At 31.0% G+C, this 144,179-nt stretch overlaps 5 protein-coding genes across 9 annotated transcripts in view; 2 read left to right on the top strand and 3 right to left on the bottom strand.

Annotated features, from left to right (window-relative positions):
* SrpRalpha (signal recognition particle receptor alpha) overlaps positions 1 to 2,218 on the bottom strand; it is a 2,492-nt gene extending 274 nt beyond the window's left edge. The window contains exons 1-3 of the mRNA XM_065508428.1: positions 1,852 to 2,218; positions 1,048 to 1,698; positions 1 to 982 (exon numbers count right to left, since the gene is read on the bottom strand). The exon at positions 1 to 982 is cut by the window's left edge and continues 274 nt beyond it. Of these exons, the coding sequence (XP_065364500.1) occupies positions 1 to 982; positions 1,048 to 1,698; positions 1,852 to 1,968 (1,750 nt within the window). The 5' untranslated portion in view covers positions 1,969 to 2,218. The remainder of the gene's footprint in view (positions 983 to 1,047; positions 1,699 to 1,851) is intronic.
* Positions 2,219 to 9,459: 7,241 nt separating this feature from the next.
* Positions 9,460 to 10,021, bottom strand: LOC135956742 (protein transport protein Sec61 subunit beta-like). Its single transcript, XM_065507308.1, has one exon. The coding sequence runs from the start codon at positions 9,950 to 9,952 to the stop codon at positions 9,653 to 9,655; it is 300 nt and encodes a 99-aa protein (XP_065363380.1). The 5' UTR covers positions 9,953 to 10,021; the 3' UTR covers positions 9,460 to 9,652.
* A 19,926-nt stretch (positions 10,022 to 29,947) lies between these two features.
* Positions 29,948 to 53,265, bottom strand: beta-Spec (spectrin beta chain). Of its 2 annotated transcripts, XM_065506699.1 has the most exons (9): positions 53,106 to 53,265; positions 40,292 to 40,772; positions 34,603 to 40,189; positions 34,338 to 34,534; positions 34,104 to 34,272; positions 33,531 to 33,581; positions 30,850 to 30,953; positions 30,617 to 30,783; positions 29,948 to 30,536 (listed from the first exon to the last, which is right to left on the bottom strand). In XM_065506699.1, the coding sequence occupies exons 2-9, from the start codon at positions 40,751 to 40,753 to the stop codon at positions 30,350 to 30,352; spliced, it is 6,924 nt and encodes a 2,307-aa protein (XP_065362771.1). In that variant the 5' UTR covers positions 40,754 to 40,772; positions 53,106 to 53,265; the 3' UTR covers positions 29,948 to 30,349. The 2 variants fall into 2 exon arrangements, with proteins under 2 accessions (XP_065362771.1, XP_065362772.1); XM_065506700.1 differs by lacking the exon at positions 33,531 to 33,581 and having other exon boundaries at positions 53,106 to 53,263.
* Positions 53,266 to 61,138: 7,873 nt separating this feature from the next.
* On the top strand, positions 61,139 to 70,219 carry IntS2 (integrator complex subunit 2). Its single transcript, XM_065506962.1, has 3 exons — positions 61,139 to 61,998; positions 67,541 to 67,788; positions 67,856 to 70,219. Exons 1-3 carry the CDS (start codon positions 61,195 to 61,197, stop codon positions 70,185 to 70,187), a joined length of 3,384 nt encoding a protein of 1,127 aa, XP_065363034.1. The 5' UTR covers positions 61,139 to 61,194; the 3' UTR covers positions 70,188 to 70,219.
* Positions 70,220 to 84,423: 14,204 nt separating this feature from the next.
* On the top strand, positions 84,424 to 136,903 carry RhoGAPp190 (Rho GTPase-activating protein 190). 4 transcript variants are annotated; one of them, XM_065510282.1, is made up of 19 exons: positions 84,424 to 85,065; positions 104,943 to 105,098; positions 105,188 to 106,320; positions 106,390 to 106,683; positions 106,756 to 107,177; positions 107,252 to 107,834; positions 107,905 to 108,083; positions 108,155 to 108,397; positions 108,462 to 108,530; positions 118,149 to 118,274; positions 118,386 to 118,430; positions 123,375 to 123,532; positions 123,615 to 123,816; positions 123,873 to 124,094; positions 124,184 to 124,242; positions 124,313 to 124,694; positions 124,760 to 124,891; positions 133,111 to 133,252; positions 133,320 to 136,903. In XM_065510282.1, exons 1-19 carry the CDS (start codon positions 85,054 to 85,056, stop codon positions 133,516 to 133,518), a joined length of 4,758 nt encoding a protein of 1,585 aa, XP_065366354.1. In that variant the 5' UTR covers positions 84,424 to 85,053; the 3' UTR covers positions 133,519 to 136,903. The 4 variants fall into 4 exon arrangements, with proteins under 4 accessions (XP_065366354.1, XP_065366356.1, XP_065366355.1 ...); XM_065510284.1 differs by lacking the exons at positions 118,149 to 118,274; positions 118,386 to 118,430 and having other exon boundaries at positions 108,465 to 108,530; XM_065510283.1 differs by lacking the exons at positions 118,149 to 118,274; positions 118,386 to 118,430.
* Positions 136,904 to 144,179: the final 7,276 nt, after the last annotated feature.

Raw genomic sequence — 144,179 nt, 5'->3', positions numbered from 1 at the left:
TATAGGTCATTGATATGGCAGCGCCAACTTTATCGTCTATCGTATCAAATTTCGTTAGAACAATGCCATCGATAATGTGGGGATTTTCGTCGGAGGAATAATCGGCCAAAGATTGATTGAACTTCACCAACTGATCAACGGCTTCATTGCCGACTAAAGCTTCGCCAACAAAGAGCACCAAATCGGGATCATTAACTTTAATAAGTTTTGATAGAGAGCGCATTAACGGTTCGTTGTCTTGCATACGACCAGCAGTGTCCACTAATACAATATCGATGCGAGTGTCGTTAGCAAACTTAATGGCCTCCATAGCAATACCGGCGGCATCTTTGCCGTAACCTTTCTCATAAAGCTGAACCATAGTGCGACCTCCATGTTTCTCTGGTGGATGGAGGGCATTCAGATGGCGTGTGTGCGTACGCAATTGTTCCACAGCTCCGGCACGGAAAGTATCGCAAGCAGCTATTAGAACATTGAAGTCATTCTCTATTAACCAAAAACATATTTTGGCTAAATTTGTAGACTTTCCCACACCATTAACACCACAGAAAATTGTTGTGTATGGTCTGTTGTTACGTTTGGCTTCCAGAGCGTCACGTATTATATCAACACGTCGTTTGGGTGATAAAATACGCACTAGAGACATAGTTAAAGCGTCTTTGACCATAGCAGCTACCGAGTCAAATGTGCCAATAGATTTTCCTTCCAGACTTGTGGCGACGGAGTCGCAAAGTTTGTATGCAATGTCCGAGGCAACATTTTTTGAAATTAGATGATCGCGCATTTTATCTAAAGCAGTCTGTAAATCTGCGCGTGTCAACGTTTTCCCTCCTACAAATCCTTTGAAGTACGATAAAATGCCTGACTTTTTCTTACTATCTGATACAATTTGCATTGTAGGTTCGTCGTTTTCAGAATCAACTTCATCATCGTCACTGTCTACTTCCAAGTCTCGTATGCTTCCCTGCATTGTTCCTACAATCTGTAAAAAGCATCAACAAAAAAAATTAATCAATTATATTATAATCACTTTCAAATAATGCTTACATCATTTTGAATATTTTTATATTGAACATCGTCAGCATTATCTTTGGAACGATCCAATACTACAGCATCCTTAGAGCTTCCGCCCAAATCCCAAACCCTTGGCTTTTTGCCAGCCTTTTCCCTTTCAGCTTTAATTTTACCCTCTGGCTGTGGACTTTTTTTACCAGATAACTTTTCTCTTAATTTCTTGCGGTTTTCCATTATAATATCTTCATTTGAAACGGATTTCTCTGAAGATGTAACTTTTGGACTCTCTACTATATTCACTTTCTTCGTATTATCGCTCTTTTTGTTATCATTTGGAGTTTCAATCATTGAAGCCACCGTTTTTTTCGATTTAAGAGACTCATTAAAGGACCTCATTGCTTTCGGAGCTTTGCTATTTTGCTTAGCCGAGCTTTCCGCTACAGCCAATGTGGCTCTAAACTCGCTGTCAAAATCATAGTCCACACCGTAACGCTGTGATGACATCAATATATCGCTAAACTTATCCTTAAAGGCATTTTGCATATCGCTTAGAAAACTGTCGACGTAGGGCAATTTGATAACCTTCTGGTATACCACGGCATAAACCAATTCAAGTTCATTATCCAATTTGAACTGTATAGCCAAGTTATCCTCTTCAAAAGATTTCGATTCTGTACTGCGGTCCTGCAATAATAAACGGCATTTTTAATTTATTTGAAATCAGTGAAAGTTGTATTTATATGTATACAACTCAAATTCCATCCACGAACATTAATGCAAACATTATATGTAAGTATGTACATATGTATTTACAAATAATTCAAGAATAAAATTTACCTCTAGTATAACACTGCGTATCAAACTATTTATGCTTGGTGTGACATTTTGACCCGTAGAATTACATTTCCATAAAACTACACCTCCTTTAGTAAAGACTACCACATAGTCCAACATTTTGACCAGAAATTTTGAGCAACAAAAATAAAATCTGTACACGTCACAATCCCAATTGAACACGTCACAATGTTCACTTTACTCTTGGTCACTCTTATTAAATCAAAATGCACATTAATATTTTTCAAGGAAAAATACAAAAATATTTAAGAATTTGTTTAAACTCGAATAAGAACGTTTACAAGTTCTTTTAATATTTTCTCAACTTTTACAAACGAAGAGGTAATTGCTGGTAAATTGCTTGACAAAATGCAAAAGAAGATATTGTTTATTTTGACAGTTGCCTTAACTTTTATTGTGTTGTTTTTTTATTTTTTTGACACTTGCATTAAATATCATTTCTTCATGTAACACATTCTGTCAGTACACTGAAAAAAATTAGAGTAACAAATTAGAATTGAATAATCGATTTTAATGTTAACTAAAAAACATTGATATATCATACTTTACACTGTGTCTACAACTGACACGAAATGCTTAACATTAAAACTAACATGATGTAAGTGTTAGGTATAGACAAATCATGTTAGCGTTTTTCCTATATTTTAACAAGGTTGTAAAACCATGTGTTTTAACAACTCTTTTATAACATGATAACACGTTTAAGCTTGATAGCAGTAATTTTGTTGTTTTTTTTCATTGTTTCTTAAATTCGACAAATAACTAAAGACAAAGGGACTTTCGATCACTGTAGATGAGTGTTCCGATAGCTCCTTCTATAAATATATGTATAAATATTACTGCAAGTAGTTACAATTCTAAAAAAAAAATCTTTAACTTAGGACTTGAACCAATAAAAATAAAAGGTACGGAATAAAATATTTGTTTTTTAGCTGGCGAAATATTAGAAGAATCGCAATTAATAATCAATATATTAACTTAGATTAAAGTGGAGTTGAATATGATGGAGAATGTGATTTTGAAACGGTCGTCGAAAATGATATTGAGGATGAGTTTTATAATGATTACATTGAAATAGATGAAGGCCATGATCTTAAAATATATGTATATAAGTGATGTTATTAACCGCGTACGTAAGTGTTGCAAAATATTTAATAAATCGAATGATAAACACAAATATTGCAAACTAACGTTTTGTTGCAAGAAAAGCATGGAGTTCGACTTATACATGATTTTGTACACCGTTGAACAGCTTTCTCTAACATGGCAATAAACTTTTTGCGTATTTGTAAATGCATCAATCATGCACTGATTGACTTCAAATTAGCCACGTTCACTGACAATTATATCAAACTTTAGACAGATTCCCTTTATTGTGTAATTCCCCAAGACCACTTTATTAATTATTAAGCAAAGATTCGGCAACGTTGATAGAGCTTGATGTATAATACAATTTGTTATAAATAATTTAGATATAGTGAAATAGGGTGTGTTCGTAAATTCAGTATGATTGCATCACTGCAGCAAATTAAAAGTTTAGCGTTCGAATTATTGCTTTACGTCAAACGTTTTTTAATGCAAATTGTTGGCAGTGATGCCGCAAATTTGTGCAACCAATGCATCATTAAGTTATATGTTGCAAAAGTTTGCAGGTCGTGGCATCAGTAATGGACAAATTTACTGCATTTACGAACACACCCTTATTAATTTACTAAAGAATTGGTTACTCAATTTAGCTCAAATTTTTTAAAGCATAACTCTAAAACCGAAACTAAAGGGTTTGCTAGTCAATTGTTTTGTAGATTGTTCGGGAGTTAATCTGAATATTTCTGTTGAAAATTTAATGATGGACTTTGTTTTCGAATGTTTTTTAACATTATCAATACTTGAATTGTTAACTTTAACGTTATTTTTTGTTTTTCTTTAACAATAAAATATTTAAAAACCGACCGAATGAAGTTTTGATTCATTCTTTACTTTTAAAAAAAAAAAATTTAATTATTCGCATAATTCGATTAATTGTAAATGTGTGATCGAATTATTCGAACAAGTTAAATTCTCTTATTCGAATTATTCGTTTTATTCGAACAAGAGAAAAAGCGAATAATTCGAATACCCTAATGCTTATATACATACTATTGTTTTAATGAGGGGACGATATCTGGTGGATAAATACTTTCGTTGTCAGGATCACAGGTTTTTGAAAAAGTCTGTCATTAGAGTTGCGTGTTTTCACGCACTCTAATAATGTTTTCAGAGTTAAACTTTTACAATATTTTTCAGACCCTTTGTGATCTCTTTAATTGATGTTGTTCTTGTTTTCGTTATCCCTAACTGGACAGTATTTCATTTGTCTCTTTCTTATTAAATCTTGACATACTTATCTTTACTTTTTTCTTATCACGGCTGGGGAGCCCATTTGATAGTATTGTAACATGAAATTTATTGAATATTTAAACCTGTATTTATACTTAGGTTTATTGTATTACTATGTAATATAATTTTGGCCAAATTGGCTTTTTATTACTGAATAAATAAATACTATAAAGGGATACTTGAGGTCAATGTGCCTTAGAACAAAACATTGGTCTTCTCGAGACAAAATCATTAATATATCATAATTTAAGGACCGACTGTAAATGCCAAATATATAACGAAAAATGTAAAAAGCGACCCCTACATTCCACTATAGGTTAAATGACTACTTTTTCTGTGCAAAATTAATAACGACTACAAAATCATGGTATTCAAACCAAAACCTTAAATAATTTCATAAGTAAGAATAATTCTATTAAAAAAATGGAATTTAACCCACTAACGACCAAAAATGAACCCTTTTGCAATCACTAATGCAAATTTAATACATTAATTTATTTTAATTATACTAAAACTTTTAGTAATTGCTTAAATCTAATTCATTTTGTAAATTTAAATCAAATAGGTCCTCTTCACTTTCATTAATTTCATCGTCTTGGTGGCTAAATTGAAATTCTTCCATGGGTTCACTGCAACATAATAGTCGAATTACTTCAGGTGGAAGTGTGGAACGTTTCCGCTTTTGTAAGCGCCTATATAAAAATGATGTGGAAATTAATGGATCTGAGGTACAGCTTAATATTAATTCGAAGCTTAAAAAATCTGTTTTCTCCGCTTCCATTACAGCGTCTTTTTGCATCTCAAAATTTTTTTCACCAATATGCTGTAAAATAGATTGCAAACTTTGGCAATTCTCATTTGCTTTAATAATTTTTCTTTAAAATTTCAATAATTTATATTCGTGAGTGATTTTCGGAAGTGGGTTATATGGGAGCTATGTCCAATTATGGGCCGATCATCATGAAATAAGGTCGTGTGATTAATTTCTTTATGAGAGTTGAATTTTATGTGTATACCAACATTTTTAAAATATTTAAGCACGTTAAAGTGATTTTCGGAAGCGGGAGCAATGACTAATTAAGGACCGATCATCATAAAATTATGTGACATGAATTCTGTATATATAAAACTTATTTGGAACAAAATTTGTGTAGATACCTATATAAATTAAACATTTATGACCGATAAAGTCCAAATACGGGAAGACATTTGTATGGGGCTAGGTGGTATAATGGACTGATTTCAACCAATTTAAATAGGCTTCGTCATTGGGCCGAAAAAATGATATGTACCATATTAAGAAACGCATTATACCCTTCCCACTATTGGTGTAGGGTGTAAAAAATGTATTGTTTGCGTTGTATGCTTCTCCACTTCATCTGAAAATATGTTATCTTCAATTTTGTCAACTACATGTTTGAAAATGACATCAAATTTTTCTTTTTTTGAATTTTCGTTAAGCCAAATTTAAAACAATAACCTAATAAATATAGTATTATTCGAAAACGGCTAAAAATGGCTATTGAATGTAAATGAAAATTGGTTTATAACATTTCAATATATTCATTTCTACCGAACTTTGCCGAAATTTTTAAAGCTTCCACGAAGTTACATTTTGAAAACAATCGCAGCACTTTTAAGGTTATGTTAAAAAAGTGGCTTTATTACAAACAAGTTAAACAATTTTATCACATTTTTAACAAAAAACCTTACCTATTTACTTAATTTATTGTTCTCCATTTTCACTTTCTTCTTTGTAACTCACGAAATTATTTAAACATGCAATTGAAACTTTGAAAGCAATACAGGCTTTTCAACAAAATTTATTAAGTGATTACAATGCAATGTGTTTGACTGCGCGTTGTCAAACGGAACTTAATATTTACCAAAAACAAAAAGCTGGCTTAGATAATTTGGCACAGTTTTGGTAGTCGTTTAACCTATAGTGCGTTCGGCAAAAAAAAAAAATTGTTTTCGTAACTGCCTTGCAGAAATGCTATCAGCCCAATTATGAATAAAAATTCCGCGGGAGTTTTTTCCCTTTTCTCATTTTTCCTATTCAATTTCAATGAGAAAAAACTCCCGGGGAACAAACTCCCGCGGAATTTTTTATTCATAATTGGGCTGGTTCTTATTGTTTTTATTCTGCGGTGTTTGACTGAATTATTTCTCTGGGAATGTATTTGTAGATAGTAATCAAATCGAATAGGTGACAACTGCTTTTGGAAACAAATTTGGCAGTGTTTTTAATAATGATCAAGGCGTATTAATCAGGTGAGAGCGTCTCGGCAACAAACACAACAAAGACAATATTTTTTATTTGTCAAGAGATTGTGAATGTCATAACAGAAAAATTAAAATAAATAAATAAATTACTGGTAATTTTTTTTATAAATGCGTCGAACGTGAATAAAAAGCTTAGTGATTACAATATAACTTTTAAACTATCCATTTAACAGTGTCCATCTGTTTGTGTAAAACTGTAGCAAGTCCAAAATACACAAACTAATTCTTGTAAGGAGTTTGTAATGAAAATCAGCATTTAGCTTTGTCTGTCTGTTTAAAATACTCACAAGTCCAAAATACACAACCTAATTCGCGAATGGAGTTCTAAGCATTAAGCTGTATATGTAAAATACTCGCAAATCCAAAATACACAACTTATTTAATTGATTTTCATAAATTTATTTGAATAATTTTTCGTTTTTTATTTTTTCAATTTAAATATTATAAATATCAACCACAAAGAGTAAACAACTATTTGACACATTCAAACTCAATATAAATAAACAAACAATAATCAGATGTGCTAGTAACTTCACCTTATTGAATACACCTTGATAATGATGAAAACAAAAAAAATGTGATTTAAGGCCCATTTCACGATGTCGAAAGAAAAATGAGTCGAACAAATTTATATGAAAACTATTCGAAAGAAATTTAAAAACAGTGATTTTCATACAAATTTGTTCGACTAATTTTTTTTTCGACATCGTGAAACAGGCCTTTAATAAAACACAAATTACTTAAAAACCACTTTTAAAAGTTTTTCAAAATACAGTAATTTTGACTTACCTGCACAACCAACTCTGAACGATATTTTGTGCAGGTAAGTTAAAAGTGCAGTTAACATCAGTTAACTTACCTGCTCATTGATGCTGGTAAGTGCATTTAAGTTTACTGCCCAAAAAAGCAGCTAACGGCAAATAATTTACATGAAATTTTGTGATGTTTCCCTTTAAAAATAACGACAAATTTGGTATTTTAGCTACTTTTAAAATTATTAAGAAATTTACAACACAATTTTTTATTCAAAATCGTATTTTTCTCATTTTGTTTTGATTTAATTTTATATTAAGCAGCTAAAAGCAATTTTTTTCATGAAAATCAGTTATAGCTTCCAAAAGTATTTTGCACTTATCTTAAATGTGCAGGTATGAACAATGCACTTAAATTAACGAATTTGTATGGAGTTTGATAAATAAATATACAAAACACAAGTTTTGTGCACTTATATGCAAAATTCTCTTAAGTGAAAGGCAGGTAAGTCAAAACTACTGTACAAGTTTCAAACATCTATAGCAGAGATCGAAAATAACTCGTCCATATACCAAAAACCCAAATTGTGATTTATATTTTTGTGATAAAAATAAATCACTGAAAATAACAGTTATAAAATGATTTTTATTTAAATGGTTTGGTATGACCTTTATTCGTTTTTGTAATGGTTTGGTGTGAGATAAACAATTCATTTGTTCTTGTTCTTAATAACTGTTACTTTCTCTTTTATTTACATACAATAACATATTGTTAGTAATTTTTAACAAATTATGGATATAATATGATAAGTATAAAGTAATGAAGTCTGAGTAACAGAAATGAGATTTTTTTTTAAAATTGTTATTAATCTTTTGATACATTTTATATCATTGGTAGGCAAAAAGAGACATTTAATTTGTGTGCTCTTTTGGGTAAAAAATAAAATATCCACATCAACATCAAGAAACTGAATGAATTGTGTGTATTTTTACGATCTCTTGTTCACATTCGGGTTGTTTGACGAAAATCATCGTAACCTGAACAATATGAACGCCTACCATGGCGTTCATAGCGTTGATTTCCATCAAATGCATTTTTGCGATTTATTTTTTATGTTCGCAAATAAGTCACAAGCTGACCTTTACGAAAAAAAATAAATTATAAATCACTCATCCAGATTATTTGTGTTTGTTTCTTTTCTGTTTCTCTCAACCCCAAACCTAAAATTTTCTTGAATAACCTAGCGTTTACACATGCAAGTAACAGTTCGAAAAACACAATACATACATACTTTTGCACTAACACAATCACACATGCAGCCACTTGCAGCTCACTGCCTACTGAATTTAGGTGGACAGTGATTTTCGACACTTTCATACAAGTGATGACAAATAGAGTTGCCAATAAAAAGCTTTTAAAAAATTTATCAGAAGGTGGTAAAATAATAATTATGTTTTTAACTTATTTTATGTATTTTTGTAAAAGAAAATAGTACAAATGACCACTAATGCTTATCGTTTTCGTAAAAATAGCAATTTCATTAGTTTTAATAAATAAAATTGTTACTAATATCTATAAAAATTGTTAACCTAACATTTTCCCCAGAAATTTTTATATTTGAATATCATGGTAACACTTTATTGTTATGAATAAAAATAATAAAATTTGGTTTCAAGCCGCAAATGGACTTAAAAATAACAAATGCTGATATATAAAAGGTTTATTTATCGAATTAGCTGTAATATTCTTATATTTGTGGCATTTTGAAGACATCATTCTCCTTCGCTAACATTTACAAAATGAACTTTTACTTGCATGTGTAAACGCTCAAGCAACTTGTAGACATTTCGATGTATTTTCGACATTTTCGATAATAATACGTATTATCAACTTTCATCAATCTACTTGCATGTGTAAACGCAGCGTAAATCACACTCTCAGTGATATATCACAAAAAATTATTTTTAAATGGCTGCGAATGAGAATTTACCATTGATCTGATCTATAGTAATGGCAAACGAACAAGAAGACTGAACAACTTCACATGACTGAATTTGTTCGTTCATGAACAACCCAACTCTATAAAATATGAGTGATCACAGATTGAACTTAATTTCCTTAAAATCACAGTACATATTTACAGTTATTAACGATTAAAAATATTTGCAAAAGATATTACAGAATTAAATAAATCGCCATTTTCATTTATTGAATTTTGACATTAATAGAAATTAATAAATATTTCCAGTCTTTAAGGCTACAAAAATATTAACTTAAATCTAAACACAAAAGATTACACTGATAAGTTTGTATTATTTGGATGCCAACTGGATTTTGATGACGTTGGCGTGTATGGAATTGTTTCCATTTATGAACGATTGTATTTACCCCAAATATGCAACATGAAAACGGATGCTATGAACAATAATGACATAACTAGTACAGGAACTGGGCCAACTTTAATGCCAGGAGAATCATCAGTATAAAAGCGCCACATACCGCCTGTTCCTGCACCACCAGCAGCACGGCTTCTGGGGGCTGTACCTGTGCTACTTGTTGTTTTACGCTGCTTCAAATTACTACCAGTTCCCGACGCACGAGGTGCTGATAATTTACTAGGCGATCGGGAACCACTTCCCACAGATGTAGAACTTGCTGGAGCCGGCATTATTAAATTTGACCGATTTTTCTTAATAATTCCAACGAAATGCTACGTACATATATAAACGCAAGTTTAATTGAAAACCAAGTCAAATTTACATAAGGTGTTGTCGATAGCATAGCTGATAATTGTTGTTTTTACTTGTTTGGAGGCTTGATTTGTCAAATTCACTAGTGTATGTTACGAATGATACTACAAAAACAAAAGCATCTAAAACAACAGGAACACATTGACAGCACAAGCAACATAAACAAAAAGAATTTCCCTGTTGTTTCTGTAGATGTTGTATTCTTTGTAGAACTGAATTCACCTTATTAAAATTCACACGACTGCAGAGTTGCCAATATGCATACTTTTAAGGCCCTTTTTTATTTATGAAAAGTCGACTATTCGACTTTTTTTCGACCAACAAGTCGACTTCAACCATTTTAGCAAATAGTCCATTGTTCGAACCATAAACGTATAGAACCCTAATTATGACTACAATTGGAATCGCTTTCGACAAACAAAAGGGTGAGTAACACATGCAGCCCAATTATGAATAAAAAAAACCCCGGGAGTTTTTTCCCATTGAATTTTAATAGGAACAAGTAAGAGTGCTATATTCGGCTGTGCCGAATCTTATATACCCTTCACCAAATTATACTTCAAAATTTTAAATATTTTTAGGTAAACAAAATTTAATTTTTTTTCCAGTTGTTTTTTGAATTTTTTGAAAAAAAAAATTTTTCGATTGTTATTTTAAATTTAATTATTTTTTTTTTTAAATTTAAATTTTTTTTTTTAAATTTTAAAAATTTTTTTTTTTAAATTTTAAAAATTTTTTTTTTTTAAATTTAAAAATTTTTTTTTTTTAAATTTTAAAAATTTTTTTTTTGTTTTTTCAATTTTTTTTTTTTTTAAAAAAAATTCGGGTTCAAAATTTTTTTTCCCGATTTTGACCCATTGTAGGTCCAACTTACTATGGTCTTATATACGTCGTTGCAAATGTCTTTGAAATATCTATCATTAGATATCCATATTGTCTATATTAATGTCTTAGTAATCCAGATATAGGTAAAAAATAGGTCAAAAATAGAGGTTGTCTTGGTTTTTTCCTCATATCTCAGCCATTTGTGGACCGATTTTGCTGATTTTAAATAGCAAAATTCTCGAAAGCATGTCTGACCGAATTATTGAAGATTTGGATCCCGAAGATATCTGGGGTCTTCAGAAAACTGATTTCAACAGACAGACAGACGGACAGACAGACAGACAGACAGACAGACAGACAGACAGACAGACAGACGGACATGGCTTAATCGACTCCGCTATCTATAAGGATCCAGAATATATATACTTTATAGGGTCGGAAATGAAAAATGTAGAAATTACAAACGGAATGACAAACTTATATATACCCTTCTCACGAAGCTGAAGGGTATAAAAATGAGAAAAGGGAAAAAACTCCGGGAAGTTTTTATTCATAATTGGGCTGACTACAGCAGCCTACACAGCAGATTCGTCAAAACTAACGTTTACAAAATGGGTGTATCATATTTAGTTACGAACAATCGACTTATAGAACCCTAATTCTTATCGCATTTACCTTTCGCATCGAACTTGCTTTCGCATCGCAATACAGAGTAACCCACCTGTTTGTTTCTCTCGACACGTTTACCATTTCAGCTCTGAGGTGTCAACTCAAACAATAAAAGCTATATTCGGCTATGCCGAATCTTATATACCCTTCACCTTTGTTGTGGATGCATTATTATTTTTACTAGCTGACCCGGTGCGCTTGGCCACCCCAATTAGAAGAGTGCAATAGTACTATTAAGTCTCCCTTTGTGAATCTGATTGTAAATTTCTAATTTCATATTTCTGGGCCCATTATAGAAAATGCAAAGGTGACTTTAGTGAAAACAAATGGTAACTTTCCACTAAAGTCACCTTGTAGCATAAACCATATGTCAACTATACCGACAGAATATTGAAATGCAAAAGAATTAATATCATATTACAGAAACGACAAAACAGTAAACACTTTGTGTGTTGTACTAATCGTTACTAAATTTTTATGTGATTCTTGCGTTCAATGTTCTGTCCAACTGCTGCAATGTAAGCATTAATTTAGTATATAATCAATAAAATTTTAATAAATGGACACACTTTGCATTACCAACTCTGAGCTGTAATTTAGCTCGAGCAAAGTGGTATAAAAATAAAATAACTTTTGATTTTTCTTCCCCTATATGGCGATCCTGCCTGTCTTTTGGAGTGCTAGAAAATAAAAAAGCACCCAAAAGCATATTGGCATATTTGTGATCCTGCCTGTCCTTCGGAGTGCTTAATTTTAGAGCACCCAATGAAAAATATTGTTTACAAATTGTAATTGTAACAAAAAAAAAAGAGCACCCAAAAGTAATCTTGTGGTTCCTGGCGGACAGCCAAGTCTCCGCCAGAGGTTCTGTACGGCCAAAGTACAGAATGAGATCGCCTGGCCCAAAGGCGATCACTATAGAAGAAGACAGAAGAAGTCCTAAACCAAAGGAAGATCCTGCCATGTGGTTAAAAATCGACCGGATCGATATCCTTCTAAAAGCCTCATCAAAATAAAATGTATATAAAAAGAAATATAGAAAAAAAAATATGTATATAATAAATTTAAAAAAAAAACTACTGTGCATCCATTTGCACGTATAGGGTCAGTAGGCGTTAACCGCCATTTGACAAAAATTTAACCATTAAAATATAGAAAAAAATAAAATGTAAACTATAATATATACTAAATAATTTTTAAGAAATAGATATTTATTACATAGTTCTAATTAAGTCTAATTAAGTAAAAAAAAATTTAAGGTCCTTTGAAAAAGATTAGAAAGGATAAAAAAATGCATATTTGCACAGAAATAGTAAATCTTACAAGATCATTAGAAAATGCATACATATCTGACGGTTTGTCATGTGAATTGGCAAGTAAATATTCTACACAGGTTGCAGTAAAGGCACTTGCTAAAAACTGCACCATTGATAAAGTTAAACTTATCATGGAAGTAGGACAGTTTAACAGCATGAATGAAGCTGTCAGTAAGTTTGTAAACAGCTGTACCGAGGCAACAGGTCAGCAGAATGCCATACTATACTTTGGCCAAAGACAGAATAATTATGATAGGAGAAGAGACTATAACAGAAATAACAATAACTTTTATGCCAACAATGACTTTAAAAATCCGAATAGAAACGGAAATAATACTAATAACAGCAACAGAAATAGATGGCGACGTGGTAACAACCGCGGAAGTTATGTAAGAGCAGCCAATCTATCTGATAGCGATTCGGAAAACCCGAACGCTCAATAGGATCAGAACAGTGTACAATCTTAACCTCAACTTTAGCATTTTCATAAGACTACAGATTAATCAAACTAAAGAATTATTAACATTGCTATTGCAGACATATCCTTTCTAAAACACCAATATGACTTTAAAAATACTAAATATATAACAAAATTAAGTGGAATAGGTGAAGGCAAAATTATATCTCTTGGTACGTTTTTTTTTTATCTAAGATACAAGTAGTTTTTAATATCTCATAACTTTCACGTTGTGACAGATGAATTCCCCATACCATGCGACGATATTATAGAAATGGATTTCGTTAAAAAATATAACTGCGTTCTTGAATTCAGCCAAGACCAGGATTGTTTTATTTTAAGACCTGAAAATTTTCCACAGCAGATAGAAGTACCAATTATAAGTGCTTACAGCGATATTACGTTGCCTGCCAGAGCAAAGGTGATTCGTCAAGTAAGATTCACTCAAGCTGAACAAGAAATAAATTGTTCCAAATCAGGAGCCTCAAGAACGTGTATTTAAAGCTAACACGTTGGTTAAATCTGACAAAACCTTTATTAGGATTTTAAATACCAATGAAAAGATAATTATGTTGCTGATGCATTATCACGTATATCCATAAATGACTTGAAAAAAAATAAACAATGAAAATAACAATATATACAAAATAAACACACGATCAATGGCAAAAGAGTCACTTAAAAAGTCTCCAGTTACAATAAACAAACGGCATTTAGAAAATGAAAATGAGAAGCCCAATATATTTGTACCAATTATGAATTCTGACGTCAGAAAATTTTGTAAGCTAAAGATTACCCCACAAAAGTTTTATATTAAACGTGGCAAATCTACATTAGCATGTATACAAATGAATGAATTGTTTATTAATGGGAAATTTGACTTTGGACAATTTTTCCCAAGGCTCGAAGAAGTGGCCGGTAAACTAAACATTAATAAATTACAAGTGGCACCTAGTGAGAAAATTTTCGAATTTATCTCTATAAATGAATTTAAAGAAATGGGCAATAAATTATTAAAATTATTAAAAGTAGCGCTACTTAATGAGGTGATCCACGTAACAAATGCCAAATTAATAACAGAGATAATGAAACGATACTACGATGATCCAGCAGAAGGAGGACATTCTGGTGTTTCAAGAACTCTTAATAAAATAAAAAGATATTATTTCTGGAAGAATATGACTCGTGATATTACGAAATATGTTAAAATGTGTCAAAAATGCCAGTCGGTTAAAATTACAAAACACACAAAAATGCCATTGACTTTGACAAACACACCGACTAAACCATTTGATACGGTAATAGTGGATACTATAGGTCCACTACCAAAATCTTATAACGGAAATTCTTATGCTGTCACAATAATATGTGAAATGACAAAATATCTTGTAACGGTACCCATACAAGATAAAAGCGCAAAATCAGTTGCGAAAGCTATATTTGAACATTTTATTCTTACTTATGGTCCGATGAAGACGTTCATTACGGACATGGGTACAGAGTACAAAAACTCAGTACTTAATGAATTGTGTAACCTTTTAAAAATAGAGAATATTACATCGACTGCTTATCATCATCAGACACTAGGAACTGTGGAAAGAAGTCATAGAACCTTCAACGAATATGTAAGATCATACATATCCGTTGACAAAAGCGATTGGGATGAATGGCTCAAGTATTTCACTTATTGTTTTAATACTACGCCATCTACGGTACATGACTACTGTCCTTATGAGTTAGTTTTTGGTAAGCTTCCTAATGGGTTTCAACAATTTAATGAGGTTCAATCAATAGCTCCTGTATATAATGTAGAAGATTATGCTAAGGAAGTTAGATATAGATTAGAAGTGGCACATAAGAGGGCCCGAGAACTAATTGATAGGTATAAGTTAAAACAGAAATTAAATTATGATAAGACATTGTTAGATTATACATTTAAAATAGGAGATTTAGTTTTAGTTAAAAATGAAGCAGGTCATAAATTAGATCCACAATATAAAGGACCTTTTGAAATTAAAAATATAGATTTAAGAAATAATGTAACAATAATAGATAAGAAAAATAACAAAGAGCAAATAGTTCATAAGAATAGACTTAAGATTTTTAACAATGAATAGAATTAAAATTTTCCATTATAAAGTCTACGTAGACATATTTTAAATTACTTATAAGATATATATTTTGTAATAAAATTTAATATTAAGGTTATTGTAATCATTTGTTAAAGAATGTCCATACACTTAAAAACTGTATGAACATTCTTCCGTAAAAGGGAGGTGTAGCATAAACCATATGTCAACTATACCGACAGAATATTGAAATGCAAAAGAATTAATATCATATTACAGAAACGACAAAACAGTAAACACTTTGTGTGTTGTACTAATCGTTACTAAATTTGTATGTGATTCTTGCGTTCAATGTTCTGTCCAACTGCTACATTCTCCACTTTAGGTTAAAATGCAATGTAAGCATTAATTTAGTATATAATCAATAAAATTTTAATAAATGGACACACTTTGCATTACCAACTCTGAGCTGTAATTTAGCTCGAGCAAAGTGGTATAAAAATAAAATAACTTTTGATTTTTCTTCCCCTATAACCTTTTGTGAATTCAAATTCATTCAGAATCATGTGTGCCTAATTTAAAATTTTTAGGTTTATTATTATAAAATATTCAAAAAGTACCATTGTAATAAACAAATAGTACCATTGATTATCACTTTTGAATTCGCACTCACTAAACCATAACCCGTCAAGTTTGAATTTTAAATTTGTATAGCCTTTACTATATTATCAACTAATTTTGTTTCTATAACAATTAATATTTAAAAATTATCACAAAACCGAAAAAAACGAAACCGCGGTTTTGAAATTCTTCGGTTTTTTGGAAACTCTAGGTCCGTTATTATAGTAAATTCAAAAAAGTACCTATGAGAACAAAGAAAAAGTACCAAGAAGTATGGCCTTGAATTTACACTCACTTGGCCTAGACGCCTAATTTCATATTTCTATGTCCATTATTGCAGAAAATTCAAAAAGTACCATTAGAATATATAAAAAGTACCAAAAAGCCCCCACTTGTGGTTTCCCACTCACTCCCATATAAGCTTAATTTCATGGTTTTAGGTTAATTGGTGAAGAAATTACAAAAAGTCGAATAAAGAAAAAGTACCAAAAAGTCTATCTCTAGAATTCTCACTCCCTTAGGACCATATATGCTAAATATCATGTTTCTAAGTTCATTGTTATAGAAAATTCAAAAAAGTACCATTAGAATAAAGAAAAAGTACAAAAAAGTCTCCCCCTAGAATTCTCACTCACTTTAGAACATATACAATTAATTTCATATTTTTATGTCCATTATTACAGAAAATTCAAAAAAGTACCACTACAATATAAAAAATCAGGCACTTGTGGATTCCCACTCACTCCGGTCCATATAAGCTTTATTTCATGTTTCATTGGTGAAGAAATTACAAAAAGTACCATTCGAATAAAGAAAAAGTACCAAAAAGTCTCCCCTACAATTCTCACTGACTTAGGACCGAGTATGCTTAAATTCATGTTTCTAAGTCCATTGTTATACAAAATTAAAAAAAGTACCATTATAATAAAGAAAAAGTACCATGAAGTATCCACTTGAATTTTTACTCACATAGGACCATATACGCTTAATTACATATTTCTAGGTCCATTATTATAGAAAATTCAAAAAGTAACATTACAATATAGAAAAAGTACCAAAAAGCAGACACTTGTGGATTCCCACCCACTCTGGCCCATGTAAGCTTTATTTCATGTTTCTAGGTTCATTGGTGAAGAAATTACAAAAAGTACCATTCGATTAAAGAAAAAGTACCAAGAAGTCTACCCCTAAAATTCACACTCACTTAGGACCATATATGCTTAATTTCATGTTTCTAAGTACATTGTCATATAAAATTCAAAAAGTACCATTAGATGAATAAAAAAGTATCTATAGTTCAGTTCTCACATTTTGGTACCTAAATAAAACACAAACTTCACTCAGATACATATCAGCTAACTTTAATGTCGATAAGTGATATAATTTTAAATATTAAAAAAAAGTACCATTAGGAGAAAAGTACCAATTTCCCTTTTCTTTCTTGAAACAATCAAGTTCGAACTTTAAAAATATTCTATTTTGCCAAAATCGTTTATGCTATATGTCTCAAAATATTAAAATCAGTGTTAATGTGCCCAAGAAAAAATATGTTTTAAAAAAAGTACCAAACTTTTTACCCGGATTTGGCCCAATATACACCTTGGCACTCGAGTTCCAAATAACACCCTGCTAGTTAATTTTTGTACGAATCCAGGAACCAACGTTAAAAAATTATCAAAATTGGCGTAATAATTTCAATAAAATGTATTTTCCAGATTTTATCCCCTTTTTGGTACCTTTTATATCCCCATTGCTTTGCCATAATAAAATATTCGTATGTCTATGTCAAATTATAGAAAAACATATTTTATGAAAAAGTACCAAAAATAAACACAATTTTTATTCCTTAAGGGTTCGAATTTCCAAAAAGTACCAAACTTATATTTTTTATTTTTTGTTAGTTAAAGAATACGATTTAAAATTTGTTTCTATGTTTATTGGTTTAAAAGATACATAGGGTGCAAAAAAAGTACCAAAATACAGTTTTTACCCGTTTTCACCCCTAAAAGTTTCGAATTTCCAAAAAGCACGAAACACCTGTCAGCTTATTTCCTAAATGGAGTAACATGCTATTTTAAGTTTTTTTGTATCTTTATTAGTTTTGAAGATATAAGGTTACCGAATTTACCCGTTTTTACCCTTTTTAACCCCTAAACGTTCGAATTTCTAAAAATCCCTTCTTATCGGATCGTTTTGGGAAGGAAGGAACCCACAGTTAAAATTTCGTGATTCTAGCTTCAGCCGTTTGGGCTGTGCGATGATGAATCAGTCAGTCATTCAGTCAGTAACGTTACTCTTTTATATATATAGATAATTAGTATATATGTATGTACATTGCCCACTTTCAGCGTACAGCATCCTAAATTTATCAAGAACACAAAAAACAACAACAACGCCAAACGAAACAAAACACCAAAAGAAAAAACAAAAACAAAATACGCAAGGCAATGAAACCAACACACATCCAAACATACGTTTAATTGTATAAAAAACAACAACAACACCAAAAGAAACAAAACACAAAAAAAACAAAATACGCAAAGCATGCACATCCAAACATACGTTTTTTTTCGTTTTTTTGTCAAAAAACCAACACACAACAAACAAACGTTTAGTTGTATAAAAAACAATAACAACGTCAAAAGAAACAAAACACAAAAAAAACAAAATACGCAAAGCATGCACATCCAAAAAAACGTTTTGTTGCTTTTTTGTCAAAGCATGCAATACATTGCGTTTTTTGATGAAATTTTCAGAGGTTGTCTCGGATTTTTGCTCATATTTCCGTTATTTATGGACGGATTTTGCTGATTTTAAATAGCAAAATTCTCGAAAGTATGTCTGACAGAATTGTTGAAGATTTGGATCACGGAGATATGTATCTGGGGCCTTCAGAAAATTGATTTCAACAGACAGACAGACGGACATGGCTTAATCGACTCCGCTATCTATAAGGATCCAGAATATATATACTTTATAGGGTCGGAAATGAAAAATGTAGAAATTACAAACGGAATGACAAACTTATATAAACTTCTCACGAAGGTGAAGGGTATAAAAAAAAATTTCAAAAACGAAACGTATAAACCAAAAACCATAGGGTACAACCAAGGTCTATTAATAAGGTCTGTGCAACTAAACAGCTGATAATTTTTTGTCCCTTTGTGTTTACATACTGTGTTTGTCAAAATTTGTTTACAATTTTAGAGCGCCATTGTATTTTTTCAAATTTGTTTACTTTTCTAACGTTTCGTGACAAAATTGAAAACTGAAAAAATAAATTAAAAACATAAACAAATAATAAAATGTGTCGTGAACAAATTGAAAACGGAAAAAATAAATTAAAATCATAAAAAAATTAATAAAAAATGCGTTACTTCTCTTCAATAGTTCTTGAATTTTATATATGTATCTAAAAAAAATAAATGTAATATACATACATTTATTTTTTTTGTTGAAAATAAAATTATATTATGTATGTTTGTTTTGGTAATGTTTTTGACAAGTTCAGTATAGTTTTACACAAACAAAATGCCTGTTTTTCTTTTTGTTTTTGAATTGTTGTAGAGTTGCACAGACCTTATTAATAGACCTTGATTATAAATAATATTTGAAATTTGTTTTATGGTACGAAATTTAAAATAATAGTCAACTTTATAGACTTAAATTCAACTTTAAGGCTTTTGTAGTTAGGCTGTAAATTTTTAACGCTTCAGAAAAATGTGTACATAATAAAGCCCCACATTTCCAAACGTAATAAAGAGCGACGTCGATAATTCGCAAGCAAGTATAAAAACCAAGAAAAATCGTTTTGGAATAATGAGCTGTTTACGGACAAGTGGCAAGTTAGAGATTTTTGGAAGTAAAACAAGAAATAAAATTTGGAGAAGCAAAAATCAAGAGTTCGTCCAAAATATGTACCGTTAAGCATGGTGGGGGTTCAGTGATGGTGTTGAAAAACTCATATTTATTGATATTTTGATGGACAAAACAGACACCTAAACATTCTAAAATAAATTTATTTGCGCAAGTCTCTTGCCCAACAACAAAACAGCATGTTCGTCCTGAAGATCTTTGGATATACCCAGTCGAAGTGGCTTTGATATCAAAATGCGGAATCCTAACCGAAATTATGATTGTGTATCGTCACCTAAAATGCAAAACAACGTATCATCAAAAAATTCGAAATTGATTTTATTATTGATTACGATTCACTACATCATATTACATCATCTGGCATCTCTGCCCCAAAATAAAAACATCGTGTTAATTTCTTGCTAGAAAGAATTTTCTATATTTTTAAAATAAAAAGTTTAAATCAACTTGATTTAGTTTAAATTTCTTGAGGAAGGCTATGGCTACTCCAAAAAGAAGAAAACATTGGGGGAATAACCCTAAATTCAAGGTGCCAAAAACCTCTGACGGACCCAGCTCTAGTTCAAATAGATTTCAACTACTATCAGATGAGGAAGAAGAAGCAGTTGTTTTTAAAGAAAAAATACCGCCTATAATTGTAGATCAAGTACACAGTTTTTCGACTGTTATTGGTTTAATTGGTGAGAAATATACTTATAAACGTATGACTATTGGAACGAAGATTTTAACGAACTCTATACCGCTCTACATTGATGCTCTAACTGTTCTTAAGGACAGAAAATTTCAGTTTTATACACATGAGTTAAAGGACGCTAAACATTTTAAATTAGTTTTATTTGGCCTACCTAAACTGGATCCAAAGATAATCATCGAGGAATTTCTAATCTCGCATAATATTAAACCTGTGAGCGTAAAGGAATTGGAAACAAAGCGTACCAGTGTAGATGACGCACTTTACATAATCGAGTTTGATCGTCAGCATGTATCAAAGAGGGAGATTATGAAAATAAGATATTTTTGTAATATAGCTGTTTATTGGAGAAAACCCCTCAGGGGCAACAAAGGACCTACTCAATGCTCCAAATGTGCCATGTATGGACATGGTGCTAAAAATTGTAATCGCATAGTAGTGTGTTCAGCCTGTGCTGGCAACCATGAATATGCATCCTGCCCGCTTAACAAAGGTATCCATGATGGCAGTATTATTTTTAAGTGTTACAACTGCATAAAAAAAAACTTAAGAAATGTTAATCACAGAGCCGATGGCCCAAAGTGTCCCAGCCGACAAGAATATTTAGAAATACGGCAAAGAGTAACTTCTAATTCAAGGGCTATAAACAAAAGAAGTAATGTTTCGTTTTTTAATGAAGATGACAATGATTTTCCTCATTTGCCAAGGCAAGATCACCAAAGTAACTCGCGTAACCCTCGCGCTTATGGCAATTTGTATTCTGAGGTAGCTAAGAACAAAAGCTACAACAAAAATAATAGCGATGACATCTCCAACGAACGTCTCATGGAAATATTTTTTGATGCTGTCGATGCTTTGCAAAGATGTCAAAATAAATATGACAAGCTAAGAGTTTTAGGTATGATGCTTCAACATGCCATATAATTATCTTTGTTTGCAAAATGTTCATGTTATGCATTGGAATGCCCAAGGTATAACAACTGAGTCAGCAGCTGCCCAGCTGGAATATGTTTTACATAAAAGCAAAATTGATATTCTGCTTTTAAATGAGACCTTTTTAAAACCGCACCACAAATTTAAACTTGGTGGATATAAAATTTATAGAGAAGATCGTCCTTCGCATGGTGGAGGAGTTTTAATCGCTATTAAATGTAATATAAAACATACCTTGTTACCAAAAATCAAAACAAGCACTGCAGAGAACATATCAATTCAAATTAATATTAATAGGCGCCCAGTTACTATCACTTCTGTTTACAACCCAACTCACTCAGCTAATTTTAAGAATGACCTGGACAAGCTGACGTCCTTCTCCAACGAATTCTTTTTATTTGGAGATCTAAATGCCCTACATACACTTTGGAATTGTACATCAAGTAATCCTGCTGGAAGAGAGCTCTACACCCACTGTCTCCAATCCGGTTATTACATTTATTACCCAAACGAGTATACACGCTTTGGTCAAAACAACATCCCAACCCAGCCATCCACGGTGGATATTCTTTTATCAAACTCTTGTTTGAACTTTACAAATCTGGAGACACATAACAATGTTTTGCAGTCGGACCATGTACCAATATCATGCGTTATTACTGGTAATGTTCTAAATATGACGTATTCAGTTCCCCTGTATCACCATGCAGACTGGACAGCAATCGGTAACTGGGTGGAAAATGAAATTAGGCATCAGAATATTGATCAAATGATTTCTAATTCAGGTAATTTAGATTTATGTTTCGATAAATTAATTTGTATAGTCAAAGAAGCTTTTATGAAAATACCAGTTGGTCAAAAACATCCATGGCAAAGGGAAATCTCCGATTTAACTAAAATGTTAATTGGTCAGAGAAACAAATATAAACGGAAATATCAAAGATGTGTGGATGTTAATATTAAAATACAATTGAAAAGTATTATCAATCAGTTAAATAAACTAATTGATTTCCACCTCAATAAGGACAGAAATGAATCATGGTCAAAATTTATTTCAAAATTACCCACAGGTTCCAAAAAATTTTGGAAATTAACAAAAGCTTTTAAGAATAACAAAACGGCATTTACTGACCTTCATGTAAATGGGGATGTCATAAAATCTGGCGACGAAAAAGCTAATATAATAGCAGACGTATTTGGTATTTCTCATTCCATCACTATAAATAATTCTTCCCCCATGGATTCAGCTGTCTCAAGTTTCATTCATGATCTCAACCATAAAATTCCTGAACAATCTGATATTGAATTTTCCACTTCGGATGAAGTTAAATCGTATATTTTATTATTGAAAAATAATAAATCACCAGGGCTAGATGGTATTAATAGTATTATACTTAAAAATATGCCAGATTTCTTTTTTGAAATCTTAAGTAAACTCTTCAATGCCTGTTTAATAGAAGGATACTTTCCTACGATTTTTAAGAAAGCTAAGATAATTCCTATTCATAAACCGGGAAAAGATCCCAAATTACCATCCAGTTATAGACCAATCAGCATTCTGAGCCTATTGGATAAAGTATTTGAAAAAGTAATACATAGGAGAATTTTGGATTTTGCTGATCAGAATAATATTATTAACTTCCGTCAGTTTGGATTTCGCAAGGAGCACTCTACTGTACATCAGCTCAAAAGAGTTGTTAATTTTATTGAAAACAACAAAGCAGATCGGAAGAGTACTGGTGTTATATTTCTTGACATCGAAAAGGCCTTCGACTCGATTTGGCATGATGGCCTTGTTTTTAAACTTAACAGTTTTGATTATCCCCTGTACTTACAGAATATTATAAAAAGCTTTTTGGAACATCGATCATTTGTGGTATCTATCGACAACTCATTCTCTAGTGACAGACAAATACAAGCTGGTCTGCCGCAAGGCTCAGTATTATCACCCACCCTTTACTCAATATATATTTCTGATATCACTATTCGTAGAAATCATGAAGTAGCTTTTTACGCAGATGATAGCGCTTTTATCTGCTGTGGTAAAGTGTCTAACGCGATAATTAGGAAAATGGAAGATGGTCTGAAATTTACTCACAAATATTTTGATAAATGGAAATGATGGCAAAACCCAGGCAATTATATTTCCATATAATAAATCGAAAAAACGTATTCCTACTAGAAATCTATATTGTAATGGTGTCTGTATCCCCCTGTTGGATAAGATCAAATATTTAGGAATTATATTAGACAAGAAGTTGTCATTTAAAGATCATGTAAATTATACTTGTGAAAAAGCTATTAAGTGCGGTAGAGCCCTCAATAGAAGATCTAAACTTAATTTAATGAATAAAATTCTTATTTTCAAAATGTGCATTAGGCCAATTATGTCATACGGTTGCCAAGTCTGGTATCATAAAGCTGCTAAAACTTATACGAAAAAATTACAGATTATTCAAAACAAAAACCTGAAAATAATTCATAGCTTACACCCCCGATACTCCACTGAGTTATTGCATGGTAATTTAAACATACAATGTTTAATTCATTTGTAAGGGATCTGACTCTGTCATTTAGGGAAAAATGCAGAACGTCTTCTTTTGAAATAATAAGAAATTTGATAAATAATTACTAAGACTCTTTTGCATCAAAAGAGTTGTAATTAGTAATTATTTTTAAAGATTTCTTATAACGTTCAAAGATTGTTAAAGGTTTTTTATAATACTTTTCCTTAATTACTGTGATATTAGTAGTTTCTTTAATTGATTATTTAGTTGTTAATTGTTGTAATACTTTTAAGTAAATCCTCAAATCATTGTAAATACTTATTTTTATAAAGGATTCAATAAAGATATAAAAAAAAAAAAAAAACATCATATTACATATGTGTACAAAATTTTAAACTTTACGTTGCCATTGCCAGATCATTGTAAGATCATTGTCAGAAACTTTTTATTGTCATATGTGCGAAGTTTATGCATCTGACAATGGCATCATTGTCAGTGCAAAAAACACACGATCATGACCCTATACTCAGTTTGTCCATTTTGGTGACCAATTTTTGTTTTTATGGGCCAAAGATTTTGAAAATCAGTGGGCTCTCAAAAAATGGTGTCATTAATTTTTGGCCAAAAGCTAATTCAGACTTGGTAATACCGCTTAACTTTATATGGCAATAATATAGCTAAGAGTCCGCCAAACAAATTTTGTTAACATTTTTTTTCCAAAAAATAGATTTTTCGTGCACTTTTTTTGAAAAAAATATAGGAAGAACAATTTTTTTTTTACTTTTTTTAGAATAACTTCCAGGGACTCCTAATTTGTCACTAACAATATTGAGTAATGTTGTAGCTAATGTTGTGAACATATCGATGCATTATGAACGTGTCTAGTCCCTCTAAATAGCACATTCGTTTTTACTATTTTTTTACTCTAAAACAAAGATTGTTTGTTGAAATAGTATGATCAAGTCCACACTTCAGTCGTAATTCAGCTCTGGGTGGAGAAAGAGCTCGCGCGTCATTGTCATTATCGCTTAAGGGCAATCAGGCCGTCCCTTTTTCGCTGCCTTCGAGAGTTTTGCGGCTCACTCTCGCATTGGATAATGTTTGGCGTCGTCTAACTGTACCGCGTTACAGTTTCTCGAAGTTTACATTGTCCACATGCAATCGTTTTTGGTTTTCATAACCTAACTTTTTAATAAATGATTTAAAGTTCCAGCTTCCTATATGAAGATATAGGTCGACTGGGAACTACAAATCAACGTGGGATAACCTGGCAATTTGAGAGTTTTTCAACTCCGCCAACCAAATTTAAATTCTAAAAAAAAAAAAAAAAGTCCACACTTCTATGTTGTGCTGTATTATTTAGTCGGCACACATTTAAAAAAAAATCGCCAAAATTGATCAAATTGTTCGGAGACCATTCGCAATAAATTATGATACAACTCCGGCTCGTCAGTTCGTAAGTGGATGAGCAATGTAGCGTAAAATCCTTCCTACTGATGGCGAAGTACCCAATCCTTTACCCAAACTTTGCGACGATTTTTTGCTATTTTGCCTTCATCCGTCATGCAATGGCCTTTTTCTGTTCCATAATAATACTTTAAATTTCCAACTTTTTAATAAATACACACAGATGACAATTAAAATTGTTTGTAAAAAGATTTGAATTTTCTTCTGACAATGTCTAACAAGAGATCTGGTTACCTTTGCCATACAACAATCTGACAACCGTGTGAACTGACAATTTTTGTTGGCATATACATTTATTGTTTGACAATTGTCTGACAATGAAATTGTAAGGTTTTCTTACAATCGTCTAAACTGACAATTTACCTTTTGGTAATAATATTTCATTGTCAGTACATTGCGAGCACATTGCCAGATCTGACAACATTGTAAAATCTGACAACCGTGTGTACGTAGCTTTTGATTTTCTTGAACAAAATAACGTATACGCTTGGAGTAATTAATTAATCGTTTTTACCTTATTTTACTTGGGGGTTACACGATCAAGTTTTGCCTTTCAAGTTTTAATACACTCACACTTTTTTACTAATACACTCACACTTTTAAGAATTGAAACGAACTTGCATTCAATTTCACATTCAAGTTGGTATTCAATTTTTCATTCAAGAAAACAGCTGATTACATTTTTATGTCCAATTTGAACTAAAATTGTTTTCAAGTTGCGTGCTGCCTACGTCACCGCTTTCAATTTTTATAAATTTTGACAAACAGTATATGTAAAAGACTATCAAGAAAAACTTGATCGTGTGGCTGCAGTGTTAGGTAGTATCCTAAAATTTTTTTAGTAAATTGGTTGCAATTGAATATTTTTTGCAGTCTTAATGAAAATTTAATGAAGAACCTTTTTTAGTTTAAAAAAGTAGTAATTAAAATAAAAAAACATAATTGCCCAATTCACAATTGATGTCGTAGTGTTGTAGCGTTGTATGTCATAAATATTTTTCAAACAAATTTTTCGAAACAACAAAACCTTAATAATAAAAATTACGACATACAACGATACAACGCTACGACACCAATTGTGAATTGGGCAAATAAAATTAAAAATGTATATATACAGGTATGTTCTGTAATCCACGTGATTTCAAATCACATACCGTTTTAAAATCACACATGTGATTTGTGCCTGTTCTGTAAATCACACTGTTATTATATTTTTCGGTGTGATTTTAAATTTTCGAAAGCACAAGAAAACAGCTGATTCGTTTATTTTAAATGTTTTGTTTTGCTAATAATTTTGTAGAAATATTAAAGTGAAAATAAAAAAATGCCTGGAGCTTCTGTTATATCTTTAATGGAATTAAAAAGAATGGAACTACATTTTATAAAAATTTTGCAAAAACTATGGCGCAAGCACAAAGTATACAGAGGCGACACGGCAAAAAAAATATATTTGTCTCTTTCGTTCGAAACAATTTCAACTGGTTTGGTTTTGTGCTTATTTATATAGATGTTTGTTTTAACGCACTGTCTGTATTAAACCGCAAATTTGTTTTCTCTTTCTATCGAAACAATTTCAAAAAAAGCTGATTTTAGTGTTTTTGAACTGTCAAATTTGACGCCTCTGTATACTTTGTGGCGCAAGCTCAACCACTATGTCAAAAAGAAAACAAAACAGTAAAGCTGCCACAGTACACAATTGCTTTTGGTTACCACTTGCTTCAACTTTGTTGCATTTTTTTTTCCAATTTGCGCAAAAAACTTAACGCATATTGATAACTTATAATATAATCTAACAAATATTATAAATTTTATGACGAATTCTATAATTAATTTAAAGATATTGAACATATTTTAGACAAACATTAAAAAATTTTAGTCCGGCAAGCTTCCATGTATTTTCGAAAATCATAAACAGCTGACAACTGAAAACAAACCTGAAACCACAAAAGAAATCACAAAAGCAAATAAACTTATTACAGCAGAAAAGGTGTCTCTAGATTTTTATTAAATTGTAGGTGTTTTTTTAATAAAACAAGTAATTCTATAAGAAAATTAATAAAGGACATATTGTTTAATTTATTTAAATAATTTATTTTAATATTTTCCATTCAATAGCCGCAGAAATAACCAAGTGATTTGAAAACATTAGTGACTTTGTTGAACGTTTTAAAATCACAAAATTATGTGCTCAGAACACCATTTATGTGATTTCAAACCACTTTTATAAAATGTGATTTGCAGAACATACCTGATAAACTGCTTTTATTTAAAATAAAAAAATGTTTTTATTTTTTTCATAAAAATTTATATGGATGATACGTTTTTTTGTTTCAGAAAATAACAATTCAAAAAAACGTAAGCCACATATCTTAAAGTGTGCTTTGAAAAAATAAGTTTTTTTTCATAAAATATATTTTGTTTCAATATCTCAAGTAGTTTTCATTTTATATAATTTTTTGCTTCTCCTATAAACTTATGAAAAGTGATGTTACGTTATTTTGCATTTTAGGTGACGATATGCTGTTACAATAACAACATATGTATGTAGTAGAGATGAGCGATACCGTGATTTTTGAAGAACGTCGTTCTCAGTGAACGTGATTTATAAATCACTGTTCTTTTAAACAGTGACCGTGATCACGTTTTGTCTATTTTAAACAAAATAACAATTATGTTAAGAAGAATATATTATGTATTATTTGCATTCTTAAATCTGCTCGTATGTTAACCTAAAACTAATATTTACTGATTTAAAAACGTTTTTTTTTTAAATAGGAAAATAACAAAATTAAGCAAATGTAACAAAATTTTAAGAGAATTAACTGATATGGTACTTAACATTTTATTTTATACACTGTGTTGGAAATAATGCGCCTAAAAATAGGCTGTTGTTACCAGTGAATGTTGAAAAATATTAAATGTCGTTAACATTTTGTTGAAATACTTAAAAGAACGACATTAAAAGTACCTGTTACTTTCTTGTTTTGTTACCAGTGATTTTTTAAAAACGTTACTAATGAACAGGGAAACCAAAATATGCAAATGCATGTTTTTTCTGGTGAGTCTAATGGGCACATTGATAAGATATTTACACGTTTCAGAACTATTTAAGAATTTTGGCATTGGTTTGTTAGTGCATATTTTTGCATATTTTACCCTTAAATGCATATTTTTACATATATTTGTTTTAGGAGCATATTTATGTCATATTTTTGCGTTTTAGAGCATATTTTACTGTTTAATAGCATATTTTGATTTTATCAAAAACATATTTTGTCTTACTTATTTTTCGCTGCTGTGTTACAAGTTTTTACTTCCTTTGTTTAAAATTCAAAATTGAAAAATATATGTTTTTTTTTAATATAAAATAAGCACTATTTTAATAATAGCGCCATTTAAATATCAAATTTTAGTTATAATTCAAACTTAACCGTTTTAATTGTTAAAGAAATATTATCTTTTAAATTTGCTCCTATAACATCAATTGATGTCGAAAGAACATTTTCTATGTATAAAAATGTTTTCAGATCCAAAATTTAAGTCAACATTTTGTAATTTATTGCAATAATAACCCTAATTGAAGAAGTGACTTTATATTTATATAAAATGTCATCAAAAAATGACATTTAGTTCTTGTTATTTTTGTTTATTTTATGTTACTTTACCTTTTTAGAAATAAATTGTATTGATTTTTTAAATTAAAGTATATTTTTTGGTTATAAATTATGTAAAAGTTTGTTTTTTTAAGAGCATATTTTTAAATTTTAAGAGCATATTTTAAAGTTTTTACTGCATATTTAAAGCGCTTAAAACGCTTTTTTTAGAGCATATTTTCGGTTTCCCTGCTAATGAATGTTGAAAGATACAAAAGAACGACATTTAACAGTATGTTGAAAAATGTGAAAGAACGATATTAAAAGTACCTGTTACTACAGTTGTTCCAGTGATTTTTCTAAAACGTTGCCTGCGAATGTTGAAGAAAATAAAAGAACAACATTTAACAGTATGTTGAAAAATATAAAAGAACGACTTAATTGTACCTGTTACTTGCAATATTCAGTAACTATTGTTACCAGTGATTTTTCAATCACAGTGATTAAATCACAGGTATGGAAATATCGCTCATCTCTAGTATGTAGCTCTTGTTTAATTATCAATGTGAAAAATTGTCGAACTTATCAGTTGGAATAGGTCTTGGAACCGAAAATGTTTTCTTTTCTTTGCAAACAGTTTATATTCGGTTATTTGTTACTTTTTACGATTTTATTTTTGGTACTAAAAAAAAATGTAAAAAGTATAACAAGCCAAACCAAAAAGTATATTTTTTTTAACAAAAATTCAAAAAAAGTTCTTAATTAAACAAACAGAAAAAATCGTTTAACTGGTTTCCGGTATCGGTTTTTGAATACTCTAGAATTATGAATGAAAAGTAAATTAAATATGTACATACATATGTATATGTATGTAAATAAAACCATAATATTTAGAGGGAATAAATTTATAATTTTATTGAATACATTGAAATGCATACATGAGTTTTTAAATTTTTGATTGGTTTCCTTTTCTTATATTTTTTTATTTTTGTGTTTCGATTTTTTTTTTATTTATTTGTTTGTTAAATAATAAATAAGATACAATATACGTAAGATTAAATTTAATAGCAGCATTTTTGTTTTCATCGTGCACTTGATTTTGTTTTATATATATATTATATGTATGTATATATAAGCAATATAAATAACTATAATAATATTTGTATATATTATTTCCATTTAATGATTAAATCTTATAATTTTACTTCTTTATTTAAGCATTAAATAAATGTTGCAGTGTATGTGTGTGTGTTGTGTGTTTTTATGGTAATATTGTTGTTGTTATGATGTCTTACTTCTTCTTTAAAGTAAAGAATGATCTACGCTTTGGTTCGTCCTTTTGCGATGTGGCTGGTAAAGTCTGGGATCTACTTTCTGCAACAGCTGCCGAGTCGCATTGGGCCTTGAGAGCCGCGACCCATTGCGACATTTCATTATCATCATGGGCTTGCAATAAGAATTCGCCACCATTTGAAAGTCTACAATAGTTGAATAGTTAAAAAATAATATTTTTAGATGAGCAAACAATTAAATAAAATGATTCAATTCTGTAATTTACTTTATTCTCAAAACATGCTTCTTCTTAGTGTAATCGCTGGCAACATCAACTGCAGCCTTTTGTAAGTCATACACTGGTTCTCCGCGGAAAGTCAATTCAGGATTACTCTTATAACCCTTTTGTTCTTTGAAGAAAGATAAATGTCCACTTCGGGCAACTGTATACACCTATTTGTACACAGAAAACATAAACTATATAACAATTGTCAGTTTAAAACGAAATATGTAATGTACCTTATCCCATGATCTGTTAGATGCCTTCTTTGTTGTGGACTCCCATTCATGTTTTCTCGTCAAATAGCCTTCATGACCTTCGCCTCCAGTAGCACCAGCACGTTCTACAAAAATATGTAACGGATTAATACCATGTATGAATATGCTCATGCATAATTATAGACGTATACGCTCTATATAAATATTAAATTTACATATAATTTCATACCCCATTTCTAACTAAATATGACAATTCATGGATTCTCTTTTTCTATAAATTACATACATATGTATGTTCATACATACATATGTATATGCAATTGAAGGGGAATATAAAATATCGTCCCGATTTTTCCAATCTGCTTTTGCAAGATGAAGAACAAATCAATATTTCCTTGAAGATAGACAATAATTCTGAACGGCATTGTAGTGTTTTAATGTGTTATTGTTTAATATACATATGTGAAATTTCAAAATATAACTAAAAAAGTATAAAAATATATTTAAAAAAGTTTTTCCTATTAACAATAACAATAGTTTTTGAAAAATAAATCTTTTTAAAATACTTTCATATATGTACATTAGACATGCCCTTAAAAAATAGATTTGCTTTGGATGGGTCTTATTTTGTTCGTTAGTAGCTAAAACTAACTACTGCAAAATATAAGTGAAAACGGATAACTAGAACACGTGCCGGAAATCGATTGAAAATTGTAAAATTGGGTAAATATGGTACTTTTTCCGATATCTTAAAAAATTTCCCTATTTAAATACTGTACTAAATAATGGTACTTTTTCCGATATCTTAAAAAATTTCCCTATTTAAATACTGTACTAAATAATGGTACTTTTTCCGATATCTTAAAAAATTTCCCTATTTAAATACTGTTTTTTTAAACATTTTCAATAAACCTAAGCTTCTAGAGAAAATTATCTTTCTAACAAGGTATAAAGCATGAAGATCGAGTTAAAAATAACCAAGTTATTAGCATTTCCCTACGTCATATATTCAAGAAAAACGAAAATTTTGTATTATTTGCTCAATGTTGCATGCAAAAGTTATGTAAACAACTAGTCAACAATAAAAATGCGAGTAAAATATGAGTAAACTAGCACTTTTTGCTCAATATTTGGTCAGATAACACTAGTATAACTTTGTTATTTTTCATTCGAAATTATTGTTTTATACCTCGTTAGAAAGATAATTTTCTCTAGAAGCTTAGGTTTATTGCAAATGTTTAAAAAACAGTATTCAAATAAGGGATTTTTTTAAGATATCGGAAAAAGTACCATTATTTACCCAATTTTACAACTTTCAATTGATTTCCGGCACGTGTTCTAGTTATCCGATTGCACTTAAATTTTGCAGCAGTTAGTTTTAGCTGCTAATGAACAAAATAAGACCCATCCAAAGCAAATCTATTTTTTAAGGGCATGTATAATGTACATATTTTTCGTTTATAATTCATATTATAATTATTTTTAAAATAAAATTGTTTTTAAAATGTATTATTACAAACACTGGCGCTCATTTGAATAGGTTCACAATTTTCGTTACATTTTTCATATTTTTATTCCCTATTATATTCTCAATAAATCCCAATGCAATCCCAAAATATTTAAAAAGTTGAAAATGGAGCTTTGAAACTTCCGTTAAAAAATTAAATTTTGTTGGTCATGCTTGCAAATAGGTTAACGGTATCCAACGAAGACAAAAATTCATACACAAGTAAATACGGATATATTTTAAGTAAAAATTACCTTTTATTTTAGTATTTCTCAAAATATGTTAATTTTTTTTCCTAAATTTCTTGTTCAAGTGGTCTGAGACATGTTAATGGTCTGGCGAATTCCTAATAACTTTAACTTTTTTTAAACAATTTTTGTCATTTATATCTCATTAGAACTATAGTTAGTTATGTACAGATATCGATTCTTTTGCATTCAATTACAAAAGTTATTGTTTAGTAGCAAAATTTTTACAAAAACTGAAAAATTAGCATTTTTCCGAATTTTAGCGATAATACAGTTTGTGGGTCATTTTGACCCAAAAGAAATATGGAGTTAATTGCCAAAACATTTTTTTATTGTTTCACAAATTTATTTCATATAAACACACTGAAATCTAAAAAAAAAAAAAAAATGGGCTGTCACCCTAATGTATACATTGCATACATTCACAAACACTAAAATTATGTCAACGGTAAACTGATGTTATTCTTAATAACCTAATCAAGTGAGCTAAAATTTAATAAAAGCAAAAAAAAAAAAATAACAAAAACTATTTATTGTACCGTACAGTTTTTGTTCTCTAAATTAATATCTGAAAAATATCTCAATTTTAGTATAAATAAATTCGTCTCTTAAATTATATATTAAGAGGAATTAAAATAAAAATGCAAAAAATTATTAATCTAATCAAGTGAGCGGCAGTGTAATTAAAGAAAAATCTATGAATATTATACACAGTTAAAGTGGTGGCACGGTGTAATATTCCTCACACCTTTTGTCAATGTTTAGTTTAGCACATTATCGATTGTCATAAAGTTGAGATTAAAGGGGGTTTGCTAAGAGTATGTATATTTGGAATACAATATGTTAAATCTTAAAAAAGTATTGTTAACAAAACATGTTCAATATTTAAATAATAAAATTTATGTATGTAATATTGTAAATACAGTTTTTTACTGTTTATTTAATACCTGTCTGAGTTTCTGCGGTACGTTCGACTTCAGCTGCGATATCGACGACAGCTTATCCGCGAAGCATTAAAGATATTGTTTACACGTTTAGAAATTATAACAAATAATTGTTTTATGTATGTACGGAGAAGATATTTCACAAATAAACACAAAATAAAATTTAACAATCAAAAATAAAAATATTATAGAATATTGATACTAATCATATATCACCCATTAGTTACCAAATACTCTTTGCGATAGATTTAAAATAAACAAACTATAAACCAAAGAAAAAGGAATGTATATGAAGCAAATCTTACTTAAGCTCAAAAAGCTTGAATACTGCAGTGAATACTTAATGCATAGATATTATAATAACTAAAGCAACTAACTTGGTTTAACTGAAGAGAGGAAAGGTTTTTTTAAGTATATTCAGTGCTTATGTAATCCCACTTGGTCTAAACTTTACTACACTTAGTCCAGTGGGCACAAATCAAAATAAAAAATTAATATAGACACCCATGTTTGGAGGATAATAACTTAAATTAAAATAAAATTTATAAAGATTATTTTAGTAATTGTTTAACTTACCAGCTGCTTCTTCAGATGCTGCAATATCAACGACATCGCGTTTTTCGGCTTCGCGCTTGGCTTGCTCTGCTGCCTCGGCAGCAGCCTTAGCTTCCATTTCTTCCTTGATGCGTTGTCTTTCCGCTTCTTCTGCTAACTCTTGGCGTCTCTTCATTTCTTTAAGCTCAAACTGAAAAGGGATAAGGAGGAATATCATAGAATATGGAAAACTAGACAACAGTTTTTTAGGCCTACTGTTGTTAAACGCTCAAGTGCACTGAAACGCTCTTCTTGGGCGGCAGCAGATTTCTCGAATGCTTCGTGTTTCTTTATAAGATTTTCGACTTCATCGATGGTATGGCCCAGTTCTGATGACAATAGATAAGGTTCTTGGGCAATCAACCAAGCTTCAGCGACGGCAGCATCTCTAGCAAATTGATACACTTCCAAAACTAGGGTAAGAACAAATAATTTATGAATACACATATGGCAACACAAATACAAAACGAGTGCAACTTACTTAATTGCAAATTCTCCCAACGTTCTTCCCATCTTCTTAACAAAGCGTTACGACTGTTATTCAATTGTAGTAATCTGTCCTTAATATCTCCGGAGGCATAGTGACTTCGCGTCAGCAATTCCTTGCCCAATGATATACAAGCAGAGAAATTATCTTCGCGTGTGTCGATTTCAGCTTTTAGGCTTTGGTGGTTGTTCATTAGGAGTTCAACACCCGACACGTCACGTGGCTTTTCTGATGTGTTCATTTGACGGACGAGATCTTCCATCCAGATCATCAGTATACGTACCATGTTGAAGAATCTGAACAAATCACCGGTGTCGGCTAGCTTCTGTTTGCGGGCATCACACATAGCCTGTAAGTTCGCCCAAGCATGTAGAACTTCCTGTTCACGGTTTGTTATTTCCTTTGCTTTGTCTCCGGCGTAGGAGTCTTGTAACTTCGCGGATTCTTCTTGTATTTGTTGTACTTGGGCGTATAATGTAGTTAGATCTTGCATAAAGTTGTAATGTTTGCGCTGTAAAGTTGATACTGATCCAGCATCTCTTCCCAGTTCGTCGGACACTCCGTGTTGCTTTTCGATAATGCGACTGAGAACATCTTTGCAATCGTGGAAGAATTTGTGCAATTCGCGGGAAGCTGCAAGCATCTGTGTCCGGGTTTCGATTAATTCTAAAAGATCTTGCCAGGATTCGTTCAAATTGTCTTTCCATTCTGCAATGGTGGCGGAATCCGAATGACCGGCTTGAATAAGATTATCGGCAATACTATTAACCTTAGCTACACGTTCACCGCCGACGGCTTCTGTATCACGAGCAAATTCACTGAAACGTTCGGAAAGTAATGTCACATGGTCGAAGTCTTGACCCAACTCCTGTGAACCTGCAACGACTTCTCTGTCGGCAATCCATTGTTCCAAATCATCGACTTCGCGACTTAACATGAACAGTTGTAGAGCTTCGTTAAGACGAGCACGACGTTCACCGGCCAAATCTTTAAGGCCTGCATACAATTTGTCCAACTGGGATTGTTTGACAGCCACAGCATCGCCGCTCGACACATCATCAATGTTGAATTGACGTGCAACTTCACCCAACTGGCGAATAGTGTTGGCATAGTCTTCAATGGATTGCTCAAGGTTTTCGTGTTTCTTCATAAGGTTTTGGGCACTGACTTCGTCCTTGCCGCGATCTTCAACCATCATGTAAAGTTCTTGCTCGCTCATCCATGATTCGGCCTCTTGAGCATCGAAGAAGTACTGTTGAACCTTTTCAGACTCCAACAAATGTTTCTTACGGTTCTCGACAGCATCTTTAAGTTCTTGCCATTTCTGTGTCAAGTCACTAATAAGGGCTTCGAACTTCTTGGCATCTTCGTGTCCTTCATCGATAAGTTTGCGGCCGTTATTGCAAATTGCATTAATGCGGGGTTCATGATTATCAATCTCAGTAGCCAATGATTGGTTTTTCTTCTTCAAAACGTGGACATTGAATAAGGAGTTGCCATAATCGTTTGAATTGGCAACTGGCAGTTTTTCATTGATCCAGAGCTTTTCATCCTCGACATCGCGGCAAAATTGGAATGCTTCTTTCTTCTTTTCCAATTGTTTTTGGCGCTCGAGCAAAGGGGCTTTGATTTTCTCGAATCGATCAAGAACGGCAGTCTTCTTAGTGACAATCGGTTCTATCTTCTCTTCAGGAACAGTCTTCTTCAAATATTCAGTTTGTTTGTCAATTTCTTCTACTTGACGTTCCTTTACAGCCATTTGCGTTTGAATGACTTGTTGTTTTTGCATAAGAATGTTGACTGATGTTAAATCATTGCCAGTGTCGGCACTAACAATTTGTTTCTCCAAATCTGTAATGTATGAGTCAATATCGTCACATGTCTGTTGAACGAGAACTTCGCGATTGGCGTCAAACAACATTGCACCCTTTTCTTTGGTATGAGTCTCCAAGTCCTCGAACTGCTTGCCAAGCTCCTTCAATTTAGGTTCAATCACGTCCTTAAACTCAGGTTTTTCTTTCGACAATTCTTCGGCGGCCTTTTCAGCTTCATACAGACGTTCTTTGTTTGCACCAATTTCGGCTTCGAATGCCTGGTGTCTAGTCCATTTAGAGTGAATGGTCTTAGCACTTCTGTAAGATTCATCTTGTGATGTCACATATTTCTCTTGAACCCACTCAGACAATTCGTCCAAATCTTGAAGGAACTCATGCAGCTTAACTTGGTTCTTCAACTTTTCGTGTTGATCAAGTGCTCTCATGCGGTTGTCATCGCGACGACTGGCAATGTTTTCGGCACGTTTACCGATCTTTTCAGAGTCAAAGTGCTCTTTCTCAACTAATGTATCTGCTACTTGTAATAAACTGTTAATCTTATCGTCATTAGCTTCCATAGTTGTAAGGAAGGCTTCGTGGCGTTTGAGTTGGTTTTCAGCCTGTTCCAAGTTAACTGGGGTATCATCTTTGCTAAGGAAGTGTTCCTGTTGGCTGAGGAGAACTTCGGTTTGACGTGCGTCACGGTTAAACAGCTGCTGGTCAAGGCTTTGAGACAATAATACTTGACGATTCTCCCACATTTGGTGCAATTCCTCCCATCCGTCTTTAAGAGCATTCAAACGCTCGCGCAAGAACATGTATTGTGGATCGTCGGAAGTGTTAGATTCTGAGGTTAAACGTTCACCATATTCCATCATGTTCTTATAATCTTCAGTGTAATTGTCAATTTCCTCACGGATAGATTGATGCTGGTTAAGTAGCTGTTCGGCTTCGGGCAATGATGTTGGAGTATCTTCAGAGGCAACATCAGTCTGAGTTTTTGTGAGCCATGTTTGGAAATGATCCAAGTCACGCAAGAATCTATGCAAATCTCCGGCTTCTTCCAATTTCGAATCACGTTCCTTAAGCATCTGTGTTAACTGTTCCCAAATAAGTTCAATTTGTGCAATGCGGTCGCGAATGATTTGGGCTTCTTCAGGATGTTCAGATTCAATACTGTCAGCTTCCTTTCCTAAGCTTGAGAGTTTTGCTTGGATTGCAGCTAAATCGCGTTCCATGCCACTTAAACGTCTCTGCAATGTCATGACACCAGTCAGATCCATTTCCAAACTGTCGGTTTCAGTAAGAATTCGTTTTTTATCCTCAATCCATGAAATGGTTTCGCGGCATTCAATATAGAATGTTTGAACACCATGAGCGGATTTAAGTTCATCCATCTTAGATTCGGCCTTCTCACGAAGTGCCGACCACTCCTCGTTGAGGTGATTTTGACGCTCGAGAATTTCATCAGAGTTGGGATGCTCAACGTGCAATAACTGTCTTGCCAATTGATTCACAACTGCTACGCGGGAGGCGTTAGCATTCATTTCCTTGTCAAAACCTTCGAAACGATGTTTCATGATTTCAACATCCTCGATGTCTTTTCCAGGTGTCATCGTATCAAGCATCTTAGTTTTCTCCTTGATCCATTGTTCGACACCATCGGCTTCAGACATAAGTTTGTACAAACTGAGGGCGTCCAGCAAGCGTTGCTTGCGCAATTTCGCCAACTCGTTAAGTTCTTTGTAACGAGTATCAATAGCCTCTAAACGTTTGTCCACGTTGGCCTTTTCTGTGTCGTTCAGTTTTAATGTCTCAGCCTGTTTGTGCAGAGCATCAATAACTTCAGCGTAGTTCTTAAGTTCATCGGCAACATCTTTGTGTTTTTTAAGAAGCGATTGAACATTGGCTTCGTCACGTCCAACATCTTCGCTGGATACAATACGTAATGTATCTAACATCCAATTATCGACATCATCAGCATCGGCAAATAACTGGAAGTATTCCACGGCATTTTCAAGGCGTTGACGTCTATACTTGGTTAAATCTAGAAGATGGTCCCATTTAGAAAGAATTTCCTTAAGGCGATCCTTAATTCTATCGGCTCCAAAATGGCCTTCTGTGATGAGTTCAGCACCAACTTTAGCCACATTTTGCAATTGAGGATCGTGGGAAGTGATTTCAGACTCGAGGGCCTTATGTTTGCTAAGCAATAAATTGACTGTGGTTAAGTCATGGCCAATATCGTCAGTGGATACAATCTGTTCCTTTTCTTTGATCCAGTTCTCTTCATCAGCAGTATCCCAGTAGAATTGCCACAATTTGCGGCTTTCTTCTAACCGGCTACGACGTTCTACTGCCAAACGTACTAACTCAGCATAAGCATCTTCCAATTGTTGTACACGGCTTACAATTATCTCTGGGTCGCATGGTTTGTATGATTCTGGGTCATCGCTAAGGAATTTCTGTGAATTTTGTACGACGACTTTAACACGTTCACCCAAAATATTTATATCGGCTTCAACTAAAGAGTGCTTCTGCAATAAGTCTTCTACTCCCATCAAATGCTTACCGTAGTCATCTGTCAACAACAACTGTTTGATTTCCTCCATATTATCAAGGATGTATAACATCTCCTGGAAGTTCTGTTGCAATTGAAGAGAAATTTCTAGACGCATACGACGAGCACGTAACAGCTCCAACAGATAGTTCCACAAACGCATAACATTTTCCTTGCGAAGTAAGATGCGTTTTACATCGTGATAACGTTCAGACTCGAGCTCGTCACAAACTGCCACTACCGCTTGTACACGTTCTTCGTAAGCAAATATGTCAGTTTCGATTGCTTCATGTTTCTTAGCAGCTGCTTCGACTGCAGCCAAATCAAAACCGAAATTGTCCTGACTCACAAGACGTTGATTTTCCGAAAGCCAGGTTTCACGCATAGATGCTTTACGGTCAAAACGAGCTGCCAGTTGTTCAAGTTTTTCTTGACGAATTAGTTCTTCACGCAAAGCCAACTCACGTTCGTGTTCAGCTTTTTCGAGTCTTTCCCAAGCCTTGTTGATATCGGAAATCATTTTGCCCTCTTTGGGAGTATAAGGCTTTTGGTTATTCGCTCTCATCTTTGATTGAAGAGTGAACAGTAAAACTTCCAAATTTCCTTTCTCAACAAATTTTGGTGGTTTCTCTATGGTGCGATAGTTAGAGAATTGTGCTAACTGACCTTGAACACCAACCAAAGAGTTCTCGAAAACTCGTTCACCCAAAGCCTGAATCGTTGTTTCTATCCATTTCAATAAATCACTTGTGAAGTGTTCATAGTCATGAATCATCTTATCGTTTTCCATAGCAATACCCACAACTTTGCCTATACGTTTGCCCTGCACTGTCTCCTGCTTAAGTTTACTGAAGTAGTGGTAGTAGGTTACCACATAAGTAATGATTGATTTTTCGTCGGGATGCTCAACAAACACATCCTCAGCATCCAATAGTTTGGCCAAACCAAGTTTGTCTTCAGCCACATCAAAGGCATTGTTCAAATTGTGCATGGGATTTGCCTTTGACAATTTTTCGAATTGCACTAAATCAGGTCGATGCTTGTGTATAATGGCATTAAATGCCAGACCATCACGCCACGAAGTGGTAAAGTTACGAACATTGACATTGTGATAGCCAGCTGTTTTCATTTGACACCACAGCAATAAAGCGTCCTTGGCAGACTTGGTTTCCTTATTGTCCACTTCTTCAATAGTGATATCTTGAATCTAAATGCAAATAAAATTACAAAATTCAACAATTTACATGAGTGAAATGAAAGTGCACAATAACAATTGAAACTAAAAAGACTTGCTTCAGTAACTACTTACTTGGAAACGCAAAATAATAGTCCAAATCAAACCCAAATTTAACGATGCATTACCATCGACAATATCATGTGAACCAATGTTTTCCAAATGTACTCTCTGTTCGCGCAAAAACTGTAGAGCTTTATCAACGTTCTCCAAGCAATGGATTCTCATTTTTCCCTTTGTGGGTTTCGGTAGTCTTTCGCCAGACAATACTTCCAACAATTTTATTAAATGCTTACCATCGCGCATATCTACATACAAATCGGCTATTCTGCAGTTGACACGACACAAATGCGAATTTACCCATTTAGTAAATGTTTTCTTTTGTACACTTTCACGTTCCTCAGCTAGGGCCTTGATTCGTGAACGTTCGAAAAGACGTGAACTCGAATTTCCTCCATCATATTCATACTCATCGATGTATTCGTTGCCTGGACCCTGACTAGGGTCCCATCGAACAATTGAAATGTCCGTCGTCATCGCTTTCGATAATTAATTTCTAAAAAATAAACAATTACAAAAATAAAATACTTATTAATACACTCTAATACGGCTGTAAATTCTAAAGGATTTTCGGTCCAAAATTAATAAATAAATTAAATTAGTAACAAATTTTCTAAATATTAATAAACGTTTTCGTAAAAATAATAATTCTCAACTTAACATACATACACTTCGTATGTTAATGATTTTTATTTATCGTACATTGTATCACGTCATTTCATACTACTGTCAAGAAGAATAATTCTAAAAAAATATCTATAATTGTTGACGTCATAGTTCTATACTTCGCTAGATACAACAACAAAAAATACAAAATTTACGTGTGTCAAAAAAAATAGACAACATGTAAATGCGTTAATTAATACATTTTTAAATTATAGATTCAAACCTAATTGCATAATTGGACAAACATTCATTTTAATCTACATACATATGCACATACAGTGGCGTACAAATATTGTATTTAAAATTCGATTAAACGGATTAATATTATATGCTTCATCCGACATTAAAACCAGTGGACGTAGCAAGATGAAATATGACTCTTAATGACTTTAATAAACATTATTATACCTTTCACCATTAGTGGTAAGGGTATATACATATAAGTTTGTAATTTCTACATTTTTCATCAAAGTTGAAATCAACTTTCCGATGCTATCAAATGAATGACATACATTCATGATTGAGACATCAATATATCCGCTATAGTCCTGTTTCTATTACTATTTAAATTCATCGATTTTTGACATATTTTTTTTATCTATATCTGTATCTGGATTACTAAGCCATTAACATAGACAATTCAAAGACCTTTACAACGACGTTGAAAGGATCTTTTGTTCACCAAAATTTTTTTTAAAATTGTTATCTAAAACTATACATTGGTGTATAAGTTTCGCCATAGCCAAATATAGCTCCCTTATTTTTTTTTATTCAAATATTTGAAAATCATATCTTAATATCTGACCACCACTGTATCAAGCTAAAATAATAAATACTAAATTTTTCTTGTACGTGAATTTCTATATCACAATAACTGACATAATTTAATTAGACTTGTGAAGCAAATGAAGTAATTTGCCCTGAAAGTTATAATTAAATAAGAAAATATTTAACTGGTATTATTGCATTGTTCGTTTACTTGCTAGTTTTTACTATTTTTAAGTAAACAAAACTGTAAAACGGACAGATTCTATGTTTATTAAGGTAGGGTCACACATGACAAATATTTGACGAAAAAGACGTAACCACTAAATAAAATACATTTGAAATTCTTTTGTTTATTTCAAAAACTTATTTTACTTAGGATGATTAAAAACCAAAAAATTTAGGTATATTTTATTTGATGCTGTTTGATCTTACAAAACACTTGTAAGAGTAAACACGTCAAACAAATTTGTGCTAAATGTGCAAATATTTGCCATGTGTGACCCTACCTTTAGAGTATCCATTTTTTTGTGTTGTGTGTGTTGTTGACTAGACAGTTCCTTTTGGCATGCCATCTGCCGAGTCACCCCAACCATCAGGACGCTTTCGCAGCGACATCCAAGACGTCATACCATCGTACATCGACCGATTGTCAATTGCAAGTGCTCGGAAAACGTTGCATCAAACGGCGGTTTCTGAAGCACAATTAAGAGCCGGTTGGAGCAGTTTCCTCAACTGATATTCGGTCAAAAAATCATTATTCGGACTGATCCGAAACTTTTCAAATGCACTTTTAATTTAAATTTGTTTCTTCCAAATTTGTATCGAATACTGAATACTGACTGGTATTAGGCCGAATTTGATTATACAATTTAAATGACAGAATTAAATAATAAACACAATAAATATAATAGGGGAATATGTACGTATATAAAAATTGGTATATGCATCCTTGTATTCGTACTTAATACTGAGCTCCGCTATGGAAATTCTTTGCACTAACTTTTGAACTATGCATTATGACCTAGTTCGTAACTACACACAGATTTGTGGGATTTCATAATTGTTTATCCAGAGTTTTGCAAAAGAGCCACATTTCCTTTTGACTTAATTTTAGCGATGTATTTTGTGGGTTATATTTTTGATACCAAAACTGTTAAATAAATGAAATAACACATACATGGTCATCGCTTGGTCCTGTGCGTATAGCCAAAATGTATATACATATGTATGTTTGTATATTCATTCACACATACAATAACGAATACCGAATGTCCTAATTTAGCTATTGAAAGGAGACATCGATTTTCTCACCATATACTACATACTTACAACTGTATTTTAAACATTTGCAACTGCAAACATATTTCACAACTTGCGATTTGTTAGAACTTTTTGAGATGTAAATTGAATAATCTGAAATACGATGGGAATTGGTGTAATCAATATTTCCTTTACTGTATGTTCAAATAAATTTTAAAGTACTTTTTGTTATCTTAAAAACGTTTGTCAGCCTTTTCAATATTATCACAAAAGTTGAAAAAGCAGTTAAGGCCGATAGATAAAATACAGCGATTAAATAAATAGAAAATGTTACAAACATTAGGTGTTGGTGACTCGAGCTAAATATTGTGTAAAAATAAATTAATGATTTCAATTGTTTCCATTGTACTGTACGTTGTAATTTGCACAAGTAGAAAATATGCTAAACTTTTTGCTTCAAAGTTGACATTTTCGATAATATTGCAAATGTTTGATTTGTTTAACATTAAGAAAATTTGTTTGTGAGAATGTTAAAAAGAGAGACAAGAAAAACAAAGTTTTGTTCTCAACATTTTACTTCTTTCATATTATACCTATTAGTTGAAAATTGCTGATATTTAATAGGCAATTGCTTAATAATTTTCATAAATTAATATCAATTGTATAAAGCGTTCAACAAAAAAAATATGTTCTCATATGTTTAGTATTCTGTTGATTAATATATTGTTGCGAATGCCATTTTCCCCATATACATATATATGTATTGTTTTACTTTTTCCGCAGTGATAGTACATATGTATATCCGTTTATATATATGTTGTACGTATAAAATGACATAATTTTAGAAGTTACCATAGGGTATAAAACTAGTGGCACTCTCCCAGCTTTTAATGCTGGCACAATAACAAAAAACTTAGGTTTTTGACAAAAGACTTACGTTTTTTCCTCAGTAACGCTTCTATGTATGTATATTTTATTCTATGGTTAAAACTATTTTTTTTCGGACAGTTCATCAGCCGATCTCTTTGTGAAAATATGTATTAGTTTCTCGACAGTAATGTTACTTTTAAATAAATTAAAGAAGAAAATAAATTAATAATAAATTATATAAAAAAACATTTTTAAAACAAGCTTTTATTTAATTGCTGTAAACAAATAAACTTTATTTTTATTTTATATAAAAGCTTGTGATATTTCTCTGATACTGGACTTGGCAGGGCAAGCATTTATATCATATAAATTGTACAATGTATTAAATAGTTTGATTTAATTAAAAAAAAACTGGTTTTAAAAATGTTTTTATAATTATTAATTTATTTTCTTCTTTTTTTATAGCACAGATTTCCAATTTAAATTCTAATTTTGTAACGTATCTTAAAAACCTTATACATATTCTCAAACCATAGAAAAAATATACATAGAGCGGAAACTCTCCTATCAAACCTAACTTAGTTATCAAAAACCTAAGTGGGAGAATGTATTAGTAAAAAAACTATGTGAAAACAAAAACACTTGTATGTGCAACTTTTTTGTTTCTATTTTCTGCCATAGAGCGGAAACTCTCCTGTCAAAGACCTAACTCAATTGTCAGAAACCTAAGTGGTGAGAATGTATTAGTAGAAAAAACTATGTGAAAACATAAACAAAACTGGTATGTGTGATTATATTGAGTAATTTTTTGTTTGAGTTTTTTTCTAGTTTCCTCTCAATGTTTCTCTATGGTTTTTGCTCTATGTCTGACACTACATTGAAAATTTGTTATTTTTTTCAAAATGTTTAAGTTCTTTATTTTTATTTCTAAAATAAAATTACAGTTAACTTTTGCAATATTGTTCATATTTGCGTATGGCATCTTATTTCCATCTACAATATAAGTTTCTTGTGTTAAAAATGGAAAATTACACTCTGATATGTTTACACTTTTACACAACAAACACAAAAAACTAAATTCAACAAAAAAATAAAATTATTTGTTGAATTTTTTTCTTGTGTTTGTTGTGTAAAAAAATCAGAGTGTAATTTTCCATTTTTTTGAAATGAATACCCTTATTGTTTATTGGATTTAAAAAAACAAAAATATATTTTGAAAAAAAGGAAAAAAACTCGAAGTTATTATGCAAAAAAATAAGTATGTAATTGAATTAGAATTTAGCCACTACCCTGTTGATTTAGATTTTAAAGCTTTTGTTGCACTTGATCATATTTTAGAGTAGCCAATGGTAATAAAAGTCTTAAGTGTACACCCCAAAATGGTGTTCATATTATCGCGGGTGCACTGAATTTTTTTTTTAGAATCCTCAAGATTTAAAGAATGTTTTAAGAGCTTTCAAACATATGCAGGATCTATAGATTATTTTAATAGTTTTAAAACATTTTCGATTTATGTACATTAGGGTGGGTCGATTGGCATGGATTTTGCCCTAGGAATCATAGGTCTTAAAATATATTTCGACCTTGCGGAAATATGAGTTTGAATAATTTTTATTTTCAATTAAAAAATATGTATATTTTAAATTACCAATTATTATATATTGAATAGGTATAACATATGAGGGGCTAAAGCACAAGGGGTTCAAGTGACTTACTATGTTTAATAATGAGAAAAATGAGGTTAAAGTTAATTTACAATAAAAAAATGTTAGATTATATCTGGAATATTACTTTCTAATTAATAGAGATCCTGAGATATATATTAATCGAACACGATAAAAAAACCATCTTTTACATATACAAATAACCAAAAATTACCTTTGATGTAAGGAAAGTCGTACTTATACCCCTTGTGCTTTAATTTTTTTTAAATTTCTAAATAGATGAAAAGAATGGCGCATATTCATAAACGTTCACCAAGTGTTGACTTTTTTAAGTACCTATTTAAGTTATTCACAATTGGTTACTTTCAGCACAATTAGTTAGCACTTAATCATGGGTAAAGTTGTAACTAAATGTCAACTACTAATACATTCAAAAAAAACAGCTGATCGATTTCATTTTAATACTTGTATACAAAAAGAAAATAATCTAGAGATGTGTTTTTTTTTGTCAACAACATTCTATTGAAAAATTTCATTCTACATACCCTTATTTTAATTGATTTACATACAAACTATAACTATAAATTTTTTATGTACTTTTAGAGAATAAAAATAGTCTCTTAATAGCTTTATAAGCCTTTTAATTAATTACAGTATATATCGATCAAAATATTATCGATATTTATGAATTGTGAATAAGATCTACAACTATCTATGAACTATTTTTTAGTTTCTGTTTTACTAGTTCCGACTTTAGTTATGATTTCTGAATATGCGCCAATGTTATTAATACCTAATAAGATAACCACAAAGACTACATTTTTCTAAATAACAATTTATTACGAATAGCTTCCATGACATCTCGCGGTCATCTTCATCCTCACTTGTCTTTCGATTCGGAATTTCTTCCATTCTATCGTGAGGAAGTGCTTTAAACCATTCATGGTAAATTGGTGGTACATATGCATATAGCAAAGAAGATCCTGTAGGTTCCCAAATGTTGGTTCGGTCAACATTTCGAGCTTTCATGTTTATTTTGGTGAAGTTTTCATGGGCATTCATAAGATCATCTTTGTATGAGATGATCAGATTCAGAGAATTCGTCAATATTATTTTCAGATTCGTGCATTGTTAATGATTTTACCTACCAACAATAATAGACAATTAATATATGTACTCGATTACTTTTTGATTTTTGGCAAATAATTCACAAAGTGCAATTACGTATTTTGAAACAGATGTTTAGAAAAAAGTGATGGAATTAGTCGCTAGATTTTAGCTCATCACTCAATCAGTCCATGTGTAAAATGAGATTTAATATTTACTTAGAGCACAAGGGGATTATGTGCTCATGTACCCTTTGTGCTCCAAGCGAAACAGGTATTTTAATGACAAGTGCTAGAATTGGTCACCATATCTGGCTAACCAATGAGAATCCCACATTCACTCTTGTCCCATGAACTTCTCGGAACTTCACCTACTAATTCCATATGTTAACTCAATTTTAGAAAAAATGCACTCACAAGGATAGATATTGAAATATTTAAATAAAATTAAAAATATGATTAAATTAAATGTATTCCTATAAAAGCACTTCTTCTGACGTGTTCATGCAATTAATAGAAATTTGGAGCCATCAAGACAAATTTTCACTATTTTCTTTTTGTAAACCGAGTAATATAAAAAAAACAAGCGATATTTTAAAACGAATAATTGACAAATTGTATATAATATATAGTTATTCTATAAACCAGTTTGTGCATTGTACAGGTTTGCTTAATCGAAAGTAAAACAAGTAAGAGATTTACAGAATATCAAAATAAGTGAATTCGTTTTGAAAAAGAAAACGTTACTTGAATTGTGTTTACAAAATAGGGGTATTATTGCAAAATAACTACGAACAAATTATAACAAAAAAAAAGTAAATCAGAATGTATTTGCATTTTAGGACTTGACAAAAGTGGAAGGAAAGAAGATTTGCTAACCACTGATCTACTACCTAGTTAATCGATGCTATTATTTATTATGTTATGGATCGTTTTTATTTTGACAATGATGATTTATAGAAATGCTAGTTGCAATTTTTTATTTCTGTGTAAAATGTACTACATATGTACATACATATTTCTATTTAGAAAATGTATCACACATATTTTATTTTTATTTAGATGAATCAACATACATAGTACATATGTATGTACATGCAACATTAGTTTTTATTTAAGTATGTATGTATGTCGTATTATAATGATTCTATATAAATTAAGTGGAATGAATATGTCACTATGTATGACATTTGACTTTGCCCCACACTACAAACATATCTGATGGAGATCAAATTGACAAGTAAAAAATTATTTTCACATACATATGTACATTAATAATATGTAAGTATGTACATATATACATACATACTATTTTTGATGTACTACTTATTATCAGTAACTATAACTATGTAAGTATGTTTGCCTGGATGGATGTTTATGCATGTCAATTCAATTTAAAATATACATATAATATAACTACACATTTTATATACACTTTAGAAATCATTGTGAAAATTCAATCCGTCTGGGTGGAGAGGGTAAAATGAAAATGAGCTCATTCATACTCTATAACAGGCAGTACAACTTTATGTTTGTGGTTGTTGTTTATAGGTTATAGTGGTCGTAGAAGTGTTGGTGTGTTATTGCTAAAGTAGAAACGAATCGAATTGAAAGAGAAACACACAAAAATACAAAAGTATAGAAGAAAACAAAATTAAAAAAAAAAAAATAAAAAAGTTTAACATTGTATTAGTAGCTCTTATCTATTACGTAATATTTTCTCATTTATTTGTTTCATTCAAAACACAGCTTTAACATACAATACTACTACCGCATGAATGTTATTATTTTTAATTCCTTTTGTAATTTCGTTGTCTGTCTGACGGTGTTGACTCAATTTTAAGAATTTCTAATATGAATCAAAGAATTCAAACAAAATTGCGTGCATGAATACAGAGAATAAAAACAGAAACAGAAAACAAACAAAAAACACAAATACAATTTTAAATAAAAACAAAATTACGTATTCCTGTCACCGCCTATTTTTAGAGACCACAAAAAAATCACAAATTATATTAAGAGCAAAAGAATGTTGAAAGAATATTTATACCAATTTATCTTTTGCTATATTTTTCGTAACAAACATCTTCTGTTCATTTATAATACATACGTTAGCTTATAAATGTTTTAGCACACCGACCATTTAAAAAAATACATAGTTTGTAGAGGATTATATATATTTTAACTGTCTTCTTTCTGATTCCGAAACACGTTTCTCGATATCAAGCATACAACAACATATAAAGATATATTTGATCCTTTTCTAAACAGAAAGTAGATATTGTTGTCGAAAATTCATTGCGGTGGAAAAATATTTAAAAATATTGACTATCTTTGGCAGCGTGGGCTTCTGGTCTTTCCGGAAACCCACGACATATAGTTGTAGACTTGCAACTACAACTAATAATGTTTATCAATTCCTAAGTAAAAACAATATAATCTTACATGTACTTTTTTGAGTACATATTTTTTATTACAGCGTGTTTCTGAGTTTCTTCTATTTGATTCAATCTAGGGTTTGGGGTAGGTTATGTACTGTATAAATTTAATAAAAAACAATATTTCCTTGAACATTTTGAAAAGAAAGCTTTTAATTGTGACTATAAATAATATTAAGTTCAATCTAACATTTTTACCGCTATTAATAACCTCATAATTTGCTTTTTTAAAAGTTAATTTTGAGTTATCATGTCGTTGCACCAAATGAGCGATATAAAAAAATCAATTAATTGTTTAAGACCGGGTAACTTATCAATATGTTAAACGTTATTAAGGCTTAATCAAATATAATCAAAATTCAACATAAATAACTTTCATATAGACATAATTCAAACGACCTAATTTCATGGTGATCGGTCCATAATTGGTCATAGCTCCCATATAAGGCTCACTTCCGAAAATCACTCTCGAATATAAATTATTGAAAAACAAAAATCTTTTTGCGCATTTACTTTGTGTAGGGTATTTGTTTTTATATATGAATTAGATTCTAGACATCCGTCTTATGCATTTAATGGTCAACAATTGTAAATTTCGTGCAATTCCTTTTTTATCGGTTCCTCAATCGTTACCTTAATATAGAAAGGCCGCAACTCGTGTTTTTTTTTTTGTAAGCCCAGATTTTTGTTTATTTCGATAAATGGTCCCCTCATATATCATATTTAGCAACAAAATCTCTACTTAAAAAAACACGATTTAGGCGCTTTCTATATTAAGGTAATGATATGTAAATATCTTTTTAGACCTCCGAATAGTAGTAATGGTAGTTTTTGCAATAACACTTAAAATTTGTCGAGGAAATTTCGAACCCTAGATCATAAGAACATTGCAACAAATTACAAAGAAAACAGCGAAAATCTATATAAAGATAATTCCTTATCTATCCAATGTACATATTAAAATTAAAACATTTTGCTTATTTATTTCAAATAGTCATTGAATGTCACGTTATAAATCATTAATTGAATTATTCAGTTCAACAAAACAGACACATTATTTCACAAGCAATTTTTTATAAAATTTAAACAGGATGTATAATTAAGATAAATACCAAGTTTGGCTACCGTTAAAAAATACCCTTTCAAGTCAACTACCGCTAAGCTACCATTACCACTAAAATACCGTTACGGAAATAATCCAAAATAGCGTTAACCGTTTAATTTTTCAAAAGTATGCTCATTAAGGTATTTATAATAAATTGTGTTTTATTTGAGTACTTATTAAAAATATAAATAAACTATTTTGAAAATAATGACTGATGGCGTAATTCCTTTCATTCTCTAACGACAATATAAATTAAAAAAATAGTAAATTGTTAAAAAAAATCATTTGTGCATAAAATATAAACATAAATAGATATGTAAATTTAAGTAATTTTAAAAGTACATTTTCATTTAAGCAAACTATTTTTGCTAATTCTTTTTATCGTATTTGCCCGAAAACCTCTATATTTTATTTGGTTGTTTTCCTGCAAACTTTATATTTTCTTCAATTTGTTTGCCTTATTTGTAATACCGTGGTGGCCTTATAATTAGAAACGACTTTGCAACAGTTTAAGACTTTGTTTGGAGGACGTCTCACATACGTTTTTTCATCAGATTGAAACCAGTTTAACTTTAATTTCGTCGCTCCAGAGAAATCTATTCTAGTAATGTGAATCTTTTTTAAGCATTTCTCTTGCAAACCACAACCGCATATTAATATTTCATTTTGAAATGTGTTTTTTTTTTGGTGCAATGCACCCACGGAGTCCCGACTCTAGTAAGAGCCTTCTTATTGTACGTGTGGATATTTCTACATGATTTGTTTTTGTACATTTTAGAAACTAAAAGGTATCCAAATTATTACAAATTAATAATATTGTTTTTCAAATTACACTCACTTTGTCACTAATAATACCAGTCAGTCAAAAGCAACTACTTGGGAAGTAATCTTAATTTATTTTTAATAAGTGAATCTATGAGATAGAATGTTCCAAAAAATCAGTATATGGTTGACAATGTTATTAAACAGTACAATATTATATATCATTTTAAAGGTATTTTGATGCACTATTCAATGATACCCATAATTATTTTCCAAATAGGTTGGTATGTAAGAAATTTATTATTATATATATTTACTTTAAATTCCTATAACTCTTTGGGCCATTAACAACTTGCCTTTATGTTCGTAATATAGTAAAAGGAAACTTTAAGTAAGAGAAAAAGGTAAGGGTACCTTATCTTTTACTATTACGAACATAAAGGCAAGTTGTAATAATGGCCATTTTTGTGCTAATAATCACAACACCAAAAGAGCTATCAACAAAAAAATATTAAAATACATGTTGCGTTGATATTGATTTATGCCAAATGGTTAATTAATATCTAATTAAACGATGTATCCATTAATCGGAACGTATCGCATTTACTAGATCTATAATTAAATACTTAAAATTATTTTTGTTAAATAAGATTTGAATCATTTAGTTTAAAGTTTTTAAATATTAAAAATAAAAAAACTGAGGAACTAAGTAAACTAGTTTTCGAAAGAAAATATATATATATACCTTTATTTAATTGACAAACCAAAAAATATACCTTTTTTCAGAGATATGTATATATTCCGATATTTTTGCAAGTTCGAAGCCACTCCCACCCGAAAGAATTCGACAACAATTTTTATTGATATTTTGAATTATTTTAAAAATGTCTCTACAACTTAAAGAAACTACTTTTTTTTCTTTATTTTCAAAATCACTGTATTTAGAAACAACTTATTTCCTGATCGCTAATAGGAATTTCAGAACTAAGAGAGAAATGCATTAAAGGGTAAGTATGTGTATACTCGCCCATTTAAACTCGCATAAAATACACAAGTGATGTAAATTAATTATAATACTACGCCCTATGAGCCAATCGTTTTATTTTTTTTATTTTTTATTAATTGCTTAGTCATTATATACTAAACATGCAAATATAAAAATCAGGCACACAGTGAAACCAAACATTGATACAAATTTTACAGGAATTCATATCCTTAAATATATTCTAACAATTTGTTCACAGATTTATTTTCCCTCTCGTCATTTTATTGTTTCTTTTTTTATTTGTTGTGCACTCATTTTATTCCTCTCGTTAAATTTCACAATTATTCTCTATATTTTTTAATTTTACATTTTTATGTTGAATGTGTAGAATCTTTAAGTGTTAATTTATTGTGTTTTAATAAATATATGTTTCATTATTGTGTTGAGAGGTGATTTTCATAAATATTTACTATCTATATATAATAAGGTGAATTTTTAGAAAGTATTTTTCACTTGGAACACACTGATATGTTGATTCTGTTGTTTATTGATGATGAGGAACACTAAATACACACATCCAATTACACTCACTCACTCATCACTCACAAAACAAAATGAACGTACGTACGGTACGGTGGATATTTCTCCTTCTCTAGGTTAGTGCGGCGTGTAGTAGTAAAGCGAACAGTGCAAAAGAAAATAATAACAAGCAATCAAACAAGCTTTAAGAGCGAATGTTGTACGAGTGAACAAGCGAACGAATCGACCGATTAAAATGATGTCATCAACACAGTAACGAAACACTAAGAAGAGTAGTGAAGAAGAATAAGTAGAAAAGGCTAAAACTCATGAATTCATTTTTTCATAGATAAATCAATCGATTGATAATGTATGATGTAGATTCTTACGGTTTAGTGTACGAACTACATTCATACATAATTACATACTTATATTTTAAGATCAATTTTTTATATTACATATATTTCATTTTAATATTCTTTAGTCAGGTTTGAAGTATTATTGTATCACCTTTAATAATTATTTAACTTTTTATTTTGACTTGTTTATTTTCATTTATAGCCGCTTTCAATTTAGCCCAATGGGCGTTGTCTGTCTTGCCTAATAGTTTAGTTAATTTTTTTATTATTATTTTCACTTCCTATTTTCACGCAAAAGGAAAATAAAACATTTTCCTCTTAACTTACCGCCGTTTCGTAATTATTTGTCAATAAATTAAAATTATACACAGTTCGTTATATTCCCAAATATGTAGTTTATTATAATGTTCTATAAAATTTTCTCATTTAATACACAAATTTATAAAATAAAATATTTTTTCTTTTTCATTCAACGAACAACTTTGAGAAACGACAGTAATTGGACTACTTGAAAAAGTGAAAAATTATGTATACAACAAACTTGAAAAAAAAATTCGTACGATTTGGCAGCACTTTAGACAAATTTAAAGCGTTGCCAACCAACTAAACTGTTAAACCGATAATAAAAACATATTTTTATGATGATAGAATTGCTAGATTGATGATAGAAGTGCATTTAAGTTTACTCACCAATTAGTCGACAAGCTACTTTTAATATTAAGAAGTTTACAACATCATTTGTTATTCAAAATCGTATTTTTTTCTTGTTTTGATTTAATTTTTTGTTAGGCAGCTAAATGATTTTTTTTATTTATTTATTCAATTGTAATATAAGTATCCATTTGGCCAATAAGATATCTTCCCCTTAATAAAACAACATTATTATTTTATTGCTTAATAAGAATCTACATAACTGATTCTATATGTGCTCATAATTTGGTGGAATTCTACTTCCACAAAGTGGGCCAAAAGATCAATTGAAATATTACTTTTGTTCTAGATGTCTACTAACACAAAAATTTTAAACTCAATTATTTCGAAATGGCAAAAAATTATACACTATTCTTTTATTAAGGGGACGATATTATATTACAAGTATTCTTATTATTTATGAGAACATCCATACATCCTGACGATTCCTACAAATATATGTTCAATTATATACATATTTCAAATTAATCAAATATTCAAATTAAAAAAAATCAATAAGTTTACGCTTTAAAGTTACAACTGCAATTGTAAAAGAGCGCATATTTCTAGGCAATAAATTCCAAAAACGCGCAGCTTGTAGAACAAATGATTGTTCATATTGTTACGAAATTGTATTTGAATTCAAATATAACGATTTTAAGTTGCATAATGCTTTCAAACAGCAGTGCCTCTCAAACTGTAACATATCTGTGGGTATTATTAACATTGAACGTTGTTTGTAAGTATGGCAACACTAAGTGATTAATATGGAAAGCTCTAGAATTCGAATATTCTAGTTTGAAGATCATTGTAAAAATAGAGCTTTCTAGATGGTAATGTAGTGTATATAAATGGGCCGTGAGAACACCAAAGTAGTGAGTTTATCAGAGACACAGTTCGAGTAAACATCAATGCTGTGCCTTAAAGTGTGCTGTATTTCCAGTAAATTCTTGTACATTATAAAGTTTGTGTGTGTATTAGAACATATAGTGACAATTTAAATTGTTGTTGTTGTACATTTGAATAAATAAAGAGTTGTTACAATTTTTAAACTACTAAACTGCTTTTTATTTGCATTCAAAAGTATCCGGTTTATTTAAAGGAAATAAACCAGCGTTTTAAAAAGGTTAAAACGTAACAATATAATAATTTGGGGATTTCTAAGAGTTCTTGTAAATGATAATTGTTGTACATATGCGCCGGTTTCTGAAATTTAACAATTTTATAAACGCAAATTAACAATCGAAATTTAAGGTAATCATCAACATTTAGATTCAAATAATTTTTTAGATCATGTCCATAAACAAATCTTACAATTTTTTACACAATAACTTTTATCTTCTTTTTATTCGTAATATTACAACCCGAATAAACCTCAACACAATAAGTGTTCGCGTAGTTTCCAGTAAAAATTATCCAGTAACTTTAATGCGTAAAAACACATTTACTCTCAATCTAAAAAAATATTGTTACGAAATTGTACTTGAATTCAAATGTAACGATTTTAACGGCTGATTTAAAAGTAGCAGAATGCTTTCAAATAACAGTGCTGTAATAGCAAACTGTAATATATCTGTGGGCGTTATTAACATTGAATAAAAACTTTCAGTTGACCATTGATAGTAAGTTGGCAACGCTGTTTGCTGCGACCGTATATTCGAATTCGAATATTCAGTTAAAGAACATTGTAGAAAGTACACCACAGATGGCGTATGTATTAGTAAGATCTAGAATATTCGAGCTTTGACAGTTAAAGAGCAATCTAGAGTGCAGATGGCAGTGTTATAAATAATGGCAGAGGTTGCAGTCGTGAGTGAGTTTATCAGATACGCTATTCGAATAAACATCAACTGAGTGCCTTAAAGTGTGCTGTATTTTTCAAGTGAATTCATGTACATTATAAAGTGTCTGTATTTCTGAGAATTTATAAACGTGTATAAAAAAACATTGAGTGACTATTTAATTCTGTGGTTGTTGTACATTTTAAATAAATAAAGAGTTGTTACAATTTTTAAACTACTAAACGGCTTTTATTTGCAATCAAAAGTGTCCGGTTTATTTAAAGGAAATAAACCAGCGTTTTAAAAAGGTTAAAACGTAACAATATATATAAATCAATTTAAAACGTTTGTTTTGTGTTATTTTACTTCTTTTCTTTGCAAGACTTGTAAATTGTGTAAATTATCAACTTTTTTGTTTTGTTTCGATTTGCAACAATCAGCCCAATTATGAATAAAAAATTCAGCGGGAGTTTGTTCCCCCGGAGTTTTTTCCCATTGAATTTGAATAGGAAAAATGAGAAAAGGGAAAAAACTCCCGGGGAATTTTTATTCATAATTGGGCTGAATATGTTTTAAACATATTTTGTATGCTGATATTTTTATACCCTTCACCTTCGTGAGAAGGTTATATATAAGTTTGTCATTCCGTTTGTAATTTCTACATTTTTCATTTCCGACCCTATATATTCTGGATCCTTATAGATAGCGGAGTCGATTAAGCCATGTCCGTCTTTCTGTCTATCTGTTGAAATCAATTTTCTGAAGACCGCAGATATCTTCGGGATCCAAATCTTCAATAATTCTGTCAGACATGCTTTCGAGAAGTTTGCTATTTAAAATCAGCAAAATCGGTCCATAAATAACGGAGATATGAGCAAAAAACCGGGACAACCTAGATTTTTGACCTATTTTGATCTATATCTGGATTACTAAGTCATTAATATAGATTTAAATTTTTGGAAATGTTGAGACGGTACCCCCTGAAAACTTGTGTAATGACATAAAATACCACCAAACAAATTTCTAGCTTGTTCTAAGAAAGTCATCCCGTGCCGACTTAGCTATTTAGTTTTTGGTGCATTTACAAGGGGAAAAAAATGCATTTTTTTCAGTTTTTATAAAAAGTTTGCCATTAAATAATTACTTTTGCAATTTAATTTAAAAGAATCGAAATGTGTACGTAATTTTCGTTCTAATAAGATATAAAAGACAAAAATTGGTTAAAAAATGTTAAAGTTATTAAAAAATCGCCAGGCCATTAACGTGTCTCAGGCCACTAGAACATGAAATGTAAGAACAAAATTAACATATTTTGAGAAATATTAAAATAAAAGTTTATTTTTACTTAGAATATATCCATATTTACTTGTATATGAGTTTTTGTCTTCGTAGGATACCGCTAACCTATTCCCAGGTATGACCAAAAAAATTATTTTTTTTAACAGCATTTTCAAAACTCCATTTTCAAATTTTTAAAAATTTAAAAATTTTGTTAAACAAATTTGAGAATTTTTGGATCATCACATGGGGATTTATTGACAACATAATAGGGAATAAAAATATGACAATACCTCCTATAGTTTTTCCGTACCAGCGCACATAGGTCTGGCGACCCACTGTTTTTGGCCAAAACTAAAATATTCACTTATATACATAAATTCATACAAAAGATACAATTAATAACAAAAAACATAAATTTTATTAAGTTTTTAATAATTTAATTTTTTTTATTTTTTTACTTCCACTCTGCCAAACTCTGAGTAAATCACAATTTTTGAAGCAAAAGTTTCCTGAAACAAAAATTGATTTCTTAAAAATAAGCAAAAACTAGCAGAAATTTATGGATGATTCCTAAGCACAAAATATCACTGTAATTTTGTGCGTTTTTGGTTCGTTGAAATCGGTTGAAATTATGTATGTTATATACATTATATAATTATGACTAAATTATAATTTTTGAAGCAAAAGTTTCCTGAAACAAAAATTGATTTCTTCAAAATAAGCAAAAACTAGCAGAAAGTTATTGATGATTCGTAAGCACAAAATATCACTGTAATTTTGTGCGTTTTTGGTTGGTTGAAATCGGTTGAAATTATATAAGTTATATACTATTTTTTTTTATAAAAAGTTAAAATCACTGATTTTTAGGTTATGCAAGTTTTTTATGTAATTTCTTATTACCATAATTTTTATTGAATATTTCACTATTAAAAATTTAACTACTTACCATCGTCATTAATATCCATAACTAACTGATTTAAAACGTTTTTTTTATTTTCGTGTAACATGTGACTCAAAGAAAACAAAAAATTACACCACGTGTTTCAGTTTACCACTGCACTTAAAACATTGAACTTTCTCCCTTCATAGAATAACGGTTAATTGAAGTTTGTAAAAACAAAATATTTTTTTTGTTTATCTGAAGTGTTTGCTACCACATTCTAACAACGAATATAGGAAAAGGAGTTTTGAGTTTTGGACAAAAAATATGGTTCGCCAGACCTATGTGCAGCGAGTTAAATTTTGAGATTTTCGAGGAAAACTAATATTTTGGCCATATTTTGGAGAATGAGCCGAATTTCTTTACTGTTATGATTTTTAAGCAAAAGCTATTCAGAATATTATATTCCCGGTAACTTTAAATATAATCTGAAAGTTTTACTAAAATCCGAAAACTTTAACCCTTAAATCGTGGAGGTCAAAGTTCAAATTTTTCAATATTTCAAATTTCTCATTGAAAGATAGCGAAATGTTATATATTTTTGGGCCGATTTTGATGAAACTTAAGAAAAATGTAACACAAAGTCTAGTATGAATTGACACAGTCGAATAAAACACACTTGTGTGTTAAAACAGTCCTCCCTCATGCATACATATTTGTGGAAATATTTGAAAAAATAATTGACAATCACGTGGAATTTAGCAAACAATTTTTTTCTTAAATTCCTGGCCACCACTGTATATCTGGATTACTAAGTCATTAATATAGACAATATGGATATCTAATGATAGATATTTCAAAGTCCATTGCAACGATGTAAGTTGGACCTACAATGGGTCAAAATCGGGAAAAATATTTTTTAACCCGAATTTTTTTTTCATCAAAAAATTCTTTTTGTCATACATTTTTTTCCAAAAAAAAAAATTAAAAAAAAATTTAAAAAAAAATTTTAACAAAATTTTGAAAAACAATTAAAAAAAATAAATTTTATTAACCTAAAAATATTTAAAAAAAATTATTTTAAAGTATAATTTGGTGAAGGTATATAAGATTCGTCACAGCCGAATATAGCTCTCTTACTTGTTTTTTCTCATACCGTTCATTTAACGCACCAGCATTACGTGCAAAACATTCCACATCTGCCTGGTATTACTCAAATTAAAAATTCGTTTGCCATAATTTACTTTAAATTTCCTAATTTCTGCCTTAGTCCGATTTTGAAGTATTTTATAAGTTTCAAATCTTAAATCAATCTTGGCATTAAAATAGTTTTTTAAAGTCATATCCCTTAAGGTATTTATAGACGGCAATACTGAGTATTAACACTTTTCAAATTTAAAAATTATTGAAATCATTCGGTATTTCAAAAAATCGTTTCGAAAAAACATTTATTGTTTACAAATATTTAATTTCTTTGTTGATTGATATTTTTCTGCAAACTTTATTTTTATTTTATATTTTCTTGACATTTTTGTTTGCCTTACGTCCATTTTCACAATGTACGATTAAAAGTTAACGTGAACTTTAACCGCAAGTTAGGCTAATATGAATTTCACAATGTACAATTAATTCTTAACTGACACTATTTAACAACAAAGTTGCTGTTAAATATAACCGAATAAATTTCGCCGGTTAGCATCTTAATTGTAAGAAATATAATAAAAGAACATGGAAAAACATTTATATTTTTGTAATATTTATAATTTTTAAAAGTGTAAAGCGAAGAAAAGTAAATTTTGCACGGGGTTATCCATATACCTCCCGGATATTGCACTTACAAACCAAACAACAAATGTGCACTTTTCCTTGTTGGTTTTCAGTAATTGTTGTTCAGTTTGTTCTGTAAATTTTACAGTTAGGTACCTTAATATTTTTGAGTTTTATACGTTTTTTTATTATACCAATAAGAAAACACAAATTATTATTTTTTATGCCGTCTTTTAGACAATTTTTTATATTTCAATCTTTCATTACACTATTTTTCGTAAACAAATGTATGCATTATTGCCATACTTTCTACTGAATGCTTTGGTTAAGTAATCAAATGATGGTGAAACGTAAATCGGTAACCGTTGGTTAAATGGCCCCCGTTAAACAAACCGACAGTTAGTTAATTTTCCGGTTAAAATGAAATAATCGTACATTGTGAAAATGGCCGTTATTTGTATTTATAATTACATACCTGATACATATGAAAATAAAAAGTTTTTGAATTGTTTTAAACAAATTTTTAATACCGCCCGTAAATCAAAAAAATCATTCGTATTTTTTGAAAATCTAATACAAATTTTGTTTAGACGATGAAATTGTATTAACTCTTTGCACCTCATAATATGCGAATTTTTCCTTAAAGGCACATGACTTAATATATCATTAAGAAGGGAATTAAAGAAATCAAGTAGCTCATTAATGTCATTAGTTCGTTATAACTCAGTAAAATCCACATGAAGTAAATAGAAGCAATGTCAGCATGCTTATAGTCCCTAAAATTTGTAGTATCAAACATATATATTACAGGAGTTTGAAGGAAAGAACAGTGATGAGAAATGAGAAATCAATGAGTGATGAGAAATGAGAAATGAAGGGTAGCTGAAATTGATCTGAGGTACCAACAGACATATTTTGACTAACAAGAAAGTAATTCATTGTTACGGACCGGTTGACAGACGAGGTTTCCGGCTATTTTTGCATGGCTGAACCACAGGTGGTTCCAATCCTTCTCGCCATACGCGTGTCCAAACACAAAACAAAAAATGGTATTCAAAGACAAACTATTACTTATAATTCTTAACGTAGGGTCACACATGGCAAATATTTTCTCAAAAAAGCGTAACCACTTTTTTTAGTGCAAATTTGTTTGACGTGTTTACTCTTACAAGTGTTTTGTAAGATCAAACAGCATCAAATAAAATAAAACAATTGTTTTTTGTTTTGAATCATACTAAGTAAAATAAGTTTTTGAACTAAATAGAAGAATTCAAATGTATTTAATTTAATGGTTACGTCTTTTTCATCAAATATTTGTCATGTGTGACCTTTATACCACACTAAACGCTCACTTTTTACTTTTCAGAGATGGATGATTTTCTCTTACTTTGCCCTCCCAACCTTGTCGCTGTGGTGTCCACAATTCAAAGCTTTTCCAGCGACCCAAAATCCACCTGACCTTTTCCCACTTACCGGTTCATCATTGCCCGTATCTTTATTGAATTAAGCCAACATTATAAATTTTAAAATTCAAATATAATTATACATAATTTATTGAATAAATATATAATACTTAAAACTAATCATATGAAATCATTAAACATACTTATTTCTAACTGAATCACTATTAGTTTTTCCTCTGAACGTTGTATTTTACTTTATTTTGCCGTTATTTTCAAATATGTATATATATGAAAAGAACATACATCCATACAATTTCTATATTGCTTACTATAAAGCTCCACAAGTACTGCCAGAATCAATGGTTATCTCTATTTTTTTTAATTTTTGTAACGAACAAGTTTTGCATCTCATCCTACTCATATAATAGATATTAAATTATACTTTTCGTATGGAATCATCCATATAAAACATAGTGTTATTAATTTTTTAGGTTGGCAACGCAAACATATGTTTTGTTGATTTTTTGTAGTTGTCAAAATTTGTTTGGATTCACAAAAATATTTAATTTTCGTTTAAACTGCCACAAAAGAAAATAAATCAAAGAATAAACACAATGCAAGATGTAACGGCACGAGTATTTGCGGCAATGCAAAATCTTGATATAACAGCGTTAAGCACATATCCACAAAACGAAATACGGCCTGTACTGCCGGCTTTAGTACGTATGAGCCTGTTGTCTCCACTCGACAACACAAAGTCGTCAATGGAATCACGTAAACAAATTTTAGCGGTTCTTATTGGAATTGAGGTGGTTAACAGTATAGTGTCGTATTTACAAGTGAATTACCATGAGCTTGAACAAGAGTTGAAAAAAGAATTACAGACGCGCCAGAAATCGATGTACTACGATGGACAACAGTCAGAGTTTGGATTACAAACAGGTATTGCGTTGGGGTTCGAGAGAGCAGATGTAACACGCAAAGTACGTGTTGTGCTATCAGAAATATTTAACGTTCAATGGCAGTTGTCGGAACAGAAGTCTCCTGTTCAGTCTGAAATATTAGACGATGGTATATATTTGGAAGAAGTCGTTGACATTCTTTGTATTGCTTTAGCTGAGCTGCCATCTTTATTAAATATATTAGAGCTTACAGACACACTTGTTCAAGTACCAAATGGACATCGAATAATATGCGCTTTAGTAGCTAATTTTCCAGATTGTTATCGGGATGTCGTTACTCATGTTATTATCAACTGTGATGAAGAATCAAATGAAGGAAAACAGAAGCTTGTTCTTTTAATGGCCTTAAGCGAAATTAATCCATCACAGGCATTATCAACTAGAGCAATTTGCGTGGAAATATTGAAAGTACCTTCGTTTATGCTCAAACTGTGTCTTAAATATCCACAGGATTTGGTATGTATTTACTTTTACTTGCCTTACACTAATGGAAATTTACAAACAGAAGTTTTTAGTTTATTTAAAGCTGATATAAAACACATATGAATTAATTTTTAACACATCTATATTATTTAATACAAATTATTGAATGTTTCGAATTTATTCGTTAAAATTGCAATTATCCAAACGTTTCTTGTATAATTACTAGGGTATTCAATCGATTAACCCTTTATCGGTTAACCGATTAATATTGGTCGGTTAACTGTTCGAATAATTCAAAATTGACGATTTTCAAATAACAAATAAACCGATTAATTTGTGTCGATTAACCGAAATTTTTTTTTTTTGGCACTTCATATAGAAATATACTTTTAAACACACAAATTTTATTTTTTAACTCGTAAACATTCCCTTCTAGAAATAGTTTTTTGAAGTATAGTACGAAAACTGACACTAAGGAATTTGGAAATTACCCTTTTTTCTAGAATATTCTATGATGAACTTTGTCCTAATGAATCGGAGGACAACATTGTAATAGACGAAACTGAAGGCATTACAGAAACGAGTCTTTTATCACAAATTAAAGAAACTATTAAAGTATTCAAAATCTAAAAAAATCCAAAAAGGACTCCCATGGTATGATGGAGGATTTTATATGCTTAGAAAAAACTGAAAAATTGGATATTCTTTATCATGCCTTACTTTCGATTTCTCCAATATCTACAATCAGTGAGATAGTTATTTCAAGTCAAGTTTTATTAAAACTAAAACAAATCGTTTAAAAGGAAATTATTTAAATTATAGTCTTTTTTAAAAGATCATTTCACAAGATCTTCCTAAAATCCTAAAAAAACTCACATGTTTATTTATTGTTTTGTTGAAATGTTAAGTACACAAAATTCTAGCTTTTCTTTTTAATTAAAAATTAAAATGGAAATTATTCGGTTAATCGAATAATTAAAAATTAACCGATTAAATCTAAACCTCGATTAATTATTTGCACGATTAACCGATTAAATCAGAAATCCGATTAATTGAATGCCCTAATAATTACTGTTGAATTAAAGAAATTCAAAGGTAAAGTAATTTTCTGAAGTGGGTCTTGTATGGGAGCTATATGAACGGAAGACCGAATGTCACAGCATTCGAAAGTATGGCTTCGTTTCCAGGATTATTTGATCATCGCCAAATGTTATTAACTCAGCGATAGCTTTATCAATCGGAAGTTTTTCCCTAGCGAAGAACCTTCGACAACTGTATATGTATGTATGTATATGAAATTGATCAGGGTACAATTTTGTCATGATACGAATATGTATAATAGATTTATTAGCATTTAACGGATTTATAGGGCTTATATACAGCGCCGAACTTAAGTATTGGCACAGGAAGCTCATTGTACTTTAAGCTCAATTTAAAGGACGTATTGTTGTTAAAAATTACCCAATTCCGTCGAACAAAATTATTGGCACACTTAATCAGATTCTTCAAATTTTATTGATCTATCCACTTTTTTTTTCTTAGAAAATGCCCATTTATTTACTTTTCTTTAAGTTTTCGTTTATAAAACTGTTAATGTCAATTGGTAAAAAATTTTAACAATAATTACACGGTACTACGATAGAAAAAAAAACTTGGAAAACGACCCAGTGTGGGCTATAGGTCTTGTTGAGTACATTACAAATTGTGTCTAAAAATTTCAGAAACACCCTCAAATTCAGAAGTTATTCTAAAAAACCGTTTTCAGTGATGTTCGTCAACTTATCGACCAGTAACTCAGTCAGTTTTTGTACAACTTAAAATTTGTTAACAGGTTTGGAAAGAAAACTGATTACGCTTTAAAATGACGTGCAAGAATGTATAAAAGAAAAACAAAATTGATCAACGTTTTTGATTTTAGTCGTTTTTCATTGCTTATTTTGATATGAAGGCTTATAAAAATTTACACCAATGTATAAAGGAAATTTAGTTCTTAACAAGGTAAATTTTTTCGAACTTTTTCTAAAAAGTTTAATAACTTTCGCAAATATAAACCGATTTTAAAAAGTAATATCTCATTTTTGTCTATATAAATTAAATAAAAATTAAAATAACAATTGTTGAATTTGAAAAATGACGAAAAAAATAATGCGAAACTTTTTATAAAAACTTACACAATTTTTTGCAATATACATTTTATGCATACATTTTATGATTACCTATCTATAGTTGTTTAAAATTTTGAAATCGGTATAAAAATGTGTGAGTTAGAGGTACTAAAGTACATCAACCTACCCTAAAACAGTTTTTTCAAAATAACTTAAAATTTTGAGGCTGTTTCAAAATCTATAAAAACGGTTTTAGTATGTCCTCACCTAGGTATACAACCCCCATTAGGTCGCTTTTCAAGTTCTGACAAAAAGTGTTATTTTGTAGCAGAGTGCTTAAATGGCTAACAAAAAAAGGAAACAACAGAAACTGAGCGCAATATCATCCTTAACCTGCACAATCAAGGAAAATCTTATCTTACTTGAAAGTGCTAAACATATAGGTCGTCCTAGATCCTTAAGTGAGCGTAAATGCAGCCATATAATCAAAAAGGTCAAGATATGCCCAAAAATATCTTCAACACAGGTTCCTGCAGAGATTAAAGAAGAATTGGGGAAAGATGTTCACACAGCAACAGTCAGAAGAGTGCTTCAGAAGACAAACTATAGATGTCGTTTTGCTAGGCGTAAACCATTTATTTCATCTGTGAACTAAAAGAAGCGTTTAGAATATGCCGTTTAGAAATTTACGTAAGCCACATGATTTTCGGCACCAATATTTTTCGCTCTGACTGCCGTCAAACGGTATGCAGAAAACCCAATAGAGTGCTGGAAAAAGAGCTGGCTTCCACGACCCATGTAGTAACCAAAAAATGGAGCTCTACGTATTACGGAAACTATAAACGCACGATCAACCCTCAAATGATTATCGATGAGCATCCTATTCCAAAACTAGAAGATTTATTCAACAGAATTAAGGGTGCTACAATGTTTGGACATGTTCTTACCTTAAATACTATTACTCATGGCCTTATACAACCCACTCGTGCAGTCTATGGAGCTGCAAATATTCCTGCAATATGGCAGCGAAAATTGGAAGAAGTTTTAAAAGGACTACCTAATTATCTTAATTTCTTTGATGATATACTATTATTTGCAAAATATTTTAATGAATTACAACAAATTTTAGATGTGACTTTGGTACGAATGAGACAGTGTGGTCTTAAATTAAACAAATCAAAGTGTTTTTGCAGCAACATCAGTTGAATTTTTAGGGCATATCATAAGTCAAATAAGCATATTGAATCTGTATTGAACGCACCAAAACCAAACTCCTTAGAAGACTTGCAGCTGCTTCTAGGTAAAGCCTCATACTATAGTGCTTTTATTCCGGATTTAGCAACTCGTGTGAGGCCATTACGAGATATACTTAATCAAAGGAATTTTCTTGGAATATAATGGCGTATGCTGTCATTATAATATTAAGAAAATTTTAGTGTAGCCACAAGTTTTAATAACGTATGATCCAAAACTTCCATTGTTGTTGGCAACGGATGCTAGTAAAACCGGCTTGTGCGCGGTATTGTCGAAGAACGACCTATTGCAAACGCAAGTAGAAAAATGAGTGCGACAGAACAACGTTGCTCTCAAATAGATAAAGAGGCTTTGGCCATAGTATGGGCCGTACAAAAATTCTTTAAATATTTATATGCACGACATTGGACATTAAAAACCGATCAAAAGCCACTCACTCAGATTTTGCACCCTAGCAAATCGCTTCCATTACTTTGCATTTCTCGTATGGCAAACTACGCTGATTTTTTAAGTAATTTTGACTTCGAAATTATATATAAACCATCCAAAGAGAATAGTAATGCAGATTACACGTCACGTATTGTACCAGATAGTTTAAAAAAGTCAATGCAACGAAAATGATGCAATTGCTGAATACGACGAGTTTAACCAGTTGCTCGTTACAGCTGAAAAAATTGCCAATGATACTCGTAAAGGTTCCGAACTTCGGAAAATAGTTGCAATATTATTAAGAAAGGATATTCTTTACCACTGCACCAGAATCGAATTATAGACTCTCAGGTAATTGCTTAATATTCGAACACAGAGTTGTAATACCACAGAAGTTTCGAAAATATATTCTTCAAAATTTGCACGCAGCTCATTCATGGGTGGTAAAAATGAAAGATATCGCTCGTATTGGCCCAAAATCGACGCAGATATTGAAGCACTGGCAAAAGAACGATTGTACAAGAGTAGCAAATAAACCTAAGAGGTATACAGATCATCACTGGGAATATCCCAAAGGGCCTTGGGAACGAGTGCATATCAACAAAATCTCAACGAGTTTTTAAGGCAGTATAAGAATGCACCTCATTCCACAACTGAAGAGAATGTTGTCCACACCCAGCACTGTAGTAATCATAACAACGGCCCCTGTTATCAAAATGGAAAAAGATTTTAACAACAAATCTACCATTATTCTAAAATGAATTGCAAGTCATTAGTTGTGTTCGCGTACTTGATATTTTTTAATAATTTGTACAAATTATCACTGGAAGTTACGGGATTCCGTTCGTTCACTTTTAAAAACTTGAGTGTAGACACAATGGAAAAATAAGCTAGAAATAAAATTGTGCACAAATAACTAGAAAATCCGACTTTGTCGGGTTAAAATATAACCAAAATCTGATTTTCGGCAGATATCAGGTCAAAAATTTTACGTCTCGGCAGCTCGAGGTTGTGTGGCCTTTAAATATTAATACGTAAAATTGAACAAAAATATTAATTTGGCAAGCAATCCGCAGCTGCGGTTTGAAGAGTCAAACTTTTCAGGAATGTTTAACAAATAAATCAGAATTATATATAAAAAGAGAGTTTGGAAAAGCGATTGCTGTCATTTATAAGACATCACACATCTGATACAAAGTTGTCATTACTCAATGACAAGTTGTATTTACTCAAATACAGCTATGAAGTGCTATAATGAGAATAATATTGATGTTATACCAAAACACATAAATTAAACAAATTGCCCAAATCTTCGTCCAATCGAGATATATTGGGCAATTGTTAAACGTAAATTGAAAAACAGTGCAGTAAATAACCAGATTTTGATGAGAACAAAGTGGAATAAATATGCTGGAATAACGGTAGAAGTGGAAAGAAAAGCTGTACAGCTATTAATGGGAGACATAAAAGGCAAAGCCAGACAATTTCATGTATAAAATGTTAACATATGTTGTTTCATTTAAAAGTTATGCTCGCTTTAATCCGTACCGATTTTAAGTGGCCACTTCTGATATAAAACCTTGTCGCTATATTTTTCTTTATGCTGGGCTTCTAGCGACAAAGTTTTATTTCTTATAAATTGTATAATGTAACTTATAGTTTGATTTAACTAAAAGTTTATTTTTTTGTTTTTTTTGAGCACTCAAAATGATGATAGTTTTAAAAAGTTTTTTTTATTGTTTTATTTTTAGAATCCTCTTCGTCAATAAACTAATGATTTTCTTTAGATATCTTTTTTAACAGGTATGTTGTTGGGAAATGATCAGAATGTACGTACATGGTTTGCGGAATATGTTCATTCTAGTCAAAAACGAAAAGGAGATGCATTAATTTTGGTAAGAGCCGAACTGTTACAACAATTGCTGAACATCGTCCATAATGCCACCAATCAAAACAATGACATCGAAGACTACACAGTCCAAGGTGCTGTTTTGATGCGATTATACTGTGCATTGCGAGGTATTGCCGGCTTAAAGTAAGTTTTGTTTAATAAACAATTTAAAAATTTGTATTTGTGATTTTGATTATTATGTGTGTTTAAGGTTTAATGATGACGAAATCAGTGCGTTGGCTCAGTTGGTTTCGAGTAGGCCGCATCCCACTCAATCTGGCATGCGGTTTGTTTCTCTAGCATTGTGCATGTTGATCGCGTGTCCGTCATTGGTTTCTACTGCCTTGCTCGAAAATAAGGCTGTTGAATGGCTACAGTGGCTCATAAAAGAGGATGTGTTCTTTGGTAGGAGATCTGATGCCAGCACTTCTCTGGGTGAAATGCTTTTACTGTTAGCAATCCATTTTCATGGCAATCAAATATCAGCCATAGGAGAGCTAGTGTGCTCGACCTTGGCCATGAAAATACCCATAAGACCGAACAGTACCAATCGTATTAAGCAGGTTTTCACACAGGACCTTTTCACAGAGCAAGTAGTAGCATCGCATGCGGTACGTGTGCCGGTCACACCGAAATTAAATGCCAATATACCGGGATATTTACCAGTACATTGCATACATCAGCTGCTAAAGTCAAGAGCATTTCTCAAACATAAGGTGCCTATTAAGTCGTGGATTTACAAACAGATATGCAACTCGGTTCGCCCTCTGCACCCTGTGATGCCGGCCCTAATCGAAGTGTATGTGAACACACTGGTTGTACCAAATCCACAAGGCAAAGTAAATGTCGATCATATGCACAAGTCGTTTTCCGAAATGGAGATTCTTCATATCTTCCGTTCCAATTTCAATGGTACTAATGTATTGGGAGACATCACATCAGCTCCTAATTTGCATGCATTCACACAATATGGCGCTTTGAGTGGAAATTTGGCGTCAGCAGATAGTGATGAATTGTCCAAATACCAAGTACAATGTCCATTAACTGCCCAGCTTTTGATACTTTATTACCTCGTCTTGTATGAAGACACTCGAATTTCAAATTTATCGAATGCCGCAATGAGTGGAAAGAAAATCAAAGAATATACCAACAATTTTCTTTCAGAACTACCAATGAAATATTTGCTGCAAAAAGCACAACATTATCATAATGAGTATGTGGGCATTTTCCATCCGTTATTGCGTCTCATTGTATCCAATTATCCTCACTTGAGTATGGTAGATGACTGGCTCGAAGAACACTGTACTTCAGGGATTTGTCGCAATATTAATGCACCTAAAAAATCGGTTGAACAAATTCAAGAAAGCCTTAAGAGAATAGATTTTGATAAACTGGATTCTAAGCCCGGGAAAGCAATACCAGTTTTGAAGGCATTGCTTAAGATGCCCCCTGAAGATATAGCCCGCAACGCTGATTTAATCGTAGAAAATCTACCAAAAGTATTCCAACGACAAGTTCCACGGTCAATAAAAAATTTGTATTTGGATGTTTGGCTCCGTTTAAATGGTGTATTGCCGATAAGTTTCTGGCGAAAATCTCTAACTTCGATTATGGCATCGGAAGATTACATAAATCGATGCTCTTTCGTTGTAGAAAATATGTTGGATCCACTGCAAGTTTTGCGTTGCAGCCGAGAAATATTCCATTGTCCCCATACTCTTATAATATTGCTGAGAATTCTTCAGGGAAGTTTAGCAGCGTCGAAGGCCCATCTCAGCATACAAATGCAATCAAAGCAGCTTATAGATAAAAACGGACAAGTCCAGTGTGACACGGACAGAGAAGAACTTAAGACCGCCTTAATAGCTTCGCAAGAGAGCGCTGCAGTTCATATATTGCTCGAAGTCTTAGCTGACATGTATGCCAATGGAGATACGCGAGTTTCTTCCTTCGAGTTGCGCGAAGCTCAGGGTATTATTTGTTCATTTATTCATCAAGCTTTCATCTCGGAGCCATCGTTGGCTAAACTTGTGCACTTTCAAACCTACCCTCGCGAAGTGATACCCATGATGGTTAAGGGAGTTCCCTCTATGCACATTTGTATTGATTTCCTGCATGAATTCCTTAGCATGCCGGAAATGGATAAACAGATCTTTACAATCGACTTGACGTCCCACCTGGTCCTAAAATATGCCATTCCGAAAAGTTTAAGCGTCTCCAAATTTTGCGTCAACACTATTCAATCAGCACTATCCCTACTCTCCACCGAGGCCAAATGTAAATATCTACGTAATATTTTACCATCTCTAATACGTTTTGCCGAAGCTTTTCCTATTCTAACGGACGATTGCATCAATATTTTAATGTTAACGGGTCGCAGTCTATATTCACAATCCACGCTTGGCATCAATTCGACTCACATGCAGTTGACAGCCAATTCGAGACACAAATGTTTCAAAGAAGCTCCGCGATACATTGCGATGATCGAGGAGGCATTTGAAATACTAATTACAAAAATAATAAATAAGATTGAATTGTATTAGTCAAATTGGTATAAATATTAATGTATGTATGTACGTGTAATTTGCATAAATTCGTTTTTATTTTAATTCGTAATTATTCTAAACTAGTTGACCGTCCCGGCTTCGCCCGGTAGCTATTTAATAATGTTAGTTCTTCAAGTTTATCCAATGTCTGTTATTAAGAAAAGTGAGAAGTGAAAAGAAGGCAATATATTAAAAAAAATCAGCCAAATCGCTCCAGCCGTTCTCGCGTGATGCCATTACATACATGGACCATTTCATTTATATATACAGTGACGGACATTACAATAGAATCACTACCAATATTTCATATAAAACTATGATTTATATATAATATATTAAACTCTATTTTTATTTTGCCTTTGAATTTTGTCTATGTGGTCAACGCTTACAATTACAACTTATTACAATATTAATAACATTGTTACTTTTCAAATTAAATGATATGAAACGTAAATTTTGTTGAATACATTGCGACAATAAATAGAATCACATTTAAAAAATTAAATTAAAAGTTGGCTTTGACTTTTCATTTTTGGATTTTTTTGTTAATGAGAAACTATTTTAATAGTAATTATTAAATATTAGCTTTCGGTAATAAAATATTTATCAAAAAATGGGTCGCGCAAAACATTGCACTGATGAAGAATGGAAAATTATTAAAAATTTAAGTTGTTCCGGCCGATCTCAACGTGAAATTGCTAAATTATTAGGACGATCCCAGAAATTTGTTTTCAATGCGTTATCCATCCGCAAGCCGCCACGTTCCATAGGAAAACCACGAAAAACTAGTCATCATGAAGATAATTTAATTGTTATAATATCCAAACGAGATCCATCTAAGTCCGCTGACGCAATCCGGAAGGAGGTTGGTTGTGAAGTATCCACAAGAACTATTCAAAGAAGATTGGTGGATGCTGGTCTGCATGGCAGAACTTCAAGAAAAGTTCCTATGCTCACTAAAAAGCACGTGACAGCAAGAAAGAAATTTGCCAAAGAACATAAGTATTGGTGTGGCCCGAAAAATATAAAATAGTGGTGAAATGTGTTGTGGACGGATGAAACAAAAATTAATTTGATTGGTAGCGATGGTAAAACATGGGTCAGACGTCCAAAAAATGCTGAATTAGATCCTCGGTATACAACAAAAACGTTCAAACATGGTGGTGGAAATATTATGATATGGGGATGCTTCTCTTGGTATGGCGTTGGCCCAATTTACTGGATTAAGGAAAATATGGATAAGCACCGTACGTGAATATTTTGGAAAATGTTATGAAGCCACATGCAGAATGGAGTATGCCCTTAAAATGGGTATTCCAACAAGATAACGACCCAAAGCACACTTCAGGTCTTGCGAAAATGTGGTTTTCAGATAACAAAATTGATATTATGGAGTGGCCCTCGCAATCCCCTGACTTAAATCCTATCGAAAACCTATGGAAAATAGTCAAAGATAAACTTGGACCTGAAAAAGTGAAAAACAAGGAAGAATTATGGCAAAAAATTCAGGAAATCTAATAAGTATTACACTGATTGATTCTATTTTAATGTCGCGTATCTCATTTAGTTTTTTTATATTTGTCATAGTTTTTAACATAAGAATGTGTTCATTTTTTATTTTAGTTTTATTTATTTTTTGTGTACACCATAGGCATTAATATATACTGAAATATATCAATAGCGCATCAAGGCATACGTCTTCACAAAGTTTTAGCTTCCTATTTTTAAAAATAACGACTTTATTAAAGAAAGAAAATCATACTTGTAACCACAACACATTTAATTTTATTATGTTTTTTTGGCTCTCCTGTAAAATTTTCAAAAGTAATGATAGGCCCTTTTGCATTTTAGGTGACGATATTTTTTTTTTTTAACGCTTAATTGATTTATTGAATCTGTCTATTTTGACCTTACAATAAGTATTTAAATCTTATAACTAAAATTAAAACTATTTGCTCTTCATCAAGAGAGCCATAATGGTAAACTGTCACTCATCTTAGCGGGGTGGTAGATCTGCTCTACGGAGCCTGGATCGGGTTTGGGTCTGCACAAGTTGTCTTGCAAGCGTATTGGGATGGTTTCGCAGCTTCACAATATATTTCTCACGGACTTTCTTGAACTCATCCTTTACCAATGTCACTTCTAAGTCTCTGTGGATGTTTTCATTTCTTATGTACCATGGTGCTCCCGTCATGGTCCTAAGAATTTTAGATTGGGCCCTCTGTATAAGATCAATACTGGTGTTGCTAGCAATTCCCCATAATTGAATTCCATATGTCCAAATTGGTTTTAAAACGGTCTTATACAGGATGACTTTATATTCAAGGCTTAATTTTGATTGGTCACTGATTAACCAATGAAAGCTAGAGGCTTTTAACTTCATGTGAAGTCTCTTGTTTCTATGTGTCGGCGCCAAGTAAGCCGTCTATCTAGATAAATACCAAGGTAGGTGACATAATCAGACTGCGGTATATTAACGTTGTTGAGTGTGACAGGTGGGCAATTTCCTCTCCTTAGAGCGAACGTAACATGTTTACTTTTCAGCTCATTTACCTTTATTCGCCAGTTTTTCAACCATGACTCCACACGTACGAGGTAATTCTGTAGTTGACTAGATGCCATGAGTGGGTTTTCGTCTGAGCTAATAATGGCGGTATCATCAGCAAATGTTGAAATTGTTAGTTTATCGCACGTAGGGAGGTCGGAGGTGTAAATCAAATATAGCGTAGGTCCTAGTACACTTCCCTGTGGAACGCCAGCTCCAATCTTGTATTCTCTCGTCACATAATTATTGTACTTAACTCTGAAAAGTCTATACGATAAATAAGACTCCAGCAATTTATGAGTACATAGTGGTAGTAAACATTTGATTTTATGTACTAGACCCTTATGCCATTCCTTGTCAAAAGCCTGAGCAACGTCTAAAAAGACGGCAGAACAATATTTCTTTAATTCAAAAGATTTTCTAATCTCTCCAGTTAAACGATTGACCTGTTCAATGGTGCCATGATGTTCACGAAAACCAAATTGGTGTACTGGGATAATGTTTCCATCATTCAAAAAAGGTATTATCTTTTCCTGGAATATTTTCTCGAATAGCTTCGACAAACAAGGGAGTAGGCTAATAGGTCTATAAGAAGATGGCAGGGTTAAATCTTTACCCGGTTTAGGTATCATTATTATTTGAGAAATTTTCCAATTTTTTGGATAAATTCCTAGTTTCAAGATCGCATTAAACAATATAGATAGCACAATTATTGCCACATTTGGTAGGTTCTTAATCATTGATGGCGTTATTAAATCATATCCCGGTGATTTTTTCAAGTCTAATTTATTTTTAATTACTCTATTAACATCCTCAGGACTAATATTGAATTGGGCTGCATTAGCCATTGTTGAAGCTGGCAGTTCTTCTAGTTCAGACTCATTTGCCGTGGAGTTGGGTTGAAATACTTCACTTAAATGTTCAGCAAATACTGAGGCTTTTTCTATAGCACTTCGTGCCCAGGTTCCGTCAGCTTTTCTTAAAGCGCTTTGTGCCTCTACCGGTGGCTTAATGTTCCTCGTTGCCTTCCAAAGAGAGAAATTTGTGTATTTTGTACTCGTCAAACTTTTAATATATTTTTCGTTTATGCGATCCTCTTCTAAATGAAGGGCTCTTTTCAGTTTTCGTACTGCTGCGGACAGCCTCTGCTTTGCAGCAGGTGATCTATTATGTTGCCATTCTCTTCTGAGCATAGAGAAACATAGAGCGGAAACTAGAAAAAAACTCAAACAAAAAAATTACTCAAAATAATCACACATACGAGTATTGTTTTTGTTTTCACATAGTGTTTTCTACTTATACATTCTCACCACTTAGGTTTCTGACAACTGAGTTAGGTCTTTGACAGGAGAGTTTCCGCTCTATGTATATTCTCTATGCTTCTGAGTCTTCTCTTTTCGAGAAGAAGTCTTTCAATATCCGAACTTGAAATAGGCGTATTAGTTTTTGGAGGGATCTGGCACCTAGAGTGTTCCAGAGCCGAAACAATCAATGACGTGAAGTCATTGACGGTCAGGTGACGATATGACTATTGATATTTTTGCAAATATGCAAATTGGCATAGCATATTCGAATAGAGCATAAAAAAAATATGAAATTATGGAACTCATCAAGACCCGCGAAACATCTTGAATTTTCAAAAAATAAGTTTTCATATATATTTGTAAATATCTACTATACTGGATAATACTTATAGACAATGTGGATATCAATCGAAAGTGCTCGAAAAGGGCTTTTTGATATATAACATGACTAAATCCATTAACCCATTGTGAGCCTAGGACTGTATTTATGTTGAGTTTGAGTTTTTTATACCCTTCACCTTCGTGAGAAGGGTATATATAAGTTTGTCATTCCGTTTGTAATTTCTACATTTTTCATTTCCGACCCTATAAAGTATATATATTCCTGATCCTTATAGATAGCGGAGTCGATTAAGCCATGTCCGTCTGTCTGTTGAAATCAATTTTCTGAAGACCCCAGATATCTTCGGGATCCAAATCTTCAATAATTCTGTCAGACATGCTTTCGAGAAGTTTGCTATTTAAAATCAGCAAAATCGGTCCATAAATAACGGAGATATGAGCAAAAAACCGGGACAACCTCGATTTTTGACCAAATTTGGATTACTAAGTCATTAATATAGACAATATGGATATCTAATGCTAGATATTTCAAAGTCCATTGCAACGATGTAGATAAGGCTATAGTAAGTTGGACCTACAATGGGTCAAAATCGGAAAAAATATTTTTTAACACGAATTTTTTTTCCTCAAAAAATTTTTTTTGTCATACATTTTTTTTTCCAAAAAAAAAAATTAAAAAAGAATTTGGAAAAAATTTAAAAAAATTTTTTTTAAAAAATTTGGAAAAAACTTTTTGTAAAAAAATTTAAAATGGAAAGGAAATTTTTTTGTTATAGAAAGGAAATTTTATTAATATAAGTATCATTTGAAAGAGCTCGGTAAGGCCTATCAATTTATATATAATATGGCCAAATCCATTAACCCATTGTGAGCCTAGGACTGTATTTAAGTTTTTTTTTTTAAATAATTTTTTTCTCGCCATATTTTCAATTTATAACTATTTCGTGAAACACCACCTTCACTCATCAGTACTAGGGATGCCAATCCCGAAATCCCGATCCCGAAAATCCCGGGATTTTTCGGGATCGCTAAATTTCGGGATTAACAAATCCCGAAATATTATGAGATTTTTGATATTTTAGGAAGATTTTTGAAGCACCCAAAATACTCAGAAAGCTAAATTTCAGCATATTTATAATAATCTCGCTTTAAATCCAAACGCAGCCAGATTTTTTCATTTGAATCAGGGAGCAGCACAATTATTTGCAACTTATTTTGTGCAAAATTTTATAAGGATTGCCGCATAATCAAGATATTTATGACTGCTCAAACAGTACTCCGGGGAACAATTGTATGGAGCTAGGGGAAATCATGCACCATTTATTTTAATTTAATGCAGTAGTTTTTGATTTGTTATATTTTTACTTAAATATATTAATGAAATCAATAGTTTTTATTGTTGAATTTGATGTTTTTGACGTTTAACTAAAATCCCGAAGTCCCGAAAAATCTAAAATCCCGGGATTTGTAAAACCCAGTCCCGTTTGGCATCCCTAATCAGTACCCAAGGCTAGGTATATAGCTATAAATATTTTATTTGAAACTCAAAAAGAAATATTAGTTATAAACCAATATTTGTATTGAAATTTCAAGTATACAAAATAACTATATTTAAAGATAAACAGATAATAGATGTGTATATACATATTTATCTAAAGAGGGTCAAGCTCATTCTCATTGATGTCAATAACATCAATTTCCGGTTCGGTGCAAGATATGTCAGTTTTAGCGCAAGGGTCGGTTTCATCAATGTCGTAATCCAAATCAATTTCCGGTTCGGTGCAAGGATCGAGTTCATCATCGTACAGGATAGCAACAGATATATCAGTTTCAGCGCAAGGGTCGGTTTCATCAATGTCATAATCCAAATCAATTTCCGGTTCAATCCAAGGGTCGGTATCTGTATCAAAGTTATGGCTGTCATTTTCAATTTCCGGTTCATTGCTAGGGTCCGTATCAATATCAAATTCATGTGTGTCAATTTCAATTTCAGTGGAAGCAAGGAGTTGTGCCATGTTGAGTGTTTCATTTGCCGGATCAAGTGGATTATACAGGCGACCGGCAATCTTTAGAAATTCAATAAATGGATCTCGGTTATTGGCCTTGCACCATCTTAAAAATATAAATTTTTGGACATATCCATTGAAAAATGATTTTCTGCGATTGTATTCCGGAATAGAGGCTTTAAGGTGTCGCCACAAACACTCTATGGTATTTGTATGGTTACCATTTTCCGGGTCCACAAATGATATAGAGTGGTTTACAGAATAGTGAGTGTACCCTTCTTGAAACTTACAAAAATACCTATGCTGTATTATTTACCTTCCAGCAATCTGATATAATAACTGAATCTTTTGCAATATATTTAAAAATAATTGGCAAAGGTGTCTCGCGGCTTCTATCCTCCACAGGAACCATGAAACATTTTCCACTGTGTCTTTCAACACCCCCAAACTCCCATTGGCCTTCGACGTGGTGACCACGATGATGTTTGCGTTTACCAATTTTGGACTCATCTATTTCGACTATTACACCTTCGCCGCCAATTACGATGTTTGTTTCAAATGAAAAATATACGCAAACTTCCCTGCAAAATGAGTTAAAGTCAACAGATGTTTGCAAAGAGATCTGTGTTTCATGCTGAATGAACTTCAGATGACCATTTTGAACCCACAGATAGCAGAATAGAATTATTTGGTAAACAGACAATCTTGATTTCTCAAAGAATGTGTCTTTCCTCAAGCTTCGGTTGATGTTACACCCCGATATTTTGCCTTTAGGTTTAACATACCATTCTCTACACCTATGAAATATGTGTATATAATGTAATGTATGTAAAGTATTTAATGTATGTTATGTATATAATGTATATAATGTGTGTAATATTTGTAATGTTTGTAATGTATAAAATGTATATAATTGGTCAATTCACAAGGGGTCTTATCATGTCATAATGTCCTAATATTTCACAATTGTTTAAACATGTTGTTGTTGCCTTTAAAGCAAACAATTTCCTAAAATAATACTACTCTGTATGATATGTTTATTGTGTTATCGTAACCAACCAACAGATATCTGTGCCGAACGCCTAAGAGTCGGTTAAGCCGATCCGCCGATTCGTGAAATCTTAGGTCATTATGACAATATGACTGATAAGAATATACAGTGAATGTCACTTAAAATCGTACACCATCGTAGTAAAATTTTATTCATTAGTTTTAGAAAGTTGATGTTTTGGAAATAATTTAAGATGCTATTTTTATATTGTGTGTGCTATTTCCTATCAGAAAATATGGTATAATTTTAATTGCGCTTATCTACAAATAACAAAATTGGGTAACACTGTCAGTGCTCAGAATATCAACGCTTCATTTAAAATCCTACAGGCACTAAAAAATAGCATAGGATACCCTACAAAGTATTAGGATTATTTAATATTAAATTTTTTTTTTAATTTTTAAAGTTTGAATTGTAATTTAATATAAATGTACGAATTTAAGTGAAATATGAATTTTGTGATGTTCTTTAATTTTCATCAATATTTTTTTAAGGAATTGAGGTTTTGTTAACTTTTTTGTTGAAATACATATTTTTTGTTCCAATTAATAAAATGACTTTTAATTTTATATATTATCACCTATTATTGCCTGTATAATTTCATAATATTTAAAAAAAAATATGTTGTACGATTTTGAGTGACACTCACTGTATATAATATATTGAATATACAATTTTCGTTATTGGTTGAACTTTAAATACAAAAATTATTGAATAGATAATTTTCGTAATTGAAAACACAAAAAATAACAAAGATAGTATATAAAATATTACATTTCTTAGCAGATTAAAAAATAAAATAATGTAATATCAATATAAATTGGTTCCTTTTTGATAAATTAAAAAAAATCGGATCCATTAAATAAATGCAAAATTGATTTTTGAATATGACTGATGTGTTTGCTTTGGAAACAATTTCGCAGCCTGTTCTCATCAAATCCACTACGTAAGATTTTTTTTTAAAAAGACTATTTCTTTGTCATTTGATTAAAAATATTGGTATATTTTTTAAAAAAATTCAAGAAAAGTTTAAAATTAAAAAGGCTAGGACAAAATAAAATGGAAAAATCTTCCGGCTAGATTAAATCTAGCCATTTTTTTATGGCTAAATGAAAATAAAATCGCTAGATCTTGCCGGAAAATGGCTAAATTGGCAACCTTGCAGATTACACAGATACGAATCAGCTGGTTCCAGTAATAAGGCAATAGAAAACAAATAAAATAAAATGTCAAAATGGTTATGGTTTGGAAGGAGGGACACTCGTTGCCTATTGAAAATTGCATTTTTTTTCTCTCGTTCTGCAAACAACTACCATTGAAAAGTAGTTGTAGATTCTACAATGTAGAACGTCATAATAACCATACAGTTTTATTATTCCTTTTTTTATGAACTTTCATTTGTTTCGTATTTGTGTAATCAGTGCTTAATATATTGTGGATAATTGAATAGTGAGGGCTTAACTTATTTGTGTAAAAAAATATTTTGTTGATATTGAAATATCAAAACAAGCTAAACAAAAACAAGTAATAGTTATTTTTCAAATTGAGAGTAATTTATTTTTACTCTCTAAAATAAAGTTACTGGATATTTTTTACTGGAAAGTACGCGAACACACATAATGTTATATTCGGCTGTACGGAATCTTGTACACTAGACCCTACCTAGGGTAGCCAGATTTTGAATTCGGAAAAACAGTACACCCAGGTCAAAAAAACAGTACAATTAAAGAGAAATGCCTTTTAGATGATTAGTTATTTATTTTTCTGTCATTACGAAATAATTGAGTTTAAAATTTGTGTGTTAGTAGACATCTAGAACAAAAGTAATATTTCATTTCACCAAATTTTAAGCACATATAGAATCAGTTATGTAGATTCTTATTATGCAATAAAAAAAATAATGGTGTATATTGTTACGAAATTATACTTGAATTCAAATATAACGATTTTAAGGGCTGATTTAAAAGTAGCATAATGCTTTCAAATAACAGTGCTGTAATAGCAAACTGTAACATATCTGTGGGCATTATTAAATAAAAGCTTTCAGTTGATTTCATCGTAAGTTGGCAACGCAGTATTCGAATATTCAGTTAAAGAACATTGTAGAAAGTACACCACAGATGGCGTACGTATTAGTAAAATCTAGAATATTCGAATTTTGACAGTTAAAGAAAAATCTGGAGTGCAGATGGCAGTGTTATAAATAGTGGCAGAGGTTGCAGTCGTGTGTGAGTTTATCAGAGACGCTATTTGAAGAAACATCAACTGAGTGCCTTAAAGGGAACTGTGTTTTTCAAGAGAATTTGTGTACATTATAAAGTGTGTCTGTAGTTCTGAGAATTTATAAACGTGTATAAAATAAAACATTGAGTGACTATTTAATTCTGTTGTTGTACATTTTAAATAAATACAATTTTCAAACTACTAAACGGCTTTTATTTGCAATCAAAAGTATCCGGTTTATTTAAAGGAAATAACCAAACGTTTTGAAAAGGTTAAAAAGTAACAATTGGTGTCAGAAGTGGGATTGCAAATTAATAAGCATGAAGTTTGTGGAACTAAAAGTTGAACAACTCAAGAAAGAATTGAGTAAGTTGGAGCTACCAAGCAGGTAACAAGGCAGAATTGCAGAAGAGGCTGATAGACGAATTCAAGCGGCGTGATATTGACATCGGTGCTTACGAATTCGAGTATAAGGAAGAAATGGAAGTTTCTACACGTTCAACAACAAGCAGCATGGATTTAAGCACAATGTTTGCTGCAATGATGGAAAAATTCAAAGAAACAAATGAAACTTCTAAAGTAAACAACGAGAAGCTGTTAGCTGAAGTTAAAGCAGAAGTTCAAGAAACTTCTAGAGTCAACAACGAGAATCTTCTTGCCGACAATGAGAAACTTCGTGCTGAGGTTAAAGCTGAAGTCAAAGAAACTATCAAACACTTCGCTGAAATGGAAGCGAAACTTCAAGAATCCTCTCGAGCTACAGATGAGAAAATTCAGGAAATGTCTGAGGTTATTAACAGCAGAGTGGATGTCATTGACAAAAAGGTGTCCGAATTAGAGAGCGGCCTAGAAAAACAATCCCAAGATGTTGATAATAAATTTCTCTATCTGGAAATGAAAATTAATAATCTTCAATGCCAAGACGCACCGGTGCGAATTATTTCAGAAACATTGAGTAGAATAAAGGCTTCCAGTTTGATACAGTTGCCAAGAGAAATGTATGGAGTGATGAAGAAAGAGCTATAGAATTGATTTTGGCCTTGAAAGGGAACGCAGCAATAGTTTTTGAAAGCGTACCAGTAAGTAACAGAAATAGCTATGATGATATAATGGATGCTCTACAACGTAAGTATGGTGGAGAACACATGAAAGAAATATACCGAATGGAATTGCGTGGTAGAGTACAAAAACCTAACGAGACGCTACAAGACTTTGCGGCAGAAATCGAACGTTTGATGCAGCTTACATATCCAGACGAAAACCATCCGTTATTGGACCATTTCAAGATTGAGGCATTTGTGAATGGGCTTCGTGACCCTGATGTAAAACATGCGGTTTATGCCACACGGAAGTCAACATTTGCGGAAACTGTTTCATTCGCGTTTGCACAAGAAACAGCAAGGTACGGAATATCGAGGTTATAACTGAAAATGAGAGAAATATAGTCAGTGAAATAATAGAGGCAGTTTTAAAGGCTTTAAGTAAGAGACAAACTAAAGCCAAAGTTAAATGTTATAACTGTGGAAAAATGGGTCACATTCAGCGAAACTGCAGAGCACCAAGAAAGCGAATCAGATATGTTTCACCATCAAGAAATAACCAGCTGGCGAATCATCAAGCATTACAGGAGCCACCTTTAAAGCGAGCTTGCACTGAGGGACAGGATCTGACACCCACACCTGATGGCCCTACTATATCCATATCAGCACTGCAGCAGGAAAATAACAATCTTACTGCTAGTGGGTACATCAACGGTCGGAAGCACATCCTTACTATGGACACGGGAGCGTCGCAGTCTATCATCAGAACAGATTTAGTAAAGTAATCGATGGAACCAATTTGCAATGTAAATCTACGCACCGCTACTGGAGAGCCTGCCGCTGGCCATGGTAAAGTTAATGTGAAACTAACTATTGGTGGTATTAGCGTAAATCATGTCTTTGTTGTTGCCGATATTGTGGACGAAGTAATCATTGGTGCAGACTTCATGATTAGTCACAGCATTACTTTGGATATGGGACAAAAAGTCATGAATTGGCGAAATGTTAAAATACCCCTTGACGTCGGATATGAGAGCAAGTCTCTAGTAAAAAAGTTAGTTAGGCCGCAGTGTGGAGCGGTTGAATTACTTAATTCACGATCTGAATTACTATTGCGAAACAACCCGTTCCACGACAGATTCATAATTCAATTTGACATTTATTTCTTCTTCTTGTTTTATTTTTGTTTACTTGTTTTCTTTTGATTTTTCTGATTTTTTGGTGGGAATTTTAAATTTATGTTTTGGCAATGGAGAAAAAGGTAAGAGAAAATATAAAAATGTAATAGCAATTAACAAAATAAATAATTTAATTATTATTTTCATTATTAGAATACAAATATTTAATACAAATGCAAGGCGAATTTACGTTAACAGCACAGCTGATCTACTTTTTTTCTTCGCCTTGGGGTCGACTTGTCAAAAGTTGTATGTAGCTCGAGAGGATTCTTCGCTTCCATTTCAGCTAAGTGTTTGATAGTTTCTTTGGCTTCAGCTTTAACCTCAGCACGAAGTTTCTCGTTGTTGACTCGAGTAGTTTCTAAGATGGTTCTAGAATTTTCGTTCAATTTCGCTTCCAGGTTCTCGTTGTTTACTTTAGAAGTTTCTTTAACTTCAGACAGAAGTTTCTCGTTGGCTGTTTCCATTTTTTTCATCATAGCCGCGAACATTGTGCTTAAATCCAAGCTGCTTGTTGTTGAACGTGTAGAAACTTCCATTTCTTCCTTATACTTGAATTCGTAAGCACCGATATCAATATCAGGACGCTTAAATTCATCTATGAGCCTCTTCTGCAATTCCGCCGTTGTATTTGAAATACAACACTGTGTGAGTGCAAAATAAAAAACACAAAACAAAAAAGAGTAATGAAAAACCATAACAAAATAAGTTTCATTGCATTAAATATAGTTATTGTGATTTAAAAATGTTTTAAAAAATTATATTGTTAAAAACAACAAATATATAAACATATATACGTGTGAATGTGGAAATTACGAATTGTATGTATAACGCAAGGCGAATTTATACAAGGTGGAGTCAGTCAAACAGCTGATAATTTTTTTTTCGCTTTTTGGTTCTAACAACTGTCAAAGCTTGTTTTTATTTTTAATTATCTACATATTCTAAGCTTATTAACCAAATATTTATTGTTTACATAAATAAGTAAAGCCCTCACTATTCAATTATCTACACTATATTAAGTTTAAATACTTATTTGTTAAATTTTTCATTTTGGTTTTTTGACATTTGTTAAGACCAATCGTTGTTTTTGTAGAACTGACACCACCTTGTATGAATTCGCCTTGGTATAACGTGAATATTGACATACATATGGAATTTCATATGTATCGAATTCATGTCGTGTGACCCCCCACCACAATCTTGTACACCCCGTATTCTGGTTGATCGAATTGTTCCTCTGGAACTTCAGAGATTGCATTAGTGCTGTTCTCCAATAGTGCAAACCTTTGCTATATGGGCAATTCCATATCATCGTACGTGACATTTGTACGCCTATAGAGTGGAATAGATTTTGCAAAAATAAGAGGTCTTTATGTTCCATTCAGAGGGTACTACTATATTTTAAAATAATAAAAAGTTCTTTTGAAATATTGTTGTCCAAAATATTGAGCGAAATAAGGTATATCGTACGTGACATAAAACGGAACTCATTTTGAGGTACATGTAGAAATATAGAAATTTAATTTCTTACACTAAACGAAATATTTTTCCTTTACAATCCGTCATAGTATAATTTTTTTATTTTCTTCTATTCAAATCATCTTGAAAAAATGTTTCAAGGGTTTTTGTGTTTTCAGTCGAGGTAGCGATTCTCGTGGAATTGCCGATATGGCAATTTTTGCTGAAGGAATTGGACTTCAAAATTTATCTTACTTGTTCGGAAATCTTTTGCAAAATGATTGTTTTTGCCACATCGGAGACATAGACCTACTATTCTCAGTCGCTGATAATTTACTCTTAGTTTAGGTCTAGCATTCTGGAAAGGTTTATCAAAACGATCTGATCTGTTTGAGAACACTTTATTTACGTCTGATATAGTCTTATCTGAAATTTAACCAGAAAACTCCCTGGCATATCAATCGATAAAGCCTTTGCCACAATTTCATCGAACTTTGACTTCGCAAGACGTACTTGATTTCACAATAGCGGATAATGCTCATATCATATTAAAATTGACTTAACCTATTGAATTTAACATAAATATTGCTGCATAATTCTTAAAACGTTGTACATATATAGTTTTTGTACATTTCCTTGGTGGAATTGAATGGTTTAAAATTTGGGACCAATGTCGAAGCAAACATTAATTAATAAAGTTGCAATAAAAAATAATAAAGATAAAATTTGAAAGTGTATGAAATATAAAGATAACATTTTATGGTCCCGGAAAATTTACTTTAAATAAAAGTGGATTTTTAAAAACCTTTTATGTTGCGAATAAATAAAAAAAAATCAGTTTTGCTAATTTAGAGTTTTCATCCATTGTAGCCATTGCTGTTAGACAAAAAAAACATAGTATAACTTAAAATGGTATTAGACATTAATTAGTTTACATTACCGACAGTTGACTGTATAAATAAAACCTAAAATATTGTAATGCAAGAATTTGTTAAGTGTGCGTTTTAATTAAAAAGTTAGCAGCACTGGTCCTAAATGAATTTTTCTTACTACGTTATTTAGCAAGTGTGCACTAATTTTTGTGTACTTTCAATTCGGAATTCGGTATTATTTGTTTTCTTTTGGGCGGTAGTGATGTTCGCGAGCTCGATTGTAAAGTGGAAGTCGAATAATTAAATAGTTAAAAATTAAAATAAAAAAAAACACATTCTTCTAGTACTAATCATAGTCCAGTAAGTGTTAAAAAATCAAATAAATTAAACGGAAAACGAGAAAAAACTAACGCAAACGAATGCAATAAAAATGTAAATTTGTGAATTTTGATTTCTATCTAATCGTGGTTTGAGTGTAATGTTAAAGTGGTTTCGTATATATTAGTAGCTTGTTGGCTATTCGATTGGATATTGTTTAATGTTTTTTTAACACATACACAATTTTAAACGTACAACAACAATTAATGAAGAAAATAGTTAATCAAATTTATGATTAATCATAATTCATCTTAAATTCCCCCAAAAAAAAGGTTACAAAAAACAAAAATTTCTTAAAATATAAAAAAATAAGAAAAATTAACAAAATATCAAGTGAAAGAATAAAAATGTAAAGATTTTTACAAATTGGTCCAGACAAAAAAAAAGGAAGAGAAAATCTTCGCCGTCTTCGCAAATCATTGTTGGAAGTTTTTTCTATTATTTGTGCGCAGGAACAGGAGAAATGTTGAAAACGGTATAGTTTTATATTCGAAAAACATGGTCCGGTCTCCGGAACAAAAGATTTACTTACAATAATTATTAGTTTATCAGAGTTGCCATATTGTTTACAAAAAAATTTACCAAAATTTGCATGAATTATGTATTTTTTACATTTTCTGCAAATCGATGTCATTTGTGTTGTATAAAATTGTTATAATTATTTGTTTGTCCTATTTTTTAATTTAATTTGACATGTTAAAAAAAACAATGTTTTAATTTTGATACTTTATAACTTGTCTAAAACTTCCAAAAATATATCAGTTAAGTCTTAAAATATTTTAGGGCCTTAAAAAGTAAAAAAACCTTACAAAATTCGCATATTATAGCAATTTTTTATGTTGACTTTTGGATCATAATTTTGAAGAAAAAAATTCTAGTTTGTGGGCGTCACTCCAGATGTTAAAATAAAGTTTACAGCTTTATATGTACCTTTGGTAAAAATATTATTACGTTCGGGAATATATATAGAATTATACATGTATTACAATGCTGATTGCTTTATTATTATAAACAATTTGATATCAATATGTAACTTTTAAATTTTTTTAGCTTTTAATACATTTACGTCTAGTTATTTTTGAACCTAAAGATTTGTTATTATATACATACAAGTTATCTTATAGACAGTATAATTTTAAGTTACGAAATAACAAGACGGCCTGAAAATGGGGCTTAAAAGACTAAAGGCAAGTACACATTTTTAAAAAACTAACATTGCGTAAATGATTATTTACAGCCTGGCCCACGATATCGAAAGAAAAACGATTCGAATAAATTTGTATGAAAACTATTCGAAAGAATTTTTAAAACTGAGTGTTTTTCATAAAAATTTTTTCAACTAATTTTTCTTTCGAAATTGTGAGCCAGGCTGTTAATTTTACATATCTTTTGTAAGAGAAACCAACAACAACGTTCCCACGACAATTGGATCTAAGGTCTGGAACGACCCAATTCCCAATCGGTCAAAGATTGTCAACTCAGCAACAGCTGTATCAACCGGAAGTTTTTTCCCCAGAGAACAACTTCCAACAACAGCGAAACTGTTACAACAACAACAAATTTATACGACTTCCTTTTTTAAATATTTGCACTCTAACCTATTTTATCGAAGCTACTCCGGATCGTCACGCTGTTGTTGTCCCGACATAAGGGTCTCCAAAGATCAAATATTGCATGTATTGCATTTTCGGTGTTTTTTATACGATTTGGTCAATATACAGTGTGAGACAAAAATGTGTAAATGATGGTCATATATTTACACTTTGTGACACCATTTTTAAAGTGCAATGTTTATAAAGAAACGTTTTGTGTTTTTTTAAACAATATTTATTAAGGATATTTTAGGACTAAATAAATAAAATATTTCCTTAATTATACTCCAGTAATCTAAAAAAAATAACTGCAACCCATTTACACACTTTTGGCGCAGATTACTAAAGTAACGTTTTTAGTACTTCGAATAACCTGCTTTCGCGTCAATGACAGCCTGAATTCTGGAGGGCATACTCTCCACCAGTTTGCGACACTCTTCTAGCATTATAGATCCCTAGATATCATGGGAGCGCTCCTAGAGCTGAGTTGTGTTTCTAAATGCATTTTGATAATTATAAACGTGACGTTAGAATTCGCACCAAATTCTCAATCGGATTTAAATTCTGAGATTGTGGGAGTCAATCTAGCAATGTAATTTTGGCGGTTTTTAAAAAATTAAGGGTCTTTTTAGACTTATGTTTGTTGTCGTTATCTTGTAGTATCACAGTGTTTTCAATTTGTCCACGCCAATCATTCAGACTATCCACATCTGTTGTCTTGATAATGTCTATATACATTTCTGCATTCATATTACTACCAATTTTATGAAGTCTTCCTACACCTTTCACAGAAAAACTACCACAAAATGGCAATATTCCACCACCATATTTCATAGTCGTCATAAAATCACGGTCTTTTAATGGCGCATTTCGTTTTTGGTAGTCATATTTTGGTCCATCAGTTCCAAAATGGTTAATTTTCGATTCATCTGTACAGATAACTTTTTCCCAATCATCAAAGGTCCATTTCTTAAAAAAATTTACAAATGTTAGTCGAAGAGACTTGTGTCTTTCAGTTAAACGAGGTTTTTTAACAATCTTTATTGCATAAAAACCACATCTTTTGATTTCTCTAAGAGATGCACGTTTTGAAATCTTAATTTGGTAGCATGAAGATAGTTTTGGTTGTACCTCACGGGGACTATTTTCTTCTCCTGATGCAACTAGACGTTATACAGTGAGACCATCTTTTAACAATAGAATTGAATTCCGTCCACAAATTGGTGCTGGAAAAGCCAAACCACATATATTCACTATGTTCTCAACAGATTAAAAGAAATATTGAATTTGGTGGATATTTTTCGATAGGAGATACCATTTTTCAGCTGCTCGGTAACAGAATTTGCAACTTCGTTGATAATCTTCTTCATATTCAATATTCCTTAAAGAATTGTAAATTCTTAACTAGTAACATGTTTTAACTAACTGTCATTAATGAAATTGATTAAAATTGTTCTTTTTCTAAATAATAATAAGAAGTTTATTTAACTTTAAAGAAAATGCGACAAAATTGTGTAATTCAGTTTTTAACTTTTTGATATCCTGGTATTTAAATGCCATTACTTCACATTAATTTTTTTGTATTGCTATACTTCACTAATCATGATCTTCATATTGTGTAAAAAATATTGTCAGATTGGTAAATGTTGAGCATAAAAATTCAAATTATAGATATTTCCAAATTTATTTACACATTTGTGTCTCGTACTGTATATGTCATTGGATAGCTTTTTAAAATACCTTTTACATCAGAAATAAATCTTAAAATTTGTGAACCCATTAAGGTAAACATTTGATATTTTGTGTTTTTATCCTGATAATTTTTATAATTCAATTCACAATGTAGAGTACTTGGCCAGGTAATGTAGTAAAAGAGCACAATATCAAAAACTAAAAACAAAATACATTAGATATTGAAATATTTGCCAATAAATAGCTTTTCTGCTTTTTTACTAGGCCAAGCCAAGTACTCTACTTTGTGAATACCGGTAATAATTTTATTCATACCCGAGTTATGAGTCATTTAAGAAGTCGTTGTTCGACATACCTACTAGTTTAAAATACTTAAGCCAGGCCTCCAATTAAAAAAATATATTTTGCGAAGCCGCTGTTCGAAATACCATAGAGTTTAAAACCTTTTATGCGAAACCGCATTTTGTCTACTAATAAAACCTATGTATATTATAAAAATAAATGAAAGTGAAATCAAATTCATGGGTTACTGAGAGACAAAAAACCTATGTCTTGGGGGTTACTCTCTATTGCGATGTGAAAGCAATTTCGATACGAAAGGTAAATGTGAGAAGAATACAATTTGGTACTCTGTGTCGTCTACGCAAACGCTTTCGCATAAAGAAGCAACACAGGCACCACAAAATAAACAATAGCGAACAATGACAAAATGAAAGTCTTGCAACAGCAAAATACATGTAAATAGCCCAATTCACAATCTTGTGTATTTGTATTGCAAATTTATGCAATGGAGTATTTTTGTATATTTAGTTAGTGTAAAGTTAGAATGCAATGCATCTAGCACAAGATTGTGAATGCATTTTGTTGTTGTGTCAGCCATAAAATTTGGGACTGAATAATTATTTTAACTCTCAGCTTACTCACAGTTGCGCCTCTAGTTCTACCATATGTTTATGGGGCTATATAATCTCTTATTGGGTGTATGATCCAAAAATGCGGGATTTTTTAAATGTTTTAGCTTTTATTTTGAAACATTTGTTCAATAAAAATTTGTTCAAAGTATTGACCATTCAAGGCTTTTGTAGTTAGGCTGATTGTATTTATTAATTTATTTTAATTATACTAAAACTTTTAGTATCTTCATAAATCTAATTCATTTTGTAAATTTGAATCAAAATGGTCCTCTTCACTTTCATTAATTTCATCGTCTTGGCTAAAGTGAAATTCTTCCATAGGTTCACTGCAACATAATAGTTTAATTACTTCAGGTGGAAGTGTGGAACGTTGTCGCCATTTAAAAATGATGTGGAAATCGCAATGAAATTAGGGTCTTATATGGAAGCTATGAATAATTATGGACCGATCATCATAAAATTAGGTGACATGAATTCCGTATATAAAAAAATTATTTGGAGCGAAATTTGTGTAGATACCTATATAACTTAAACATTTGACCGATAAAGTCTCATTTCAGTCAGTTTCAATACACTAATATTCTTGGACATTACAAACATTCCCACTATGGTGGTGTAGGGTATAAAAAATTTATTGTTTGCGTATATGCTTCTCTATTTTATCTGAAAATATGTTAACTTCAATTTTGTCAACTACATGTTTGAAAACGACATAAAATTTTTTTTTTTTTTTTGAATTTTCGTTATTCCAAATTTCAAACAACTCCGAATAACCTAAAACCTATGGTATTATTTAATAAAAAGGGCTAAAATTTCAATATATTCACCCTTATCGTGGTTGGCGTTAACGTCTTACGCCTACGATTGTTTCGTACTAGATTAAAGATAAAATGCACACTGTTTCTTTAATCTAGTACGAAACTGTCGTACGCGTATGACGTTTACGCCAACCACGATAAGGGTAATTCATTTCTGTTTGCATTTAATCCGCCGATCTTCGCCGAAATTTTAAAAGCTTCCACGAAGTTACATTTTGAAAACAATTCCAGCACTTTTAAGGTTATGTTGAAAAAGTTGCTTTATTTCAAGTAAGTCAAAAAATTCTTAACCTTTTTTAACAAAAAACATAAATACTTACTTAATTTATTGTTCTCCATTTTCACTTTCTTCTTTATAACTCGGGAAATTATTAAAACAAGCATTTTTATATTTGCATACAATTAATATTCACCAAAAACAAAAAGCTTACTTAGTTAATATGGAGTATTCGTTACAAAATGGCATTAAGAAAAGTGCAATACTTGCATTTGAAAAATTGGACACAGTTTTATTAGCCGTTTAACCTAATGTGGAGTGGTAAAAAAACTGAACTTTAGAAAATAAAAACACCTCTCCAGCTTCTGATAATCGTATATTCCTTTAAATAAATGAACGCATATCAAGTACTCTAAAAAGATTTTAAGTACTCTAAAAGGATTTTACCAATTGGAATAGCTAAAACAATTATTCTGCTTATTTACTCAAATTTTAATATGAGGTTATAGTTTGGCTTGGCGATTGAAGCACAGTGTAGACAAGAAGACAACAAAAAAGTCAAAATATCCTTTTAAAGGACGAAAAAAAATCTCATGGTATGGACTGGTTTACTTTGAATAGAATAGGAAAAAAATACCCGTTATTAAAAACATAATGGATGGTTCTGTGTGCAAGGATTTATTGAAAGCAGTTTGCTACCACATTGTGAGAAACAATAATGTAGACTTCAGCAAAATAATGACTAAGAATCGAGTCACCGAATTTGAAGAACGCGTGGTTTTAGATGCAGAACTTCACAATTTTTTAGTAGCCAAGTCCAAGAAAGCCTATGGGACTAATTAAATAAACACATTTCTAAGTTTTTCCGTAGTAATGACAAAGAATTTTTCAATAATTTTCCGAAATTATGGTATATTCACCAAGTAAACCCCTATGGTAAGGTATTTTCCTCCCTGCTGAGGATAACAACAGCTATCGAATAAAATAATGGCGGATATACCGTCTATTAACAGTCCGAATTAATTATTACCGTCTTCAACAAATCATTGTTTAAACTTGAAGTTTTCCTAATACACCTATTTTATTGCCCAAGTCTGATAATAATAATAATAGTCCGGTCAAAAGCCGACTATTAATTATGAGACATACCATGGAGGTAAAAAATTGTTGATACCAATTTTTGTTAATGCCTTCCGATTCCACAGATATTTTATCTTTCAAATACCAAAAATTCAAAGGAAAGTAAACTAATATTTGTAGATTTTGAAACAATTATGGAAATCATTGAGCTCCATAGCATCATTAAATAATATCTTCTGTAATAATTATAATATATTTTAAAATTATTATTCATTTTTTTACAAAAGTGTTAAACCTTAATTGATTTAATGTTTTCGATAGTTTTTTTTTTGGTTTTCATGAAGAAAAAATTGAAAAAAAAGCCGGTCTTCTGAAGTTGTTAACCAAAATAATATTGTATGGAAGTATGCTGGCTGTTAAAACGCATCCAGCATATTTGAACTAAATTTATAAGAAAAAAGAATGGATTAATTATTCCTTATGATAGCAATTTTTTTAGGGACTACTGCTAAGTACGTCGGGACGTATTTGGCCAAATTCGGGTTGAATTTGTTCAAATCCTTCATATAAAGACCATTAAATGGGAGTCATAAGCAAACATTTTTTATCGGAACCTGTCTAAACCTTGGGGTATTTTAAGAAAACGTTGTTGTTATGTCCTCATCCATCCTTGAAGTTCCTTTTGTAACTATTGTTAGATCATAAAATAATTATTAAAGTTAAAGTTAAATTTTTTTAAAAAATAAAATTATTTGAAACAAAATTTAAATTTACAACAATTTGTTTAAAGCACCAAGCATTAACAATAATATTTGTATATAAAAAATAACATATAAAGTTAACAGAAATGTAAATCTGCCCTTGCTCCCGGAGCTAACATATTAGAAGAGGAAAACTCTTAAAATAAACTTAAATCTAATAACAACAAAAAAAATTAACACAAAATTATCAAAAGGGCGCTATCCTCTATGTGTGCCAGATAAACTTTTTTTAAAAAACCGGTGACTTTTCATTTAAAAACTGATAGGTGAGAGATAGTTTGTTATACCAACTGAAAACTCATTAAATATTTCGTTAATACCTATAATGATTTTCGTGTATTACAAGTCTATTTAAAAAGTTTCTCAGAATGTCGCACACATACAAACCGATTGGTTTTATTTTTGAATGATAATATATATACAGTGAGCCTCAAAAGTGAGTAAACACGAAAAATTATTTGATTTTTTTTAAGATAATGAAAATCTTAAAATCTATCCAATGATTCAAATGTTTCGGTTTGTTGGATATTGGGTTAAATAATAGATTCGGTTCTGAAAAAAAGATTTAAGTCGGACTATAAAGATTTACATGAAATTAAAAAAACCAAAAAAATCTATGGTGTTTACTCATTTTTGAGGCTATGTGTACATATGAATTTGAATAACTTCTATTTAAAGATTCGACGCTTTTTTTAATACAATCTCAAAATTGTTCGTTCAAATATTTTCATTTCTTTGATAAAAGTAGGGGAAACACTGAACAAAATTGGAAAACCATATAAGAAAACAGGTCTTATACTGGTTTTATATAATAGAAGTTTCGTCGGTCTTTGGCAAATGTTTCTTATACAATTTTTTTGGAAAAAGCACCCATTATCTTATATGATTTCTTTAAAACAAGTCTTGCGTGTTTATTAAACTTAATAAGAATATTAAAGTTGATTCCAAGATATTTCAGATTTTCAACAAAAGGGATCTCAAGAAAGAGATTTAATCTTTTACTTTCTTTTAATTTTGATTCCCCAATCATCATAAAAATGTTTAACATTTTGAAGATGTTTAGAGACTTGTCTTAGTGAATTAATTGGGGATTCGCTATGGAAATACAAGAGCGAATCATCTGCATAAAGTATGCCAGTTAAATTTGGAAAATTTTCATACATGAAAATGTGGTACCCCGAAATTTATATTATCGAAATCGGATTGAACGCTGTTAAATTGTACACAAAATTTCCATGTGGTGAAAAAGCTTTGAAATAGTTTAACAATAGAAGGACTAAATCCAATTTCAATCATCTTAAATAGAATACCATTGTGGTATGCTACTGTACAAAAACGATTACGAAGATTCGAAATTACATCATTTTGAAATTTTAGTAAAGCATCAACTGTAAAGTGACCTTTTTTAAACCCAAATTGATGATCTGGAATATATGATTAATTTAACGAAATATTCATTTTATTGTTATTATTCTTTCAAAAAGTTTCCCTAAATTTGAGAGTAAAGAAATTGGGCGTAAATTGTTGATATCAGTATTATTTGGTTTTTTCCGTATGGGAACAATTTTAGATATTTTCCAAACATGAGTTATTTAAAAAATGATTAAAAATAATTAGAAGATATTCAAATGGCTTTAAAGGGAGTTTTTTATAATAAAATTAGAAAATTTATCCAAACCACAAGATTTTTTATTGTTAACCCCTTGTGGACCAAGGCTTTAAATCGTTGAAAAAGCTTTATTTTTTTTATATTAAATATTGAAAATAAGGACCTGTAAGGATCCGAAAGGGACCTGATACCGTTAGGGCAGCATCAGTCAAAAGATAAAAAAAACTCATAGATTTTTTTTAAATTTTATTAATATATTGATTAGTTTTATAACTTTTATAAAATTTTCTATTACAAGTCGATTTTATGGTATTTTACGAAAGAGTATTTTTTACCATTACAACATAAATAAACATCACAATGAGAACATGAAATAATTCACCCTTATTCTGGGTAAGCGAGTTTGCCAATAGGCAAAAAAAATATATTATTCCAAAGATGATAGTGTACTTCAAAGTACTTTTGGGCAAAAAGGGTCAAAATATGTTTTGTTTTCATTTTGTAAGCTTATTATTATTATTTATCTATTTTCAACAACCTAGCCTATTGGCCATAACCGGTTATAAATTTCTACTTAAAAAATTGTTATGATACTTATAAGTACTGTCGGTCGACAAAGGGTTAATACAATTAGAATGGGATGATACCTTATTTAAAGTTGTAATATTTTCACAATTCTGCGAGTTAATTGATGAAAATTGTTGAGAAAATATATGCAAGCATTGATTTTGGTTGATTTTTGTAGTACTTAAAATTTCAGAAACGTCTCTTGCAGGGGTGGAACCGTTGTAAATGTTGGAGAAATGATTCTTTAATTCTCATAGAATTGAAGATTTATAATCTATCAGCACTCCATTAACAGATAGATTCTTCAAATTATAATTTTTTTTTTATACTATTATATTGTAAATTTGTCGATTAGCAGTAGGACCTGGTTTAATCTGCTGCAGTTTTTTGCTAAACATTGCAGATTGTTCTCTTAATTATTATATTTAATAATTGTATTTGTTTGGATAAAGGTAAATTCGAATACTTATGAGAGACACTGTACATAGGTATGTACCCCATGTTTACATCAAATTATGTAAAATTGTATTATTTAATTTTAGTTCTTTTGCGACAATAAAGCTGCACTTAAAATGTATGTATGTGATGTAATGATGCATTTAAATTGGTTTAATTAGATAAAAATATGTACAAATGTACATACATAGATATAGAAAATATGTACCTACAGTATATTCATATATAACTACATACATATGTACTTAGCAGACACAAAACCAAAAGGATGCAATAATATTGAATGTTAAGTACATTTATGCACTATTTTTTATATGAATGCACCTATATTAGAGTGGTTCAAGTATTAAATATCAAAATATATACATCATTTTAATTTTAGCTAAAAAGAGTTTATTAAAATGTATAAAAAACTACATACTTAATTTGTTTATTTTTCTTCTATTTGGCAATGTTTGCTCAAAAGCACAATGTATAACAGAGGTGACAAACTTGACAATGTCAAAAATACCAAATCATATGTTTGGGCAGACCATAAATTTAGATTTCTATCAAAGTGCTTCTCCTGGGGTGGTAAGTGCCTCAACAAGTCTTTTAAAGTAATAAATACATAATTAATTATAAATAAAAATATTAAATAAAACAAAAATGTTTGAAAGAAATTTAATTATTACGGCAGAAAAATAAAACCAAAACAAAATGAAAAGGGCAGTTCACAAAGAAAGAGAGAAATATAATTCTAGATCATATTCTGTCTCGTGACACCTCTGCGCTCAAAAGAAAGCTTTGGGACAATAGCCCTAAATTCAAGGTTATAGAAACTTCTGACGTACCCAGCACTAGTTCCAACAGATTTCAAATACTATCCGATGACGAAGAAGAAGCAGTTGATATTAAACAAAATATTCTTCCTATAATTGTGTATTCTGCCCCCAGTTTTTTGACTGTTATTGGATTAACTGAAGACAATTATACATAATATTTCTGTGTATTGAAGAAAACCTCTAAAGGTCAACAAAGGTCCCACACAATGCACCAAGTGTGCTATGTATGGACATGGAGCAAAAAATTGTAATCGTGTCGTAGTGTGTTCAGCCTGCGCTGGAAACCATGATTATGCAGTATGTTCACTTAACACAGGTGCGAGTACAACTTAAGGATTTTTATTCATAGAGCTGATGACCCAAAGTGCACCAGTCGGCAAGAATATTTAGGATTCCGGCAACGAGTAATTTTTAAATCAAGGACGATCAGCAGAATAACTAATGTTTCTTATTTTAACGAAGACGAGCACGATTTTCCTCAATTGCCAAAACAAGAACCCAAAAATAATACATGTTATTCCCACGCTTAAAGGAATTTGTATTCAGAGGTAGTTAATAACGAAAGCTACGGCAAAAATAACAAGAATTACATTTGGAATGAAAATTATGGATATATTTTTCAATTCTGTCTATGCTTTGCAAATATGTCAAAATAAGTACGACAAAATACGAGTTTTGGGTATGATACTTCAACATGCCATATAATTCAACAATGTTCATGTTATGCATTGATATTGATATTCTCCTTTTAAGTGAGACTTTTTTGAAACCATACAACAATTTCAACTTGATGGCTATAGAATTCATAGATAGCATCGATCTACGCATGGCGGTGGGCTTCTAATTTCAATACAAGTGATTTTTTAATAAACGCCCAGTTATATTTACTTCTGCATATAAGTTCACACTACCAATTTGAATTCTAATTTGGATAAACTTAAATCTTTTTCTAACGGCTATTTTATATTTGGTTAACTGAATGCCCAACAGACACTTTAAAATTGTATGTCAAATAATTCAACTGGTAAGTAGCTCTTCAGCCACTGTCTCCTATTACCTATATGAATATACTCGTATGGACAAAATATCAACACAGTGCTGACGTATACAGTAGACAAACTCGTGTCTCAAACCTTGAGACACATCCAAATATTTTACAGTCGGACCATGTACCAATATCTTGTGTTATTTCTGGACATGATCAGAATATGACATTCATTTCTCTTTCGTGTTACTGTTACTAACGTAGGTAATCTATACTTTTCTTTTAATAAATTAATATCTATAGTTAATGAAGCTTTTAAGAAAATACATGTCGCCCTCAAACATTCTTGGCATTCTGACTTATAACTTACCAATTTATCTCGAGTTAAATCGTGTATATTTTTATTGAAAAATAATAAAGCCCGAAGGTTAGATGATTAGATAGATTACTTCTTTGAAATTTTAAGTACGATTTTCAATTCTTGTTTAATAGAAGGATATTTTCCAACGATTTTTAATAAGGATAAAGTAATTCCAATGTATAAACGAGGAAAGGATTCCAAATTAACATCCAGCTATAGACCAATTAGCATTCTAAGTCTATTAGATTAAGTAGAAATTTATAACCGGCTATGGTCAATAAGGCTAGGTTGTTGAAAATAAATAAAAAAAATAAAAAAGTATTAGAGAAAATAATAAATAAGAAATTCCAGACTTTTCTAATCGAAATAATATTAAAACTCTACTGTACATCAACTTAAAAAGTTATTAATTTTATTGAAATTAACAAAAGAAAGAAACGAGTAAGAGTTACTTTTCTTATTACAAATTAATACCTTCAATTTGTTGTATCTATACAAATGGAAAATAAAAGTTAATGATTTTAAAAAACAATTTTTTATATTTCCAGATAATAGGTCGCTAAAATGTATTCCTTCAAAACATTTATATTCTAGTGGCGTTTTAACCCTACTAAAGGATAATATTAAATATCTAGGACTTAGATAAAAACCTATAATTTAAACAACATGTAAAATATATTTATGGAAAAGCAATTAAATGCTTTTGCTTCTTTTTTAAATCAAAAAATATATGATACTAAAAGTTCCAACCCTGCCTGATTTAATTAAAAAACACAAAATGATAAATATTTTTGTACTGAAAAAGAAAAATAATAAATATGTGTATATAAACCGGTTAACCGAAAAACCCCGGTTTTTCTTCACAATTTAGATTTTTTTGTGAGCCGGTAAATTTAAAATGTTGATTTTCGGTTAAAATTTGGCACTAAAATCAAAAAATGTCATGTTTAGGTGAATTTTTTTTTTTATTTATTATCGATTTTGAAAACGAATTCTGGTATATTACTTGAATAACCAACTACTTAAAAAATTATATTTGAAATCGAACGAAATTTGTCACACTCTTTCAAATTGATCGATTTCCATTACATTACATGTATATAAATCATTTGGTCTGATTTAAAATCTAAACTGCTAATATATAAAACACTTTCATACAAAATTTTAAGCATTACCATAATTCTAAATTACAAATGCATGTTTGTAGTCAGTAACTCAAAATCACTTTTGACAATTTATCTTTCCGAATCGAAGAATTTGCAAAAAAATGGCATCGATTTGTTGTTGCATATTTTTGCTTATTTTGTTATAAATGCATATTTTTCCATTTTATTGCATATTTAATTTTCTTTTGGATATATTTTCATATCAGTGTACACTGTACATTAGACTGTACCTCAAAAAAATCCCCGTACACCCCCCAATATAATGTATTTCTGCAAGAGAGTTACGAACAATTTCTTTTTTGCCGAACATAGTGGTCGCCTTTTTAAATTTTTCGATATATTTTTGCCATTTTGCCGGATCATAAAATATTAATATTTGTGTCTCGGTAAGACCAATGTTTTGCTCTAAGGGCCCTATATCCAAGGTTGCCAACTCTTCAGCTCAGAAAATGGCTATATTTTAGAAATTCTAGAAATGGCTAAAACCCAAAAATAACTGAATACAAATTCAAAAATATTACATTTATTGCCCCCCATCACCACGAAGTTTGATTAGTGTTAACTAATAGTTATACTGACAGTTTTCAAAAAAAATTTTTACCGACTTCGTGTTAATGGGGTTTAGCAGATTTAAAGATTGTAATATCAATATTTTTTTTTTCCTTTTTGATAAATTTTCCTTTTTGAAACAATTTAGAAGACTGTTTTCATAAAACCAATAATATTCTCATCAAATCATCAACAGACGAATTTGTTTAAAAAGACTGTTTCTTTGTCATTTGATAAAAAATACTTTTTTATTTTTAAAAAATTACAAAAATGTTCAAGAAAAGTATAAAATAAAAAAGGCTAAGACAAAATAAAATGGCTAGATCTTCCGGCTAGATTAAATCTAGCCATTTTTGTATGGCTAAATGAAAATAAAATCGCTAGATCTAGCCGGAAAATGGCTAGATTGGCAACCTTGCCTATATCTCAAGTATTCCGTTCTAGTATTTATCCACCAGATCTTTCTTCCTACCACCCGTATTTTGAAAGAAATAATAACCCACTTAAAAAATCATATTTGAAATCGTACGAAATTCATCACACTCATTCAAATCGATAGTTTTGAAACTAATGAATTTCCATCACATACCGGTATATCAATCATTTGGTCTGATTTAAAATCTAAACTGCTGATATATAAAGCTGTTTCGATACAAATTGTTAAGCATTACAATGATTCTAAATAGTAGAGGATGATGAGTTTACTTAGAATCTTCGTCTTTGCCAATTTAGAATTTTTACTGCTGATCTAGCACTTTTTATAGTTTTGGATAGTTTTTGGTTTTTTATATACATAGATGAAATCGCAGTCATATATCGTCACCTAAAATGCAAAACAACATATCATCAAACAATTCGAAATTGATTTTATTATTGATTACGATTCATTATATCATATTACTTTTACTGTCAAAAATAACAATGTTATAACCAAAATTCAAAACAAAGTATCATCAAGTGCATGATTTTCTGAAACAAAATAACGTATACGTTTTGAGTAATTAATTAATAAATAGTATTTTATCTTATTTTAGGTAGTTTCCAAAATAAGATAAAATGTTTTTTTAATTTTTTGTTAAATTTTTTAATAATACATGTAAGAAATACTGAAATTACATTTCCTTATTAATAATTCTGAGGATGTATTTTTATTTTACTGTATATACAGTGGTGGCCACGAATTTAAGACAAAAATTGTTTGCTAAATTCCACGTGATTGTCAATTATTTTTTCAAATATTTCCACACATATGTATGCATGAGGACTGTTTTAACACACAAGTGTGTTTTATTCGACTGTGTCAATTCATACATATTCACCACGAACACATAAAATTTTTCTACAGCTTGACCAAAAAAAATATTTTTTAAATAAACATATTTTCTCACATTTATATCATTATATTTTTATTATTATAAAATATTCGGACCAAATTTCGTATTTTTAGTTCCATTAGTTTCGGTCATGTCATGTTATTAACAGCGGATGTTCGCTGAGGTGAGTCAACGTATTTCCACATATCTTTGTCCATATATGTTTTACCGATTTTTCCAAACATTTTTCAGAAACTAGAAACATTAATAATAAATTTCATACCCTTAGAGGTCCTTTTATTTTGACTCTATCGCACATAAAATTCAGTTGATGAAAAAAATTCAAGTATTTGTCTTAAATTGGTGGCCACCACTGTATGTACATTACGGTGGCCTCGTTTGTATGGAGGAATAATAAGTGAAAGTTTAGTTTGTTTCAGGGTACCATTTCCCAAAATGTTTGTTCTAACGTCAGTATTTGGTGAGCTGGATCAAAAGATAATAATTTTTATTATTCCAAGTTTTGCAATTAAATATATAAGTTTACCGAAACGGGTTTTCCGTTTTTCAAACATTTCATTTATATTGAATTTTATTTGAAATTTTCGAAACCTATTTCCTCCCCGATCTGAAGTTAGCTATATGTTCAATACGATTACAATATTTTTAAGGTTATACAACAAGTATTTATTTTATCTGATAAATGAAAAACTAGTGTTATTAAATAATTTAAATAAAATTCGAACTTTCAAAGGCCTTTCACATGATACCAATATTTCATATGAGTCATTTGCGAGAAATATGAAAAAAATCATAAAATCTTTAAAAAGTATCATCTTTTTATACTGAATTCAGGAGAAGCTTTTATTTTAGTTGGGAACATCTACAATATTTTTTGGTGGCCACCCTAACGTACATGTATCTCTTGTATATTAAACGCTCTGATAGCAAATAACAACTGAATGGAATTAAAAGTTTACCTGTTTTTTTTTTTAAACATTCACATAAGTATATAAAATTGTTGAATTTACTTTTGTTGTTGCCAACTTTTATCCTTGCAAAGGTGTCTTTCTCCGCTATTACTATGCTCTCTTTCTCTCTCGCTGCTCTCTGTCATGCTCAAAAGGATATTTTTGCTAACATTTGCATTAGCACAGAGTTAAGGACATCTTTTTGTGTATGTGTCTCAGATAAAGTCTATAAATAAAGTTGGCAAAAAGTAAAAATATTGTTCACAATTTTTACCTAATTAAAAATAAGTTGAAACTGTTGAATATTATAAGTATTAAAAGAAATGCTAAAAGTATTAAAGAAAATACCTTTTGAAAATCATGTTTAGTGCTTCTTAAAGTAAATGTAAGATATACAATTAATATTAAAATTATGATAGGGCTTCCATTTGTTGTGGTTGTTCTATATACATTTTATATTTTAACGTGTGTGTGTTGTTTTTTCTTCCATTTGAGGGTGAAAATTTGTCTGGATGTCTACAAATGTCACTTTGATTTTTTCCATGCAAATTCAAGTGAAAGGAAATAATATAATTTCGTATATTCGTTTTCTGTGCACAAATTTAAATAGTAGTTTATATTTTTGAAACAAAATCTTTGAAATGATATGTCTAATTTATATTAATATACTAGTTTTGCGAATTGAACTTTCTGTATCATAGTGAATTATTTCAAGCTTTTTGTTTCATTTAGAGTGAGTACTTACGTGGACATATATTTGTTAATAACACACCCGTATATTTTACGATTTAGTTTGTAGTTTTTACATACACTCATGTACTATATACAAATGTATTTATGTATGTATGTATGAATATGCATACATATGCATATGAAAACCGGTAAAAGTCAAATAATATATCAAAAACCTTTTTTAAAACAAAATTTCTTATTTCTTTGCCAAAAAATAATGATAAGGATTCAATTGTTAACAGTCATCATATCTTTTGTGTACATGATGTATACAAAATGAAAAAAATTCTCTGCATCTGTATACGATTATTAATCGTAATTATTTTTGTCACTATAATATTTATGGAAAAAATTAAACAATATTATTAAACTCATGATACAATAATTGTAGAAGGTAGAATCACTAGGGAGAGTTTTCAATATTTATTCCTATAACGTCAAACTTTGATTTTGATTTCTTTTCATATTTTTTTATATATTCTTTTGTTTGACGTTACAATAATTGTATAATTGAGAATTTATTTTCTACTGAGTGTACCTTATATTGTTGTATCATGATTAAACTTAAATAACAATGAAAATCCTAATGTAAAATGTGTGACTTTATTTTGTAAAAAGACAGTTCGATGTCAAACTAGACTTGCCATCTTTTGAAATTTCCAAAACGGGACACCACTAAATGATCAGAGAAAAATTCAAACAAATTCGTTTATAATTATTATTCTATTTTATTTATTAAAATCAACAATAACACATTAATTTTAATTGTGTAAAATCTGGAGAACTATCAATGTGAAAGTCTTCGAACTTTATACGAGCCAATTTCTTATCTGTGTGTGAAGTCTAACCAGAAATAGGACACTATACGGAGTTTGACAGAAAATGGGCGAGATTGGATTTTTTGAAAGTAAATAGTATTTTCAAATATTTCGAGTATGTACTATAATTGTGAAATTCTTCAAACTTTATATGAATCAATTATATCACGACATGAAGTTTAACCAAAAATGGGAAGAATCGGAGGTGACTTACCCCCACCTACCACACAAAGGAAAATAAATATCTTCAGAACTATAATTGCGAGATTCCTCACACTTTGTCCGAATAGCTCTCTTATCATTTTACATAGTTTGGCTGAAAATAGTCGGGATTGGATTTGTGGGCGTGGCACCTCCCATACAAAGTAAATTGTTAATTTCGAATATCTAGGGCATATTTCACTAAGCTACAAGTTCACAATTACAAGTGTTTTTGCCTGTAAAATTGTGAACTTGTGAATAATTGTGTTTCATCAAAATCCAATTACAAGTTAGTAGCTACAAGTGAATTTTACAAGTCTACAAGTGGTTTTGTTTCACTAAACTAAATTTGCACTTGTACACTTGTAGAATTGTAGAAAAAAAACTTATGGTCGTCGGGACCCTCAGAAAATTTTACAAGTTACAAGTGAATGATAAATTGAAATAAAATTTGATTTTTAACTATTTTTTAATAAAAATTAGTTAAAATAAACACTAAATCCAAAAATTTTAATTTTAATTATGATTTGGTTACCTTAATATCGAAAGGCCCTAAGTCGTGTTTTTTTAAATCGAGATTTTTTTGCTAAATATGATATATGAGTGGACCATTTATCGAAATACTCGAAAATCTGGGCTTATAAAAAACACGAATTAGGGCCTTTCTATATTAAAGTAACGATTTTTTTTTTTAAATTTATTTCATAAATACAGAAGTCATGCCACCTAATTTTAAGGCAATTGGTGTAGGATATAATATGGTTGAGCTTGACCGACTATACTTTCTTACTTGTTTTTTTTTTTGCTTTTGGAAATAGCCACTTTGGAAACCTAAACATATGTAGACAATTCTAAATTAGTACCCATAATTACAAAAGTATTTATTTTTATCAGTTTTATCAGCACATTTTCCTATAGATTGGGTCTAAAAAATATGAAATATTATTGAAATATGTTATATTGCGTTTTTATAGGATATTTTAGCATTTTGAGTAATAATAAATAAGAATTGTAAAATTAATATCACAATATATACAAGAACTTGTAATTGTAGAAATTGTAGTTTACAAGTGCAAATAGCTATAAGTGTTGTGAAAATTTTAATGAAACACAATTCATCAGCACTTGTAAGAATTAGACTTGTAATTGTAACTTGTAAACTTGTAGAATTGTAGTTTAGTGAAATAGGCCCCTGGAGTAATATAATTGTAATGTATTTAAACTTTGTATGAATCAAATTCTTATCACTGTACGGAGTTTAGCTAAAAATGGTCTTTATCGGAACAGTGGGTGTGGTACTTTCCATACAAAGTACATAGTCAATATTGAATATCTGGATAACTAAAATTGCCAGATTCTTCAAACTTTGTCTGAAAATTTATTTTTTATAATTTTACCCAATTTTGACATTTTTTTTATTTTACTACGTAGGGGTAACGAAGCGCAACGGGTAAAGCTAGTATTTAATAAAGTTTAATTATTTCAGTCCTTAATTTAAAATTTACATTTTTAATCGCTTTTATAAGCTTTTTTTTATTATTATTATTTGAAGTAATAAATTCAACGAACTCAGTCCATTTCAATGGACCAACAAATCTGTATCGTGCCATTTATTATTCATGAATTTTAAAAAATGTTTTTTCGGAACTCATAGAAGTTAATGCACTAAGTATATTGTTAAATACTGATATTCAGTTTTTAGAAAATACTATATTTCCTTGTCTATCAGTATTTCCAATTTTTGATTTTTTTATATTGTTTGTGGTAATTAATGAAAAAGTTGTTTTTTTTTTTCAAAACGGGACAAATGGCGGTATCACCTGTTCGTACTAGATTAAAGATGAAATGCAACATGTTTCTTTAATCTAGTACAACCGCGATAAGGGTGAATATGTCTTAAATCTAAGTCAAATCTATAAAACCAGTAATGAAGATTCTATTTAGAATCCTAACTCAGATGTCAGACCGAAATTATCGTTATCATTCAAATACCATTACAGCAAATGGCATTCCAACGGCAGCTGGTTTTACGCAACAGAAAGGGCTGTCAACTAAGCAACCACTGCTGCAGCAACAAAACAGCAGCAATTGTCGATTCACACGACAGCAGTTTATACCCACCGGAATAACCTCAGTTCTCTCGGCCAAGGGGTGCTTACTCTGCAATCACTGCTATTAACATTACCTTTTAACCGTTTTCTCAATAAATTGTTTTACTCAATATTTTCATAGTTATACCCAGCTTTTTTTTTCCTAAACACCGAAATGTTTTAGCGACAACTTAAATAGACAAGAACAAATGTTATCACAATTTAAAAAGTTTGATGCAATTTTCATTAAAATGTTTGACCCCTAATAAATCTAACATAAATATGAATACATAGTTCTTAAAGGCTTACAAAAAAATTGTTGGTATATTTTTATTTTTAGATTTTTGCAATATAACATCATTTAAATATTTAAATGCTTAAAATAAACTAAACCTTTTTGAAAACGCATGATTTTGTATTTCCAATTTGTTCGTTATATTATATTATTATGAATTTATATTATGTATAATTAAATTTCCTTTCATATTTATTTCCCTTCATATATGTATGTATATTTAGTTGGGAAGAAAATTGGTAAAACTCTGATATGGCAGAATATTAAGTTAAAACTGTAATTCCGTTTTTAATCCTTAAATGTTTTAAATTAACTCTAAAAATTTGTTTTCTGGTTTATAGATAAAAATGAAGCAGTTCAATGTGTCGGTCATCGGCTTGTCCGGGACTGAAAAGGATAGAGGCCAAGTAGGCGTAGGTAAATCATGCCTGTGCAATCGATTTATAAGGCCCATGGCTGACGATTATTTTATAGATCACATATCAGTGCTAAGTCAGGTAAGATAATAACATACAAAACAAGCAACCATCAACCACGGCTAAGCGAATTTAATGTGCATTGACAATTTTATTTGTATAAATTTTAGAGTGATTTTAGCGGTAGAATTGTCAATAATGATCATTTCCTCTATTGGGGTGATGTACACAAAACAACCGATGAGGGAACGGAATACACATTTCATATAATTGAACAAACAGAATTTATGGACGATTCTACATTCCAGCCATTCAAGGTTGGCAAAATGGAACCTTATATAAAGAGATGTACCGCCACAAAAGTATTTTCACAAGAAAAACTCATGTACATTTGTAAAAACCAATTGGGCATCGAAAAGGAATATGAGCAGAAAGTATTGCCAGATGGCCGTTTAGTTATCGATGGTTTTATTATTGTATTCGATGTGAGCCCTGTGCCAAATAGAAATATTGAGAAACAAGTAGAGTTTGTTCAGAATGCCATTACTTTAATATTAAAGAATAAGAAACCTCTAGTGTTGGTGACAACAAAAAATGATGATTCAAGCGAAATATACATACGTGAAGCTGAAAAAATTAGCCAACGTAAGGAATACAAAGGAATGGTGCAGTTGATTGAAACATCGGCACACGAGTCTATAAATACAGACTTGGCATTCTTAGTGTTGGCGCAAATGATTGAGAAAGTAAAAAATCGCATCAAAATTATACCATATCATGAGGCTGCTCGATCACGAAAGGAATTGCTGGAAAGTCGCTCCGAAGCCGTGACACGTCTTATACGTAATCAAATTACAGACTATCATATACTTTGGTCGCAAGGCTCAAAAATGCTTGCACAATTTAGAGAGTGGACTGAGTTTCTTAATATATTTGGCCATGATGCTGGACAAAAGCTATTTAGACGGCATATGAAAAAGTTGAGAGACGATCATTTGAATAAGAAATTACATCAGTATTTGGATAAGTTTGCTCGTACTCTCGAATTCATGTTGCCAGACATAAATGCCATATCAGCAAGTGACGACGATGTTTGGGAATGTGCCAAGGGCTATATTCGAAATCATTTAGAATTTGACCAATACTTCTTCGAGTGTCCCCAGGCAACTTGGCAGGAACTGGTCGACATGGACGAGACTGAAGATGAGCTTCGTATACCTTTCGATATTTTGGAAACCTCTGAATCCGAGACAGTCTTTAGGAATTTTTTGAACTCAGTTCAGCAAGATAAAAAGAAAATCGGGTAAGAAAAACTCATACGTGATAAGAAGTGTAAAATCAATTCTATTTACATATCCTATTTATTCCTTAGCTGGAAACAACAATTTAAAATGTTGTTGGAAGAGTCTGGCTTTGTTACCCCGGGAAAACAACTGTCAGAAGTTCGAGTTCTTTTTATGGGACGCGAATGTTTCGAGGCTTTATCCGAGCATGACTGTCAGCAAATCTATGATATTCACCAAGATGAAATTATTGAAAAAAGTAAACAGAACTTTGTCGAACTACTTTTGGAACATGCTCAGTTTTTTCAGCAATTTAAAAATGTCGATATTATAACCCAAGATGATGTTAGACAAATTACTGATGTCCTCCAAGACGATTCTAGGTAATGAACAAATCACTCATACAATAACTGTTCATTGTCAAGCTAACATTATTTATAATAAATCGTTTGTAGGTATAAGATACTGGATCGCTTGGATCAGGAGAGACGTGTGATTTTGTTTCAACACCTTGGCTTTATGCATTGTCCTATACGTGACCATTGCCCGTTTTACCATAGTTGTGTTGACAATTTGGTCGAAGAAATTCTAGCCGACAAATCAGGTGGAAATCTTAAAACGTTGGGTGGTGGTGTTGGTATTGTTGGCGGCGTTAATGTCGGGGGTGGTGTTAACTGGAAAAATCAAAGTACTGATAAAACTCTTAATTTGCTCATTGTGGGTTCTGAACACTTGGCAAGTGATTTGCTCAATGACATACGCATGTGTACAGGCTCTAAGGGAGAATACATCTATGAAAATCAAACGTATTATCTTAACTATCGCATTGCTAATGGCGACATGGAAGCCTTCAAGGCCATCGATGTATATTCAAGTGGTGAGTAAAGATGTTCGTAGCAAACATGATTTAAAAGGCGTAATTTAATCCATTTCTATATAACATTTCGACAGGATTAATATGTGTTTATTCAAACCAACAGTCGTTTGAAACTCTTAAGGATAATCTAGAACGAACATTACTTTGTAATCTAGAGTTGGAAGATAAATTCGAAAATCTACCAATTGTTCTAGTTTACCAGCCTCAAGATTTAAAAGAGAATGAAGTAGATTATTTGCGTAACGAAGGTTTAAGGTTGGCCGAAATGTTGCATTGTGATTTCATTGACCACCAGCAGAATCATCAGAAATATGTGTATGATATTTTAAACATTGTAATTGATTCATTAAGGGTCACAGAAATGAAATCACTCGAGTCGTATCCACCAAATCAAACCGACCTACGCATTTTGGTTTGTATGTTCTGTGGTGACCAATACGACATTGAAAACATTGTTAATCCCTTAACAACTGAGTCAACATTTTGCAAAGCAGCTGAACATTCCATAGTAATTGATGTTTTCATAGGAGACTCTAAGAAACGAGTCGAATTTATAATTTCATCATATCACGGTATAAATCAGTATCGCGATGAATTAATACATGGTTTTATTTTTGTATACTCAGCCAAAAGACGCTCTTCATTGGCCAATTTGAAGTGAGTAAAATTGTTAAATACTGGAATCCACAGAAATGCAAATGTGTTTTTTTTTTATTTTTATCTATAGTGTTTTAGTTTCACAAAACTCCAATATACCACTGCAAATAGTTGCGATTACAGAAAGTGGTGGTGCCAATGCATTTTTTAGCAGCGAAATCTGTCAATATCTAATAACGGAAGGTAACTCATTAGCCGATCGTTACAAGGCTAGTTTTATGACGTTCTCGGCAGATCAATATGTTAAATGTAAGCATTCATAAATACGTGGAATAAATCAATAAAATATTATTATTATTTATTTTATTGTCTATTTTCAGTTGCTTTCTACAGTCCTTTCTTAAAGAATGCTTGGGATAACAAGTATGAAGTTGAAAATTTACATGTTGAGGAGTCAATTACATTGGATTCGGGAGAAGGCACACTGGAGAATTCGGTAAATCAGTTACCGAGACCACCACCACGCCACGAAAGTTACATGCTTTCAAGTACCCTAGGTACTGATGGCTCTGGTAGTGAAAATTACGAAATGCTTCCTACTCGTTCTCTAAATTCATTAAATGGTAAGTTAAATTTATAAAATCTCCTTACAAAATGGGGAATTTTCTTTCACACTATCGTTTTTAGAAGAAAGAGACATATCGTTAGATGAAATCTATGAAGAAAGCAACGAAAAGCCAAAAATGCTTCACCAAAGTAAGTAAATTTCCTCAAGTCATTTTATACGAGTTGTCATATGGTCACCAACAAAATAAATACACTTGAACTGATTTGCAAGACTAAAAACCATTGCAAACCCACCATTCAATTATAGTAAATTCAGAGAATTTTCCGTAAAAAAATTTATTATTTCATTTTTTTAAAATATTTTTTTTGTTTAATTTACACAATAATAATAATGGAAGAGGATATCATAATATAGTGTAAAGTGAAGGTGTATATTATTAACATACACTCAGAGGCCATCAACGTGATCTACATTGTGAATCAATCAGCGAAAATATCAAGGAAATATGTAGCTATAATTAGATAAAACTACCTTACCGATATACATATGGGCAATTCCACGAGAATCGCTACCACGACTGAAAACACAAAAACCCTTGAAACTTTTTTTCAAGATGATTTGAATAGAAGAAAATAATAAAATGTTACTATGTGAAAGTATTTTTATTTACTGAGAATTAACTTACAATTAAAATTATAAGCTAATTGAATAATAACAGCAATAGCATCAAAGGCCTTCAGCTTTTATGTGAAAGTATTTAGATCATATTACAACATTTTAAAGACAAAAATAATAGTTTAAACTGATTATATTTAATTTTTTAATGTTTTAGGCTAAAATTGCGGCGAAAACTAGGCTCCCAATTAGCTAGTAGTATGAAATGAATTTGACTCTGTTTGTTTTTTTGCTATTGTCAAATTGTTTATTGAAATCGAATGTATATTTTCTATTCACTTTTTCAGTTTTTGTATACATATATTTACAGAATATATATTGTTTTATTATAAGAGAAAAATCTGTCACGTACGGTATGTCACGTACGATATTAAATTTTATTTATTATAAAATCATCCAAAGATTGTTTTTATTTAAATATGACGGATTGTAAAGGAAAAATATTTCGTTTAGTGTAAGAAATTAAAAGAAAACATAACGCCTCTCACGATTCGCATAATTCTACATGTACCTCAAAATGAGTTCCGTTTTATGTCACGTACGATATGAATACATAGTACATAGATATACCCTTATTTCGCTCAATATTTTGGACAACAATATTTCGAAAGAACTTTTTATTATTTTAAAATATAGTACCCTCTGAATGGAACATAAATACCAAATTATTTTTCAGATACTCTTATTTTTGCAAAATCTATTCCACTCTATAGGCGTACAAATATCACGTACGATGATATGGAATTGCCATTATGTCATTAAGCCACCTCATTCCTTTGTTGAAGCAGCATATGTTCTTCATCTTTTAGGACACTGCTAATTGGCAATATACTTGTAGTGCATTTAGTGACAACTTTTTTATTTCATATATTTTACAATACCAGGAATATGTTCAGAACTTGTTCACTTCGCATCCTTAAACCACAGTCTTGGATGTAGAGATGTCGCCACCTAGTTCCAGTTCCATGGAACAATATTGTTAATCGAATGTACCTTTATAATAAATAAATATATTTTTTATTACTTTTATTCACTTACTATTTTAAGCTCTTATTCATTGTGCTCCCATATATGTAAAGCTCACTCCAGAAAATAATTCGGGCAAATTCTGCCGAAATCTAAAACACACTTATAGAGTCTTATTAAGCTCATTGACTTCACACCTGCCACATATACTACCTCAAAAGGTAGTAAGTATAGTATGATATCCAAAGCTGCCTGAAGTGTGATATAATATCATCAGTTTAAGCATCTTTCTAAAAAAATTCCACTCTCATAGACTAACGGCGTTTTCTTTTCTGACACAAAATGTTGCCAACATATTATTTTTTATTAATGGTTACCCATACCCTCATAATTTGTTACATTTATAACGATCACAATAGAACAAACACCATTTCCATTTATGCAATTTTCTTTTATGTAGATTCTATATCGTCCCCTTAACAAAACAATAGTGTATAATTTTTATTGCCATTTCGAAATAATTGAGTTTAAAGTTTTTGTGTCAGTAGACATCTAGAACAAAAGTACTATTTCAATTGATCTTTTGACCCACTTTGTGGAAGTAGAATTTCACCAAACGGGGGACGATATATTCTATAACTATACTTTTTGCTTCCATTTTAACACTTTTAATCAAAAAATACAAAAATAATTAATTAAAACAAACGAACTCAAATAGCTGTTTAAAAAGGGTTGACTACCCCTTTGATATAATTGAGGGTGAAATATGTAGCATATTTTCGGGGTATAATGTTGCCTTAATTATTTAAAAAGAACACGTTATACGATTATCAAACTACATTTTTGAAGGCATAATTTATGCCAGAAAAGAAAACAACATAAGATGCCAATAATTCGTTCCTGTGTGTTCCACATCCAACATAATTTATAATCCAGAAAACTCAAGTACTTGGCCTCGTTCGATAATTTTAGCTCCAATTATCGGCATATTAATACACTGGCTTTCTGAGTTAACTCCTAGTCCCTTACTTTCAGTCCAGGAAAACATTAGGTTGACCTGCATGATTTCACTGATAGTGGAAGAATTTTTAGTTTTCTAACGTACTTTAATCCCAGCTTAAATATATTAGATAAATTCACTGAGATTTATTGTTGGGATCAGATTATCTGGAAAGGTTTTACCAAAGACTTTAAGAAATCTAAAGATGTTATACAAATAATACAAACATTAGAGCGAATGAGAACAACAAACACTCAAAAATCGACAGTTAAACACCCAAGGAAATAGTCAGTCAACAAAATAGCATCATGTTAGAAATCCATTAAAATAAATAAAAAGTTCACATTTGAAATTAGTAACAATTATATGGTTTGTAACATTCTTAACACGTTATTATTAAAAGTAATATATGGCTGTTTTTTGTATTTTTTTTTGGCAGTAAGTGGTTGCTTACCAATTACCCACAAACATATTCAGCTGCATTTTATGTTCAGAAATAATTTATTTTTAAAGCATTGAGTGTATAACTTATATTAGATTAGAAGTTGTGTGTACTATAGAAGTACACTTCCACTCGGAGACCCATAGGATCCATTGTGATATCCTTAAGAAATATACATATCTCGGTGTGAATTTAAAGTGAAGAGAAAAAATTAAATTGGAGAGAAAAAAGTCAGCTGTCATAAAGATATTTAAAGATAATTGAAGTGAAAACCCAGCCTATATAAAATGTAAAAAAAAGAAGTATTCACATAGTCCCGCTACCTAAAAATAGCCAGCCTATTCACCTGATAAAGCCTAGCAGATTTCCTTGATCATATCTAGCTACATATATCCCCCAGTTCATCATGGAAACTTTTTCCTAGCCAATTTTGCCTGAGACCCTTTAGTCTAGGACAGTTACATAAAATATGTTCCACTGTTTCTAGTTCCTCAATATCCTCGCACAACCTACAGAAGTCCTATGCGCATATATCCCATTTATCAATGAAGGCTCCAATTGAGCAGTGCCCTTTTATCACTCCTATTAAATACCTGAGACTTTTCTTATCCAACCCAATTAGTATTCTGGTTGACTTTGCATCCAACTTTGGCCAAATAGTCCCGAACACCCTGCAACCCGTCTTACTACACCAGTATTGGTTCATAGAGTTTCGGAATCTTTCGAAGATCAACCTATAATAGTGGCATATAGTAGGTTTAATATCCCAGTTCCTACTAATATAGGGCAGACCCGAACTCTGTCTGGCCAGTTCATCTGCAATATCATTCCTCTGTAAGTTACAGTTCCCTGGTACTCAACACAATATGATTTTATAAAGGGCCCTCTTACAGTTCAGCACTACGCTTGAGTGAACCATATGGCATTTCAAAGCCCTTAGACGTGTGCCCTTATCAAGTCCGTGGCTTTCCAGATCTCAGAACTCAGGCTATTTCCAGCAAATTAAAACTCCCCACACTATATTTCCTAGTAAAGAGTACTAACTCTGTTTTCGTTGGGTTTACACCCAACCCATTTGGCTTGGCCCAGGGCTTGATTCTGAATAAATGAAATAAATAAATAACCCCCCAGAATCACAACGTCGTCCGAATAGGCAAATATCTTCCTACCCTTAGGTTCAAAGAATAGAGTTCACTGCTAGTAACCATAACAGGTTACTAGCAATCCTGTCATCAACTAGGCTTGTGTTGATAATCCTGCTACCAAGCATCGAAACTATCCAACTCACTATTTATATCTAAAAAAAGCCGTGCTCAATGCAACCCACAACCTCATGCAGACTTACCCTTGTGGTAGGCCTCAGCACGCCTACGTTGCTAATGAGGTTGGTATCTATATTGCTCCTAAGATAGAGATCTATCAGTTGCTCAAGAACTTCAACAGAAAAGACAATATGCTTTGACTTAAGGAGTGAGATCGAAAAATTCTTAACATACATATATGTTTATAAAAAAGAAACCACTAAACTTACAGCTTTAATTTTTTTTTTATTTGATTGAAATTATTATTACAATTTACAAAAAAAATTATTTTTATAGTTTTAATCACTAGTGATGAAATTTTGAACCTTTTTCGGAAACCCTTCCATTAACGTTTTTATAGTGCTTTCTGTCACTTTGCTCGAACATGTAGTCCATCTCCGTTTAAAATCTACCACACTTTTGGACACCTTTTTTGTACTCTTCAATTCTCTTTTAACAAGAGCCCAATATCTCTCCACTGGCCTTAGCTCCGGGCAGTTTGGAGGATTTGCCTCTCTTGGTACAAATACCACATTATTGTTCTTGTACCACTCAAGGGTTTGTTTGCCATAGTGACAGGATGCCAAGTCAGGCCAAAAATAAGTGGACACATTATGAAGTCTTATGAATGGAAGCAGCCTTTTTTGTAAACATTCCTTGATGTAAATTTCGGTATTTATAGAGCCCGTTGTAACAAATGAGTGGCTTCTTTTGCCGCAACTGCATATTGCTTGCCATACCAAGAACTTTCTGGGAAATTTTGTCTGCTTTTGGGTCCTAAACTTTTCTTCAACATTCCCTCGAGCATCAGCAACATAAAATTTTTGACCTGGAAGTTGCGAAAAATCTGCCAGAACATACGTTTCGTCATCCATTATGCAGCAAGAATATTTTTTTATAAAACTTGACTTCAATTTCCGTGCTCTGTTTTTGGCCTCTAAATTTTTAGTAGCGTTCCTGTCAGGAACTTTTTGAGCCTTGTATGTTTTTAAACCTGCATTAGCTTTAACTTTTCGTACCAAATAGTCCGAGCACTGAGCTAACCGGGCTGCTTTCCTACCGGATGTGTTGGGAGCTCTTTTGAAAATGCGTTCTATTTTTTTGGCTTTAGAAACATCATGTGGACCATTCCTTCTACCTGAACCAGGTTTTCTATCAACTGACAAGTTCTCCCGGTACTGTTTAATAACATTGGAAACAGTTTGACGGCAGACCTTTGTATGCTTGGCCAACTTTTTGTAAGACCAAGTTGGGTTTTGTTGAAAATATTTAATAATTTCAGTACGCACTTTTTTCTGGTCACTCATTTTAATCAGATTAACAAAAAAATTAATATAATTGACATTACACATAATAACTGACATGTTTTTCAAAGGTAACTTGATCAAAAAAAAATTCAAATAATACTTGGGTTAAAAAATGTAATGAAAAACGTGTGTTAAGAATTTTTCGATCTCACTCCTTACATCTCTCCACCCTCTACTAAGACAATACCTGAATATAACAGCCAATAGAAATAATGCGTCTTGTGGAATATTACATAGCATAGCCGGAAAAACCCCGTCCGACCCGGTGTACGGGTCGAAAGTATTCAATGCAACTAGACTGAGAATTGTACAACCTGGAAAGTGTGTTTCAATAAGAAGGGCGAGTGTCTCCGATCTCCATGTCAAATTCCAACAGTTCACGTAAAGTTAGCTGCATCACGCCATTCTGAACCTTTCTATAAAAGGTTCCTCAATTTGTCCGTCCAGGGTCCCTGAAGGGTTCCCGTTTGGGCGCGACAAAATTCAACGAGAACTTAATGCGACCGTTATTCGAAAAGAACAGTCGGTTTCCACCCTCCAATTTCTTATGAGATCATCATTACTGTTGGTTAGAGTGATATCTCTAACCGCGTTACTATCTTTAATCCTATACGTGGGTGTACTACCTTTGTTACATATTATAAGATTGGGCCTTTTCGGAAATACATCACTGTGCTGCATCTGATGCACGGTTGTTCTAAAATGCAAAAGTTGGCGACAGTGTAAATGTCTTGAGTTCTAAAAAACAACATTGAAACAGATGATGCGCAAAAAACCAAAACAAAAATGGAGGATGCATTGTCTGTTCAGCAGCATCATCTGATTTGCATCAGCATCGCAAACTAATCACAGAGGCTCATATAATGCAGCGCAGTGATGCATTTCCAAAAAGCTCCATTATCTGTTAGCTGTTATATAATCAAAAACTAACTTACCTTTTTTGTTAATGTCTGCAGTGCCCCATTGACTGTGATTTGGATTGCCGTCGCAGCCCAAGAGAAGGGTAGCGCCTCTCCTTCTCCTATACGCCTTCAACTCCTGCACATCATTTCCTGGTGGATCTGTTGATTCGTACGGTATATACAACGAGACCATTGTCAGAATGCGCTTACTCTTGGCCTCTCTGTTTATAACGGTAAAATCAGCGCTCCTGATAGAATGAAATATTAAAAATTTGAGTTCATTCTTTGCCAAAATACACGTTCTAACCTTGTCAACCGGGTCAAACAACGTGTATCCCACAACGTCAAATCCGCAAACCTTATTTTTGTTAAACCAAGGTTCTTGAATTAGGGCCACGTCCGTTTTGGATTGGGTGATGAATTTTGCCATGTCTGCTGAAGCTGCCACACAGTTTTGTAGATTTATCTGCACATCTAGCAACTTCTTTGGTCTTGTCATGTTTCGAGTACCGAAACCTGACAATGCCAAGACTTAAGGACCGTAAATTCTTTCGAATTTAGGACGTCCTGCCGATGCTTTTAGGGAAGATATTTCTTCTTTGAGGTAAACGAAGCTTGATCTCTCTTCTCTATCTTAGCCAGATAAGAGAGATTTCTGAATTCTCTTCCTTCGTTCGGCAATTCCTCCAAACAAGATTGTTGCCGTCAATGTAAGTCTCTCGACAATCCCAGAAGACCTCCACATCCAAAACCCTATCCCGCCCTTCATGCACCATTATCCTGCCATGAACCTCCGTTAGGGTAAGACCCTCATCTCCACGGGTTCCCCTTCGTCGCTGAAAACCGTAGCTGCAACCCTAGCTACCTCTCCCTCAGTACTCTCTTCCTTACATACTCTTCCTCTACATAATTTCCAATTAAATTTCTATCTTCAATTTTGTTCACGCAATACCGGACCTCACACACTAGTTCTTAGAGCTAGTTTCTTACTTGTCAGTTAAACTTAGCTTAACACGCTGTTATATTAAATCTGAAACATATTTAGCCGGGATTTACCAATGATTGCGTTTCTCACTAGTGGATTAATTTTTCTAACATTTCAGTCAAGTCACATGTTTATTCCTCAAAATATTTCATATAAATATGGCAATACTTTAAATATTATAAGAAAAAGCATAACTTTTTTTGTAAAATTTAACTTTGTAAAAGAAATAGTGACATTAAAGTATATTAAATGTATTAAGGTGGACCTTCAATGTATGGAAAAATTTAAAACTCATCTGTTTCAAAAACGAAGGGCAGTTTTGTATAAAGAAAAAACCCTCAACTTTTAAAATCACGAAAAACACAGTCAAATTGAGGGTCATTTTGACACCTAGTACTCTTAGAACTAGTTTCTGGGATAGAGATAATCTACATTCTTCGCTTAAACCTAAATTAAACTAAAAATTGTGTTTCTCACTTATATGGCCAACAAATTAGTTTTTCCCGAAAATCGCAAAATTTAAGTCGCAGGTACGGAAAAACTGTAGGAGGTATGGACATCTTTTTTGCATATTTTTATTCCTTATTATATTCTTAATAAATCCCTGTGCGATGATCAAAAAATTCTTAAATTTGTTTAATACAATTTTTAAAAATTCGAAAATGTAGTTTTGAAACTGCCGTTAAAAAAATTAAATTTGTTTGGTCATACCTGCGAATAGGTATCCTACGAAGCCAAAAACTCTTATACAATTAAATATGGATATACATATTTTAAGTAAAAATGTGCTTTTATTTTAATATATCTAAAAATAGGTTAATTTTGTTCATACATTTCTTGTTTCAGTGGCCAGAGACACGTCAATGGCCTGGGGAATTTTTAATAAGTTTAAAATTTTTTAACCAATTTTTGTCTTTTATATTTCATTACAACGACAATTACGTACACTTTTCGATTCTTATATATTAAATTGCAAAAGTAATTATTTAATGGCAATATTTTTACAAAAACTGAAAAATAGCCTTTTTACCTTGTAAATGTTCTCACGAACTTTAACCCTCGTGCGGCACGCCAATTTTTAACCGATCGAGCTCAAACTTTTGTCAACATTTTTTTATCCTAACCTAACACAAAACTGTCCTTGGTTTTTGAAAAATCGCAAATAAAAAAATTAGGTCCACCTTAAAATGTATATAAAAATTATATTGATGTTAATAAAGCAAATCAAAACAAAGAGCTGCTGTGCTGAATTGTTTATTTTATTTTTCATCTGTTTGTGCTTTGGTATTTTATACTTAGGTTTAACTCATCAATAATGCTCAGTTAAACCTAGATTATATAGCATATAAACAATAAGTGAGAAACACAATTTTTAGTTTAATTTAGGTTTAAACGAAGAATATATGCCCAATTCACAATTGATGTCGTAGTGTTGTAGTATTGTATGTCATAAATATTTTTCAAACAAATTTTTCGAAACAAAAACAAAACATTAGTAAAAAAATTACGACATACAACGCTACGACACCAATTGTGAATTGGGTGTCGTATGTAATTCTAAGGCTATGTAATTTATAGAGCACTGGCTGCATCGTCTATTAGATCTTATACTTATTTACATTTCGTAGAAGTTATTTGTAATTTATATGAATTATTTTATATACATACATATTTTATTGAACTTTATTTAATGAAATTATATATTTTTTAATGTACCGATTTGATGGTTCTCTGAGGAGTCAACAGCAGGGTTATTACTAAATGTGTTGTAATCCATAGCAATATTAGAATATACATATTTATTTATTATAATAATTAAATTATGTACTAAAATCAAAAGAATAATGATAATGTTGGTGATCACTTACAGAATCTTTAGAAACTTATTAGTTCCACGATTGTACGCTATGATATCATTACACATACATAACTCCATGTACATATTTATTATTTAAAGCAATTAAACATACATATGTCTGTATGTATGTATGTATGAGCATATGTATCTATCGCACCCTTCATCCAGAATGTTGGGTATATTTTTTTATTATTTTTATTTTAATAAATGTATTTAGTTGATTAATTTTAGCCAATTTAAAATATTTCCGAGACATTTTGTTTTAACTTACATAAGATCCCCAGTGAAACTACACCTTTAAGATAACTGTTTATTTGTTTATTGAAAAAAAAAATAATATAATATTGTAATGTATGTTATTGTCATAAAGGATTCCAGATATTTCCTCCTCCAACAACTCCTCCAGAGCCAGCTCCTCCAGATCATCAGCTCATTACATGCTCATATAAGAGCCAATTCGTATCAGCTTCCGAGTCTAGTTTGGAAGAAATAACATGTAATTGATCGTTTTCATTAATCTATAATTTAAACAAAATTCGTTATTTATTTAATTTGTTTATTTGTATTCCATTCATTTCTTTTTCCAAAAAATTATTTTTATAAGCAGCGGATGTCAGCGGGTCAAAGGATTCATTGGCTACACATGATGCAGGTTAAAAAATCTTGTCAATTATAAATTTTTTGTTTTTTAGTAACATTTGTTCTCAACTTCTGTTTTCTTTTAAATGCACGTTGTTTTTGAGATTATTTAACAAAAAAAATCAAATGTTTTATTTGAAAACAAGGCAATTTATTATTACTTGATTATTTTTCAGTTCTTGCACTTTTGTATTTAGTCTAAATTCGTCATTTATCTAAATCAGCACTAGTATCGTTAGATGTTATTCTTTCTATCCACTTCCGGTAGAAACTCTATTGAACTATACTACTATTGGATGGATTTGTTGAGATTTATCAACAATGCAACTGGGCTTGATTTTATGTATGTTCTTCGTATTTGTCGCTTTTCAAATTCTTTATGAGGGCATTTTTTTTTTATATTTATTTAAAAAAAAAATATTGACATTTTTATCCGAAATCAACAACTTTTTTTATTTATTTTTTTTCTCAAAAGAAAGCTTAGATATTTTCCTTGGTCGATTAGTGGGATGCGAGTTGAATATTGAAACATAAAATTTTTGACTTTTTTTGCATTATCAAAAACTTTTTTTTTCAAAATATCTATGAAAGCTTAGACATTTTCCTTGAAGACCTTTTTGATCGCTTAGTGGTATGCGAGTGGGATATCTCTCAAAATAAATATTTTGTAACTCAAGACATACAATTTTTGATTTTTGTTTTTGCAAAATCTAACTTTTTTCAAAATGTTTTTTAGCTCAAAAGAAAGCTAAGGTCCATTCCCTTAAGAAGTTTTTGGTCGCTTAATGGCATACCAGTGGGATATCTATCAAAATAAATATTTTGTGACTCAAGACACATTAGCTCTTTTTTAAAAAAAAGTTTTCTTCTCAAAAGAAAGCTTGGTATTTTCCTTTAATGTTTTAACATAAAAATTGTATGTCTTGAGTTACAAAACATTTATTTTTTGTATGTATATCCCACTCGCATCCCACAAAGCGACCAAAAACATCTTAAAGGAATAGATCTTTATAGCAAAAAAAATTAAAAAAGTGCTCATTTAAAAAAAAAGTTTTTGATTTTGCCAAAAAAATCAAAAATTGTATGTATATCTTGAGTTACAAAACATTTATTTTTATATATGTATATCCCACTCGAATACCACTAAGCGACCAAATAGGTCTTAAAAGAAAACAACTAAGCTTTCTTTTGAGCAAAAAAATAAATTTAAAAAAGGGTACATTTTGGAAAAAAGTTCGATTTTGCAAAAAAATCAAAAATTGTGTCTTGAGTTATAAAATATTTATTTTGAGAGATATCCCACTCGCATCCCACTTCAAAGAAAATATCTAAGCTTTCTTTTGAGCAAAAACAAAAAAATAAAAAAGGGTCCATTTTGAAAAAAAAGTAAACAAAATTTTTGTAAGTCAAAAATTGTATGTTTTGAGTTACAACACATTTATTTTGATAGATATCCAACTCGCATTTTTTCGAAAGATTGAAGAAATTGCTATCTAAACTATTTGGGACATATTTTGCTATAGGTAATAAGTTACATAGATGAGATAAAACACCTGCTTGGCCAAAATGTTAAATTTTGACCACCATTAACTCAGAGAGTTCTCCACCGATCTTGTTCAAAAATTGTGTCTGAATTAATATCTAATAGAGCTAATCTTGGTGCAAATTTCATCCCGATCGGAAGACATCGATATCAAAAGTTGGTTCACTTGACATGAATCCCCCATATATAGTATGTATAGTACATACTGCTATTCTTTTTCATATGATTGGCGAAACGTACTGTTACTTTTCTGTTTTGTACTTAAAGAACCTACAAAAAATTTTGCTGAATCAAACAGTGAGTATTCTATGATTCGACATCTTTTTTTTATGTGACACATTGCGGATATACATATTGTATTAGAAATGATTTTCGAGAAAATGTACAGCAAACAGAAATAAACATAGATTAATACACATAGATCGGAAACTATATTATCAAAGACCTAGCTCAGTAGTCTAAAACCTAAGTGGTGAGAATATATCAGTAAAAAAAAACTATGTGAAAACAAAAACGTGTGATTATTTTGATAAATTTTTTTGTTTTCTAGTTTCCACTTTATGTGTACTTTTATATTGAAATAAATATACGTAAGAGAAGAAAATTTAAAAGTACTTTACAAAAATACAGTGATAGACACTCGTTTGTACGCACATAAATCATAAATAATTTTTATAAAAATGCTCTAATTTGTTTATTATTTATTCCTTATTTTGTAGTTTTATTATTTATTTTTGTAGTTTTGTTTATATGATTATGTATACTTAAAATAACAAAAGCAATTACTTCTCCTAAGATAACAGTTCCTTTATAGAAAATATTTATCTTTTGTAAAATAGTTATTGTTTTTAGTTAGACATTCGATTGTAATTTCGCATAAATTATTTGTGATTTAATACGAATTTTGTACTAGGAACCAAAAAGGTGAAAAATAAAAATATCATCGATAAAGAAATATTTTAACAAATGAGATCTTAAAAGTTTCAAACGGAATCTGAGAAAATTTCGACCAATACGCTAAAAATTAAGAAGAGTTTGAACCGAGAAATTGCAAAACATTTCGTTAAAAATTTCGAATTCGACACAAAATCGTTCTTGTTGTCTTGAAATTAAAGGAAAAATAACCTTTCCGTATTTAAAAGGATTACTGCCCTGCTTTTAATAATATTGAGGTAATAAAGTCGTCACCAAGATCTTAGGTTCAGATATTATTGACGAATTTAGTGATAAAAAGGAAAATTTATAAATGAGATCTAGATGGATGAACCTGACTGTTAAAGTTGTTATTAATACGATTTAAACTAAACCGTCATAATTGATCAAATTAAATTTCGGTTGTGACAATGTAGTGGAATGGTTATGATTCTGATACGATTTATAGTTTCGTAATTGCTTTATTTCGATCTAAACGTATTTTGAAATATTTTAAGTGGTTTTAGTAACAAAACATAATGGAGATGGAAGAGGAATACAATTTCTGCAGCCTAATGGGATAATAAGCAATGTATGGATTGATTTTCTGGCAAAAATTCATTATTTCTTCTATGATCCGTTGACAAGTTTTATGAACATGGATGACAGCTCCAAAAAATTATTAAACTACCAGAAATCCTTCAGTCATTAGAAATAATGGATGTCATACCAGAAATTATGGAAGTAGTTCAAAGTGAATGTCATTTTAGCGACTTTTTAAGCAATAGTACAATTACAATTCATTTAAATTCGAAAGTAAATATGACCTGGGAATTCAAATATTTTACTTTTATTTAAAATTATTTGAGATAAAAGTGTTTTAAATTTAATTTAATAAATTATTTTTTCGAAAATCTTTTCAAATATCTTCGGCAATGCATATAACAACAAATGTGCTTCACCAATGAAAAAACTTAGTTTCATTTGTCGTGCTCAGTTATTGGCCTCTAAATTCCTATCTGAAACTATTTGGACTTTGTATGTTTCCATATCTGAAATTCTATAAGAGCTGATTGCTACCTACAAATATATTGTGGGCCTTTCTTTCTTCCCGAACAATAACTGTTTTAATCAATGGCCAAGTTTTCCTGATCCTGTTCTCATTCAGACGATTATAAAAGTCATTAGACTTACAACAGGTTTCAGTACTGGTAACATGGTCTACATTCGAATTAACTCTATCAAATGAAACAAATTGGGACCGTTTCGATAAATAAGAGAACATTGACCTGCATGTAGTTGTCGAATATCGTTTTCTGTATTCTGGTTTTATCAGTTATTATAATGATATTAATACTAAGGACTGAGATCGAAAAAATCTTAACATACTTTTTCGGTTTTTATAATGCTTTCTGTCAATTTGTTCGAACAGGTTGTCCATCTCCGATTAAAATCTATCACACTTTTGGGCACCTTTTTTGGGCCAAAAATAAGTGGAGACATTAAGAAGTCTTATGAATGGAAGCATCCTTTTTTGCAAACATTCCTTGATGTAAATTTCGGTATTTATAGAGCCCTTTGAAACAAATGTTTGGCTTCTTTTGCCGCAACAGCATATTGCTTGACATACCAAGAACTTTTTGGGAAAATTTTCTGCTTTTGAGTCCTAAACTTTTCTACAACATTCCCTCAAGCATCAACAACATAAAAATATGGACTCGAAAGTTGCGAAAAATTTTCCATACGTACGTTTCGTCATCCATTATGCAGCAGGTATATTTTTTGTATAAAATTTGACTTCAATTTCCATGCTCTGTCTTTGGCTTCTAAATTTTTAGCAGAGTTCCTGTCAGGAACTTTTTGAGCCTTGTATGTTTTTAAACCTGCATTGTCTTTAAATTTTCGTACCAAATAGTCCGAGTACTGAGCTAACCCGAAATGCTTTCTATTTATTTGCTTTAGAAACATCATGTGGACCATTCCTTCTACCTGTACCAGGTATTCTATCAACGGAAAAGTTCTCCCGCTACTGTTTAATAACATTGGAATCAGTTTGACGGCAGACCTTTGATTGTTTGGCCAACTTTTTGTAGGACCAAGTTGGGTTTTGTTGAAAATAATTAATAATTTTAGTTCGCATTTTTTTCTGGTCACTCATTTTAATCAGATTAACAACAAATGAATGTAATTGACATTAAATATAATAACTGACATGCTTTGCAAAGGTAACATACTCAAAAACAAATAATACTTGGGTTAAAAGTTTTAATGAAAAACGTGTGTTAAGAATTTTTCGATCTAAGTCCTTATGATGGCTACTTTTTCATAATTTAATTCATGTTATGTATTTTAATTTAATTGAAATAAAATTTTTACGTTCTGGATGTAGGGGAGATTTTAATTTGTATCTCAGCATGAATTTAGTAGATATTATGCTTTATTTTCAATAAAAAAATTTCAGATATCATGTTAATTACTTTTAATATTTTTTTTTTTTTGTAGAATGGTTAGATGATAAAACAGATGCTCGCCGTAATGCAAACAAAAATTCTATTTGGAATAATTTTGGTGGCTCAACACATGCTTACACTACTGGCCGTAGGCACATAGACTCTAATTTGAATAAAATTCGTCCAAAAGGTCCAAGTCAGACCCTAAAGGTATTTGTAATGAATGAATAAATGTAAATGACTTTAGCCTCATGAGAAGTTTCTTAACATGTATATTTGTTGTATATTGTAGCAACCAGGAAAGTTAAATTTGAAAAACTTTCAACTAGTTAGTGATGCTGTAGCAAAAATGAATTTTGGTGGGGAAACTTATCTTCCCGGTTGCGATGATAAGGATCCTAAACGTTATACTCAATTCGAGCATTCCCAGTTGGATGGTGATGAAGATGATTCCGAAGAATTAGCCGAATATGAGCAAATATATGAAAACGAAGGTAATAGATATTTTTCGTTCTTACTATACTTGAATTAATTTACATTTTATGTTCAGACTGCACCGAATCGGATAGTTGCGCCAGTTCTACTGAGCGAAAGGCGCGACAACAAAATGCTTATTACAAGCAGATAAACAAGAAACCACCAGCCAATAAGAAGACTAAGAAGAAGAAAGTTGCTATACCTGTGCAAACACCTCGTGTTCCCATGTTTGGCTCATATGTAAGCCCACCAGAAATACCACTTCATTATCAGAGGATGGTCGCCACCGAAAAAAGTGAGCTAATAAATAATATTCATCATTTCAGGAAATCCAATGCCTGTATGTATGAAAATTTTCACAATTTGATTTCTTTTTAATTTCAGAGAAAATAGGCGAACCTCCAAACATTAATGATATTATTAAAACTGATAAATCTCCAGAAGTAAGAATAATTTTACATGAATTTTCTTTCGCATATGTTATGACAATATTTTTATTTCTTTTCTTTTAAGTATACAATGGTTCCAGAAGCACCACCACTATTCGCTTCAGATAATCTGAGTGAGTTTAATATGAATGCAAAATGTTTAAAAGAATTTGAAAAGACAGAAAAGCGTAGACTTAAAGAGGAAAGTGCAAGATTGCGCAAACTGCAAGAGAAGGAAAAGGAACAGGAAAAGAAGCTCAAACGAAAACTTAAACAGAATTCCAAAGGTTTTCCCGATACAGAATCTCAATTTGATAAATTAATGATCTCGGACAAGGTGGAAATTCCAATATTTTTAATAAAGTGTATAGAATACATAGAAAAAGAAGGTCTTGATTCGGAGGGTATTTACAGAGTACCAGGCAGTCGAGCTCACGTTGATTTGTTGTTTCAAAAATTTGAAGAAGGTAATTTAAATCGTTTATCGATACTTAAAATACATTTGTTAATTCTATCACTTTTTTATATTTAGACACCAATACCGTGATTGAGCTATTAGACATCCCAGTTAATGCAGTTGCTACAGCATTAAAAGACTTTTTTTCTAAGCGAATGCAAGCATTATTTAGCAAGGATATTATAAAGGAACTCGAAGAGGTTGCTGGTATGTATACTTTTTATATTTCAATCTTTACTAAAATAACCGAGCCCATGCTACTAAACAATTATTTGCATAATACCTGGCGGCTATCTCACATTCACGCTACCGAGCACAGGGCGAAGTATTTGGGAATTGTTCTTTTATATTCATTGGAAGGGGGTTAAGAATATCCGGATATGTAGCGATTAAATCGCTCTCAATATTGATGTCTGCACGCCGCACAGTGGCTCAAAATCGTGTTTCTTCGTCAAAACTTTTGAACCGATAGAGACATTTTGGAGAGATATTTTCTTGAGTTTTTCTCCAGTTTAGAAATTTAAATTTAAAGCTAAAGTTGAACTTTTAATTTGTTATAGCATTTTTCAGTCAAAAAAGAAAATCTTCAGTCATAACACCAAAATTGACAGAATTAAACACTGTGTGTTGTTTTTGTTTTGAGAGAGTTTGAAAGAATTATTCGTTTTTATTAGTCTCAGATGTTCGTGTTGCTAACAGAAAGATCGTGTTTTCTGTGTGTATAACAAAACTTTTGTTTACAACACGACCAACTTACACAAAAATAAATTCACAACAACAACACATAATATACTTTTTTGGCTGAAGATTTTTATTTTTGACTTATTTTATTGTTACCTCAACTGTTACTTAGCTGCTACTTCATATGCTACTTAACTGCTACTTCTTCTACTAAATCAACTGCTACTTCTATTACTACTAAATTTTAAAAGTAGCAGAATTAGTAAAAAACTAATGACTGCTACATCAAAACTTTTTCTTTTTTAAGGTAGCAATAGAAAATAAATTACTCTGCTACTTTTAATTTTTGCTTTTATTAGTACTACTACAACTACTGCTACCAAAATGTGAAGGTAGCAGTAGTAGTAGTAATTATTGACTCCGAGTTTTTATTAATTTTGTAACTAGACTACTTGTGTTTTTTCGTTGCTACTGCTACTTGTAGTATAGTTTTTTAAACACTGATTTATACCAACATTTTTAAGAGATTTCTGCTCGTTAAAGTGATTTTCGGAAGCGGGCCTTATATGGACCGATCGCCATGAAATTAAGTGAAATGAATTCAGTATATATTAGGGTATTCAATTAATCGGGTTTCTGGTTTAATCGGTTAATCGAGCAAATAATTAATCGAGATTTAGATTTATTCGGTTAATAATCGGTTAATTTAAAATTATTCGATTAACCGAATAATTTCTATTTTCATTTTAAATTGAAAATACAACAACGAATTTTGTGTACAAAAACATTAATAACAACAAATAAGGTATTTGAGATCATTTTTGTAAACATATCGCCTATCAAAATCCGTGTTTTATGAACTGAGTACTACAAAATACGAGCTGTTCTTAATTTGTTCTTACCCTAGTATATATAAAACTTATTTAAAGCGAAATTTGTGTAGATACTAGGGTATTCAATCGATTAACCGTTAATCGTTTAACCGATTAATTTTGGACGGTTAACTGTTCGAATAATTTGAAATTGCCGATTTTCAAATAACAAATAAACCGATTAATTTGTGTCGATTAACCGATTAACCGAAATTCCTTTTTTTTTGCACTTTAAACAATTTTTTTGTATTTATTTTTCCATTTCAATTCAAAGACAAATTTCAAATTAAAATTAGATATTTTTGAACATCCAATAAACATGATTAGTGAGTATGTATAACAACTGACATATTTAATTTACATGTATTTGAAACTTTGTTTGAATTTACATGTATGGACGAAACTTTTTTTGAAATGAGTCTTTTATCATAACTAAACGAAACTATTAAATTGATCAAAATCTAAAACAATGCAAAAATGAATATTCCTTATCATGCTTTTGATTTCTCCAACATATACAATCAGGGAGAGAGTTTTTTCCAAGAAAAGTTTTATTAAATCTAAAGAAAAAAATCGTTTAAATTATACAAATCATGCGATTTCAGAAATATAAATAGTAGATGTTAATATCTTTCTAATCTGTATTAAACCCAAATTTTTACTTATCAAATATACGAGAAAACATGAATTTTAATTTTGATGTTTACAACAAAAAAATACTCTCACACAAAAAATAATTGACTTTTTTGAAAACTGATGAAACTATATGAAAGATTATAGAACAGTTCATAAAACACGGATTTTAAGTTATGACGTTATTGCAGCATATAGGCAGATATCTCAAATACCTTATTTGCTGTTTTTTTATGTTTTTGTACACAAAATTCGTTGTTGTATTTTCAATTTAAAATGAAAATAGAAATTATTCGGTTAATCGAATAATTTTAAATTAACCGATTATTAACCGAATAAATATAAACCTCTGTTAATTATTTGCTCGATTAACCGATTAAACCAGAAACCCGATTAATTGAATACCCTAGTAGATACCTATATAAATTAACCATTTACGACCTATAAAGTCAAATTTCTGGAGAACATTTGTATGGGTGCTAGGTGAAATAATGAACTGATTCAGCCAGTTTCAATAGGCTTCGTCCTCCGGCCGATAAAATTTATGTACCAAATTTTATCGCAATATCTTCAAAATTGTGACTTGTACTTTGCGGCAGTCATGGTCTCGTACAGCTCACTTGGGTCCAATAGTCGTTCCCTTTGTGATACCTGAAGAAGAAAATGAAAACAGAAAGAAAAGAGAAATAGAAGTTGTAGAAAAGGGAAGTCTATAGATTGAGTTAAAGTGAAATTTGCAAGAGTATAGATAGAAATGGGACGAGAAGAGGTTAAGAATTCAAAGAATTCAACCAACGCAGACCATCATGTGATAGTAGCTAGGTCCCTAAAAGGTGCAATTTGTATGTTCGGTATTATCAATCATCTGCTTTAACTGATAAAGGCGTCTATGCACCTTAGTTCCTTCACAGATAACCAGGAGGGGGTACTTTTTTTATATATGCGGGTATATCGGACATTTTTCGAAAAATGTCCCAAAATTACCCCAGTTTTTAACGACTTCATATAAATCGCAATTCTAAAGGCCCCTAAAGAGCTAGGAAGTTAATTTTTTTTTATATTTGGATGGCATGAGATTGTAGCTTTCTAACAAAGTATAACTTAAGTAGCTAGCATAAATAGTACCCGATATATATGCGGGCATATCGGACATTTTTCGAAAAATGTCCCAAAATTACCCAAGTTTTTAACGACTTCATATAAATCGCAATTCTAAAGGCCCCTAAAGATCTAGGAAGCTAAATTTTTTTATATTTGGATGGCATGAGCTTGTAGCTTTCTAACAAAGTATAACTTAAGTAGCTAGCAGAAATAGTACCCGATATATATGCGGGTATATCGGACATTTTTCAAAAAATGTCCCAAAATTACCCCAGTTTTTAACGACTTCATATAAATCGCAATTTTAAAAGGCCCTAAAGAGCTAGGAAGCTAAATTTTTTTATATTTGGATGGCATGAGATTGTAGCTTTCTAACAAAGTATAACTTAAGTAGCTAGCATAAATAGTACCCGATATATATGCGGGTATATCGGACATTTTTCGAAAAATGTCCCAAAATTACCCCAGTTTTTAACGACTTCATATAAATCGCAATTCTAAAGGCCCCTAAAGAGCTAGGAAGTTAATTTTTTTATATTTGGATGGCATGAGATTGTAGCTTTCTAACAAAGTATAACTTAAGTAGCTAGCATAAAAGCCTGGCACGTAGATCACCCAGTGCCTGACAATTACAAAAGAAGTGTAGGATGGTCTTTTTCTCATACTGACAACTTCTGCAGAAGTCGTGGTAAGGTAACCCAAGTCCTGTGGCATGAGTACCGAAAGTGCAATGATCGGTGATCATCGCCACCATGTTGCTGAGTCGTATTCGTTGTAGTCGAAGTAGATATGACGTGCGTTTACAGTCCAACGCAGGCCATATCATCCTCGTAATGGCACAGGTGGAATCAGTATCCCACCTTGCTTGGGCAAGTTCGTAATATGCATCATGCATCAGTTCCTTGCAAGTTGACAATGGGATTCCACAAAGGAAGTCTATTCCGTCCTCCGACATCAAGGCTCCTATACCCGCCAAGTAATCAGCAATACTCATTTAAGGATGTCCATCATTACTGGACCATATTCTATGTTGTATAAACACCTAACAGGGATTTAATTGCGGCTTTACTGTCAGTATATGTATATACGGATATCTCTACCAGATATACTGTATTATCTGAGCCAGTTTGCCGCTCTTCTAATGGCCGAAACCTCGGCCTGAAGGATGCTGCATCCATTTGGGAGTCTAATGGATATTCTTATTCCGAATTCAGGAATGTATACACCACCGCCCACTCTATCTCCCTTTTTGGACCCATCCGTATAGATGGATAGCCTTATTTCATGGATGGGATTGAGAGAACGAAGTTCCTCAGGAAGAAGGGTTTGGGAGTGCAGTAATCAAAATGATCAAGAATATTTTGTATACTTCCTATTATGCAAGCATGTCCATATGATCAAAAATTCCATGCGTTGCAGGCGTTGAGCCTAAAGACAGTGTTCAATGCAAGTTTCCTGGCCATTAGATCTACTGGAATCCAGTTAAGTAGACTTCGTAGCGGAAGTTCGCAATGCCATGTTATCAGGATTGCCATGCTTCTTAATACCCTTTCAAAGAGTATGCGATTGGAGGCCCTATCCATTGCCCTCCACCAGACAGAGACCCAATAGAATAATATAGGTTTAGTAACCGTGTCGACTAGCCAATTCATGTTCCAGCGTCTAATACCCCAAGTCGTCCCTATGGCCTTTTTGCAGACATGGAATTTGTTGTTCTTCCTCTGTATTGAGTTTCCAGGATAAGTTCCTGTCGAGTATGATGCCCAGGTACTTTGCATTATCCAAGAGCGACAATTAGCCGTCATGGCATTAGTTGCTCTTCCTCTGTATTGAGTTTCCAGGATAATTTCCTGTCGAGTATGATGCCCAGGTACTTTGCATTATCCAAGAGCGACAATTCGGTTCCGCTCAGTCGGGGTAACTTAAAGTTAGGGATCTTAGTCCGTAATGAGACAAATACAAGTTCGATACTCCATCGATTTAATATTTCGAGTGCCGTCTCCAGTCTTTGTGATATCGTGCCCAGATGAATCCCTGAAACTACCACTGCTACTTCATTCGCGTAGGCGGCAGTCTTGTAGTTTTGGGAACCTAATTTCCTGAGCAGACAATGGAGATAGGACACCACCTGGGGAGTGCCTCTTGCAGATCTAGAGATCGTAGTCGTACCAATTTTAGAACGAATGATCCTATAATTCAGAATGTACCTAACTGCGGATTGATCAAGTCCTAGTGAATCTAGGGCTGATATTATGGTTGCAGATTTCACATTGTTGAAGGCTTGAAAGATTGTCATCAGCCAGAAAAGCCACGAGTGTGTAATTGCGGAATTCGATAGATTTTTCGATATGACCTACTAGTGATTGTCTCAACTGATTTTCCCTTGGTATAGGCATGTTGAGAGGTAGATAATAATCCCTGATCAACTGACATTGTAATATGAGTGTCGATAATTCTTTCCAGGGTCATAAGCAAATAGGATGATAGACTTATCGGCCTGACGTCCTTTGCCTTGGTATGTGAAGTCTTTCCACCCTTAGGGATGAAAGTCACATTTCATTCGGTCCAACAATTGGGTATGTAGGGCCATGAGAGACAGGCTTGAAAGATTGTCATCAGACATGATGTAACTAATTCCGCATTGTTTTGCAAGTCAGCCCGTATAATACCATCAGGGCCTAGAGTTTATATGGATCAAAGCTCCGAATGGCCCAAAGTACCTTATCCTCGTTAATCTCAATTGAGGATGGGATTCTATCATACAGTTGGGATTCATATGCCGTATTAACTGGTAGACTTCCCGGAAAATGAGTAAACATGAGCACTTCAATTGTCAAAGAAAGCATCAACTATAAAACCGATGCATGATTGCCTTTTTTATTGCGTTCAAAATACTCTTTTGCGGCGTTTTGAAATAGTATACACAGTAAACATTTTGTACGGCGGCATTATGAAACAATATACTCTGTTCAAATACAAAGCAACCAACATTTTGGATGTCAGCCTTTTTAGCCAATATGCAAGATCTAATTTTATCTGTGCCTTTTTTGTACAAGAATTTGTATCCTACTGCGTTGAGTCCACAGAATTTGCCATTGCAAATCCAAGGCTCCTGGACCAACGCGATGTCCTCCCCATTCTCAACAATGTGGAGGAGTAATGGTTCATGAATTTGGAGTGTGTCTCAATAATATGATTAGACATTCCAACCTGGAGTTATTCTGGGTGCTGGGTCATAATGGCGTACCTGGCAATAATGTTGAGGATGATATGGCAAAACAGGGAAAGATTCTTTACGCTAACATAAAATTGCTTAATAATTTGTTATAGTGCTATGAATAAAAAGCAACCCTCTGCTAACTAACTAGCGCTATCTTTTTCGTGTGTAAATATTAGGGTATTTGAATTATTCGATTTTTCTCTTGTTCAAATAAAACGAATAATTCGAATAAGAGATTTTAACTTGTTCGAATAATTCGATCACACGTTTAAAATTAATCAAATTATTCGAATAATTTAAATTTTTTTAAAAAGTAAAGAATGAAATTTTGATGTCGGTTTTTAAATATTTTATTGTTAAAGAAAAACAAAAAATAACGTTAAAGTTAACAATTCAAGTATTGATAATGTTAAAAAACATTCGAAAACAAAGTCCATCATTAAAGTTTCAACTTAAATATTCTGATCAGATTAACTCCCGAACAATCTACAAAACAATTGACTAGCGAACTTGAATTCAAATACAATATAAACGTATTAAGAACTTTTTTATGTCGTTCATTAATTCGGGTTTTAAATTGAGTAACTAATTATTTAGTAAATTAATTATTCACTATTTCTAAATTATTTATAACAAATTGTATTATACATTAAGCTCTATCAACGTTGCCGAATCTTTGCTTAATAAAGTGGTCTTGGGCAATTACACAAAGTTTAATATCATTGTCAGTGAACGTGGCTAATTTGAAGTCAGGCAGAGACGCATTTACAAATACGCAAAAAGTTTATTACCATGTTAGACAAAGATGTTCAACGATGTTCAAAATCATGTATAAGACGAACTCCATGCTTTTCTTGCAACAAAACGTTAGTTTGCAATATTTGTGTTTATCATTCGAGTAGAATGATTTTTTTTTAAAAAAAAGGAGTAGAAATACTACTTTTTTTAAAAAGGAGTAGAAATACAACTTTTTTAAAATAGGAGTAGAAATACTATTTTAAGATCATGGCCTTCATTTATTTCAATGTATTCATTATAAATGTCATCCTCAATATCACTTTTGACGACCGTTTCAAAATCACATTCAACTCCACTTTAATCTAAGTTAAAATTTTGATTATTAATTTCGATTCTTCTAATATTTCGCCAGCAAAATAACAATTATTTTATTCCGTACCTTTTATTTTCATTGGTTCAAGTCCTAAGTTAAAAATTTTGCAGTAATATTTATATATTTATAGAAGGAGCTATCGGAACACTCATCTACAGTGATCGAAAGTCCCTTTGTCTTTAGTTATTTGTCGAATTTCAGAAACAATACAATTTTTGTGGGTCTTATTACTTATTTAAATCATAGAGAAAACATATATAGCGGAAACTCTCCTGTCAAAGACCTAACTCAGTTGTCAAAAACCTAAGTGGTGAGAATGTATTAGTAAAAAAACTATGTGAAAGCAAAAACAACCCTGTGTATGTGTAACTTTTTTGAGTAATTTTTTTGTTTGAGTTTTTTTCGAGTTTCCTCTCTATGTTCTCTATGTTTGAAATTATGAAAAATTTTAAGCAATTCAATAAATTTAAATATATATGTACATATGAAAATTTATTCGTTTTATTCGATTATTAAAATTGTTCGAATTATTCGTTATTCGAAAATGGCCATTTTTAAATTATTCGATTAATCGAACGATCATTAGTCGAATGAATACCCTAGTAAATATTCATATCGAAAACATATTGGCTTGATTGCACAAATATTTTCTATGCATAAGGCTGTAAGTTCTTAAAAAATCAGATTTGTGCGGGAAAAGATCAACAATTTTTAGATTCGGGCGATTGTTTTAGTAATTTTACTTACTAATTTCTTTTCAATTCACATTTATTTTCGATTAACATAATTATTTTTGGTATTTTTCTAGGTTCCCGAGGTATAGGTTCTAAAATGAATGTGGAAGTGAAAACTGACAGGAGTTGCCGATTAATGGCTTTAAAAACACTTTTGGAAAAGTTGCCACCAGTTAATTTCGCAATACTAAAATATATATTTCAACATTTTGTACAGTAAGTATTATCATATAATAATGTGTTTTTGCAATACTAAAGTTATTTTAAATATTATCTCTTTCAGTGTTTCGGACAATTCCAAACTGAATAGCATGGATAGTAAAAATTTAGCTATATGCTGGTGGCCAACATTGATTCCTATAGATTTTACGGATATGGGTCATTTCGAGCAATTACGTCCCTATTTAGAAGATATTGTGCAAACAATGATTGATCAGTATCCATATCTATTCTGTGGCGAAGATGCCTTCGTTATGGTATAAATAATTTAAATATGCATCAAAACAGTATTTTATATACTAAATATATTTATTGGGTACGTGTGGGTAGGTGTGTGTATGTATGTATCTATGTTTGAGCGTCTGTTTAACAATTGTTGTTTAACAACAAATGCAAGCAAACACTTTATAGAAAGGAACATAAAACAGCACAAACGACAAAATACTTTTAATAGTATGTAACTAATATTCTGATCGAAAAACAAAACAAAACAAAAAAGTAATTAATTATGCTCAGCTAATAAAATGAAAATTGTATTTTATTTCATTGTCAATGCAAAGTATTGTATGTGCAAGTATTGTATGCCTGTGCGTGAGTGTATGTGTATGTGTAATTCATTCAATTTTATTTAATAGTTGATTTTTATTAAATTATAAAATATTCGATTAGATAAATGTATGTAAATGTTTGTGTGTGTGTTAAAAAAAATAAAAAAAAAACTATATTGAATAACGAAAGCAAATTATGAAAAAAAATTATAGTTGTAGTTAAATCGAAAGTGAAATTAATTAAAAACTTCCCTCTGAAAACATGATCAAGTAAATCTAGATAGAACCCCAACCAACACCTATTACAAAGTCAATAATAATACTCTTAAATTGTAAACAAATTCACATACAATTTACTCGTATAAATAAATTTAGTTTAATCTATCCATTTGCTCTTTTTGTTTATAACTTGTCACTGAATCTCATTATCACAACATTTAAAAAGGAAGAAAATAACAAGCTAAATATTAAAGATGAGCATTAATACAAAGAATAAGACAAACTTGACGATTGGAGGTCCCACAAAATTTAAAAAATATATTGTTCAAACATTTAAATAATGGTCTGATTGCAAGTGGTACGAATTGAAAATTAAAATGTTCCAATTTATATTGTAATATCCAGTAAAAATTTAAGCGCTTAAGAAAAACAGCACTTCGAAAATGGAATATCTTAGAAGCTGTAGTTTAGGGGAATAAACGATAAATTTTAAGCGAAAAACACAAAAGCTAAATACTTTTGATAAATGTTCGTGGGCTGGGATACTATTTTCTTTATATAGACAATAAATATATCAAATGAAAGTCAATTCAAAGGCCTTTCCCTTCGTTGGTGAAAGGTACTCTTATTTAACATTCGGTACAATCGAATAAAGCGCTCTGACTTGTTCTATATAAAATAGTAAAAAATGCACAAAATAATTTCAAATAACTAAGCAAATATACAGAAATATGCTTAGGAAAAATATAAATTAAAGCTTTAAATTAATTTTATTATAATAAAGAAATTGGTTACAAAGAACATTACAATGTTTTTCCACATGTGAGGAGCCGCAGAACAAAAGGTACTTTTTCGCTCATTTAAAATTTTTGGGAAATTGAGTTTTATTTATTTCGCCCCTTAAACAACTGCATGAAGCTGGAAATGGTAACAGGTTTCTTACTTATCAATATATACATCTCAATGAATTTTTGAAAAAATGCGAAAAAGTACCTTTTGTTCTGCGGCTCCTCATGTTGTATTACATAAAATGAACAAAAATATTTTGTGCAAAAATTAAAAACCATTCACACAAAAAGTATGATGACAGAAATTATTTTTGTCTTCAAAGACAGTCAAAACTTTTCTAAAAACATGTGAAAAGCTCACTTTTCAATCAAAAATACTTGAAAAACTTGCCCAGGTAATGAATTTTATAACTCTGATGTTTTCTCAAAATATGTAGCACATTTATTAAAAAATATATGTATACATAAATACTCAACTCAAACATTTTTAAATTTTTATAAAATAATCTTTCAATTTTGATATTTACTTATAAATAAAGTTCGTTTCAATTTTATTCAGACCATTATTTATTTAAAATTTCAATTGCATAGCATTTCTGTAGGTTTAAAACTTTTAGTGTTTTTACTCTGGTCTAATTTTCAATCGTTGAGAAATATGTTTTTGCTCCGATATCGAAAAAAAGAGGAAGTAAAAAAGAAACGTGAATTAATTAATACGCTTAATAGTAATTAAAAATCCTTCAGATGATTGTATAGCTGAAGACTATCGAAAAAATAATTTCATATCATAAAACAAATAAAAAAAATATGAAAACAAAAATAATCTCTCTCAAATTAACTCGAATATTGATAGAAGACAGTAATTGAATTTTGTTGGAAAAAAGTTGTTCGAAACTCTAAACTATTTAATGTTTCATATGTTTATGTTGTATTTATATCTGTGTTATTTCTACTTGCTCCTATTTGTAAACAACTATTGCAATTACTCTCTCTATTGTGTAGTGGAAGACTATTATATACTTGTCCCTTTTGTTACATTTTTTACTATCGCAGCACTATCGACGTTTTTACACAACCAATTAAAAGTTCATTGAAAATTGTTGATAATGAACGTAAATCGAAAACTAACTTACTAATAATGTGTGTGCCATTTCATAGTATTAATTAAACATTTTTTACACAAACAAAATGAAACTAGTATTTTCAAATTATGATAACCATGTGGCCATATTATTTTCAGAGAAAAATATGAATGAAATCGTGTTTGATACGCAAGCAACATTACATAGTTCACATTTTCAATGAAACAATTTAACGTGCGTTATTCAAAAATTCTCTCAAACATTTGAAATTATTAATGGAATTGAGGAGGAGCTTTTATCGATTGGAACGTAAACATCTGGGCTTAATTTTTTTTAGAAAGTAGTAAAAGGGGCGGCTTATATTATTAAAATCATCCTTTGTATGTGTATGTACTTTTAAAAAAAGAATATTTAAATAAATAATATTTTATAAAATGCTATACTCGTATTTTTAAGTGTGCATTAAATAAACACTAGAAAAAAAAAAGAAAAAACAAAAATAAAACAAATACATATTCATAGGTGTTATTTCTTTAAAAACATAAAATTATATGATATTAATAAAATAACAAATTCAAAACGAATGAATGAATGTATTGTATTGACAAACAATTATACATAAATATATAATTTATACAATGTCTTTATATTTATGTATGTATGTGTCTAAAACGCACCATAATCTTCCTGATTAAAAATAATTTGAATAAAAAACATATTCAAAATAGTTATTAAACCAACAACAAATATTGTATTAAGTATAACAAATAAATTAGTGTAATTTGTATGTATAAAACAAAAAAATATATATGTATGTGTCTGTGTCTATTGCATAAACAAACAAAAAATAAATAAAAATAAACATAAAAAAAACAATTATCAAATAATTTATAATTAACTAATTAATTAATAATATATATTTACTACTAATTAATGTGATGTGGTGTATTGATATTTTAAAGAAAAAAGGAAAAACAATAAAATAATAAAAAAAAAATGCATATAAAATTATACTGAAGCAGTTTTTTTGAACACCTACAACCTCTGTTGCAGATAATTTTGGTATTAAATCGAAAAAATTGGAACAAAAAATTGTCAAAATCGGTTGAATATTTTTGAAATTGTCAAAAAATAACAATCCAATAAAGAATTCACATATTTAAAAATTTACACCCCAACTACACCGAAAAAAGTTTCAACATACAAAATAACTAAAAGTTGTTGCAAGTAGTGAAAAAATCAAGAGCGTATAAATTTTGGAGAATGTTCTCTCGTTGCAAACTATTACAAGTTCTATTTTGAACTCGTAATAGTTAGCAGCTTATATTTCATATGTTTTGTGTTATTGTTTATATATTTACAATTTTATTTTTGTGGTGAAAAAATGTAAAAAAAAAGAATTTTCAATAAAATTGAAGAAAATGTTTTTATGTGATGCCGGATGGTAAACTTTAATAAATTGGTAGTAATGTTTTTGAACAAAATATGATAAATATTTTATTTTTTAAATGCAAAAATGATAGAATCTAAAATTCATATTTGTCTCGCAATCCAATTAATGCAAAAACACAATGAAATATTTAAAAAAAGTCTTAATAAACTAAAAATGTTAAAACATATGGCAATGCTTAAAATCTTATTTGCAAATAGTGTCGTTAATCAGGAATTGTTTTCGTGAGTTAGCTATTCGCAAATAAAAAATTAATTCACTGTTTATGCGGCAAATTTTTCTAAATGCAATATTTTTATTTGCGAATAAGCCGTGCGTATAAACGTAGTATATAACGATCCAGAATATATATACTTTATGGGGTCGCAAATGAAAAATGTGGAAATTACAAACGGAATGACAAACTTATATATACCCTTGCCACTCATGGTGAAGGGTATAAAAATATTGAAATAGCGATATATTAGCTCTTATAGTTTACGAGTTGTTAGCATTTGAAAACTAAAATTTTAGTTTTTTTTACATACCTTAGTCTACTTTTTTTGCTATTAACGGATCGAAATCTTTTCCGATTTTCTTGAAATGTCTTTTTTGGAATTAACAAATTTATTAATATACTTTAGAAAGAATTCATTAAAAACCTCTACTGAGTCAAAAGTAATGTACATTGAAATTTAAAAAAGTATTTTTTTCGAGATTTTTTTTCGAAAAATATACTTAGTTATACCGAAAATAAAAACAAAATATTATTATTATATTTTTCAGCAAGGAAACATTTTGGGAAGTACTACAGAAGAAAAATAAGTTAAAAATTTGTATTACTGCGAGGTCCGAGCCTTTAAAATCGGACTATCACTATTAATTATAACTAATAGTGATACTAAAGATAATACGTCGACGCACAGTGGTATGAGAATAAAAAAAGAGGGAAATAAATCTGTAACTTCTAAACCCTTAAGCCGATTTGAATGAAATTTCACATGCGCAGAGGAAGTGTAGTCGAGTTTAAGTTTTGAATTTTGACCTCATGACCCCACCAATGACACAAATCAACATAAGTTTTTACAATGACTCTAGTGGATACATTAAATTAAATAGGCAACACTCACTTTGTTTTAATTTCATATTGAGGTTTTATATTCAAATAGTGCTATACGACATTTTCTCGAAAATTAGTTTTTTATAGCAACGTATTCCCTGTCTAATTTGTCATCTGTCACTCAAATTTAAAAAAATATTTCCAATGGTTTTTTTCATAAAATTTGTATTGTGCTATCTAACACACAATTTATTTTGTTAGTAAAAAAGTGCTATATGCTTATGAAATATTCGTGTATATTAAAAGTGTTTTTTATAAAATATAATTGGTCAATTCACAAGGTCTCTTATCAGTCATATTGTCATAATGTCTTAATATATCTCGACTCGGCAGCTCGGCTTAACCGACACTTAGGCATTTGGCGAAGGTATCTACTGGTTGGTTACGATAACACAATAAACATAACATACAGAGTGCTATTATTTTAGGACACTTTTTACTTGAAAAACAATAAAAACCATTGTGAAATATTAGGACATTATGACAATATGAAATGATAAGAGACCTTGTGAATTGACCAAATATATATTACACGGTACGACACTAAATATTAGACACGAACCGTGATATACGTCTAAAACTATAAATTAAATGGAAAAAAACTGCGTTTTCAGTTTTTCATTTCGTGATCCTGTTTCCTTTTAAAAGGACTTCAAATTTTCAGAGGAGTAAATTTTGGAAAACATGTTTTAAAATATTTCTGATCATCCTACTATGCCAAATTTGATGTCAAATGAATGATGAGAAGGGTTGTAAAATATTTCGTATTATTTTGATTTTTTCCTGTCAGTATCAAAAGATGTTAAAAATGTCCTTTCAAATTTTTATCCTTGAATATCCTTTTAGATTTCCAATATTTTTTTTTTTTTTAAAATAGTGAGTTAAGATCCAAATATTGAATACCACATGCCAAAAGTTCATCCTTCTATCTTCACTACTTAAGTGTTAAATAATATTTTAAATTTGCATTATTTGATTTTTTATATTTTTTTTTAATATTTCATTCGGAAAAATATAAAAAAAGCCGTTGTGAAAAGAAACGAAGAATACTTTTTAATAAACAAGTAAAATGGTATAGTCGGGCAAGCCCGATCAACCAACAAAATAAATTCCCTACAGCTTACATTTGAAACGTTTTGGAGTATGGCCTGAGAAAGTAAGAATTCAAAAAGAATTCTGTGGAAAATTCTAGAAAGCTGATTAGCTTTATGTATAAACTTTCAACTACGAAGTTCTTCACGTATGTAAAACTATGTGCTATTCAACTAAGCAAATATTAAAAACTCGTGTTATAGGGCCCATACACTACACCATCATGAATGTGCAATCAAGTGATTGTGCCAGCTAATTGGCCGTGTATGAGCTTGTAGTGTGATTGTACCAGCTGCTGGTGCTGTATCAAAAATAGTTTGATATTATTTTGATAGTATGATTGAATCGAGTGTTGTAAAATTAGCTCATAAAAGTTAAATAAAACCTAGCTTTCCTTTGTTTTCTAGCAATTTCTTTATCCAAACGCGTTTTTTTAGTCCTTTTTCGATTTAGGATAATAGCAATAATAAATGCATTATATATAATTTTTGGTAAACAAATTATTTTGTACCAACATGCTGGTTGTAGTGTGTGTGTCCAGCTTAATTGCACAATCACATGATGGCACACCATTGATGGTGTTGTGTATGAGCTCTATTACTTACAACAAAAATCTCAAAGTCTACATTAAAGCTCATTTTTATTTTTGTTCAAATAGTGCTATCTGCTATTTCACTGTTAGAATCGAAAAAACTTCAACTTGTAAAAAGTGCTATCTAACATATAAGCGCGAATATCAGGAATTAATAAAAACTTAACATATGTAGGATTTAGTCGTCGTTTTTAAATAACATTGTAAAATAAACTTTAGTTATTACCAGGGAAACCGGAAATATGCTCTAATAAAAGCGTTTTAAGCGCTTTAAATATGCAGTAAAAACTTTAAATATGCTCTTAAAATTTAAAAAATATGCTCTTAAAAAAACAAACTTTTACATCATTTTTAACCAAAAATCAATACAATTAATTTCTAAAAAGGTAAAGTAACATAAAATAAACAAAAATAAAAATAACTAAAACAAGTATAACAAAAAATAAATACAACATAAAAACAAGCTTTGAAAAGACATCGAGAGGTATTTTTTGATGATATTTTATAAAAATATAAAGTCACTTCTTCAATTAAGGTTATTATTGCAATAAAAATCGTTGTCTATTGGATCTGAAAACATTTTTATACGTAGAAAATGTTCTTTCGACATCAACTGCTGTTATAGGAGCAAATTTAAAAGGCAATATTTCTTTAACACTTAGAGCGGTCAAGTTTGAATTAGAACTAAAATTTAATATTTAGATGGCGCTATTATTAAAATAGTGCTTATTTTATATTAAAAAAAAGCAATCTATTTTTCAATTTTAAACAAAGGAAGTAAAAACCTGTAACACAACAGCGAAAAATAACTAAGACAAAATTTGTTTTTGATAAAGTCAAAATATGCTATTAAACAGTAAAATATGCTCTTAAAACGCAAAATATGACATAAATATGCTCTTAAAACAAATATATGCAAAAAAATGCATTTAAGGGTAAAATATGCAAATATGCACTAATAAATCTATGCCAAAATTCTTAAATAGTTCTGAAACGTGTAAATATCTTGTCCATGTGCTCATTAGACTCACCAGAAATAATATGCATTTGCATATTTTGGTTTCCCTGGTTATTACTCTTATAGTTAACGAAATAAAACAGTTTTTTCGCTCTCCTGTAAAATGTTGATTTTCCTTATAGCACTATTTAAATATAAACCCTCGATATATATTTTACTCAAGAAAATGTGTCGATTTTTTGGCGATTTACAGACTAGTTGGCGATTTATTTGGCGATTTTTTAACAAATTATTTGTTTTTCTTGAAATATTTTTGTTGATGTTTATTAACCCAATAGTTAATAAAATTAATCATTTATAATCTGATAATATGGATGCAGGTAGCATACATGATCAAATAGTTTCAACAATATTATTTTTTTCTTCTAAAATGTTTAAGCCGTAATTTTTAAGTAATAATGGAAATATTGATAACTTAATATGCTCATTAAAATTGGCTATTGGTTGGACGGATTCTTTGGAATCAGGAATCTATCGATTTTGGCACAGAATTTGAAATGGAATTACAAAATATAAAAATCTAGGAATATGATGTAGAAATTTTAAAAGAAAATAGTTTTTTGTACTTAAAAAGCTTTTAAAAGAAATTCTTAAACAGTTACCAGAAAATATAGCTCTTTTAAAGTATATAATGAATTTTCAATATTGAAATGAAATGGAAATTTTAGGTAGTTCAAAATTCATTAACTTTATTTTTCAATCCAAAAGTATCTGCAGGGGAATACGAATTGCAATGGTCAAAATTAGCATATATAAATTGGACTCAGATCTTTAAAGGTGAAATTCCAACAAAATTTGTTAGATGTTTAGCCACAAGTTTACAATTATTAAGATGCAGGTGGAACATTTCTCTTTAAAGACTTAGCATTGGCCGTTCTTTATATTGTTACGAAATTGTACTTGAATTCAAATATAACGATTTTAAGGGCTGATTTAAAAGTAGCATAATGCTTTCAAATAACAATGCTGTAATTGCAAACTGTAACATATCTGTGGGCATTATTAAATAAAAGCTTTCAGTTGACCATTGATCGTAAGTTGGCAACGCTGTTTGAATTCGAATATTCAGTTAAAGAACATTGTAGAAAGTACACCACAGATGGCGTATGATCTAGAATATTCGAACTTTGACAGTTAAAGAGCAATCTAGAGTGCAGATGGCAGTGTTATAAATAGTGGCAGAGGTTGCAGTCGTTAGTGAGTTTATCAGAGACGCTTTTCGAATAAACATCAACTTAGTGCCTTAAAGTGTGTTGTGTTTTTCAAGTAAATTCGTGTACATTATAAATTGTGTCTGTATTTCTGAGAATTTATAAACGTGTATAAAAAACATTGAGTGGCTATTTAATTCTGTGGTTGTTGTACATTTTGAATAAATAAAGAGTTGTTACAATTTTTAAACTACTAAACGGCTTTTATTTGCAATCAAAAGTATCCGGTTTATTTAAAGGAAATAAACCAAACGTTTTGAAAAGGTTAAAACGTAACAATATGTTAATTTTACCAACCAGCAACGCGTTGCAACGCTTACGTAGAAAGGGAATTTCAATATGACCTTTTAGATTCATTGATGAGAATAATAAGTTATAGAATGTTAATAAATTTTGTTGCTATTCATTTCAGGCTACAGATAAAATGTTAAAAAAAAGTTTAATTCTAATACAATGTATACTTTTGATATCAATTTAATATAAATAACTAATGCACTATATTTAAGACTTTATAATACATTTTACAATAAAAAACTCCAAAAATTTATTTTGCGATTTTTCGTTTAGCTTTTGGCGATGGAGGTAAAAAAAATCTGACAACAATCTAATTTGGGCATTACTAATAATGCCCAAATTAGTAATTATGTATGTATTTATATACAAATTCCCTGCTTACTGATAGACAATCTGACTTTAGATATTTCACTTCTCATCAACAGCAGTAAAACTTATATCATCATAATAAAAAATTTTAATTTTTTCCATTTTTTACTTTATTAAAACATCAAAAACGTACATAAAAATTCAATTGTATATAAAAAAAAAACTTAAAAACTTAACATTAACATTAGACATGCGCTTAAAAAATAGATTTGCTTTGGATGGGTTATAACGTGGTTTTGACGTCGACTGGGGTAGTTCAGTCGAGTCCAGGGTAGACTTACGGATCCACAAACCTTAAGTGATAACACAATTGATTTACCCTTTCTGGGGTCGATAATATCTTTCTTTATTGTTTAATATCACTATGCACGAAATTGATACTTTTTTGCTGTCAAGAGGGGCACCCAGCGGCTTAAATTAATTCGGGTACGCTGAATTCAGTGGTGCTAACCTCGTATTTTCGAGATATAGCGTTATTTCGAAAATGGAGGAGGTTGCACAACATATATTCGCGTAACTCAAAAACAGTTTAGTTTATTGAATAAACTGAAAAAAAAACGAAATTCCGCAACAAAATTACCTTTAAGTAAGGTTTGACATGTTTTTAATTTACAGGATCGGGTGATAACTAAAACTATAATATTTTAGATACTTTGTCTATAATACACGTAAATGCACTTAACTAGGGGGGACATTTAGTCAAAGCTCCTGTATTGAACAGTCGACCGAAGTCTGTGTATTGAACAGTTCGCCGAAGCCTCTGTACGGAACAGTCGACCCAGGGCACACTTAGAAAGGTGACTGCATCACTACAACAATACAAAAACAACAGGTACTTTGTTTTTGTTAAAAAGTAGGTGAACTGTCAAAGTTGCCTGTTGCTGTTTTTGCTTTTGGGTTTGTTGTATTTGCCGGAAATCGATTGAAATTTGGGTAAATAATGGTACTTTTTTCGATATCTTAAAAAAATTCACTTTTTAAATACTGTTTTTAAAACATTTTCAATAAACCTAAGCTTCTACAGAAATTTATCTTTCTAACCCCCATTAACACGAAGCCTGGTTATGCCTTAACTAATAGTTATACAGTCGGTTAAAATTATTTTTGTATGAAAACTGTCAGTATAACTATTAGTTAAAACATAACCAGACTTCGTGTTACT

The sequence above is a fragment of the Calliphora vicina genome, chromosome 4, assembly GCF_958450345.1.
Source record: "Calliphora vicina chromosome 4, idCalVici1.1, whole genome shotgun sequence".
Classification (NCBI taxonomy): Eukaryota; Metazoa; Arthropoda; class Insecta; order Diptera; family Calliphoridae; genus Calliphora; species Calliphora vicina.
Note: the sequence above shows the minus strand (reverse complement) of the source record. Positions and strands in the feature narration are given on the sequence as shown.

Coding starts and splice junctions, on each gene's coding strand:
- LOC135956742 (XM_065507308.1), bottom strand. CDS start 9,952: ATGCCGGCTCCAGCAAGTTCTACATCTGTGGGAAGTGGTTCCCGATCG.
- beta-Spec (XM_065506699.1), bottom strand. CDS start 40,753: ATGACGACGGACATTTCAATTGTTCGATGGGACCCTAGTCAGGGTCCA. Junction 34,535..34,602: donor TTGGGAGAATTTGCAATTAA/GTAAGTTGCACT, acceptor TTCTTACCCTAG/TTTTGGAAGTGTATCAATTT. Junction 33,582..34,103: donor AGCATCTGAAGAAGCAGCTG/GTAAGTTAAACA, acceptor TTCGCGGATAAG/CTGTCGTCGATATCGCAGCT.
- IntS2 (XM_065506962.1), top strand. CDS start 61,195: ATGCAAGATGTAACGGCACGAGTATTTGCGGCAATGCAAAATCTTGAT. Junction 61,999..67,540: donor TTAAATATCCACAGGATTTG/GTATGTATTTAC, acceptor GATTTTCTTTAG/ATATCTTTTTTAACAGGTAT. Junction 67,789..67,855: donor CGAGGTATTGCCGGCTTAAA/GTAAGTTTTGTT, acceptor TGTGTGTTTAAG/GTTTAATGATGACGAAATCA.
- RhoGAPp190 (XM_065510282.1), top strand. Junction 108,084..108,154: donor GGCAGATCAATATGTTAAAT/GTAAGCATTCAT, acceptor GTCTATTTTCAG/TTGCTTTCTACAGTCCTTTC. Junction 118,431..123,374: donor ATTGGCTACACATGATGCAG/GTTAAAAAATCT, acceptor TTTTTTTTGTAG/AATGGTTAGATGATAAAACA.